Source organism: Myotis lucifugus, unplaced genomic scaffold, assembly GCF_000147115.1.
Source record: "Myotis lucifugus unplaced genomic scaffold, Myoluc2.0 scaffold_341, whole genome shotgun sequence".
In the NCBI taxonomy this organism is placed as follows: Eukaryota; Metazoa; Chordata; class Mammalia; order Chiroptera; family Vespertilionidae; genus Myotis; species Myotis lucifugus.
In genome coordinates, this window is record NW_005871389.1 from 208,562 (window position 1) to 337,351 (window position 128,790).

At 47.2% G+C, this 128,790-nt stretch overlaps 4 protein-coding genes and 1 long non-coding RNA gene across 26 annotated transcripts in view; 2 read left to right on the plus strand and 3 right to left on the minus strand.

Annotated features, from left to right (window-relative positions):
- Positions 1–19,873: 19,873 nt before the first annotated feature.
- Positions 19,874–23,286, minus strand: LOC102434328. The gene is made up of 3 exons (XR_330509.3): positions 23,173–23,286; positions 21,186–21,275; positions 19,874–20,614 (listed from the first exon to the last, which is right to left on the minus strand). It is a non-coding gene; the product is annotated as an uncharacterized LOC102434328 (long non-coding RNA).
- Positions 23,287–41,514: 18,228 nt separating this feature from the next.
- On the minus strand, positions 41,515–84,238 carry SAFB2 (scaffold attachment factor B2). 9 transcript variants are annotated; one of them, XM_006101089.3, is made up of 21 exons: positions 83,951–84,235; positions 82,713–82,800; positions 76,154–76,218; positions 75,865–76,068; positions 73,566–73,628; positions 72,439–72,466; positions 71,024–71,534; positions 70,550–70,599; positions 70,016–70,116; positions 63,134–63,283; positions 62,931–63,043; positions 56,258–56,388; positions 54,791–54,882; positions 51,448–51,584; positions 49,566–49,868; positions 48,206–48,346; positions 46,983–47,025; positions 45,854–45,984; positions 42,417–42,529; positions 42,202–42,268; positions 41,515–41,905 (listed from the first exon to the last, which is right to left on the minus strand). In XM_006101089.3, exons 1-21 carry the CDS (start codon positions 84,134–84,136, stop codon positions 41,755–41,757), a joined length of 2,868 nt encoding a protein of 955 aa, XP_006101151.2. In that variant the 5' UTR covers positions 84,137–84,235; the 3' UTR covers positions 41,515–41,754. The 9 variants fall into 9 exon arrangements, 7 of the variants coding, with proteins under 7 accessions (XP_006101151.2, XP_023620373.1, XP_023620372.1 ...); XM_023764605.1 differs by lacking the exon at positions 75,865–76,068; XM_023764604.1 differs by lacking the exon at positions 42,202–42,268.
- A 218-nt stretch (positions 84,239–84,456) lies between these two features.
- SAFB (scaffold attachment factor B) lies at positions 84,457–120,927 on the plus strand. Of its 14 annotated transcripts, XM_023764619.1 has the most exons (23): positions 84,653–84,785; positions 86,493–86,664; positions 88,021–88,105; positions 98,588–98,652; positions 98,738–98,941; positions 100,473–100,535; positions 101,074–101,106; positions 104,025–104,052; positions 104,983–105,493; positions 105,917–105,966; positions 106,892–106,983; positions 109,145–109,294; positions 109,375–109,457; positions 109,800–109,939; positions 110,127–110,215; positions 112,417–112,523; positions 114,929–115,219; positions 116,584–116,721; positions 116,936–116,978; positions 119,355–119,473; positions 119,784–119,890; positions 120,304–120,370; positions 120,586–120,927. In XM_023764619.1, the coding sequence occupies exons 5-23, from the start codon at positions 98,780–98,782 to the stop codon at positions 120,896–120,898; spliced, it is 2,586 nt and encodes an 861-aa protein (XP_023620387.1). In that variant the 5' UTR covers positions 84,653–84,785; positions 86,493–86,664; positions 88,021–88,105; positions 98,588–98,652; positions 98,738–98,779; the 3' UTR covers positions 120,899–120,927. The 14 variants fall into 14 exon arrangements, with proteins under 14 accessions (XP_006101147.1, XP_006101146.1, XP_023620378.1 ...); XM_023764610.1 differs by lacking the exon at positions 86,493–86,664 and having other exon boundaries at positions 84,463–84,785; XM_023764611.1 differs by lacking the exon at positions 86,493–86,664 and having other exon boundaries at positions 84,464–84,785; positions 119,790–119,890.
- Positions 120,928–125,323: 4,396 nt separating this feature from the next.
- On the minus strand, positions 125,324–127,302 carry CUNH19orf70 (chromosome unknown C19orf70 homolog). Its single transcript, XM_006101090.3, has 4 exons — positions 127,091–127,302; positions 126,197–126,374; positions 125,954–126,005; positions 125,324–125,552 (listed from the first exon to the last, which is right to left on the minus strand). Exons 1-4 carry the CDS (start codon positions 127,117–127,119, stop codon positions 125,455–125,457), a joined length of 357 nt encoding a protein of 118 aa, XP_006101152.1. The 5' UTR covers positions 127,120–127,302; the 3' UTR covers positions 125,324–125,454.
- Positions 127,303–127,802: 500 nt separating this feature from the next.
- The window catches only part of HSD11B1L (hydroxysteroid 11-beta dehydrogenase 1 like), a 7,613-nt gene continuing 6,625 nt past the window's right edge, over positions 127,803–128,790 (plus strand). Inside the window, exon 1 of the mRNA XM_023764644.1 lies at positions 127,803–127,897. The gene's annotated coding sequence lies outside the window, so the exon portion shown is untranslated. The remainder of the gene's footprint in view (positions 127,898–128,790) is intronic.

Genomic DNA, 128,790 nt, shown 5'->3' on the forward strand with positions numbered 1-128,790 from the left:
TCCATCACCTCCGTGTGGAGAGGGGGGCTCAAGAGCTGGAGAAGGGGGGAACCTGCCCACGGTCACACAGCCAAAGAGGCGCAAGGTACTCACAGCCTCCATGGGAAACCCGAGTCAGTGCCATCCCTCCTCTGCCCACAGCCCTCCAGGCTCCCTCCTGCCTGGGGATGAAAGCCCAAGTCCTCCCTGATGTCCATCAGGCCCTGCACTACTGGCCCCTGGCCCCTCCCTGCCCTCACATCCTCCCTCTCTCCCCCTCCCTCACTCTGCTCCAGCCACACAGGCCTCCTCACTGCTCCTCCAACACGCAAGGCACGGTCCTGCCCCAGGACCTTTGCACAGGCTGCTTCCTCTGCCTGGATGGCTCTTCCCACATCATTGCTCACCTGGACCAGTGCAGTAGCTTCTGCCCTGGTCCCCTGACAACTGACCTCCCACAAGCAGCAGTCAAGGGGCACTTCTGAGCGCCTGAGACAGGAGTCCACCACCCTCCAGGGCTCCAACCTCCCTCAGGATAAAAGCCAAAATCCTCCAGCCCCCAAGGCCCTGTACAAACTGCTTCTGTCCCCTTCCAGCCCTCACCTCCTCCCTCTGTCCCCCCACACCCTCCATCACAGCCCCTGGCATTTAGCAAGAGCTCAGAAAAATCTAAAGGATCCAGCGCAGAACAAATGGGCACCTTGAACTTCTCCACCCTTTGCTTGGACTCCTCTCTGGATGAGGAGCTCACTATCTCCGTTTTCCCTGAGCTGACCAGTCACTAGCAAGGTCCTCAGCAAAGTCTGGGCTGAGTTTTGTGTCCTGAAGTGTGTGTGTGTGTGTGTGTGCGTGTGCGTGTGTGTGTGTGCGTGTGTGTGCGTGTGTGTGTGTGTGTGTGTGTGTGTGTGTGAGGTCACAAGGGGAAATTCTGGAATTCTTGCCAGGTGGTCACTGTTTTGAATATTTTAAAAGCTTGGAGCGAGGGCCCTGGCCAGTGTGGCTCAGTTGGAAAGGTTACTTTTGTATATTCTGTCTTTATTTCTTTAAAATATATTTTTGTTGATTTCAGAGAGGAAGGGAGAGGGAGAGAGAAATAGAAACATCAATGATGAGAGAGAATCATGGATCGGCTGCCTCCTGCACGCCCCCTACTGGGTGGGGATCTAGCCCACAATCCAGGCATGTGCCCTGACTGGGAATTGAACCATGACCTCCTGGTTCATAGGTCAGTGCTCAACCACTGAGCCACACCAGCTGGGCAATAAAAATAGTTTTTAAAATAAATAAATAAAAGCTTGCGGGGGAGGAGGGAATGAGATTAGCCCAGACTGCCTTTTGCTCTCTCTCTCTCTCTCTCTCTCTGCCTCCTCTTCTCTTTGTCTCTGTGTTTCTGTCTCTGGGTCTCCGTGCTGTTCAAAGTCACACAGATACAGACACAGCTTCTCAGCCCTGAAAGAAAATTGCCAGCCACCCCAGCGGCAGAATGATTGAACCGGCAGGTGGCCAGGATTGAATCAAGTGAAGGGGTAAAGAGCAGAGGGCTGGGGGCTGCATTCCTGGCTAAAAGTGGGGCCCCGTCAGGGGGATATGCTCGCCATGGGCAGCAGGAGTGCAGGTGTGAGGGCCGAGGCAATCTGAGCCCTGCAGAAAGAGCTAGAGGCCCGCGGCCATGCCCACTCCGCCCCACACAGGTCCTCAGAGCCACCGGCAGGGGCAGCCTGCCTCACCAAGGCAAGACTCCCCACCCATCTTCCACTCATCCACACATTCCCTCATCCCCCCCACCCACCCGTGCCCCCCATCCTTCCATTCACCCCCCCACACACACTCATCCCCCATCCTTTCATCCTTCTCTCACCCATCCAACCGCTCATCCATCCTCCCATCCCCCACCCACTGGTCAATTGGAATGAATAAACAAATGAATGAATGGATACTTGAACAGTCCCACACTCACCCACCTGCCCACCCATTCATTCATCCACCCCCCCATCTGCCCACCCACTGGTCAATCACTCAACAAACACTTATAAGCTACCACCAAGGGCTTTTTTTTCTGTGCTGGGTGCTGTAGACATCAGGATAAAAATGACAGCAGAAGCACCCTGGCCGGATAGCTCAGTTGGTTAGAGCATGGTTCCCATATGCCCCGGTTGCGGGTTCGATCCCCAGTCAGGGCACATACAAGAATTAACCAATGAATGCATAAATAAGTGGAACCACAAGCTGATGTTTCTCTGTTCTTACTCTCTCTCTCTCTCTCTCTCTCTCTCTCTCTCTAAATACCAATTTTAAAAAAGTTTAAATGACAGTTGAGGCCCCTGCTCAACTGGAGCTTAGTGTCTAGCTGGGAAGGTAAATGTTAAACAAACAATTGAACAAATAGCTCCATCATGGACATCGCGCTGTTTCCTTGAGACACGTTCAGGCTGCTCTGGGGAGGGCTAATTAGGTTGGGAGGCTATGGAAAGGCTTCAAGGGGGAACAGTGTGACAGGCAGAAGGAACAGTATAAGCAAAAGAGAGGCAGGTGTATGGTGTCTGACTCAACGGCAGGTATCCACGGGAGGAGCAAGAATCAGCCATAGGAAGTGACAAGAAGGCAGAGGAGACAGAAGGCCCGGCCAGAGAGGTGAGAGGGGAACCAAGGTGGGGAGAGTCTCGAAGGCCCTGGCCCAGGTGAAGAACTGGAGGCCTAGGGATGGGCAAGGCCATGCCTCCCAGTCCAGGCTCTGTTCCTTCCTCATGTCAGATAGCTGCAGGGGCCCTGAGTACCACTGAGGGCAATCCCTTCAGCCCCTGGTTTCTGACCTCAGCCCTGTCAGCTCTTGCTGGCCAAGCCACACGCCTAATCTAGCAGCCTCCATTTCTCAGCTGTGAAATGGGAACATTTCAGCCACTCACTCCATGAGGGTATGGGGAAGGGCTGAGGCCAAGAGGACCGTAAGAAGTTATGTCCTCTACATCACGGCTAGCATGGCCTCCTGGCCGCTGCATCACTCATTCATTCATTCATTCATTCACTCAACAAATATTTATTGAGTGCCCAGATACTGTTCTGGGTACTGATGATATAGCTGTGAACAAAACAGACAGAGTTCCTCTGTCCTCAAGGTGCTGATATTGAAATAGAGTGATACAGAGATATCATCACACAAATAGCTAATGTAATTTCAGGAAACGGTCAGAATTACAAAGCAAGGAAAGGGGACAGAAATGCTCTGGGAGGGATGCTTGTTAGCTGGTGCAATCAGGAAAGACTTCCCTGAGGTGGTGACATGTGAGCTGAGACTGTAGGAGGACGTGTGGGTCTAACCAAGAGGTTTGGGAAAAGCATTCCAGGCAGTGGGAACAGCACGTGCTAAGGCCCAGAGGCAGGACCAAGCTTAGCGTTTTAAGAATCAACTCCTTTTTGTGACTGAAGCAGTGAAGAAGTGGGTAAAGGGTCCAGGGTCCCTGACCACCCATTCCTGACAGTCCCCATCCCCCTCTCCTGCTTGATTGTCCATCACTAAAAAATTTTTAAAATACATTTTTTCAAAGATTTTTAAAACTGATTTTGAGACAGAGAGGAAGTGAGAGGGAGAGAGAGAGAAACATCGATATGAGAGTGAAGATCGGCTGCCTCCTGCACGTCCCCTACCAGGCAGGGATCCAGCCCGAAACCCAGGCATGTGCCCTGACCGGAAATCGAAGCGGCAACCCTGAGGTGCACAGGACAACGCCCAACCCACTGAGCCACACTGGCCACGGCCTCCACTGACATTCATACTGTGGGCTGTGCTGTGTATTTTCCTTCTTTGTCTCGCCTGTTTTCTCTCTTTCGGTCAGCTTCAGCAAGATGGGGACCTCTTTCCTTCTGGCCTACCTATTCCCTGCTCTGCTTCCAAAGCCTAGAACAGTGCCTGGCTCACAGTAGACACTCAATGCATCATTCTGAATGAATGAATAAGCAAATGAATGAATGAACACTTGAACAGCCATCATTCCCAGCAGAAGGGCCAGGTGGGGAGGCAATCAGACCCTCTGGCCACTTCAAGAGGCCCCTTTCGGAGGTCAGAGCTGAGAGACGTGCGGTCAGGGCCTCCCTTGATTACTGAGATTCTGATTAACTCCGGGCCGAGAGGGCCACCCGCTTGGAGGAATTACAGATAAGTCTGCATTCAAGTGTTGGAGCAGCAGCTCTAAAGGGGCGGGCAGCGGCTCCCCCTCACCCCTCAGCAGCCAGCTGGCCAGGGAGGCGGGAGTGGAAAGAGGTCATTTGCATAGGAAGGTAATTGGTTTTGCAAATAAATCTGGTTCTTGAAATTTGTAGATTAGCAATAATACGTCTCCAGATGAGAGAGAAAGGTCACGGATGAATAAAACAACAATTAAACTTTCAGGAGATTATTAAACTAAACAGAAACCTGGCACAGGGGGGGGCCAAGGGAGTATGGAGCGAGGCCCGGGAACTGGAGGGTGTCTGGGTTGGGGGCCTCTGCAGCCCTCGGGAGCTGGCTGATGTCCTCGCCTTTATGCCGGGCTCTGGGAACAATGGGACGTCCAGTGGGATGCACCCAGGACAGCTTTTAGGATCCCATTTCTCAGAACGGAAAACTGAGGTCTGGCAAGGGAGAGGAAGGTGCCCGAGGCTGCACAGGGCAGGGTTGGAACCCAAGACCATCAGCTGCGCACTGTCCCGGGCGGCAGTGAGCCTCCTCGAATGGTGGCCAGGAAGTCGGAAGGGTGGAATCCGCCCCTTGCCACCGCCTGGCTGTGCGAGCAGGACCACGCCTTCCCCCCACGATGCCTCCATCTCTCCATGCCCTGAGAACTGGGACTAAGAGCATTATGGGTGTGCTCTGAAATCGGCAAACATTGCCATGTTTGTGTGGCAATTGAATGTAATATAGCAGCTAATGCACCAGGCACCGTGCCTGGCAGGATAGAGGTGTCCCTTGGTCACCCCAGGCTCTTGGCCGAAAGCGACAGAAATTCATTCCAGGAAACATGGGCAGAAAGGAAATTTATAGGAAGCTCTTGGGAGGAAGAGTGTCAGTGACAGAGAGGAAATGGGAACTCGGCAGGTAACACGGCCAGTAGCATGTGACCTGGGGTGAATCACCTTTCCCCTCGGGACCTCAGTTCCCCTGTCTATGGAGTTTTAGAGAATGCTAAGTGCTGGGAAGAAAATTTGAGCAGAATGGAGCAAGAATTGGGGAGGGAGGGCAGTTTGCAATTGTAAACAGGATGTTCAGGGAAGGCCTCACTGAGAAGGTGACCTATGAGCAGAGATCTGAAGGAGAGGAGGGAGGGAGCCATGGAGAGATCTGGGAGAAGAGCATTCCAGGAAGCAGGAACAGCCTGTGCAAAGGCTCTGGGGCAGGACCATGCCTGGTGTGTTGAAAGAACTGCAAGGAGGCCCCTGTTGCTGGAACAGAGTGAGCAAGGGGAAGAGAGGCAGGAGGGGAGGGCAGGGAGGTGACAGGGGCAGGTCATCCCGAGGACAAGGCGGAGTATTTAATGTTGAGAGATGTCAACTCCTCCTTCCCAGCTCATTTGGTGGCAGTAGCTGTGGGCTGGCCCCCAATATTCATTCTCTACTTTCTCCTTTAAAAATAGAATCCGGGCCCTAACCGGTTTGGCTCAGTGGATAGAGCGTCGGCCTGCGGACTCAAGGGTCCCAGGTTCGATTCCGGTCAAGGGCATGTACCTTGGTTGTGGGCACATCCCCAGTAGGGAGTGTGCAGGAGGCAGCTGGTCGATGTTTCTCTCTCATCAATGTTTCTAACTCTCTATCCCTCTCCCTTCCTCTCTGTAAAAAATCAATAAAATATATTTTTTTAAAAATAAAAATAAAAGCACCGTGCTTAAAAAAAAAAAAAAAGAATCCGGCCCTAGCTGGTCTGGCTCAGTGGGTAGAATGTCGGCCTGCGGACTGAAGGGTCCCAGGTTTGATTCTGATCAAGGGCACATGCCGGGTTGTGGGCTCGATCCCCAGTAGGGGGCGTGCAGGAGGCAGCCAGTCAATGAGTCTCTCTCATCTTTGGCGTTTCTGTCTCTCTCCCTTTCCCTTCCTCTCAGAAATCAATTAAAATATTTAAAAATAAATTAATAAATAAAAATAGAATCTGCCCATGCCTTGGCTAGTGTGGCTCATTGAAAGTTTCTCTCTCTATTTCTCTCTCCCTCTCCCTCTCCCTCTTCCTCTCCCTCTCCCTCTCCCTTCCTCTCTCTCTAGAATCAATGAAAACATATCCTCGGGTGAGAGTTTAAAAAAACAAAAGAATCTGCCCAGGTAAAGACTACACACATTTCCTAGCCCTTCTTGCAACCCAGAGTCACTGTTTGACTACGTGGCGGATGTGAGCATAAATGGTGCCTGTAACGTCCAGGCTGTAACCTCCAAAGATAAGAATAGGCCTTCCTCTACCCCTTCTCCTCTCCACCCTCCTCCCTCGTCTGGAAGGTGGCCTTGATGGCAGGGGCCGAAGCAGTCATTCTGGCCCACCAGACGGAGGTTCGGCTGGTAGAAGAAGTCCAGGTCCCTGGTGACTGTGGAGCCTCCGTCACAGCCGGGGGTGGTGCCACGGTTTGATGATGCTGCGATCATAGCTTCATGGCAACACAGATCTCAAACAGTGAAGAGTTTTGTGCACTGTCACTGCCCACACTGCAGAGTTCCCTTTGAGTCTGCTCTTGGCCTCCTCCCTCTTGCTGCAACCAAGCGATTCCACGCCAAATTCAGCACCTTATGCTCAGCCTGGAAACTCTCCTTTCCGGCTCTCTCCTCAGAAAACTCTGTTCATCTGCGGCTGCCCACCGGTTCTTCAACAGATAATACATTTCCATCCTCTCCACTGTCGTATCTCCCTCCCTCTCCTTCCCAAATGTTGGCAGCTCCACTAGCTGGACCCTTTCAACCTCCAAGTCCTTATGTCTGAGGCGATCTGTGACGCAGAAAGGGGATCAGAGAGGGTGAGTGACAGAGCTGGGTTGGCCAGCAGCCGTCCTCCCTGGAGGAAGCGGACGAAGGAGCCTCCTGGAGAGAAGGTGGACCGTGGACTTTCTGGCCTGGGGACAGAGCCTCAGCTTGGACGCCCACCATGATGACCCCAGGACAGGCCGCTAGCAGAGCTGGGTAATCTCATTCCCTTACTCAGTCCACAAACACTTATTGAGCACCTGCTGTGTACCATGTGCTCTGCCTACTGCTAGAACCAAAACACATTCATCCTTCCCCCTCAGAGCCCACAGGTCAGTGTCAGAGCTGGCAGGAGGGGACCTACCAGAGGCCCCAGAGCTAAGCCGGGGCTGCGGGCTTTACCAGAGGAGGTGATGTGTAAGCTGAGATGCCAAAGATGAAACGGAGAAGGCAGCGCGGGCCACCAGGAAGGGACGCAGGAGCAAAGGCTCTGTCCCAGGGGGAGTATGTGTGGGTTCCGGCCCCTGAGAGACATCCAGAGCAGGGGGAGCTGACATCCGGGAGGTAAGGGGGGTGAAGTGTGGGGGCTTGAGGTCAAAAGCAATGGGGAGCCAAGGAAGGCTTCAGAGCAGGGGAGGAGTGCCGTCAGATTCGCCTTTGAGGAAGATCCGGAGAGTAAAGCCAGGAGGGGCCAGGCCTGGAAGCCGGTCCGCGGGGTGAGGGCCCAGGACCAGGCTGCGCCTGCCCGCGCGCATCCTCCTGCAACCTCTCCTCCTGCAACCTCGCGGGGCCCCGCGCGAGCGGGAAGGAGAGCGGGGAGCGGGTACCTGGCAGCCAAAAGCCCGGCAGCTAATGAGCCCGGCGGTGCTGGCTATTTTTAGCAGCCGCTCCAGCGGACCCTGAATCGCAGCGGCGGGCTCCCGCCAGGCTGCCATGGAAATGCTCCACGCCGGGAACTCGTCCTTCATCCCGGCCGCCGCCTCCAGCCCCCCAGCCTGGAGCCGGGATGACGGCGCTGCCCCCGCGGGAGAGGGGCCCCGTGCGCTCTCCGCTCCGGTGCTGTATGACCTGGGGCGCCTCGGCCCCTCTTGGGGCCTTAGAGGGTGAGGGGGTCAGCGCGGGCGCTGGAGGCCCAGTCCCTGGTTGGAATCCCCACTGGGCCAGGCGCGAGGGCCGACCTCAGTGCTGTCCGGACCCTTCTGGGAGCCGAGGTCTCGCATCTTTACGGTAAACGGGTCAGACCTGCGCGGCCCAGGACCTGGAGCTCAAAGCCAAGTGCCTGGCCCCAGGGATTCCAGCAACTCATTGAGCACCTACTGTACGCCAGGCACCGCCCTCAGCTTCCTGTGCATCCATTTAATCCAGAGGCATTTTGCTGATGGGGCCGTTGCTACTACAAAGAGGTTAAGTGTTGCCTGAAAGGACACAGCGTGCAAGTGCTGGGGGCAGGATTCGAGCCCAGGCCCACGGGCTCTGGAATCGTAGCTCCAAAGTGCACATACATTTCAGCTGGGATTTGAAGGGGGTCACCCTTGTCCTCCAGGAAGGCCTCACGAATGCTGGCCCCTCAAGCAGGGGGGGGCCTGATTCTCGCCACCCCTCTTGCTGGACTGGACGCCCCCAGGATACACATGGGGAGGCCGAGGCGTGGAGGGAGCAACCAGTGCCCAGGCGCTGGAGCCGGGAGCTTCCGTCTGTCAGCAACCCCGGAGAGCTGCGGCAGGGGCGGTGGGCACAGGGCGCAGGGCAGCCCGCCGGGGGTGGCACGCACCGCTGTTTCGGGCAGTGCCACTTAGGCAAGTTGACAAGGACACGCTGGGCACAGGAAGCAGGGGTCCACGCTGGGGAGGGGAGAGCAAAGACCCAACCGGGGCCAGGACAAGGTGGTGGAGCAGAGAGGAGGGCAGAATGAACAAGAGCATGTCACCTCCCTGCTGGGTGCCTCAGTTTCCCCGTCTGTGTTGGTCATCACAGTCCCCACCTCCTAGGCCCTAGGCCCTAGGGGCTGTTGAACGGATCTAAACATTCATGCAAGCTCTCCCCAAGCAGGGTCCTATCTGTCTGTATTTCGCATTTGGATATTGTGTTTCACAGGGACCTTTCAAACGTGGCTGAAAGTGGCATTTCTCGTGCTGAGTTCCTTGGTGCCTCCCGGAGCTTTGCCCCCCAGGCGAGTGCCTCACTCACCTCCCTCACCCCCCACCCCCACCCCCGCTACATCTCAGCGCAGCGGGAATCGCATCCATCGCTCAGGACTGTGCCTGGCACAGCGCTGCCCTCTAGGCTGGCGGTGGTAGATGTCGCTAGCATCTCAGAGGGCCAAACCCCACAAACAACACCGAACGTCACCCAACTCTACAGGCTGACAATGATCACTCACTCTGGTTAGGGGCCCCCCATCTCCGCTGCGACCTCAGGCCTCCATGGGCTCACCTGGAAAACGGGGGACTAGCTTGCCAGCTTAGTAATAACCATCCCAGGTGATTATTATCCATCTTGATCCGCGGAAACGAGGGGGTAGGAGGGAAGAAGGCATCCGGATGCTCGCACACAGGTGCCAGGAGCTGGAATCCACGCGCCTCCTTCCACGGCCCCGCCCTGCCCTGTGTCTGTTTCCGCCATCGGTGCTGCCTCCGAGATTGCACCCTTGGAGGAGGTGCTGCAAGGCTGGCACAGCCGTCCGGAGCTGGGGGTTGGAGGTGAGGCGAGGGACACAAAGCCCTGTCCCGCCCACCACCCTGTCCGGGCCACCCTGGTGGCAGGAAGGGCCGGGTCTGGGAAACCAAGTTTACCTTTCCCCTCCCCCAGCCTGGCTATAATTAGCCCCGAGATGAATTAAACATGAGGCCGACCTGTCTGGGGCGACAGCAACGTCTCTGACACTATAATTGTTCCCGGCTGGAGGCAGAGAGCGGGGCTGATGTGTGAGGCTGAGGGGACAGGGGGGGCGACCTGCCACCCACAGACATGGCTGTGGGGACATGGGGCGTGCAGAGCAGACCCCTGGGCATGTGCAAATACATGTCTGCATCTGGTCTCATGAGGCTGGGGGAGACTGGGGGGCCCTTGGTTGGAAGTTGTGAAGCCTCGGTGTGGGGAGTCACAGAGAAAGCCTCCTGCAGACCTGTGTCCTGAGTTTGGAATATCCAGGAGGATTCACACCTGGGAAGGCAAGGCATTCCTGGTGGAGGGAACTGCCCAGGCAAATGCTTGGAGGCCCAAGCAAAAAAAATAAAATTAAAAATCACAAGTTCCAATTTCACCTGAAACCCAAAGTGGCTTTCCTGCATAGAACAGCCTGTCCGGGCTTTGCAGGCCAAGATGTCAAGTTGGAACCCACTCTGGTGTATATACTGGGCCCAAGAGCACAGATCCTAGAGGCAGGCAAGCTCTTGGGAAATGGGGTAATAATAGCTTGTATACCCTCAGAGCTCTTGTGAGATGAGCTAAGAAATGTGTGTAAACAATTGGCACATACTCAGTGCTCACAAAGCAGCTGCAGTTACCATGGTTCTAAACAAGACCACATAGATCATTTTTCAGTAGTTACATATTCATTTCAATATATAGCCCCAAAGTTTACATAATACCTATATATTAACTTTGAATCCCAGGTTGAATATATTTTAAAAAAAGAAGTCTAATATATATTTTAGAGGCCCAGTGCACAGAATTCATACACCCGTAGGGTCCCTAGGCCTGGCCGCCGATCAGGGCCAATTGGGGCCTTCCTTTGTTCCATGCCGCCCCCTGGTGATCAGCACATGTCATAGCGAGCAATCGAACTCCTGGTCTCCCAGTCGAATTCCCTCGGGGACAATTTGCATATTAGCCTTTTATATATATAGATGTTTTCATGGTAGAATATAGAAGTGCATTTTTAAAAATTTATTGATTGCCCTAGCCCAGTGGTCGGCAAACTGCGGCTCATGAGCCACATGCGGCTCTTTGGCCCCTTGAGTGTGGCTCTTCCACAAAATACCGACTTCTGCGCATGGGCCACGAAGTTTCAATCGCACTGTACATGCATACCCACATGTGGTATTTTGTAGAAGAGCCACACTCAAGGGGCCAAAGAGCCGAATGTGGCTCACGAGCTGCAGTTTGCCGACCACTGCCCTAGCCGGTTTGGCTCAATAGATAGAGTGTCCACTGAAGAATCCTGGGTTGAATTCTAGCCAAGGGCACATGCCCAGGCTCGATCCCCAATAGGGGGCATGCAGAAGGCAGTGGTCAGTGATGCTCTCTCATCATTGATGTTTCTATCTCTCTCTCCCTCTCTGAAATCAATAAAAATATATTTTAAAGAAAGAAGTCTAAAAAATTGACTGATTGATTTTAGGGAAAGAGAGAAACATTGACTTGTTGTTCCACGTATTCATGCATTCACTGGTTGATCCTTGTATGTGCCCTGACTCTGATGGGGGACTGAACCCAAAACCTTGGGGTATCGGGATGATGCTCTAACCAACTGAGCAACCTGGCCAGGGCAAAAGAGCATTTTTAAAATAAATATATTGTGTTGCAAGAGAATGGGGGTAGGCTTAGAGGAAAAGATGCCTCAGCCTGTCCCTGGGCCCAGGAATTAATCCTGAGGAGCTAATTAAGATTGGGCTCCCACCGCAGCCTCTGAGTGGCCTCCCTTCCGCTTCCCTCTCCCCCAGGGAAGCCCAGGCTGGCCCACCCCTGCCAGGGCCTCCCTCCTAAGAATGCTTCCGCCCCACCAGATCCCTGGGCTTAATTATGGGGAATTAAGGTTTAATCAGAGGCCTTTCAGGCTGGGAGGGGAGACTGTGCTGGAGGAAGGGCCTCCCAGATGCTGCAAGAGCCTGGAATAGGGGGGAGGTAAGTGAGGCAGGGTGGAGCCAGTGTAGGGTCAGATCCTGCCAATATCTCACACTGATACTCTGTTCATTGTAGATGTTTTTACATCCATTGTTTGGTTTTTGTTTCTTAAATGTTGCATTAAAGTAGTATTTATCCAGATGACTGGGTTTTGTGGAGCCTCCTTAAATTTTGTTCCAAGGCCAGTGTCTCTCCTCTCACCCTGATCCCAGTCAGGACTGCTGCGCGGTGTCAGGAGCTCATCTGAGCCTGTTGACGGAAGAAACGTCCAAACCTGTAGAGAACTTTTATGAGTTTACTAGAGGCCCGTTGCACGAAGAGATTCGTGCAATAGGCCTTCCTTCCCCTGGCTGCCGGCATCGATTTTCCTCCGGCACCCGGGACCCAGGCCTTTGCTCTGGCGGCAGCAGAGAAGCCAAGCCTCTTCAGTCTTCAATCGTCTTTAGTCTTCAGTCGTCTTCAGTCTTCGCTCTGCACCTGCATATGCAAATTTACTGCCATCTTTGTTGGGTTAATTTGCATACTCATCCTGATTGGCTGGTGGGCATAGCAGAGTGACACCAATTTGCATGTTTCTCTTTTATTAGTGTAGATTTGAGCCAAACTAATGACAATGGCCAGGAAGCAAAATCTCAATGAACTGAAAAAATGCTCCAGAGAATGGCAGTTTTGCAACTTATTTTATGTGGAGCGCGGTTACGGTGTTTTGGCCAGGTTCAAGCCTCGGACTAATGCAAGGACAGGGTCCTCTCATTGCCACGTGCAAGTCTCAGCTGGAGGGCAGGGCCCTCCCAGCACAATTATAGCCAACGGCTGTGGTTGTAAGCTTGAACCTATGGTCCAAACACGTAGCCCCACGTGCCTTGTGATAGAGTTCGGGTGCATGTAGTTGAGTGAGGATGAAACTCACGAGAATGCTGTAAACAACGTGATCACGCCCCTGCTTTGCCTCGTGGCATCAGCTATAAAATAAAGACACGGCTTGTGGGCGCTGTCGTTGTCTCCTCATCAGGGAGGCAGCGTCCCACCGAGACCCAGCTATTATTCTCTTGTCTGTCTTTCCTTAATCCTTTCACCCCCCCCACTCGGGACCATCCTTGGTCGTGCTGGTATGGCACAATTTTATACATTAGAATCCAAGGAGGAGACATCAGGAGGGTGACAGGAAATCTGTTGGTGGACGATTAGGGAGGCGGGGAAAGCAAAGTGGGAAAATCTCTGAGAATCTGGATAAAGAGTGACAGGAAGAGACACACCGTTCTTTTACACTGGTGGGTACAGGGCAGTTAATAATGAAGATTCACAGCACATCAAGGTGGTATTCGGGGAACAAGATGACCATGAGGGGTTCTGTAGTCTTGAGCTCTGATGACATGTGTGTGCCCTGAGGGGTCTGGAAAAGATTGCTCTGACATTCCAAAGGTGTGTTTTCTTAGATGCAAAAAGACAACAGACAGAAACCTCACTCAGGTCAAGATTGACCTTGGTCAAGGAGACTACAGTCCTAAGACATGACTACCAGCCATGACCCGCTTTTAATTAGACATTTTGATGTTTAGACCATCCTATGTGGTTACTTTCGGTCTCTGAGTTTGCAAGGCTCCCCTGACCGTGTCAGATGTAGTACGTGACCCCTTTTTCATCCACAGCCTCAACACTGTCAGAGGATGGACCCATTTTATGGATGGGAAACTGAGGCCCAGAAGGGCAAGTCATTGGCCTCAAGTCACTGGGCTAAGGGGAGGGAGAGGCAGGTTTGGAACCCTTGACTGCACTGAGGTGGGGTTATTGCCTGTCCTGAATTCAGAAACAATGCAACCAGTCCCCCCCCAACCCCTCAGAACCTTTGTTCTTGCTAAACCCACCACCTACCACCCATCTGGGAAGAAAAGCCCAAGTCCTCCCCCACAGAGCCTTTCAGGACACGCTCCCTTCCTCTCGCTGCCCTTCCCTCCTCCCTCTCTCCCCCATGCTCTCTGCTCCAGTCACATGAGTGGCCTCCTGGCTGTTTCTCTAACAGGCCAGGCACCGTCCTGCCTCAGGGTCTTTGCACTGGCTGTTCCCTCTGTCTGGAACACTCTTTCACCATCATGACTCACCTGGGCTCCCACCTCATTCAGGGCAAAAGCCCTAGCCCTCCTCTCTGCTCCCAAAGGCAAAGAGACCCAAGGAGGGCTGTGGACAGAGGAGGGGTGGGTCCTGACTCAGGGGCTCACAGATGCCCTCTCGTGGCCCCTGAGGGGAGGACAGACTGTGGAGGATGAGGGTGGGAGCTGGAGTTGGGGGACCAGAGCAGAGGGGACTGCATGGTCCAGGCAAGAGCTAATAATCACATACCCTAATTCTCTACTGTCCGATATGGGAGCACTGGCATTTAAAATGTTACTAGTTCAGTCCCAGCTGGTTTTGCTCAGTGGATAGAGCATCTGCCTTCGGACTGAGGGGTCCTGGGTTCAATTCTGGTCGAGGGCACATGCCTGAGTTGCAGGCTTGATCCCCAGTGTGGGGCGTGCAGGAGGTGGCCAATCAATGATTCTCTCTCGTTATTGATGTTTCTCTCTCTATATATACCTCTCCTTTCCCCTCTGAAATCAATAAAAATATATTAAAAAGATAAATAAAAAATAAAATGTTACTAGTTCAGCCCTGGCCAGCATGGCTTAGTGGGTGGAATGTACCTGGGTTGCAGGTTCAATCCCCGCCCCCCAGTTGGGGAGCGTGTGGGCGGCAACCAATTGATGTGTCTCTCTCACATCAGTGTTTCTCTCTCCCTCTCCCTTCCCCCCTTCCCTTCCACTCTCTCTAAAAATCAATGGCAAAAAATATCTTCATTCTCTCGGATAAGGATTAAAAATAATAATAATATTAGCCCGGCCAGCATGGCTCAGTGGTTGAGTGTCAACCTATGAACAGTTCAATTCCCAACCTGGGCACATGCCCAAGTTGTAGGCTCGATCCCCAGTGGGGGTTGTGTACAAGGCAGCCGATTGATGATTCTCTCTCATTATTGATGTTTTTTTCTCTCTCCCTCCCCCTCCCTTCCTTTCTGAAATCAATAAAAATATTTTTAAAATAATAATAAATAAAATAAAAATGTTAATAGTTCAAATTGAGATGTTCTGTGAGTATAAAATACACACCAGAGTCTATAGACTTGGTATGAAAAAAAGAATGTAAGATAGCTCATTAACAAATTTTTATATTGGTTGCATATTAAAATATTTTGAATGTATTGAATCAAATAATATTTTAATAAAATATTATTAAAATACAATTTACCTGCTTACATTTACTTTTTCTAGTGGTACCAGGAAGTTTTAAATTACATTTATGGCTTCCATGATCTTTCAACCAGTCAGTACGAGGCTGACTTGATGACATTTGTATTCATGCCACCTTTGCACTGCCCACCAGAGGGCACTGTACCCTCGCAGTGGGGTCAGGCAATCTGAAATTTGAGGGAAAGGGAAGTAGTTCAGACAAACTGTTGGTCCTTTGTGGTTGTTGTCTTAGATCAACTCTTACAAACAGACCCGTGTTTGCCCTGTACTATCTCTCGCCATGTGAGGGAAACCGATCTACCTCTGGGTAAGGATGCTGCCCCTAACCCTCACTTATTCTGCTGGTGGTGGTTGGAGAGGAAGAATTAAGCCTGCAAAGACAACTTGCCATTTCTGCAGCATTCACTGGACAGCTACTGTATGCCACACTCTCCTAGCTCGAGGTGATTCTCCCAAGAAATTCATCCAACAGACAAGGATGTTTCCTCTTTCCTTTTTCCAAGTGAGAAAACTGAGGCTCAGAGAGGGAAAGTGAATTGCCCGAGTGGCCCAGCAGAGCTAGGCTTTGCACCCAGCTCCATCCGGGCAGCGCCTTCTGGGACCTTCCCCTGAGCCGGCCACTTCCCAACCTCTAATTAACTCCTGAGAGGTGGTGGGCAGACGCAGCAGCAAGGACACTCTTTATCTGTCCACATCAGGCCAGAGGAGCAGCCAATAATTCATTCTGAATTTTTCCCATTTATCACAGTGGCAGGAGCCAGAATGCCTGGAATCCCAATCCCGAGCCCCTGTGCCCCTCGGCCACCTGGAGCTGGGCACGATGGTGACAGGAACTGAGGCAGGGGGCCTTCATTGAGCCTGAGAAGGGAGGATGTCCCTGGTACCCCAGTCCCGTACACTGGCTTATTTTTTATATGTATATGTTATTGTTGATAGCACACACTGGGTTATTAAATGCCGCGTGATCCAGTGGTGACCGGCTGAGACCCCTTCCCAGCCGTCACGGTGCCCCCAGGCTCGCAGAGAAAAACATACATTGAATGAATAACAATCTAAATAATTAATGCCACAAAGGGGAAGAATTCAAGGAATTCTGTTGTGTCCAGAATTCAAGGAATATGATGATGGTGTGAGAATACAAAACTGGAGACTTGTTTAGGGCCTCCCCAAGGAAGGGACAGGGAACCTGCAAATCGGAGAAAGAAAGATGAGGGGTGAGCAGAGGGAACTCCACACTTAGAAACAGCACATGCAAGTGCCTGTAGCTAGAAAGCGTGGGACCCCAGCCCGGGGCCTGGTGGGTCTGGAGCTCAGAACACAAGGGTGAGGTCAGTGCCTAGTCGGAGCCCTCGGGGCTGGGCCGGAGCCCTCACAGTGAGGCCGGCAGCCTGCAGGGGATAGCCCGGCCGCGAGGGGAGAGACCAGCAAGTTTCCCGGATGCTGCAGGGGTGGCAGGGAGGCCGTTTCCTCCCAGGTGAGTCAGATGGCAGGCTGGGTGGTCAACTCCGGGACTTCTTTGTTTTGTTTTTTTTCTTACAACCCTTTTCCCCTTGGAGGATTCTTTCAAACCCATTTGGACACGGGGATGAGTCAGGATCTCTCTGCCAACAAACAGCCTGTGCCATGAGAGTAGCTCCTGGCGCAGCCGCCCTAAACACCTCCCTCCTCTGGCGGTGGGAAAACGGAGGCCCAGAGAGGGACAAAGACCACCCAAGGTCACTCAGAGGACGTCTGTGTCTGGGATCCCAGGAGCAGCCCCCACGCTGTAGCCTGTCTCTTCTGCTGGACCTGAAGCCCCAGGAGGGCCCACGGCTGGGTGTCCTGGTCACCGCGCTGTCCCAGTGTAAACTGGAGGTGCTTAATCAGTTATTTCAAACTGCATGGCCCCAGCAGCTTTTGAAAATGTCCAAGGTCACATTCAGGGCGTGGGGGGGGGCGGGGGGGAGAGGAGGTTCTTTTAATTGAGTTCAGGGAGGGAGGGAGGGAGGGAGGGAGAGAGAGAGAGCAGGACTGAAGCCGGAGGTCGGGTAAGTGTGGTTTCTAGCAAAGCCACAGGTGCCTTCTCTGGGAACTGTCTGGATTTACTTGCCACCCAGGAAAATTCCCCTTGACATTCTGAGAGCACAGACCAGGTGGGCAGCTAAGGCAGGAGGTGGCTCCTCCCTGGGACGCCGTGGGCCCGAGAGAGAGAAGTGGCTGCCAAGTCTCACCCGAAACTTCTCACAGCCCAGACTTGCTCCTGGGGTGGAGCCAGGAGCCCGAGAGGCCCTGGGGTGGGGGGCGGGCTCCCCCAGTTTCTCAGCCCAGAGAGGGGAGGCGCCTGGCTTGGGGTCCCCCAGAATAGGATTCAAGGGGAAAGGCATTCCTGGCAAAGGAAACCTCTTATGCAAAGGCCTGGACGTGAGCAAGAGGAAAGGGTGAAGGCAGCGCTTAGTTATGAAGTTTGAATTTGATTTTGTTTTCAAATACTTAATCTTTTGTTCAATACACATTCAAAGACAGCCCGCCCCTCTGTACCTAGTCCCAACCTGGATGACCCCAGGTGCCCAGAGGCAACCCCCAGACTGGGAGGACACACAGACCTCCCAGTTCCAAGAGGCAGGCGTGGGCCAGAAAGAGGGATGGAGGCTGCAGGACCCCGGTGTGGTCTGGGAGAGAGCGGTAGAGCCCACATGGAGGTGGGGCGTTAGTGGTGGGCACTGAAAATTTAGGGGTGTGCCAGGTGCAAAAGACTGAAAAGGGCATTCTGGGTAGAGAATATGCATATGCAAAGGTCTGGAAGTGTGTCATTACCAGGCGGGTGCTGGAACTGTCAGGGTGTACCGTGACACTGCTGGCCCCAAGTGGCCATGGCCGGACCAGAAAGAGAGACCGGGGGCCACAGAAGCCCAGAGGGAAATAGAGGCTCTTCTTAGAGGATCAGAAATGGCTTCATGAAGAAGGGGCACTGGAGCTGGGGTTTTCAAGGATAAATAGAAGCTTGCCAAACAGAGAAGGTAAGGCATGCAAATGGAGCAGAAAGGTTGTGTCCAGAATTCAAGGAATATGATGATTGCCGAAACTGGTTTGGCTCAGTGGATAGAGCGTCAGCCTGCGGACTGAAAGGTCCCAGGTTCGATTCCGGTCAAGGGCATGTACCTGGGTTGCAGGCACATCCCCAGTAGGAGATGTGCAGGAGGTGGCTGATCGATGTTTCTCTCTCATCGATGTTTCTAACTCTCTATCTCTCTCCCTTCCTCTCTGTAAAAAATCAATAAAATATATTTAACAAAAAAAAAAAAAAAAAAAAAAAAAAGGAATATGATGATGGAGTGGGAGGAGAAAGGAGGGCGGAGGAATGGGCAAGTCAATGCGAGATTTCTCCAGATCCAAGCTCAGCAGCCTGCCGTTTAAGGCCAAGAAACCCCGTGAGCCTGTCCAGCCACTGCCAGCTCTTCTCCTTGGGTCATAGGAACCACCCACCTTGGCCGATAAGGACACTTGGTGGGGACACATTCCCAACGTGGCCCCGGGACCTCAGGTCAGGCTTGTGCCTCGGTTTCCCCATCTGGAAAATAGTGACACCAGAAGCCATTTTTGCTGTCTGTGTTCATCTCAGGAATGGGGGGTGGGGGGGGGTCTTCAACAAATAATGTGAAGGAAGGGAAGGAGGGACAGAAGGAAGGGGAGGGAGGGAAGGAAAGAAAGGAAGGAAGGGAAAGGGAGGGGAGGAAAGGAAAAAAGAAGGAAAGGGAAAGGGAGGAGGAAAGAAGGGAAAGGCTTTGTATCTCGCCTCCAGACCCACACCAAGGGACAGGTCCAACATTATTATTTCACAACATGCCAGAGCTGCCGAGGCTTAAGAAATGGGTGGCGATTTGCATGTCATTTGCATTAAATTTGCATAGTGTTTGTTAACTGGTGAAAACTCCCTGAAAGTGCTTTCCCCACACCCCCATCCCCTCTAGACGCAGGAAACCCTCCCCCATCCTCACCCGGGACCCCCTGCTTGGGCTGAGGACCCCTCAGTTCAAGGGCTGCTGGAGTTGCAGCCTGGAGGGGCGGGTGGTGACCTTGGACACCCCATCTGTAAAATGGGCCATAATCATAGCCACCACCGCTGTTAAACAGCACAGCTGGCCCCACACGTCTGTGGGACAGACCCTGGCAGGGAGGGGCTGAGGACCTGAGCTGGGATGATTATTAAAAAGCCCCACCTCCCTGCTGGGCACTGGAAGGAGGGGTCCCTGGGCCCCCAAGTGTGTGTGCACCCACATGCCCATGCATGTGACCCAGGGACAGAAGCCCAAACCAGGCAGAATAGGGGCCTGGGCTGCCTCCCCCACTGTGCACCCACAGGGCGCTTGGGAACCACCTCAGCGGGATAACCTGGGTGACAGCACTGCACCTCCCAGGGAGCCGGGCCTGGTGCCCTCCCTGCAATAGGCAAACGGGGTCTGAGCACACTGTCCCCACAGCCATGATTTCTTATCTACCTCTCTCCGCTCCGGGCCTTGCGGCCAACATGACTCTTTCTTAATTAAAACATTATTTCTTCCCAGGCTCCCGTGCCTCTTCCCCGCACGAGGCCAGCAGCTGGAGCGTGAACGCCACACCACTCGCGGGCCCGACCCTCCACCCACAACCAGCCTCCTGGTCTGCGCAAAGGACCAGACTCCACGCGGCTGCAGGTCAGAGATCCAACCGAGGCCCCGCGTTCTATCTGGGGGGTCTTGTACCCAGAATTCTCACAACACACTGCCTGGAATGTCCTCAAAATCACCACCCATGACACAAGGCTCAGCATGGAAATCAGGGTGAGCGGCTGCAGCCAACAGTAAGGAGCTGTTGTCGGCATCTGGGACCGCGCAAAAACGTGAATGTGGTGGGGAAAAAGAAAAAGAAAAGATTACCACCCAAGCCTCAGTGCTCTACCAGGCACAGGGACCCCCAGATCTCTGCCTACTCGACCAGAGTCCTTCCGACGCAACCAGGAAACCCCATGCAGCAGGCAGGGGGCAAGGCATTAAGGGAGGGCACTCGAAGGGGGCGGGCACAGATGCAATGAGAGGAGGTATTGGGGAAAAGGGTAGAACACAGAACGCCGCTGGAGAACCGGGAGAGGGCTGCGTCCCCCAGTCTCCACCTTCAGTCATTTGAGATTTCCTGAGCGACTGGCTATACCCCACAGCCAAGGCTGTTCACAGTAGAGGGGCTTGTGGGGACCCACAAGAGGATGCGGTGCTCACTGGCTGGGCAGGAGGGCATCCGAGAAGACTTCCTGGAGGAGGCTGGAATTCCAGGTGGGCTGGAGCCGCAGAGAGGGGTGTGGAAGGTGCCTTTGGCAGGGGCACAGCTTGGGCCAAGAGAATGTACAAGGTAGGAGAGGTGCTGCCTGATTTCCTCTCCTCTCTCCTTTGTGCTTCTCTTCACACGCTGCCCAAGCTGGCACAGTGGTTCCTGTGGCATGGCCTCAGGGTCACACAGTACAACCTGATTGGCTGGGTTGGGGCGACAATGTCCTCGCTCAGTGTCAGGGAGTGGGGCTCCCTCAGGACTGTCCATGGCAGTGGGCATCAGCTGGTCAGGCCAGTGTTTCACTGTCCACCCTAGGAGCCCAGAACCTGGAACGGCAGGAGGGGTGGACAAAACAATCTCAGTTCGGGCCGTTAGGAGCATGAAACACCGGCTCTCTGGCCAGGTTTCCTTCTTCCCTTTTCCCTACTCTCCCCTCCCGACGGATGTGGACAGCAACACCTGCAGTCACTCCCTCCTTCCCCACGGGCCTGGTGCCCCCCAGGAGGGACAAGGATGGCCCTTTAGCCACAGGTAGCCAGCCATTCTTAGAGGGAGCTTGGCTGTTTGGAGCCACCTGGTGGGAGCCACGGGAATTCAGGCAAAGAGCACAAAGTGAGGAGGCGGGTGACAGAGCCCAGAGACGCAGTCATTCACCCAAAGCCACACAGCAAGTCTGGGCAACATCATTCATGTTAGGGGCAACGCGGTTAGTGTAAAGGTAAGTGGGAAGGCAAGGGCAGTGTCCTTGCCCAAGGGGTAAAAAGCACAGGGGTTTGGAGTCGGGGGGCGGGGAGGGGAGAGGTGACACTCAAAAGAGGTGAGTCCCTTCTCCTCTCTGGGCCTCATTTTCCCCCAGCTGTGGTCCTCACAATAGGTAAGGTCCCTGGAATGACTTACCTCCCGAAGGTGTCCCCCACCCAGCCTGCTCCTTCAGCCGGCATCTTCGGTCCCCTCGGTCATGGCTCCACCTCCTCCAACCCAGACTACCTGAAGGAGGACAGAAAGACACAGATTGCAGACCGAACACAGCCCTCACCTCAGCGCTCACGGGCTCGCCTATCTGCGCAGTGTCTGGCTGATGCATCTTCCCACATCTGCCAGGACTTACCCCCAAGTCAGAGACCTTCTCCCCCACATCCAGGAACTGCTAGGGCTCCAGGAAAGTGCTCTGAGCAGCCCTTTCCTCCCCTCCAGACAATACATTCCACAAATATTTATTGAGCACCTACTATGTGCCAGGCAGCAGTGAAGAGGATGAACAAAAATCCCTCGTAAAGTTTATAGTCTGCTGGAGGAGATGGAGTTAAAAAGCAAATTAGAAAAATATAGAGAAGTCGGGTTGGTAAGTGTCAGAGAGAAAGATAAAAGCAGGGATGGGGCCTGGCTGGTGTGGCTCAGTGGTTGAGCACTGACTCATGAACCAGAAGTTCACGGTTTAATTCCTGGTCAGGGCACATGTCGGGGTTGCGATCCCCAGTAAGGAGGTGTGCAGGAGGCAGCCGGTCAGTGTTTCTCTCTCATCATTGATGTTTATCTCTCTCCCTATCCCTTCCTCTCTGAAATCAATAATATATATATATATATATTATATAATATATATATATATATAATATAAGTTCTGCCAGGACTTATATATCTGAACAAAGACCTGAAGGAGCTGAGGGAGGGAAGGAGGAAGGTGTAAAACATTCCAATCTGACATTAATCATGTTTATTTGGTTTCATGTCTGCTCCGAGAGGGCAGGCCTAGTCTGAGTCCCCACTGGGTTCCAGTGCCCAGCACATGGCCTGGCACACAGTAGGCACTCAATAAATGCTTATTGCGTATTGAACGTGATTATAGTGTGTGGATGTCTGGGGTTGTCCAGCTTCCAGACCTTGTAGAATAAGGTGCACTGCCAGGAACACCCTCTCCCAGCCCGAGCCCCCACCCCCCATCGGTCACCATCCCACCGTCTCCCCCTACCCCTGAGATCCTTCCTCCCACACACACACCTTGAGTCTCCAGGACCAGCATCTGAGGCTCCTGCTCTCAAAACATCACCCAGGCTTGGCAGACCAGCCTCGGTGGCCCGACAAGCACGACCCCCATGAACTCCAGGGTTACACATATGGCTCCAGTGTGTCCCCTGCCCAACATCTCCAAGGTGGAGCTCTGTGGCCAGCCCCTGCCGGTCTCCCCCACCTCCCGGGGCAGCCCCAGGCCTCCATGTGTGCTCTTCCCACGGCCCAGAAGCCCTTCTCTGCAGACCCCTCGGGGTCACCCTGGCCAGGACTCCAGATGGCCAGGTCAGAGTGGAGGCAGCAAGTGTCAGGATGGGAATGTGGGTGGGCAGGTGTAGTGGGGGAGAGAGAAGGACCAGAGACTCCGAAGGACAGAGACAGAGCCAAACAGAGACAGACATGCACCGAGAGAGACGTAGGGAGAGAGAGACAGAGAAAAGAGCAGAGACAGAATGGCCAGACGGAAATGGACAGAGCCATAGAGAGGCAGAAAGAATGATGGGAAGTGGAATAAATAGGACAGCACCGCGCAGAGAGGGAGACAAAGAAAGGGAGGGGAGGCCAGAGGCAGACAGAGGCAGAGGAAAGAAGGAAGCAGGCAGGGGGCATCCAGCCGCCCTTCTGGCATCGCCGGTGCCTGCCTCCTCCATTCCTGTTCCAGCCGATACCCACCAGGACAGTGCTGGGCCGGGGGAGAAGGCGCTCCGGGGCCGGGAAGGACCCCTCGTCTACCCGCCCGCCCACGTCCCACCTACCCGGACCCCAGCCAGGCCCTGACTCACTCCCATCCCCCACCCCCACAGGCCCTCCGGTTCCCTGCCTCCTCTGCCAGCCCGGACCCCCTCTCACTCCCGGGACCCCAGCCCCCCGGCCCCGCAACCTGGGGTCGCTGACGAGCAGCAGCACCGAGCCGTCCTGCAGGCGCACGTCGCGCACCGTCTGGTGGTCGTCCAGCCGCCGCGGGTTGTAGTAGAAGGTGCGCTTACAGTTGCTCGCCACCATGGCCCACCAGCTGGTCGCGCAGGTCGCTGATCGCGTCGCGCGGCCGCACGGTGACCGACAGCAGCAGCGCCTCGTCCGCCATGTGCAGTTAAATGTGGTAGCGCTTCCAGCGCGACAGGCCCCGCCGAAGCCCCTCCATGGCGCCCGCCGGGCGCTCCCCGCCCGGCCCCGGCCCCGGCCCCTCGTGCCCAGCGCACCCGCCCGACAGGACGAGCAGCCCGCCCCCGCCGCGCCCCGCCCGCCCGCCGGCCACGCCCGCTGGGCCCGAGGGAGGTCCCTTGAGGGCGGGGCAGACCGAGGGCCGGGCGGACCGAGGGCCCCTCGTCCCCACCCGCAGACACCCCGCCGGTCATGCACTGATGTATCAAGTGCCTACTGGAAGCGCCCCGGATACCCGCGAACAAAACCCACAATAAGGAAGCACATCACAATGCACCCTGTCCTGGGAAGGGCTAGGGAGCGAAAAAGAAGGCAGGGAAGAGAGGTTGGTGACTCTCTTAGAGATCTAGGTCAAGAGAGATCTCTCTGAGGAGGTGGCATTTGAATTGAGTTCTGAAGGTGAGAAGCAGTGAGTCAGTCAAGCAAAGGGTCAAGAGTGCTGCAGACGGGGGCGGGAACAGCACATGCAAAGGCCCTGGGGCAGGGTCATGCCTGCTGGCTGGAGCAGAGTGAGCAAGGGGGAGAGAGGGAGGAGGGGAGGTCAGGGAGGTGATGAGGGACAGGTCTTACAGAGCCATGTGGGCCTTGGGGAGGACTTGGGCTTTTACCCTGAGGGAGGTGGGAACACTGGAGGGCTGTGGGCCGAGGGAAATAAGTGATTGCGAATTCTATTCATCGCTTACTCATTTATTCCCTTATTTCCTTCAAGACACATTCATCTACTCTGTTGGTTGGGCTGGGCAATGCCAAACACCAGAGACATCACAACCTAGGACCCTGCCCTCAAGGGTCTCCCAGTTGAGGGTGAGGGATACAGACTTGGACACAGACACTCCCAGCCCTATGAGGTCAGGGCTTAAGTAGGAGGAGAGAACCCAGGCTGGGAAAGGCCAGTATGTGGGCATGGTTTCCCAGACGGGGTAGGCATTGGCGCTAGGGCTTTGGCAGATGAATAGGAGTTCAACATTCCCACCAAGGAGACACCTTCTCACGATCACCAACTATATAGTTCAGTGTGTGCCTCGTGGGGGGGAAAGCAGGAGTAAAGGCTTGTGGTCAGTGGCAGCCAAAGGAGGCTTGTGAGCAGGGGCTCACCCATCCCCAATCCTATGTCCCCCCCTCCCTGGCAACCCCTTTCTCAGGCTCCTCTTGCCTCTCCAGTCACACCTCTTCCCAAAACACCCTCTTCCCAAAAGCCTTCCCTGATTGCCTGCTGTCTGTGCCTGCCCACTGTCTTACCCGCCAGGACAGGACTGACCAGTTCTGGGTCTCCAGGATGCTGGCTTGACCTCCATGATTCAGTCTATACTTAGAAGCCAGTTAAGATGAAGCCCCCTGGGAACTCCTCCAGCAGTGGCAGGAGGGAGGGTGAGAGGGAGGCTGAGGCCAGAACGGGGCAGTGGACAGAGTGGCTCTAACCCCGACCTTGACCCTTGAAAGATCCCAGGAAGGAACTTAACGACCCTGGGCCTCCACCTTCCCATCTGTCCAATGGAGCTGTTATGAGGATGAAATGACTGAGGGTAGAGCACTGAGAAATGTTACTGAGCACAGTCACTGATAATTGTCTATGCTGAGAGTGTTAGGGGCAAAAATAGAATATTGGGGACTAGCTATGGTTATGGGAAATATTAACCATGCTCTGTTAACCATGACTGTCTTGTTCTGGTTAAAGAAAGGACATTCTAACCTGGCTGGGAATTGTATCCCCACCCAGGACCTGGGAGTCAACCTTGGAATGTGGTCCATTCTCAGTCAAGAACTGCCTATTATCATGGAAAGATTAACAACCTTTTCACCCAAAAAATGGAGTCCCACCCAGCCCGCATAGCCTACTTCCCCATGTCTGCAACCCCTTCTTCCCCATGTAATCTTAGTCCCACTCGATATAAGCAGCTGGTTTATGGGGGTTTGCAGAGCAGATTTTTGTGGATGACCTGCTGCTCTCCCATACTGCTGGAGGTATTGGAATAAACGCTCATATATGATTCAACCCTGTCTCAAGTAGTGACAAACAGCCTGGACCCATTGGTTGTCTAGTTTCAAGAGGATATTCAGAAAGAAGTGCAATTTGGCCTGGCTGGTTAGCTCAGTTGCTTAGAGCATCGTCCCAATACACCAAGGTTATGGATTCAATCCCAGGTCAGGGCACATATAAGAAACAACCAATGAATGCATGCATAAGTAAGCGGAACAACGAAGTGATGTTTCTTTCTCTTTCCCTCCCTCTCTCTCTAAAATCAATAAAAACATATTTTAAAAAATAGAACATGTCCCTTAATTCTCACATGACGCTATTATCTCCCATTTTACAGATGAGTAAACTGAGGCACAGAGAGGATACATGGTTCCGCTGACAATACACAGTGAAAATGGCAGAGCCAGGATTTGAATCCCAGCCACTTGGCTTTAACACTCACGCTATTGTCCGCTGACTATGAAGCTTCTTACACAATCATGAGATTTCAGATGAAGATTTTGAAAGTGGCTAAAAGCAAATTCCAGATGGATCACCCTTCCCAGAAAAGAGAGAAAGAGAGAGAGAAAGAGAGAGACAAACTATAAACTACTCGAAAAAAACATGGGAATTAAAAATAATAATCCTAGTTTGTTAAAGCATGACATTAAACCCTGAAGTCTTTAATTAAAAGATTAATAACTGACTACAAACACATATAAAATTCTTACACACACACACACACACACACACACACACACAAATACTAGACAGTCAGTAGACAAAGTCAGGAAAACTTTTCCAAGACTGATAGAGAAAAGGCTGATTCCCTTAATATGTAAAAAGCTTCAAAAGCTCAATAATGACCAAAGGCCAATAGAAAAAGCAAAAAATATGAACAGTTTTTGAAAAGGAAATACAGGCCTTAGCTGGTTTGGCTCAGTGGATAGAGCATCGGCCTGCGGACTGAAGGGTCCCAGGTTTAATTCCAGTCAAGGGCACATGCCCAGGTTGCAGGCTCGATCCCCAGTAGGGGGTGTGCAGGAGGCAGCCGATCAATGATTCTCTCTCATCATTGATGTTTCTATCTCTCTCCTCCTCTCTCTTCCTCTCAGAAATCAATAAAAATACATTTTTTAAAAAAAGGAAATACAGTGTCTTCTAAACACATGAGAGGAAGTCATTTTCACTCACGGTAAACTAGATATAAAATAAAACTACCATGAAATACCTTTTTTAAATGAAATCTGTTAGGTTGCTGAAGGTGAAAAAGTTTGATAGTTCACCATGTCGCTGGGGTTTGGGGAAAAGAGCCATCCCACAATTTGGGGTTTGGAGTGTGAAGCAGTATAATCTCTCTGATAATAGCTCTTGAAATAACACACTAGTTCTATCCCTCTGGGAGTCTACCCAGGACAGATTACAGCCAGCACAATGCGTGTGCTGAGCAATTTACAGCAAACCATGAGGCTCGCTCATCCAACAAAGGAGGAAAACTGAGGCAGACAGAGGGACGTGGTAGAACGAGGGTGTGCACTCTCTCCAGGGAAGGTGAGCAGGCTGGCTCTACCTGCAGAACCAGGTCATCACGGCCCCAGCCACCTCCCTTATCAGGCGAAGCTCCAGGCCTCACGTGTCATACCTGTTGATGTCTAGGATAGATCAGAGCAAGGCCCAGGGACACTTGGCTTTAACATATGGAGGCCAAGCCGGCCACACTGAGCCCTGTAAGTGTTGGGTGCCAGTTCCAATTAATTCTGACTTTCTCATTAAGCTGTTAGGGAAAGCCAGGTGGCTGTGGGCAGCAGGCCCTGGGCTTGGGCTGCTGGATTAGAGGAATCATGGTTTCTGCCCGGAGACACTATTATCTGTCAGGGGCAATTATCGAAGAGCCGGGCGGACAGGGACAAGCTGGAGAATCCCTGAGTTCTGGAACCTGGGAGGCTCAGAACCGTAGGATCACTGAAATTGCGGACTCCCAGCATCTTGGAAGGCCTGGCGCTCTAGACCCTCAGAATGCTCACCCCTCCTCATGAACATTCTAGAATCCAGGGCTCACTAGTAGAAGGGTCAGGGTTCCGGGTAGTAATCAACACACAGGTCACTTCTGGGTGTCTTAGGGGGCAAAGGAATGTTGGGGAAGGTTCTGAGGGGTTCAGAGGATCAGTGGGAAGTGAGAAGAACAGGTTTTAAAAACGGGCCAGAATGCATGGGTCCTCTAAAGCAGAAGGGACACGTGGGTGGGGCCGGTGTCCCCCAATACTGCAGGCAGACAGGAAGGGAGGGGGAGTGCTGTGCCAGTTTGCCCCTACGGGTGACATATCCACTGAATTTGGCCAAATTCTGGAATCACAGATGTTTAGTCTCTCTTAAAAAAAAAAAATTCTGCTCTGACCTGTCACTCTTTTTTTAAAAAATATAATTTATTTATTTTTTACAGAGAGGAAAGGAGAGGGATAGAGAGTTAGAAACATCGATGAGAGAGAAACATCCATGAGCTGCCTCCTGCACACCCCCTACTGGGTACATGCCCAAGGTACATGCCCTTGACCGGAATCGAACATGGGACCTTTCAGTCCGAGGGCCGACGCTCTATCTCCACTGAGTCAAACCAGTTAGGGCGATGTTTAGTCTCTTGTGACACAAAAGAATTTTGTCCCCTGCCCCCCCGACCCCCGCATTGATTTTTAGAGAGAGTTGGAGCAAGGGAGGGGGAGGGGGAAAGAGAGAGAAAAACATCAATGTGAGAGAGACACATCGATTTGTTACTTCCCACACATGCCTCCACCCAGGTCAGGAGCAAACCTGCAACCCAGGTAGGTGCCTTTGACCAAGAATCGAACCCACAATCCTTTGGTGCATGGGCTAACACTCTAACCACTGAGCCCCACTGGCCAGGGCCAAAAGAGGTTTGTTATTAGACTTGTTCCCTTGGGCCAGCAGTCTCTCAAACTGCAAGTCCAGAGGCCCACACAATGCTTTTGTTGTATTTATTTATTTTACATTTTATTGATTTCAGAGAGGGAGAGAGAGAGAGAGAGAGAAACATCAACGATGAGAGAAACTCATTGATCGGCTGCCCCCTGCACAGCCGCCACTGGGGAATCAAACCTGCAACCCAAGCATGTGCCCTTGATCAGAATTGAACCCGGGACCCTTCAGTCCGCAGGCCCACGCTCTGGCCACTGAGCCAAACCAGCTGGGGCTGTTTTTGTTTTAAAGAATTGGTAAATGAGTGTTTCCATATAAGAGGTTGGAGCTCTGCTGGGCCCCCAATCCAAGTGTCAGCCGTGGGCCCTCTGTGGACGGGACACGAATTCCCTACAATCCCTACCAGATCCTATGCACTCCCTGAGCCCTGAAGGGTTTGTCCTCCCTGGTCTAGTAATAGAACTAACTTTGTATCCTCACTTTGATCAAGAAAGTGAGTCCCCAGGCAGCTGTTTGCCAATGTCTCTCCTTCCCCAGGAAGAGATGCTAACAAGGTTATGGAAAAAGCAAATGGACATCCCTCCATGCTTTCCAGTCAGTTACCCCATTGGGTCCCTGTCACCAACCCTAGGAGGTCCGTACTTTTGTTCTCTTTCTCAGACGAGAAAATGGAGGCTTCCCCGAAGCCACACAGGTAGGTGAAGCAGAGCCCCTGGAACATGGCAGAAATTAGTTAGCAGGAGAGCTCAGGTGCCTCTACCTGGTTCGGTACCAAAAGGGAAATGTGGTGTGGAAAGGGTGGCTTTGAGAAGGGCATGGGGAGGAGTTTGGATTTTCTTCTAAGAGCAATGGGGAGCCATGGGAGGGTTTGAAACAAGGGAGTGGCCTGATCTAATTTATGTTAGAAAGGTCCCAGGCAATGTGGAATCTATTTTAGAAGATGGACACAAATCCTGAGCTAAGAGAGGCCTTATCTCAGGTCAGAGTGCTCTCTTCATAGCTACTTCTTCTTGGGTTTATGAAATTTCATAAGAAATTCATTGCTAGGATACCTGGTAAATGAGGGTTCATGGTGGTCCCTGATGGTAGATTATGTTATTCCTAGCTCTATTAAAAACAAAGGCTACTTGCTAGCAACATGTTCAAAAGTAGCATCCTTCATATATAAAGAGTCATTAGAGAGAAATAAAAACAGAGATATGCAAAGAACATGGATGTCACTTTGAACACATAAAAGACATAGCCCTAGCTGGTTTGGCTTGGTGGATAGAGCACTGGCCTTTGGACTGAAGGGTTCCGGGTTCGATTCTGGTCAAGGGCACATACCTAGGTTGCAAGCTCAATCCCTGGCCCTGGTCCAGGCCCATGGGGGATGCAACCAATCTATGTGTCTCTCTCACATCGATGTTTCTCTCTCTCTGTCTCTCCCCCTCCCTTCCACTCTCTCTAAATATCAATGGAAAAAATATCCTCAGGTGAGGATTAACATAAAAAAATTAAAATTAAAAATAAAAGACAGCCCTAGCTGGTTTGGCTCAGTGGATAAAGCGTCTGCCTGCGGACTGAAGGGACCCAGGTTTGATTCCGATTAAGGGCACATGCCCAGGTTGCAGGCTCCATCCCCAGTAGGGGGCGTGCAGAAGGCAGTCGATCAATGATTCTCTCATCATTAATGTTTCTCTTTCTCTCTCCCTCTCCCTTCCTCTCTGAAATCAATAAAAAAATAATAATGAAAAATAAAAATCAATGGAAAAATATCTTTGGGTGAGGATTTAAAATAAATAAATAAATATAAAGTGGCTGTACCATTTTAAAAAATAAAAAAGTGGTATATTATTTTTTTTTAAATAATAAAAATAAAAGACATAGGAGGGAAATCATAAAGTAAAGACTTACATGAAAAAGTGTTTAATCACCCTAGGATTCTCCCCCACTCTAATATTCAACAAAGATATTAAGTTCTGTGAGGGTGCAAGTCAATAGACACATCTGTTGCTGGAATAAGTTAATACCATCTTTCTGGAAGGTAAAATGGCAAAGTGCATTGAAAGCCTTTGATGGAGAATAACTAATTATAATGACTCACCTTTGTCGAGTGACAAATCAATTTCATTTATTGTGTTTTGTTTCCACGAGAGCAGAAACTCCCCGAAGGCAGGGATTTTTGTCTGTTTTGTTCACTGCCGAGTCCCTGATGCCTGGAACAGCACCTATTATGATCTCATTTTTCTGTACACTGACTGAGAGAACCAGTGAGCTAGACCAAAAGGGACGTTTCTGTGCGGCATCTGAGCATCCACCTTGTTAGGTCTTTAAGACAATCCTCTTATCCTGAGCAGTGAGGGGAGGATTCTCAGGGGCTCCCACTGACCCGTGGGTTAATGGATGTGCTTGCAGTTATAAGTGATTTCTGACACTTACTGAGTCCTTAGGCTGTGCCAGGCAGTGTTTAAAGAGCTTTACAAAACTCAACTCCCTTAATCACTTAACAGCAAAGCTCTGAGGTAGATGCTAATATCAGGTCCATTTTACAGACGAGGAAACTGACTCCACAGCTTAAAAGTAGCCCTCTAGCTAGGGCCTGGCACACGGTAGGTGCTGAGGTTTAGTAGAACCTAAATTTTGCTCAGTCAGTTCCATGACCACCTGTTTCTGTCTCCTGTCACCTTTCCTTGGGGGTCCCATGACAGACTCTGGGTGCCACCAGTAAGTGCTCCATAAATGTTTCAGTTCTCTAATTCTTTCGGTGACTCGACACAGAGCTGCCGGGGAAGGTGAATGGAGAGGTAGTGCAGGTTTCTGTGGGTATGGAGACAGGAGACACAGAGAGTCGCCTCTCCTCCCCAGAGACACGCTCAAGGACACGTGTGAACATTCACTCCCAGACACACCCACTTCAAAACAAGCACTCACAGCCCAGCTGGTGTGGCTCAGTAGTTGAGCGTTGACCTATGAACCTGGAGGTCACGGTTCAATTCCCAGTCAGGGCACATGCCTGGGTTACGGGCTCAATCCCCAGTGTGGGGCGTGCAGAAGACAGCCGATCAATGCTTCTCTCTCATCATTGATGTTTCTATCTTTCACTCCCTCTCCCTTCCTCTCTGAAATCAATAAAATATATATTTTTTAAAAGCACACAGACCAAAACAGACACAGCCCCAAACAAGCATAGATATACACACGAGGCATGCACACTCCCCCCAGGGCTTTGGCCTGGGATGGCCAGGTTAGGGAGGCTCCCCCTGCGCCAGCCTCCACCTCCATCCCTCCTCCTTGGGGCCCAGGGCCTCCTGCTAAGGAGGCGCTAGGCAGGGATGGCTGCGCGGCTTTCGGACGCCACCTGGTGGGTACAAGGGACAGGGGGCATGACAGCTCAGCGGCTTAACATCTCTGTGGGTCTCGGGTCCCTCTGTGTTCATCCGTGATTGCTTATGTCTCTATTTGCATCTGTGTCTCTATTTCTCTGTGTCTCAGCCTCTTCTCTCTTCTTTTTCTTTCTGTTCTCTCTCCAGCTCTGTCTCGTCTTCTGTGGCTCTCCATCTTTTTCTTTCTCCCCTCACACCTCTTCCCCACTGCCAGAGCCCAGGCCTCTTCAATCACTCCTCCCGATGTACCCCTCTTGTTAGCCACATCCTCTGTGCCCTGTCCCCCAATGATATCATCCTGGCACTTCCTGCCACCATAGGCTGTCGCTATGACTCAGTCCGGGTGGGGTGTGATGACCAACCTCATCGGCTTCGCCTGCCAGCCACACCTAGCTCCTAAGTTCTGGTCTTTGGGGAGGGGACCTCATACCTGGAGGAGCACATGGTCCCCTGCTTTATCCTTGGCCAGCCTCTATTTGGACAAGGGCAGAGCAGAGGACAGAGGATGCGGCTAATAAGGGGGACACAGGGAGGGATGACTGGAGGGGCCTGGCTCAGTTATTGAAGAGGCCAATAAGGCCACCGTGGCTCACCCCTTCCCCAGGGCTGGCTGCTGCTGGCTCCCTGAAGGGGGCAAGTGCTGGTTGCAAGGGAAGGGGGTGTGGGGACGGTGAGGATTTGGATCCCCAAGCAAGGAAGGTCCCAGAGAGGGGAGGGGACAGTCACCCTTGAACCTTGCTAAGAGGGCAGGGATCTCCTCTCAATGGCGCCCCTTTCCTCCCCCCCACATCACCCGCTAGCTGACACCTGATCCCTGATCACCCAGACTTTGGAGGCCACTCTGCCTGACTCCATGTCTCCACTGCGCCTGTTTGCTCTGAGGTGCTGCACCCTTCCCTGCACATTCTGTTCCCTCTCCCAGAATGCCCTTCCAGTCACCTCCTCCAGGAAGCCTCTTAATCTCTTCTCTTTCTTATTCCATCCCGTCCTTGAAACCATCCGTTGAGCTCCAGAGAGCAGGTCTGTCTTGGTTATGGTCATGGCTGTGTTCCTGGCAGAGCCCAGCACACAGGAAATGCCCAGGGAAGTGTTTGCTAAATGAATGAATGAGCTAGAACAGTGGTCGGCAAACTCATTAGTCAACAGAGCCAAATATCAACAGTACAACAATGGAAATTTCTTTTGAGAGCCAAATTTTTTAAACTTAAACTATATATGGGGGAATGTCAAGGAGGGGAAAGAAGGAGACATGTGTAATACTCTTTGTAATACTTTAAGAAATAAATAAATAAATAAATAAATAAATAAAGTGAAACAAACAAGCAAAAAAACTATATAGGTAGGTACATTGTTATTAACTTAATTAGGGTACTCCTAAGGCTTAGGAAGAGCCACACTCAAGGGGCCAAAGAGCCGCATGTGGCTCTCGAGCCGCAGTTTGCCGACCACGGAGCTAGAAGAGGCTCATAGGTACACTCTTGAGCCCAGATCTTTGATCTTGTCTTCCTGGGGGTGGGAGTGGGCTTGGCCAAGTGGGCTTCTTCCCTCTCTGTGCTCTGTTTTTCCAGGGACAGGAGCTGAAGGGACATTTTCTGGGCTGCTTGTGAAATCTACCCCGCTGGGTCTCATTTCAGCAGAATCTGTAAACATTTGGTCCGCCGTGGCCGGCAGCAACTATGCAGGAGAAGCTTCAGTGCCTTTTATGAGCCTCCCTGTGGGGCCTAACTCGAGGTTTCTGTGGCTGGGTATGTGGGGCGCCCCTGCAGTTTCTCAGCAGGTTGGCATGAGGTAGGTAAGACTGAAGAACTGGAAGAAGCAGCAAGAGGCCATCAGCAGCTCCCAGCACTTAACCCCGCAGCATGCAGCATTCAAGAGGCCAAACCTGGGGCCTCTTGGTTTTAAAAATGGTTCATGCAATATCATAGATTACAGCTGCCACGATGGACATGGATTCCGAATGGACCCCTTCCTCACATCTTAAGGCCACACTTACTCCTTAGCAGTGGTTCTCAACCTTCTGGCCCTTTAAATACAGTTCCTCATGTTGTGACCTAACCATAAAATCATTTTCGTTGCTACTTCATAACTGTAATGTTGGTACTGTTATGAATCGTAATATAAATATCTGATATGCAGGATGGTCTTAGGTGACCCCTGTGAAAGGGTCGTTTGACTGCCAAAAGGGTCTCGACCCACAGGTTGAGAACCGCTGCCTTAGAGGGAGGGCTTTTTGGCAATGAGGCAGACAGCCTAATTTAGACCTGGTTCTTGTAGAAGAATTAACAGCAACTACAACCATTTGTTAAGCGCCTACTACATGCACACACTGTGTGAAGCACTTTAAATACATCATCTTCTCACATTCTCCGAATCACCCTGCCCATTTTACAAGAAAATTCAGAAGGGGTCAAGGTCATCCAGGTGGCAAAGGGCAGAGCTGGGATTGGAACTCTCCCGCCTAGTTTGGTCTCAAGTCACCCAACCCTCATGGAGGCCTCCTCAAAAGGGTCACCATCCCAGCGCTTCTCAACCGTCAGGATCCCAGGAGTGGCTGGAGGTAGGGCCTGAGTCAAACCAGCAGGTCTGACTTGGGTCCTGGGAAATCCAAGTCTCAGACCTGCTGGAGGTGGAGTGAGGTGCGTTTAAAAAAATTATTTATTGATTTGAGAGAGAAACATCGATTTGTTGTTCCACTTACTTATGCACTCATTGGTTGCTTCTTGTATGTGACTTGGACTGAACCTGCAGCCTTAGCATATAGCAGTGGTTCTCAACCTTCCTAATGCCGCGACCCTTTAATACAGCTCCTCATGTTGTGGTGACCCCCAACCATAAAACTATTTTCGTTGCTACTTCATAACTGTAATTTTGCTACTGTTATGAATCATAATGTAAATATCTGATATGCAGGATGTATTTTCATTGTTAAAGATTGAACATAATTAAAGCATAGTGATTAATCACAAAAACAACATGTAATTATATATGTGTTTTCTTTTTTTTTAAATATATTTTATTGATTTTTTACAGAGAGGAAGGGAGAGGGATAGAGAGTCAGAAACATCGATGAAAGAGAAACATCGATCAGCCGCCTCCTGCAAATCCCCCACTGGGGATGTGCCCGCAACCCAGGTACATGCCCTTGACCGGAATCGAACCTGGGACCTTTCAGTCGCAGGCCGACGCTCTATCCACTGAGCCAAACCGGTTTCGGCTATATATGTGTTTTCTGATGGTCTTAGGCAACCCCTGTGAAAGGGTCGTTCAACTCCCAAAGGGGTCGCGACCCATCGGTTGAGAACCGCTGGCATATAGGGATGATGCTCTAATCAACTGAGCTACTGGGCCAGAGCAGGAGGTGCACTTTTCAGAAGCACCTCCCTCCACCTCCCTCAGTCCTTTCTCAGTAATGGCAGCCTTGCTACTGCACACGTCCAGTCATGTTTGAGGTGCTCCCTCTGAATCTCAGCAGATAGTCTGTCACCCGGTGTTTACTGCCGACACCAGAAGACACAGGATCTAGTGGCCCCTAACACTTTAAACTAGAGGAATTTTCTACCAGGCCTCAAAAGCGCCAGTAGGCCATCCAAGAGATGAAGCCATCTGAAAACTTGAAAATACAGAATTATTATGTGTTTTCTGTCTCCTCTTCATAAATTCAGTAAGCATTTACTACTCTGTGTCTACTACATTCCAGGTGGATTGGCCAAGTCTTTATTTTCTGTTTTTGACTCTTTATGACATCTGGGCCTCACCTCGGACCATGTGACCAAGATAGGGACAGTGATACTTCACAGTAGAGACACCGCCCCTCAACCTGGAAGCCAGTTAAAAGTCACCCCATCCCCACTAACCAACGACTTTGTGGATGTGTTTTTAAAAAGTAAAAAGCCCTTTTTATAACGTTGCATTTGAAATTTTTTGACTAAAAGTAACACATGCAATGTAAGCCTGGCAATCATCGTGCAGGCGTGGGAATTCCTACAAAGTGAGAAAATTTAACCTAGGAGCTGTTTTGAAATGTAATGAAATCTTTATGAATACAAAATTTAGCAGTTGATGAAGTTGACACATTTTTGTAGATGTGGAGACACTTGAGAAGGCATTAATTCTGATTTTACAGTCTTCTTTTTGTATTTGTGGAGCCAATAAATTCTTCCCTCCCCCTCCTCATTTTACAGGTCTCCTGTAAAACATGAGCATCCTGGGCCCTATTCCTGCAGGGACTCTCAGTGCCTGTCAGCATTTATTAAGCACTTACTATGTGCCAGGAGCAATTCTGAGCTTCATAAGTATAATTAATTTTTTAAAAATCCTCATCGGGCCGAAACCGGTTTGGCTCAGTGGATGGAGCATCGGCTTGCGGACTGAAAGGTCCCAGGTTCGATTCCGGTCAAGGGCATGTACCTGGGTTGCGGGCACATCCCCAGTAGGAGATGTGCAGGAGGCAGCTGATCGATGTTTCTCTCTCATCGATGTTTCTGGCTCTCTGTCTCTCTCCCTTCCTCTCTGTAAAAAATCAATAAAATATATTTAAAAAAAAAAAAAAAAAAATCCTCATCGGAGGATGTTTATTTTATTTTATTTATTTATTTATTTATTTATTTATTTATTTATTTAATCCTCACCAGAGGATATTCTTTCCATTGCTTTTTTTAAAAATAGGAAACATTTTTTTAACATTTTTTCCTTTTTTAAAATATATTTTATTGATTTTTTACAGAGAGAAAGGGAGAGGGATAGAGAGTTAGAAACATCTACGAGAGAGAAACATCAATCAGCTGCCTCCTGCACACCCCCTAGTGGGGATGTGCTTGCAACCAAGGTACATGCCCTTGGCCAGAATTGAACCTGGGACCTTTCAGTCCGCAGGCTGATGCTCTATCCACTGAGCCAAACCGGTTAGGGCAGAAATATATCTTTTTATTGATTACAGAGAGGAAGGGAGAGGGAGAGAGATAGAAACATCAATGATGAAAGAGAATCATTGATCGACTGCCTCCTGCACGCCCCACACTGGGGATCGAGTCCGCAAACCAGGCATGTGCCCTGACTGGGAATCGAACCATGACCTCCTGGCTCCTGGTCAACGCTCAACCACTGAGCCACGCCGGCTGGGCCCCACTGCTTTTTAGAGAGACTGGAAGAGCGAGGGAAAGACAAAGAGAAACATTGATGTGAAACACATCAATTGGTTGCTTCCTGCGCGAGCCCCGATGAGGGCCCAGGTTGGGGAGTAGCCTGCAACCAAGGTACATGTTCTTGACTGGAATCAAGCCTGAAGACTGTCTAGGGCTGTCTATTGATTTTTAGAGAGAAGGAGAGATATCAATGAGAGAGAAACATTGATCAGTTGCCTCCCATATGCGCCCTGACCAGGGATCGAACCTGCAACCTTGGTATGTGCCCTGACAGAATCAAAACTGCAACCTTTTGGTGTACAGGATGAAACTCCAACTAACTGAGCCATTCGGCCAGGGCTATATTATTTTAATCGTAGCAAAGGCCCTCTATGGTAAATACTATCACTATTCCCTTCTTCCAGTTACGGAAGCCAAAGCAGAGAAAAACTAGTAACTTCCTATGGGCAGACAGACAGGTGGGCTGATTCCAAGCAGTCTGGTTTTTGAGCCTGGCTTCTCAGTTTATACCCCAGTAGTTCTCACTCCTAATATCTAACAGATCCCCTACCTTTAAAATTATTTTAAAATTGTGATCAAATACAAATGTAACCATTTTTAAGTGTTTAGCTCAATGGCATCAAGTACATTCACAATGTTGTGCAACCCTCCCCACCATCCATCTCCGGAACGTTCTCATATTACCAAACTGAAACTCTGTTCCTATTAAACACTAACTACTCATCCCTCTACCCCAGCACCTGGCTCCCACCATAAACTTTCTTTTTTTTAAAGTATTTTATTTTTTTTAATTTTTAAATATATTTTTATTGATTTCAGAGAGGGAGAGGGAGAGATAGAAACATCAATGATGAGAGAGAATCATTGATCGGCTGCCTCCTGCTCACCCCCTACTGGGGATCGAGCCTGCAACCCAGGCATGTGCCCTTGACCAGAATCGAACCCGGGACCCTTCAGTCTGTAGGCTGATGCGCTATCCACTGAGCCAAACTAGCTAGGGCCCACCATATACTTTGTTTTTATAGATCTGACTCCTCTATGGACCTCCTATGAATGCAATCACATAGTATTTGTCCTTTTGTGACTGGATTATTTCACTGAGCATAATGTCCTCAAGGTTCATCCTCTTCGTAGCAGGTGTCAGAATGTCCTTCCTTTTTAAGGATGAGTACAATAGTATTCTATTGTCTGGATGGCTATTATAAAACAAACAAACAGCCCTGGCCAGTTTGGCTTAGTAGATAGAGCATTGGCCTGTGAACCAAAGGGTCCTGGATTCGATTTCGGTCAAGGACATGTACCTTGGTTACAGGCTCCTCCCTGGCCTGGGGCCTGGGGCAGGAGGCAATCAATCTATGTGTTTCTCTCACATCTATGCTTCTCTTCCACTCTCCCTAAATATCAATGAAAAAATATCCTCAGGCGAGGTTTAACAAAAGCAAAATAAAACAAACAAAAACAGAAATTAACAAGTGTTGGCAAGGGTGTGGAGAAATTAGAAAGCTTGTGCACGGCTGGTGGGAATAGAAAATGGTGCAGCCACATTTGGGCGGTTCCTCAAAAGTTAAAAGTATCCACCCAGGAGAACGGCAGATACACCTGTCTTCGTGGCAGCATTATTCACAGAAGCTGAAGGATGGAACAACCTGAGTGTCCCTTTTATTTTCCCGTTGGTTTTTTTTAGAGTGGAAGGAAGGGAGGGAGAGAAACACTGATGTGAGACACAGTGATTGGTTGCCTCCTGCATGTACCCCCACCAGGGCTGGGGATCAAACCTGCGACCCTTTGGTCCTCAGGTCGACGCTCTAACCACTGAACACACTGGCCAGGGCTGCAGCCCCTTTTATGTAACAGATATTTTGTTCCACCTCCTCTTTTCTCTCTTGAAATAAAAATCAGAGTGAATATAACCTAACTACACACAACTTAAAAAAAGGAACAATCCAACCAATGTGATGCATTATCAGACACAGACAGAAAAAACAGAGTGTTGGACACTGAGCACGATGGTAAGGACCTACCTCAGGGGTCCTCAAACTTTTTAAACAGGGGGCCAGTTCACTGTCCCTCAGACCGTTGGAGGGCCGGACTATAGTTTAAAAAAAAAAACTATGAACAAATTCCTATGCACACTGCACATATCTTATTTTGAAGTAAAAAAACAAAACGGGAACAAATACAGTATTTGTATTTGCATGTGGCCCGCGGGCCATAGTTTGAGGACCCCTGACCTACCTATTCTGACAATGCCCATCAAGCAGAATCAGCAGGGAGGCAGAGACCCCAGCAGCTCTGCTCACAGAAATGGTGAGCAACTCTTGGTAAGGTTCTGTACTGAACAATAAGCAATTCTCCCAATTTACCCAGAAGTTGCACCCCTGGGAAAAGCCATATGAAGTCCTGGCCCCCAGGACCTCAGAATGTGACCCCATTTGGAGATAAGGCCTTTACACAGGTAACATGTCATTAGGGTGACCCTAATCCAGTAAGACTGTGTCCTTATAAAAAGGGGACATTTGGATGCAAATACACAGGGAGGCTGGGTAAAGGAGGCAGAGATGGGGTGATGCTTCCACAAGGCAAGAACACCAAAGATTGCCCAACGACCACCAGAAACAAGGAGAGAGACCTCTAACAGATTCTCCTTCACGGCCCCAGGAGGAATTAGCTCTGCCAACACCTTGATCTTGAACTTCTAGCCTCCATACCTGGGAGAGAATAAATTTGTTGCAAACCACATAGTTTGCAGTACTGTGTTACGGCAGCCCTAGCAAACTAATGTATTTTGTGTCTCTACATAAAACAGAGCTGGGCCCTCGCTGGCATGGATCAGTGGCATGGATTAGAGCAGTGGTTCCCAAACTTATTTGGCCTACCGCCCCCTTTCCAGAAAAAATATTACTCAGCCCCTGGAAATTAATTTTTTTAAAATTTTAATAGCAGTTACTCATCGCCCCCAAATGCACCTGTGGCCATCACCGCCCCCCTGGATCGCTGCAGCGCCTACCAGGGGGCGGTAGCGCCCACTTTGGGAATCACTGGATTAGAGTGTCGGCCTGTGCACTCAAGGGTCAAGGATTAGATTCCTGGTGAAGGGCACGTACCTGGGTTGCAGGTTCAATCCTAGGCCCTGGTTGGGGCACATGCAGGAGGCAACCAATCGATGTGTCTCTCACATCCATGTTTCTCTCTCTCTCTCTCTCCTTCCCTTCTATGCTAAAAATCAATGAAAAAAATACCTTCAGTGAGATTCACAAAAAAAGGCCCAGCTAACTAGGAAGGGGCTGTCCAGGGGGAACAGCCTGCTCTGTCTCCAAGGCTTCCTCAAGCAGCTTGGTGGCGGCTCTGGTGGCACTCTAGGTTGCAACTCTGCCTGCCAGAGTAATTGCTCCATGACATCTACATAACAACAGCTAAAAACTGGTCTCACCCACTACCTCAGGCTAAGTCTGGCTTTTCGGGCCCCAAACAGAAAGCCCAGATACCAATTTCTAGACTATACCTTGCAGAGACAGACTTCTGTGCAGGAGGCAATATGCCATGTCGTCCCCCATCCGCAACATGGGGCCGATGTCCTGTCAACCTGTCATTGGAAAATGACTCTACGAACCCGTGTGGTGGGGGAAGCTCACAAAGTGTTTATTTGCAGCAATTCAAACAGATAGGACACGGAGGGGCCAGCACTGCCTGCCTTTGATGCTGGGGAAGATTTTCAGATTGCTCTTTTAAAACTAAACAGCCCAGCAGGAACACAGGATATTCAGGGAGAATTGGCAATTGTTTGGGGCCTGTGGGGTGGCTGTCCCAGTTACCAAGGGAAGGGAATTGAGGTTCCCAGCAGGTAGCACAGTGGATTAACTCTTACCACGCTGGACCAGGGCCAGGAATGGTGGGAAGCGAGCCTTCCCTCCTGCCCCAGCCTTGCGGCCACCAGACCTCTACTCATGAGATGACGGATAGGGCTTTTCTGCCCCAACATGCCTGCAGTCACCCACTCTCTGTGGCGGTTCTGCCTGTGCCACTGCTCCTCTAGCAGAGAAGCACCTCACTGTGGTGTCACCCTGGAGGGGCCTGCTCGGACTTGTGATGTGGCACCTCTGCCCAGCCAGGTGCCTTGTTCTGTAGTCTTTAATGAAAAAAACCGGAATCAACTCTACCACAAATGAGGAGACTTCACATGTAAATTTACACTTCGAGAAAAATGATGGGATCAGGCACACTGAGCCCATACCGAGAAGAGGCAGCCCTTTTAGAAGAGACAGTGTGCTCTGGGGGCCGAGGGCAGCTCCCAAGCACTGCAGGGCCAACACGTGCCCATCCCTTAGCCAGGCCCCCAAACCTCACACCATCACTGGACGCTGCCCCGGGCACTCTGGCACAAGGAGTGAAGTGTCTGGGCAGAGGCTCCACAAGGCACACACCCCTCCCCCCTCAATGAAGAATTCCCAATTCCCATCCCAGCTCTGCCACCTACAAGCTCTAAGACCTCGGGCACGTGACCTAGCCCCTGCACCTGGCTCCTTATTTCTCAGATGGGGAGATGATGCCCACTTTATCAACGGTTGGGAGAATTCAAGTATGATGAGCTGGCAGCCACCACCCAAGTGTGCAATGGTGCTGCTGAAGGTCGGTACTATTCTTTGCTCTGTAATCACCACAACACACACTGAAATGCGAACCGTAAACTTTTATTAATGAAAAATGGAATGCCTCATTACAGAAACCTTCTCAAAAATGGCAGAACAAGAACACGCTTATTAAAAAAAAAAATGAGTTCACATATTACCAAGCTACAACATGGTGGCAGGATTTGTTTTTGTTTCTTAAAAGATTCCACAAGTTCAAGGTAACTGGCTAAGAAATTCAACAGTGCATCTGCCTACCTGAACACGCGGAGGGAGTGGGGTTTAGTAGCGGCGAGTGAAGTGGGGGTATGGATGGGGGTGGGGGGGTGGGACTCTGTTGCCCCGGTCCTGGCCGGCCAGTGCTCCATCTTCCAGTTCTCCACCGGGCACCACGTGGCCCTGGGAATGCCCATCCTGTGCAAAGCCGCCTTGCCTAGGAACAAAGGCACACGTTTGTCCCCTTGAAGTGCTTTACATTTTCACCATTACATGGCGGCATGCAGCTCTGCAGCCTTTAGAACCCACGTGGCTTTTTCCAGGTGAGAAACATCCTAATTACAGACCACATTCCGGGTCCCTGGAGAGTGTTATTTGCACTAGTTACCAAGAGCTGCTTTGGGGGTTTGTTTTCAAAACATTCAACCCAGCAAGTTGATCAAACATGCAAAAAAGGGAGAGGAAGTGAGGAGCAGGAACAAATCAATTTTATCCGGGGACAAAACTTCTTACCCCGACATTCCACCCCGATTGGCCATGTGCCCTGTCCCTGAGGGCCCAGAGAGGCCCCTCTCAGCACCTGGAAGAGAAGAAAGAGTCTGCAAACACTCCCTTCTTGGAAGTCTCTGGAAAAGCTGGGGGGAGGCTGGCCTGTGGAAAGTTCTGGAACTGGCCAACCCTTCCTGGGAGCCCCCCACCCCCACTCATGGACAGGAGTTAGCCCATACCTAGCCACCTGGCATGCTCCCGGCCTGCTGTGCCTGCCTCTACCATGCCTGGCCAGGCACGCTCCTGGTGCTCCTCTAGCCTCTGACTGTGCTCCGTCCAGTCACGTCCACCTCTGTAACGGAAGGAAAAAATAAGTAGATACATGCCAGTATGCCTTTAGAGAAGACTGTGGCATGGCTTCAGCCTTCACACCTTGTACCGACTGTTTCAGAGTCAAGTGGGCAAAGATGGGAACAGACACTTTTCCAAAGGTACATGCATGGCTAATAAGCACACAAGAAGGTGTTGAGCATCGGTAACATCTCAACCAGATGACTGAGATGTACCCCCATCCCAGCTACTCCATGCCTCTTATCAGACAGGCCCTGGCCAGGTAGCTCAGTTGATTAGAACGTTGTCCTGATTAAACCAAGGTTGTGGGTTCAATCCCTGGTCAGGGACATATAAGAAACAACTAATGAATGCATAAATGGGTGGAGCAACAAATTGATGTTTCTCTCTCTCCTTTCCTTTCTCTCTCTCTCAAAAAAAAAAAAACACACACAAAAACCAAAAGATCACCTTAGCAGGTTTGCCTCAGTGGATGGAGTGTCGACCCTTGGACTGAAAATGTTGAGGGTTTGATTCCTGTCAGGTGTCCGATTCTGGTCAGGGGCATGTATCTGGGTTGCAGGCTCAATTCCCGGCTCTGGTTGGGGTGTGTGTGGGAGGCAACCAATCGGTGTGTCTCACTCATGTTGATGTTTCTCTCTCTTTCCCTTCCACTCTCTCTAAAAATCAATGAAAAAATATCCTCGGGTCAGGATTAAAAAAACACACACACACAAAAAAAAACAAAACAAAACAACAACAGACAGACGGTAACAAGTGCTGGTGAGGATGTGGAGAAACTGGAACCCTCACGCCCGACTAGTGGGAACTGAAAATGGGGGAGCCTCCGGGGGAAACAACAGCAGCGTTTCCTCAAAAGGTTTAACTCCTAGTGACCATGGAACCAGCAATGCCACTCCGAGGTGTCTAGAGGGAACATATGTTAACAAAAACCTGTACATAAATGTTCTTAAAAGCGTAATTCATAATAGTCCCCAAATGGAAATAACCCAAGTGTTTGTTCATCAGTTCATGAACTGATACACAAGACGTGGTCCATCCATACTGGGGAACGTTATGTGACCACGAAAAGGAGTGAAGCGGGAGCATTTGATATCTTGCTTCCCAGCATATGTTATTAGTTTGGCTCAAATAAACTCACAAAACTAAAAAAAAGAAGAAGAAAAGAAAAGAAAAGGCCCTGGCCAGGTAGCTCAGTTGGTTAGAGCACTGTCCCTGAAACACCAAGGTTTTGGGTTCAATCTCCAGTCAGGGCACATATCAGAGGCGACCAATGAATGTACAAATAAGTGGAACAATAAACCAATGTTTCTCTCTTTCAAAGCAATAAATTAAAACAACAAAGAATGAAGCACTGTCATTCGCTACAATGTGGATGAAACTTGAAATCATGATGCACAGTGAGAGAAGCTGCACACAAAAGGCCATAAAGAATGTGACTCCAGCCGAAACCGGTTTGGCTCAGTGGATAGAGCGTCGGCCTGCGGACTGAAAGGTCCCAGGTTCGATTCCGGTCAAGGGCATGTACCTGGGTTGCGGGCACATCCCCAGTGGGAGATGTGCAGGAGGCAGCTGGTCGATGTTTCTCTCTCATCGATGTTTCTAACTCTCTATCTCTCTCCCTTCCTCGCTGTAAAAAATCAATAAAATATATTAAAAAAAAAAAAAAAAGAATGTGACTCCATTTATGTGAAATGTCCAGGATAGGCACATCCAGAAACACAGGAAGTGGGTTAGTGATTGCCAGGGGCTGGTGGAGAGGATGGGGAATGACTGCTGATGGGGACAGGTCAAGACTTTTTTTTTGGTGTGTGAGGATATTCTAAAATAGACTGTTATGAACATACTGAAAGCCACTGAATTTGTAGACTTTATTTATTTTATTTTTTTAATCCTCACCCGAGGATATTTTTCCATTGATTTTTAGAGAGAGTGGAAGAGAGACTGAAAGAGAGAAACATTGACGTGAGAGAAACACATCAATCGGTTGCCTCCTGCACGAGCCCTGACCAGAGCCCAGGCCGGGCAGGAGTCTGCAACCAGTGCGTGCCCTTGACTGGAATCAAACCTGGGACCCTTTGGTCCACAGGCCGATGCTCTATCCACTAAGCCAAACTGGCTACGGCGAATTGTACACCTTAAATGGGTGAACTGTATGGCATGTGAACTATGTCGCAAAAAAGCTGTTTGAAAAAAAGCCTGGCTGGTGTGGCTCAGTGGTTGAGTGTCAACCAATGTACCAAGAGGTTGATTCCCAGTCAGGTCACATGCCCAGGTTGTGGGCTCAATCCCCAGTAGGGATCGTGTAGGAGAAAGCCAATCTGTGTTTCTCTCTATCTCTTTTCCTGCCCCTCTCTCTAAAATCAATAAAAACATAAACTGTTTCAGGCAGAAATTCTGGGAGATTAAAATCCAAATATGGTCCCAGCAGTCATCATGACTGTCCAGGAATGATAAGACCAAGGCTGACTCTAGAATGACAAGTGTACTGGCCACTGGGCTGACCAGTGCTCAGAGGCAAGGATTAGGAATCCACCAGAGCCCCCAACACGTCTAGGAGGGCAAATGCAAAACTGCTCCCCAAAAGTGAGACCCGAAAGTTTCTAATGTCTGCCTACAGGTGACAGCACCCAATCATGCAGTGACGCTGTTCAGGGCTATCTCCAGTCTGAGAAAGAGAGTTCTTTCATTTGTATTTCCCACAGGTATTTAAGGAAAATGGTTTAAATGTTAAAGACTGAGTGCTAAGTAGGTCACTTGGGAAAGCACACTTTGCATTAATCTATCAGACTGAACACCTGAAACCCCACGAGAGATAAAGTAGAACCTTCTGGTATCCAAGATGCTGGCCTTCAAAATTCCTAAAGACAACTTTGGGGTGTGTGTGTGTGTGTGTATGTGGGGGAGTAAAGCTTCCCTACTGTCTAGGGCAGTGGTTTTCAACCTTCCTAATGCCGCGACCCTTTAATACAGTTCCTCATGTTGTGGTGACCCCCAATTTCATTGTTACAAATTGAACATAATTAAAGCATAGTGATTAATCACAAAAATAATATGTAATTATATATGTGTTTTCCGATGGTCTTAGGCGACCCCTGTGAAAGGGTCGTTCGACCCCCAGGTTGAGAACCGCTGGTCTAGGGGGACAAATCTAAGAAAGGCTTCAGGGATGTCTCCTTCAGCAGGCAGGGGCCTTGTGATATAGATGTTCATAACTGGGGTGATGCAGGCAACCTGGCAAGGTGCACACAGACAGTTCACTTTCAGAGGGGCGGGCCTCTAGCCAAGGGAAGATGCCCACCACCATCATGGCCTGCCCACTAACCTGGGTGGAGGTGGTGGCCCCCGGCCCTCAGTCATCCTCTTGTCTGAGCCGTAGCCCCCCCAGCCATCCCGAGAGTCCCGGCCGTGGCGCTCTGGTGGTCCTCCATGGCCATGGCGGTCATCTGAGTAGTGCTGAAAGGCAGAAGGACAGGGTGACTCTAGCCATCTTCTCATTCCCTACAGGCCTGCACAGGTTCATCTCTGGAAGGCCTGTCAACCTATACACACTGCTGGGGTGGGCCAGGGTGTGCCACAGCACCTCTGGCCACTCTGAAAGGACCTGCCCAGGCCCATTCTGAATCTTGCTAGTTGCTGGATGCTCTGTTTGTGACCCTGACAATACCAGAAGAGCTCTTGGCAGAGCTCTTTGGTTCCTTGCTTGAGAACTGAGCGTCCCTACAGCTCTATCACTGGTGCCACACAAAGTGCCAGCACAAGCCTCTGGCCCTGTGAGGTCCACTGAGAAAAGTCACTTAGAGTCTTCCTTGCTGATAGGAGGTCCCCTTCCACCCTGCCCCCCCCCACTTCCTCCTTTGCCATCAATCTATGGAGGTGGCACGGCCCCTCAGTAGCTGACACTGGAGGCAAGCGCTGAAGAGAACTTCAGTGCCCTGGCCAACCAGTTCTGTGCTCAGGAATCCAGCACATCTGGGCAGTGATGGGCCTGGTCTACTGTTCTCAGCAAACACACTCCTGTTTTAAAAACTATGCTGCTGATGCCTGTCCCTGCCTTTCTCCTGGCAGGCTCCCCTTTTCTCTGAACTGACACCTATGCATCCCTCACCAGGTATCAGCAGGTTAGAGACACTGAGATCTATCCCAAAGGTACCAGAAACAGAGGGACCCCCCCAAAACATGGGTTAAATGACCCCCTGACAGGCCGCTATGCCCCATTTGGGGTACCCACAGTCCCGAGACTCAGAGGCACTCTAAGCAAGCTGGCAATAAGAGCTAATTGCAGTTTCTGCTAGATAAAATGAAACAAGAACAAGCCCTATGCATCTGAACAAAGCCCCCACTTATCAGAAAACAAGCAATTCTGTGTGTTACTCGTTCTCTAGAACGCCGTGTCCATGCTCCCCCGCCCACCCAGACACAGAGCAGGCACCCAATATCTGTGTGTTACTCACCTGTCCATCTCGCTCTCCCATCACTGTCCTTGAGCCCTCCCTCCTGGAAAAAAAAAAAAATCTAATTCCAACGGCAGCTGATGGTACCATACAACATTTCTACAGGTCCCACAAAACCCACAATTGGGGTACTCATTCTATTTCCCAATATAAGAACTGCCTGATTTTTTTTTTTTTTTAAAGCTGGCTCACATCTTTCCCTGGGGGTGGGAGTAAAGTCAGATCCTAAGAAGGTGGAAATATTAATTTTACTGAAATACCCTGGAGGGAAGGGTCTCAGAAGCAGACACCCCTGAATGAAGCTAAGACTTCACTTAACTGTGGCCTGGTAACAGGGAAACCTAACCTCTGGCCCAACACATTTGATTCACACCAAATCTCAAAGCAACTCCAGCCACAATGAATTAAATAAGTAGCTTTTTAGCCACATTTTCCCTGTTCTCTCTTCCCTTACAGAGAGCTAATGAATGGTGAAATGGCTCCAGGATATGCAGCCCAGGGGAGCCCAGTGAGATTTCTCCCAAAGAGAGAGAACTCTTCAACTGGAAAAGTGAGGGCTGTCTTCCTAATCTAGTCCTCATTAAATAAGGCATGGCAAAGGAAAACAACACTGGCTAAAAACCCACCCTGATCTTCAAAACACAAACAAGGCCCAGTGAGAACTGCCCCACATTCTCTGGTCAGTTCTCTTTGTAGTTTGCTGGCACGGAAACCTACACCCGTCAGTAAACCCTCCTGCCCACTCTGCCTTCACCAGCTTAGGCAGGTCACACCTCTTCTAAAAACTGCTTCCTCATCTCTGCTTCCTCCCCCACTATGCAAAAGGCAAAGGGAATTAGATCGGGTGATAGTGAATCTTGGGGGGCTGGTGCTGACGGGAGGGACAGGGAGGAATCTCTATGAAGGTGTGAAACCCAGAGCCTGGGCCACCCCCAAGAGAGCTGAGTGTTGGGGAATTCTGAGGCTCAGGTCCTGCCTAGGGCCCCATCCATCCTCTCTGTGCAAAGGACAGTGGATGAAATGAGCTCTGGGGGACCTTCTTGCCAGACAAGTCCCGGATGCCATAACTGACCAGCGATTCCAACACTTTGCTCAAGGCCTATGTTTCTAAATCCCATGTGTGGCTGGTCAAGGCCTACCCACTAAGACATCACAAGTAAATCAGACATTAAGAGAACAGAGGGAGACCTGTCTCTACTGCAAAAAGGGGGTGGGGGACTGACCTGTCGACCGCATGGTCCTGGTACTGGCCTCGGTTTCGATGGTCAAAGTCGTGGAAGCGGTGATCGTACCGAGGGAAGTCTGGGTGGTACCTGTCCTCTAGGGCCACACGTTTTCCTTCTGGCCAATAGGCATCATCTCGCCTATGGTAAAAAGGATGTAAATTTTACTTATGAAAGAGAACAAAGGAAAAAAGAGAGTGAAGGTGGGGAGGGGAGCTCTCTCTCCAGACCCAGCATCATTTAAAATGTCCTGCAGGGCTCATCTCTAAACATTCAATCACTATCACTTTGATTTGATAAATTAATATCCCCAAAACTGCCAAGAGGCATGAGTATTCTCAGCTGACAATTCTGAACATCAGACTGCTGTGAGCTAATTGTGTCATAACGCTGTTAATACCTTGATCCCCACCTGAGTTCAAATACAAGTGAAATAAAATACTTGATTCTTTAGGACTGGCATTCTGAGGTGCCACGTTTTCAGCTTCCCATCTTCTATAACCTGAACCTCCCCCTGAGATTTTGGCAAAAGGCAAAGGGAATTAAATCAGGTGATAGTGAACTACATACAGCTCAGGACAGCATCCAATTATCTTCTTCCTGATTTTTACCAGAAAAGTAGGCTCATGGGTGGTGAGGTGATGGGTGACTGACAATTAAGCAGCTCAGAGAAGCTAGAGACCAATAAACCTACTTTTAAAACAGAAGGCAATGTCCTTTCCCACAGTGCCGACTCTGTGCCTTTCCCCCGCCTACAAGGACACAATATGGAGTGGCGGCCGTGGCCAATGCGGGCCTAATGCACGCTTGGTCATCTCCTGCAGCAGCACTTGGAGGGTGGTGATGCTCCACCAGGAAGCACAGTGCAAATAAAGGCCCGGCCTACGCGAAAGCATCACAAACCCCTCAGCACTGGAACCATCAAGATTCTCCAATGGCCCTAACCGGTTTGGCTCAGAGGATAGAGCATCAGCCTGTGGACTGAAGGGTCCCAGGTTCAATTCCGGTCAAGGGCATGTACCTTGGCTGCGGACACATCCCCAGTAGGAGGTGTGCAGGAGGCAGCTGATCGATGTTTCTCTCTCATTGATGTTTCTAACTCTATCCCTCTCCTTTCCTCTCTTAAAAAAAAAAAAAATCACTAAAATATATTAAAAAAAAAAAAAAAGATTCTCCAATGAACTCAGCTGGGGAGAAAGTTGCACAGCCAGAAGATCGTGACATTAAACTACACACTCATGGTGGTGAGGGCAACAAGTTCTGGACAGGCAAATCGCGTGTTAAATAGCCCCGATTCTCCAACACTCAGATGGACAGCAGCCAAAGCAGCTCCTGGAATGGGAGGTGGGCTGGACCCTACCTCCCATCATCATGGGGCCTCCGGAGCCCCTGCCGCTGCTCATAGCGCAGTTGCTCCTGCTGACGCCGCAGCTCCTCGCGCTCACGTTGAATGCACTCCTGCTCCTTCCTACGCTCACGCTCCACTCGCATACGCTCTCGTTCCAGCCGTTCCCGCTCCATGCGCTCCCACTCCAGGAGGTGACGCTGGCACTCAAGCTCCAGGCGCTCCCGGTGCAGCCGTGCCTTCTCCTTCCAGGCCTCCAGGCGGTGCAGCCGTGCCTTCTCCTTCCAGGCCTCCAGGCGTTGCTGCTGCTCGCGCTCTCTGCAGGGACACAGCAAGGCCACGCTGACTTCCCACCGTAAAGGTCCCTGGCTATCGAGGCATTGTCCTCCAAAGGGGCCAGGATACCTCCATTTGGCCATTCTGGGTTTCTTGGATGCTCACTGGCCTGGGCCCAGGCTATAGACGGCAGGTGCTTACGCACTCCCACTAAGTTGTTTGGAACAGCCAGAAGCCCCAATGTCCAAACTTTCCCTTCCTCAAAAAAGACAGAGGTGGGCTGGGAGGCGACAGCAAGGAGACACAGAGCTCAGGTCCAGGCCAGGAGGACTTGGCTCAAAGGCCCCCAAATAAAGCCACACATCAGTAAAGTAGAAAAAATTAGAAAAGCAAAGGGTAACTGCTGTGTATAGAGAAAACCCTTAAGAAGCGATTACAGTAGCTTTCCCTGGGGGTGAAGGGGTACTCCGTTGCAGGTTAATGCTGTACAATGAGCCACCTCTTTTCTACATCTTCCCTCTAAAAACACTGTATTTTTAAATGAGTGTCATTTTGAATAGACCTAGGAAGGTGTGGGGACAGGCGAAGGCTCGTGAGGTGGTTGTATGCTGGCCTGGCACCGGCAGCTGGGAAAAGGTCTCATGTCCGCAGTCACGGCACACCAGGAGCTGAGCAGAGACTGGGACCACCCCTCTGTGTGAGAAAAGGACATGCTGTGGCACACTCCACCAGGGCCTGGAAAGGCTCCGAACCAAGCATGAGCGAGCTCGAAGCAAAATACCTCCGAATGGAATCAAAAGGCTTCTCAATGTGCTTTTATTTTCTAAAGTGACACAGGCAGAGCTGAAATCACATGACTTCAGATAAAAGCAAACGTAGCATACTTAAGAGGTTTGTATGTGATCTACTTTAGCTCAAGTAAGTTCTCCAAACACCGTGATGGAAACCTTTTGTTTCATGGACCACCACTGGAAGGAAATGTCAAGGGGGCTCTACATGTCTTGACAGGATATGGCAGAACACAGAAGGGGAAATGCCAGGCTTACTTCAATAAACTATCTTCTTAATAAAAGGTGAGAGGGGCAAAGAACATGACTGCGACCCCTGCTGCCTGAAAAGGCCATGAACTGCAGACATCCAGGGGTGAAGAGGCCACTCCTATAACATCTCCAATAAAATTGCCACATTCCTTGGTTGCCTTTTTAAAAAAATCTTACTTATGTACATTTCCAGAGGGAAGACTGAGGCCTCGACACTTGGGACCCTTCCATCAAAGCCATCCCTGGGTGGGCTCCATGGGCCGGGGCCCACCGTCAGCCAGAGGAAATGCTCAGCAGAAATGGGCTTTCGATGGTGGGAGGTAAACACACATTCAATACACAGATGATGCACTGGAGAATCGTACACCTGAAACCCGTGTAATTTTATAAACCAATGTCACCCAAATAAATTCAATTAAAAAAAAAAAGGCTTTTGATGAATATCATACTATGCTTTTGGCCCAGGGGAAACACACAAGATGGCCTGCAAGCCCAGGCTACAGAGGAGACTCACTTGGGGAGAAAGGACAACCATCCCCAGAGCAGCCCAGCAGCCCAGCAGCCTGGCTCAGCCCACTCACCGCCGCCTCTCCGACTCTCGGATTTCCCGCTCCCACTGCCTCTGGCGCTCTCGCTCCCTTTGCTCTTTGATTTTGTCAAATGACAAGATGTCTCTCTTCTCTTTGCTTTCTGATTTTCGGTCCTGACTCTTGGAGCTCTGTTCGCCAAAATTGGTTTATTAATGTCAGAAAAATGGTTACAACAAATGCACAATGAAAGTTAAATATGCATTATCTGGATTAAACTTTGATTCTTCAGTTGCACTCAGGTTACATGGAGGCCCCAGCACAGGCCGCTTCACTCCACATTGCTCACCCCATAGTCTGTCTTTAATTTTTCTTTAAATTGCTTTTGGGGGCAGAGGAGAGGGAGGAGGATCAATTTGTTATTCCACTTATTTATGTACTCACCTGTTGATTCTTGTATGTGCCCTGACCAGGGATCAAACCCACAACCTTGGTGTGCCGGGACGACACTCTCATTAACGGACCTACTGGGCTAGGGCCCTATAGTCTGGCTTTTAAATCTTGTAAGCAAAGGATATTAAGGGAAGAGAAAAGATGGGATGAAACCTCAGAAAACCTACAGGCAGTTTTTCTAGTGTAGCAGAGCCACATGGCCCCTTCAGTCACTGGGGGGCAGCTGTTGAGCCAGCTGTTTGGACAATAAGATGAAGGACTGCATCTTTCACTTCTCAAGTGCTAGGTCAGGGCTCAGGCAGACAGCCTTAAAACAGAATAATCCAAGGTATTGTACTGTAATAAGGTAGAAAAGATTAATGGGAGACTTGCCTATTCTATTTCTGGCATAAGGTAGGAAACAATGATGGCCAACTAACATCTTTAAGGCTCTCAGAGGCTGAGACACCCAAGACTGGCCACAAGTCAGACTCTCCCAGGAAGCTTTCACATAGCCCAGAACCCAGGGCCTCCTACACAGGACAGGGTCTGGGACACCACGTTTTTAAAAAGCTGCTCTGTCCTGGCCGGTGTGGCTCAGTTGGTTAAGGGTGTCATCTTGTACACAAAAGGTTGCGCTGGTTCAATTCCTGGTCAGAGCACATACTTGAGCTGCAGATTCAATCCCTGGTGGGGGCATGCAGGAGGCAGCTGATCAATGTTTTCTTCTCACAAAGATGTTTCTCTTTCTCTCTCCCCCTCTCCCTTCCTCTCTCTCTAAAAATCAATTTAAAATCTTAAAAAAAAAATGCTGTTCAGCTTAATTTCTTAATTAGCCCACACAGGGGGTTAAAAAAAAAAAATCAATGAAAGACAAAGCAACCTGGAAGGAAGATAGGCAAAGATTAGAACCAGCTCTTCTACTAAAAAAAGAGATTGTGATGCTGAAAGGTATCCTTTAAGAAGAGGAAGAAGAAAAAGGTAAAGATACAAATTATGAATAACAAATACACATCTATCAACAAGTGAATCTAAAAATCAAGTGAATAAATAATCGAATGAACAGAATAATCTGGTGAATATAATAGAATCAGGGGTATAGAGAGGGAATGGACTGACTATTCTCGGGGGGGGGGAGGGAAAAGGGTATGGGGGTGTGGGAAGAGACTGGACAAAAATCGTACACCTATGGATGAGGACAGTGGGGGGGGCGGGTAAGGGCAGAGGGTGGAGTGGGAACCGAGTGGAAGGAAGCAATGGGGGGAAAAAGGAGGAACAACTGTAATAATCTGAACAATAAAGATTTAATTTAAAAAAAAAAGAGAGATTGTGGGGGCTGGGGGGAATAGAGAGGGACATACAAATAGAGGACAGATTCACCCCCAAAACATCATAGGACATTCTTCATCTATGAGACGGGCAGAGCTTAAAGTGTAATCACACACACTGCAGGTTGAATGAGGAGGGACAGCCACCCTAGGTTCCGGAGGAAGGATGCGATCTAGTGCAGAGACCAACAGGCACTACAGTCCTCAAATTGTACTCCTGGTCACAACATGGCCTCGCCACTTACTGGTGACTCAGCACAAGCTCCGCACCCCAGGAATGCCAGCATCCTCTGTAACTTTCTGAAGGGCACCTGATAACATCTACCACAAAGAACAACACACACACACCTTTGGACCTAGCAATCCCACTGAGTGGTGGTTACAAGTCTGCCAAGAGGCAGGCATAGGAAGGCTGCCCACAGCAGTTTTCAAAGGCGGGACATGTCCATCTACTCTAGCGATTAAACGTCTTAGCACTGAATACACACTGTACGTCGACATCACCTTCCTGGCTTTGATATTTTGCTAGTTACAGGAAATAAAATCACTGGGCAAAACTGGGTGACGGACACATGGGACCTCTGTCCTATTCTTTATAGCTCCCTGTGAATCTGCAACAATTTCAAAATTAAATTATAAAGTAGCACTGTATGTCTCAGTATATTATGCACAAAAAGTGTCCAAGAGCAAGTTATAGGAACCCGTTAGTGGTGGTGTTTCAGAGCATACACAATGTGTTGTGTATACAGTATTGTGAGAGAAGTGTGAGGAGCCCATGCAGAAAAGAGGCTTCCATTGTGCTTATGTTGTGCCTTCTTATACTATCTGAATGCTTTAATCATGTTTACATTACTACTACCTTTTTTTTTTTTAACATCAGTCATCTGAGTGGTAAGTTTATGGGTCTTTTTTGTTTATTTCTCTGTATTTTATGATTTCCATGTAGCCCATAGAAAAAAATGGCATTAGAAATTGCTCTCTATGGAATCCAAATGTTAATTTAAAACTTAAGTCTTAACAACACAAAGTATTCTTGGGTGAATCATAAAAAAGTGTATTCACTGAAAAAGTGTTGCTCTCCTCATTAACATATTGGCTGGAATCTTCACCTGGGAAACAGAGGGTTTGTTTTCCAGAATGGAAGAGCAAAATGAGAGGCCCCTAGCTTGTCCAGCTATGTGCACAGGTTAATAAGCAATGTAGCTCGTTGTCTGATGACATGACAGTTTTAGGGTGGACTCCACTTTTCTTTTTGGTTAATTTAATAGAAAATCAACTAAAGAAAATGAATAAACTGCTATTAGATTAGCCAAAGAGTAGAAGCTGCCTCCGATTTGGAAAGCCTGGGTCTTGTCCTTCCAGCTCTGTCACTGGGAATCAGTTCTCCTAGAAGATGGTATAACCTGACAAAGAATCAGAGAAGGGCAAACACATTTCTGGAAAGCAAACATGGGTAAGCATTGTTCTGAAATAAGTTCTAGAATCTAATTTCATGTTTCTATGCATAATCTAAAGAGTTAACAATATGCCTCCCAAGGACTTCAAAGAACTCTTAAAATTTTAAAGGCCAAACAATGTTGTTTTCACAATGCAAATAAAAAAACGGCTGGCCTTGAGATGGCAGAAGCAATACTCACTCTTTCTTTTGACCTGCTTGTGGTTTTCACACTAATGACAGGCTCTCCTTTTGATTTATCCATTACTACTGTCCGTTCCATTCCTCTGCTTCCTTCAGGAAAGAACACAGCAATCTGTGAAAATGTGCTGATATACACAAGCCAGCTGGGGGCTCTTGCCCCCCACCCCCACCCCCAGCTGTCAAGTGACTAATGCTAACGCTGAAGCCTTTGTGTCTTGTCCCTGTCTTCATGATGAAAAAAAATTGTTTCTCTCTCTCTCTCCTTCTCTCCCTTCCACTCTCTCTAAAATCCAAAGGAAAGACTATCCTCTAGTGAGGATTACCAAAAAAGAAGCACTACCAATATGGCTACACTGGGTGGAAAATGGCTGGCAGTGTTTGGGTCTTTGCTCATCTAGAATGGACTTGCCTGCATCTTACAACTTAAATCTGAGTCAAAGTGCATTCTGCAACATGTGCATAAACAAATCTCACCTGTAGGTTTGTTGCCTCTACCCCTCATACTCAGTCCTAGTGGCTCCAGGATAACCAATTTCAATTTTTATTCCTATCACACATTGTGGAATGCTCTGCAGAACCAGGCTCTTGCGCTCTGAATTAGATACTGCTGGCTCCAAGGGAGCCCCTCCCCACCCCCAAAGTGGACTTCCCTTCATCAGTCTTCAGCAATAAAGGCTCTACACCAATTCTTCCTCTTCACAACAAGCTAAGCAGGCTCTAACTGCCAGAACAACCATGGAATAGGGAAATTTGCAATACTCCAGGAACATTTTAAAAACATGTTCCTCATGAGACTGCTGGCCAATTACCCCAATGATTAAGATCTAACTTGTAATGCACTGCACCAAATCCCAGTGCTCCAGATGGTCAGGTTTTGTTTCTGGTTTTCTTTTTTGGAAAGGGGAGGGGATAGGCTTTCTCTTCTTTTCTTTTCTTTTTGCCACAAAACATTCTGTGGAGCCTCATGCAAATTTGAAGGTGCAGAGTGCAAGGAATTTTTATATGACAACAGAGGTGGCACACTATAAGTGCAACTGCTCCTACTCCACAGTCTACAGACATAAGATTTTCGTTTTCTGTTTTTCATTGGAACTGGCTTTACCATACAGGCAAGAAAAATAAGATTACACACCTACAGAACTGTACTGAGTTACAAGAACTAGGACATACCCCTCTGGCACCCCCCCCCCCTTTTCTGTTAAAGACTCAGGAAAAATAAGAACCCTGGTCACTGAGCTGCCAGTACAGTTAAATCACTGACCAGAATATCTCTGCATTTCTGCTGTTGTGTAGAAACTCCTTTAAGCCACCTCATCACCTGAGGCTCTGTTGCTTTAATGGCTTCCTATAAGCAGCAAAACTAAGCAAAGTCACTAAAAAGCTCGCTGTACCTACTTGATTATGACACCTACCAGCCCATTCTGACCGGCTCTTCCCCCCTCATGAACACTTAGCCTCTAATCACCTGATTTGGTGACTCTGGACCGATTTGTAGTTCCTGGTTTTAGCTCGTCTTCATCTTTTTCTTCCTTTTTAATGTCTTCAGGCCTTTTCCCCTCCTTTTTCTCCATCTTCTCTTCCTTCTTAATTACAGTTCTATGTAAAAACATGGTTATCAAACTTGAGTTCCTGAGACTCTAATAGGAGCAGTTTGCTCGCTCAGATTGATGCGCAAAACAAACCAGGCCAGCGGCAAGTGGATGGGGAGAATTATTTGAAAACTGTGGTAATATTCTCCTCTTCAGACACAGCCCCTATTCCCACTTAAGTTATCTGTCACATCTCGAAATATGCAGGATAATACTGCAAGCTTATGAGGATGTTTTTTCCAAGATGTTAGAAGCACTCATATATATGACAGGTATGCAAGTAGACACGATGGAAGAATGCTTGTGAAAAACTATTTTCAAATGTCTCATTTTGAAACATTTTGTATATGTGGAATATTAAGTTTTGTAGGGAAAAAATTTTCCCCAAACAGGTATAATATAATATAGAATGGAGGTACAGTACCAGGACGGGATGTTCCTACAGCATGAAGCAGTGAGCAACCTACCCACTAACACTTGGTACCCAGCAATATCTGCATACTTTGAGGAGTTATGTTATTAGCCCAGCCAGTGTGGTTCAGTGGTTGAGCGTTGCCCTATGAACCAGGTCACAGTTGGATTCCCGGTCAGAGCACAAGCCCGGGTTGCAGACCCAACCCCCAGTGTGGGGCATACAGGAAGTAACCAATCAATGATTCTCACTCATCATTGATGTTTATATCTTTCTCTCGCTTTCCCTTCCTCTCTGAAATAAAAAACAGTTTAAAAATAAAATAAAATGCTGTGTTATATGCCAGCAAATATGGAAACTCTAACATTTCAACCAAAGGCAGTTTTGTTTTTTAAAAAATATTTTGATTGCTTTTTAGAGAGAGAGGAAGGGAGAGTGAGAGATAGAAACAGTGATGAGAGAGAAACATTGATCAGCTGCCTCCTGCTAAGATTAAGCACGAAATCCAGGCATGTGCCCTGATGGGGAATTGAACCAGCGACTTCTTGGTGCATAGGTGGATACTCAACCACTGAATCACACCGGCCAGACCAGTTTTATTCTTTTTTATTTTTACTAAAGGCCTGGTGCACGAAACTCATGCACGGGTAGGGTCCCTAGGCCTGGCTGGTGATCAGGGCCAATCTGTGGGGCGACTGGTGGGGCAATTGAGGGGGTGGGCGGGGCGCGCTGGCACCCGCCTTGGCTGGCCTGGGGGCAGCTCCTGCGTTGAGCATCTGCCACCCGGTGGTCAGTGTGAGTCATAGCGACCAGTTGTTCTTCCATTCGGTCGATTTGCATATTAGGCTTTTATTATATAGGATTGATTTCAGAGAGGAAGGGAGAGGGAGAGATAGAAACATCATTGAGAGAGAATCATTGATCGGCTGCCTCCCGCACAACCCCCACTGGGGATTCAAGCCCACGCCAGCATGTGTCCTGATTGAGAATCAAACTGTGACCTCATGGTTCATAGGCCAGTGCTCAACCATTGAGCCACACTGGCCAGGCAAGGAAGTTTTTTTCTAAGTGGTGAAATAAATCATTGCTGCCATTTAAAATGTCTTCTATATTTCCTAATGGTGTTTGTCTCAGGCAATTAAATTCTAGTCATTAAATGCCCACCATGTGCCAAGCTCCAGGACAGGAAAGCCAGGTCCCGCTGGATTCTCTAACTAGCACTTCTTGCCTTATTTTCCCTACAACCTGAGCAGAGTTCACACTGGCCAAAGAAACCCCTCTCAGTTCACTCTTCCTTTCTCCTAGACTTCCACAGCACAAAGCTGTGTTTTTAAATTAATGTTCATTTTGAGAAAAACTTTTAATCTGAAGATTTAAAAAATGTAAGCACATACCATAATCAGTGATGGTGTGTGCCAAAATTGACAATTGTAAATGTTTTTTTATATATATATTTTATGGATTTTTTTACAGAGAGGAAGGGAGAGGGATAGAAAGTTAGAAACATCGATGAGAGAAAAACATTGATCAGCTGCCTCCTGCACACTTCCTACTGGGGATGTGCCTGCAACCAAGGTACATGCCCTTGACCGGAATTGAACCTGGGACCTTTCGGTCCGAAGGCCGATGCTCTATCCACCTAGCCAAACCGGTTAGGGCTGTAAATGTTTTTAACATATTGGTTTCTTTTTTTTTTTAAGTCCTCACTCGAGGATATTTTTTCCATTGATTTCTAGAGAGTGTAAGGGAGGGAGGAGGTGGAGAAACATCGATGTGAGAGAGACACATCGATTGCTTGCCCCCAACACATGCCCCTACCAGGGCTGGGGAACCTGCAACTGAGGTACGTGCCATTTGACCTGGAATCAAACACTCGACCCTTTGGTCCCCGGGCAGATGAGAAAAAAACCATTGAGAAAAAAACAACCAGGGCAGGTTTCCCTTACAGTACAATAGTATAGATGCAGTGAAGGTCACAGATACACTTGTCCCATCCCCATGACAAGACATCACCACCCATGGTGCCATAACTGTCAATCATGTGCTCACCTCTCGAACCTTTATGGATACTTTCACATAACCCTGAAGATCTTCGGGGATGTTTTACGACATTTCTGGAGACTAACATACTGGGATGGGCCTTGATATGTTGCTCTTTAGCGCTTTTCACCTCATGCTTTAAAGCTGCGATTTTCAGCCTTTTTCAGCTCATGGCACACACAAACTAATTTCTAAAATTCTGCTGCACACCAAAAAATGTATTTTTTTGCCGATGTGACAAAGAGAAAAAAAAAAAGGTATGATTTTGATTCATTCACACCAAATGGCTATTGGTGAGTTAGTTGGCTGTTGTCATTTTTTATTTTGACAATCTAAGGAAAAAGAGGCCAGTACCCTTGACTAAATCGTCAGGTACTGCATGTTTTAAAAATTCTTGCAGCACACCGGTTGAAAAATAACTGCTTGAAAGGTTAGTCTGGCCCAGTCGGTGTGGCTCAGTGGTTGAGTACTGACCTGCAAACCAGAATTCCCAGTCAGGGCACATGCCAGGAGGCAGCTGATGAATGATTCTCACTCATCATTGATGTTTCAATCTCTCTCTCCCTTCTTCTCTAAAATTAATAAAATTATTATTTTTTTAAAAAGGTTAGTCTGTGTGGATATATACACAGATCTGGTTCCTTTCAACTGCTACACAACAGTGCACAGTTATTTCCATTTCCCTTATGATAGACTAGAGATTGGTTCCAGTGACTATATGACTGCAAATAAAGCCACCATGAATCATCTCTGATGTACCTCTTCCACTATTCTGCAGTGGTGCCTCCTCCCTCCAAGGAGACCTGAAAAATGTTTCAATAGGAGACCTCTCCCTACTTGTTCTGTACTCATATGGCACCTCCTAGACACAACGAACTTGTTGATAACACTAAGTTAAAAACAAACAAACAAAAAAACCCCACACAAGAAAACCAACAAAGAAAACACCTCCACATAGGAAAAAAGGCTGGAGAGACATATACCAAAAAGTGTTCCCACCAGGTAGTGGTATTTTGCCTGACTTCAGTGTGTGCTTTCTAAACGACAATTATAGAGAAATCACTACTAATCCATGACAACCAAGACAAGCCAGCCCTAACCTGTTTGGCTCAGTGGATAGAGCGTCGGCCTGCGGACTGAAGGGTCCCAGGTTCGATTCCGGTCAAGGGCATGTACCTTGGTTGCGGGCATATCCCCAGTAGTGGGTGTGCAGGAGGCAGCTGATCGATGTTTCTCTCTCATCGATGTTTCTAACTCTCTATCCTTCTCCTTTTCTCTCTGTAAAAAATCAATAAAATATATTAAAAAAAAAAAAAGACAAGCCACCTCTATGGACAAGCTTCTCCATGTCACTTAGGCCAGTGGTCGGCAAACTCATTAGTCAACAGAGCCAAATATCAACAGTACAACGATTGAAATTTCTTTTGAGAGCCAAATTTTTAAAACTTAAACTATATAGGTAGGTACATTGTTATTAACTTAATTAGGGTACTCCTAAGGCTTAGGAAGAGCCATACTCAAGGGGCCAAAGAGCCGCATGTGGCTCGCGAGCCGAAGTTTGCCAACCACTGACTTAGGCTGACGATTAAGCCTAGAAATTCTTAATATAAAAGGAAAGGTTAAAAAGGTGTTTATTTGAATGAAATAAATAAGGTTAAAAACAAATTTTGAAATATTCAACCTGGGCAAACCACTTGAAGGCCGTTTGTTTTTAAACACCTTAAGCTCATCACCCAGTTAAGTGCTCCAGCACTGAGGGCAACAGCTTAGGACTAAATTCTGGCCTTGCTGCTTGCCAGCTGAGCTGTGTGACCTTGGGTCCCCTTTCTGGGCCAGTTTCCTCTTCTTTCTACACAGAGCAGACCTCACAGGACTCTTCCAGGGACTAAGGGACTCCCCTGCACGCACACACACATTAGCTGATTATTATCCCCTTTCTTTTTGCCACAAACACATCTCACTTCTGTGATTCAAAAAATCAACGAACGAAAAGCATCTCAAGACACTAAGAAAACCAACAACTCTCAATAGCTTCCCATATTCTAACAATAGATATTTTTAGCACTGCTAATAGATGTGTCCCTTTTTCAAGAAGTTGCTGATAAAATCATGGGTCTTACTTCTAAGTACACGAAGGCTCATCTGATAGCCATTTCTCATGGGCCTACAATTTCTAACTTGGTCACAGTGAAGACCAGCAATTACACCATTAAAAACCAAGCCCAACTTATGCGTATTGATGTCCACAGCCATGTTTACTCAACTATAAATTTTCTTATGTAAAAAAACCCAGCAAAATGGAATTACTGTGAAATTTACAGATTCTTAGCAAAGGGTTTAATTTTTAGAATGCCAAGTGGACCTGGAAGTGGAAATAAATTGTGTTGACAATATAAACGTAAAACAGACACACAGTGTTCTGAGAATACCACTGTTATCAAGCACGTCACCAAATTCTACCTACCCCAAAGACAAGCATATGGCTTTTGTTTTGTTTTGATATTTTTATTGATTTCAGAGAGGAAGGGAGAGGGAGAGAGAGACAGAAACATCAATGATGAAAGAGAATCACTGATCGGCTGCCTCCTGTGCACCCCCTACTGGGGGATCGGAGCCCGAAACCTGGGCATGTGCCCTTGGCCGGAATCAAACCTGGGACCCTTCAGTCTGCAAGCTGACGCTCTATCCACTGAGCCAAACTGGCTAGGGCAAGCATATTGTTTTGATAAAAGTATAATCAATGCCTGCTGTGAAAGATCTGTCCCTATTTCTACAAATCACCTCCTTTATAAAAATAGTATCTCAGACCTGTGATCCCCAATTCCTATGCCAAGGTACCCCCAATGTACCACAGTGAACTCATAGGTACTCTGGGATATTTCAAGTTTTTGAGGGAAACACAAAAATACTTGACAACTGCCAGGCGCTGCACAAAATACTAGCTTAAGGCTGCTCATTTCAATATTCAACCAGCTTACATTCCTTTGAATAACGATGTTATCTTTGCAAAGCTGGGTTTTTGCAGTTGCTGGGATAAAAAGCAAGATTCACATGAAAATCAACTTGGACCATGAAATGATTCCAAGTTTTCAGAGGCTGTGCAAGGGCCCAAGATGTTTGGAATAAAAAATAAATTTTGCCTTAGCTGGTTTGGCTCAGTGGATAGAGCATTGGACTGCAGACTCAAGGTTCCAAGTTCGATTCCAGTCAAGGGCACATGCCTGGGTTGTGGGCTTGACTCCCAGTAGGGGGCGTGCACGAGGCAGCCGATCAATGATTCTCTCTCATCACTGATGTTTCTCTCTCTCTCTCTCCCTCTCCCTTCCTGTCTGAAATCAATAAAAATATATTTAATAAATAAAAAAATGTTATTCTTGTTTTTGTTTTTTCAACAGGCTACTAGGTTAGATGTACATACTTATTAAGAATCATCTGGCCAAAACCAGTTTGGCTCAGTGGATAGAGCATCGGCCTGCGGACTGAAAGGTCCCGGGTTCGATTCCGGTCAAGGGCATGTACCTGGGTTGCGGGCACATCCCCAGTAGGAGATGTGGAGGAGGCGGCTGATCGATGTTTCTCTCTCATCGATGTTTCTAACTCTCTATCTCTCTCCCTTCCTCTCTGTAAAAAATCAATAAAATATATTAAAAAAAAATCATCTGAATCCATTTTTTAGCATTATGAAATGAGTATCTGTTGAAAGCTAAATACTGAAGTAGCAGCAAGATGCAAAAATCACCTGTGATGTAAATGAGAAGCTGGTGAGGCTGTTTATGCAAAGGACACATGCTTGTTTCATGAGCGACCCTGTGGCTGCCACCTGCCCTCCTCCCAGCCATCATCCCAAGAGAAAGTGTTTAAAAAATTACTTTAGCCCTGGCTGGTTTGGCTCAGTGGATAGAGCATCGGCCTGCGGACTGAAAGGTCCCAGGTTCAACTCCAGTCAAGGGCACATGCCCAGGTTTCAGGCTCATTCCCAGTAGGGGGCATGCAGGAGGCAGCCAATCAATGATTCTTTCTCATCATTGATGTTTCTATCTTCCTTTCCCTTCCTCTCTGAAATCAATAAAAAAAGTATTTAAAAAAAATTACTTTACTTTTCAATTTTGATCTCCACAGGATGATGTCTGTCAACACTAGATACTTTTTCCTTCTTCACTTCACACTCCTTTTTGTCGGACAGCTTTTTCCCAGCAGGTTCGTTTTTGGCCTAAAAATATAATGCAGATAGAAATGGCTCATGGACTAGGTCTTCCCCCGTGTAAAGTTCATGAGTTAGAATAGGCAAGGACAGCCTTACCTTCTCTACGGAGATCATTCTTCCATGAAGCTCAGTTCTGTGGAGATGGTTGATACATTTCGTAGCCTCATCAGATGTCGACATGGTGACAAAGCCATAGCACCGAGCCCCAGGACTGCGGGCATTGGTCACCACTTTGGCTCCGACAACCTTCATGGGAAAGGGCACTCTTATTTTCTCATACAAATAATCACACAATGTAAAAAATTATTAGCAGTTAACTGATCATCAAAATTATTTCCATTAGACATTTTGGTATCTTTCATCTGGCCATCTATATAAAATGTTCCCAAACATTATCCAAAATCATGGTTAATAATAAGAAAACAAAACCTTTTGTCCTTTTGTCTCGTGGCACTTTGAGTCTTTTATGCCATGATATTGCAGCAGGGTCAAGAGGATTTTATGGAAAATTGGGATAATCCCTATGACCACAGCTAAACAAATAAGCATAAGTAACCTGGAAAAAAAATCTTTTACTTCTCCAGGATTTGTCAGTTCTTCCTAGTTATTAAAAATAACTGACCTATCAAAATGCAACTGCTTTTGATACAAGATCAGCTCTACAGTGACAAAAAAACAGGGAGAGCTAAAGACAGTTAAACTTCACTAATGACAACTTGTTAATTAATCAAAAGCCCTTCCCACTCAGATCATTTTCTCTAATTCCATTCTATCCATGGACAGCAGAGGCGATATCTACTCAGAAATGCACCCCAATCTATGAGGATCAAGGCTAAGAAGACCTCTGACACAGATACAGAGCAAACTTCCACTTCCAGCCAGCCTGGAGAACCAACCATTAACTCTCCTGCTACCTGAAACTACTAAAAAATGGGAGGAAGTGTAAGCAACAAGGGTTTTCAGACACCAGGCACCAGGCTACACAGGATGGTGACACCTGCAAGAGTGGAAACACATGAGGGCCTTATGGTTGCCCATTCTTACTGCCTAGAGCAGTGGTTCTCAACCTTCCTAATGCCGCGACCCTTTAATACAGTTCCTCATGTTGTGGTGACCCCCAATTTCATTGTTACAAACTGAACATAATTAAAGCATAGTGATTAATCACAAAAACAATACGTAATTATATATGTGTTTTCCGATGGTCTTAGGCGACCCCTGTGAAAGGGTCGTTCGACCCCCAAAGGGGTCACGACCCACAGGTTGAGAACCGCTGGCCTAGAGATTCCAGGCCATGGGCAGGGAGGAGGAACTGAGGGGGCTGATATCCCTGAGATGAGCACAGGTCAGAGTCTGAGGAGATTAAAGCAGTAACCAGTCATAGTACCACACAGAGAGACATTCGGAGAACTGTATAGGGCAGCCGTGGGGAAACTACGGCCCTCGGGCCGGATCCGGCCCGTTTGAAATGAATAAAACTAAAAAAAAAAAAAAAAGACCGTACCCTTTTATGTAATGATGTTTACTTTGAATTTATATTAGTTCACACAAACACTCCATCCATGCTTTTGTTCCGGCCCTCCGGTCCAGTTTAAGAACCCATTGTGGCCCTCGAGTCAAAAAGTTTGCCCACCCCTGGTATAGGGTCCTGAGTAGCGCATATGTGTGAGAAAACCACCAAGGCTAGGAGATGACCACCTGCAGAAGCAGAGGGAACAATCCCCGGGGCTCACTCAGTGCTGCAAAAGGCCCACTTCCCCCAGAATGAACCCAATGGCTGGATAGAAAAGCCTGTAATTTATGGGCATTGGGCTGAGCACTCAGAAGGATGTTGCCCAGGAGTGGATGAAGCTAGCCCTGAGCTCTGGCCTGATTAACAAAGCTTAACAGCAAGCCTCTGCACTGATTGAGCAAGTGACTGGACTGTGCCCCAGCAAAAACTCAAGGACATTTGCAGGGATTTAAGAGTAACTAGCTCACAAGGTAAAAGTCACAATGCCTGGTATCCAATAAAAAATGATTGGGTTACTCTTAGCTGGTTGGCTCAGTGGATAGAGCACTGGCCTGCAGACTGAAGGATCCTGGATTCGATTCTGGTCAAGGGTACATGCTCAGGTTGTAGGCTCAATCCCCAGTAGGGGGCAGGCAGGAGGCAGCCAATCAATGATTCTCTCTCTCATCACTGATGTTTCTTTTCTTTCCTTTTTAAAAAAATATATATTTTATTGATTTTTACAGAGAGGAAGGGAGATATGATAGTTAGAAACATTCATGAGAGAGAAACATCGATCAGCTGCCTCCTGCACACCCCCTACTGGGGATGTGCCCGCAACCACGGTACATGCCCTTGACCGGAATCAAACCTGGGACTCTTCAGTCCATAGGCCGACGCTCCAGCCACTGAGCCAAACTGGTCAGGGCTCATCATTGATGTTTCTATCTCTCTCTCCCTCTCCCTTCCTCTCTGAAATCAATACAAATATATTAATTTAAAAAAAAAAGACTGGGTTAGAAAGAGAACCAAGGTGGCGTGTAGGTCAATACTGGTACTCGCTGCCTCCCACAACCAAATCAAAATTACAACTAAAATACAGAACAACCATCATTCAGAACCACCTGAAAGATGGCTGAATGGAAGTTCTACAACTAGAGAAGTAAAGAAGAAAGCACACCGAGACTGAAATTCTGCTGACCCCATGTAGAAGACATCAACTCAGCAATGAACACTACCTCTGGAGGAATACTTATGAAGCCCATTTGGGAGGACTGTATCTGTAAGATAGAAAAATTCGTAAAAACTTTATGGAGGAAGTGAATTACCTTTTCTGTGGAGTTAAAATGGGAAATCAATGGAATGTAATTTTGTGGTCTTTCCCCTTTCAACAAGGACAGAAGTCTGCTGACCTCGCTCAGAAATACCACAAGCTGACCAAACACCCCAAGTGTGCAGCTCCTTAATTGGAAGAAGACTTGTCAGTTTCTAGTGTGAACTCTTGAAAATACAGTGCCTTAAAGATACAAAGTGTAAAATGTTCTTCTAAATTCTCATGAGACAAGGAATGTGAAAACAGGGGATAACTGTTTTTCATTAAATACTTTTTGTGATGTGAAAAGCTGTAGCTCATCAAATTATTAAAATAGTTTAGCCCAGAAAAGAAAAGAAAAAAATGACTGGGTTAGCCAAGAAGTAAGAAAGTCCAACTCTAATGAAGAAAACAAATGGACCAATAAAATCAGACTGGGAAATGACAAAATGACAGAATTAGTGGACCAAGGATACTAAGCACTTGGTTTAGTTATTCAAAAAGACAAAGGAAGAACTGTGCATGTCAGGTAATGGACGCTAATTTAAAACCACTCAAAATGAACTTCTGAGATGAAAAATATATTAGATGGGATTAACAACAGACACCGCAAAAGAAAAGATTAGGAAACTTGAATACATAGTAAGAGAAGCTACTCAAAATGAAATGGAAAAAATAAAGACTGAAACGAAAGAAACCGGAGCAATATTGACCGGTAGGGCAATGTGAGGAGTCCTCGAAGGCAAGGAGCTCGGGGAAAAAACCAGCAAACAAAATCAACACATCATCAGCAAAGTGCTCCAAACCAGTGAAAAATATAAAATCTTAAAGGCAACCAGAGGAAGAAAAGTCACATGTGTGTTAAGAATGAAGATGAGAAGCACAGCCAACTGGTTGGAAACAATGTGAGCCAGAAGGCAGCAGAGCAGCTTTGCCTTCTGGAAGAAAATCAACCAATCTGGAATTCCACACCAATGAAAACAGCTTGCAAAAAAAGGTAAAAGAATGACTTGCAGCCCTGGCTGGTGTGGCTCAGTTGGTTAAGCATTGTCCCATGCACCAAGAGGTCCCCAGTTTGATTCCCTGGGCCTAGATTGCAGACTAGTTACCTAGTGGGGGGAGTGCAGGAGGCAGCTGATTGATATTTCTCTCTCAGCAATGTTTCTCTCTCCTTTCCGCTCTCTCTAAAAAAGTCAATAAACACATATTTTTTAAAAAGAATGACTTGCAGACATACAAATTCCTCATCGGCAACCCTGCCCTAAAGAAATGTTCAAGGAGGGAGGAGAATAATTAACTAGTGGGAACTTGGATAGAAACAAAAAGAAATAAAGAACACTCAAAATTGTGAACACGTGAGAAATTAAAAACCCAAGAAACAAGCCAATAATATACTGTGTAGTTTACTAAATAGAAGTAAAATGTATAATGACAACATCACAAAGGCTGAGAGGGGGCAATGGCAGTTGTACGGTACTGGTATAATATCAACAAGTTATGCGTGTTTTTTTTATTGCTGTCAGAGAGAGGAAGGAAGAGGGAGAGAGAGGTAGAAACATCAATGACAGAGAAACATCGACTGATCGCCTCCTGCATGCTCCATACTAGGGATCCAGCCTGCAAGGGGGTAAGGGGTGGGGTGTGGACGACATGCCCTGACCAGGAATTGAACCAGGGACCTCTTGGTGCATGGGTCAATGCTCAACCACTGAGCCACTCCAGTTGGGCCAACTAGTTACACATAGAGTCATAGGTAATAAGCCACAAATCATAAAAAATAACCAATGCAAAAGGTGGCAAATAAACAAGGAATAAATGATTCAAGAACAAGAGAAAGAAAACACAGAACCAAATCACAGATTTAAAGCCCACTGCACAAATGTTCCCACAGGACATATGAAGTGAGGGTAAGGCCAACCCCCTTTGAAAGTGCAAAGACCCCCTGAGACATAGGAGCCCTGGGTTCTGGCTCTGACCACCTCTGATTAAGTGGGTCAACATGAACAAGCCATCTCTTCTTTTTGTACGTGTTCCCAACTGTGACAAAAGGGTGGGGAGAGTGGTCCATGCTCTCTAGGGTCCCTGTAGACCCTGATGTTTGTATTTCTGCTGCCACGATGGAAAAGTGCTGCTCTGTCTGCAGAAGCCCAGAGCACGCCATACAGGGACAAAGGTGAAAGAAGCCTCTGCTGAAGACACAGTGTCAGTTCTCAGAGCAGAGCAGCTTTGCATTCTTACTTCTCCTGAAGGTCAAGGGGCTGAGTCAATTATGGGGTTATTTGACCTTTCCATTAAACTAATAATCCTTGCAAGGGCATCATTTCCAATGACAGTTAAACCCAAATAAGGGCAGATACCATGAGAAGCTCACATATCCCTGTCTCCCCACTCCTCCTTCCCCCTTGCACTCTGCCCTGGAGCTTTGCACAGTAGCCTTTGATGAGTTCATCCACATTACAAAGCCTTGTCCCACTACTGGGCCTTCCTTTACCCAGAACCGAGTTCCACAGGCATGCTCAACTCCAATCACTCAGGTCTTGCCCCAAATATGGCTTCCTCAGCAAGCTTTGCTGAACCCACACCCCCAAATCTAAATTAGGTCTCTTTACCATATATGATTGACACGCTATAATTTTCCTTAACATACTTATTGAATGTGTTGTATATGTTTATTCTGTAAATGATTTTTCTACCAGCCTGTAAGACCTATAATGACAGGGACCTTATATGTTTGCTTAGGCTTTATAATCAGTACCTGAGTTCAGAAAGAGGTCCACAAAATAAATGAGTAGGTTACAGCTTAATAGTTTTCCAAGCCCTTCTGAATGCTTCTTCTGGACCCATACTGCCCAAGTCACTAATGTACTCACCAATACCAACTGGGTGACATGGATCTGAGCAAAGATATGACTGAGCAGCCAGGATGAGTCAGCCTCAGAAACTCTGCCTAGAATCCTGCAAGTTCTCAACTCCTCGAGGCACTGTCCCCTACCTCCCCCCTTAGAGGGCCATTTCCCACAGGCATCCTAGAGACCAGGGCAGTCTCTATGGCTTATAAAAAGATTGCTTCATCACCTAATTCCAAAGCAACAGAATCATTTTTATTTTAAAAGTCCTTTAAGCTCCTTGGAAAGTTTTAGAACTGTATTATTTTCCACCTCCTCCCAATTAGCAGCATATTAGGTGATTTATTTGTAAACCACTATCACGTTCTAGTTTTTAAAGTATATACTTAAGATGCTATAAGATATAAAAGCCAACACTTAACTTACTGTTAAGGAAAAAACCCTCAGCATGCCAGCTTTAAATTTTGTATAAGCCAAAAGATATAGCAGCTTCTTAAAGAGAAGTTAGAAAGAACCACAAGAACATTCATATTGTAGCTATTTACACAGGTTTTCGGCATAGTGTTCTACATCATGATTATCTGTTTTGCCTGTTAACCGCTATCAAATAGAAAAAAAAATCCTCAAATCCGAAACCAGGTGAGTTTTTCCCCCTTGAGGATTTCCTCCTCCAGCCTTTTCTTAAATTAGAAATGACCCACAATAAAATTAGCATGAAGTAGGGTTCTAAACTCTTGAGTATATATTTTTACTAAAGGCTTGGTGCACGAAATTCATGCACTCGGTGGGGGATGGGGGTGTGGTCCCCTTAGCTTGGCCTGTGCTCTCTCGCAGACCGGGAGCCCTCAGGGGACATCAGCAGTCGTGCTGCCGCAGCGGCGGAAGAGGCTCCCACCACTGCTGCAGTGCTCACCAGCTGTGAGCCAGGCTTCTGGCTGAGCGGCGCCCCCCCTGTGGGAGTGCACTGACCACCAGGGGGCAGCTCCTGCGTTGAGCAGCTGCTCCTGGTGGTCAGTGTGCATCATAGCAACCAGTCATTTCACTGTTCTGTCGATTTGCATATTAGCCTTTTTTTTTAATAGGATTGATTTCAGAGAGGGAGAGATAGAAACATCAATTATGAGAGAATCACTGATTGGCTGCCTCCTGCACGCCCCCTCCTGGGGATTGAGCCCGAAACCTAGACTTGTGCCCTGACCAGGATTGAACTGTGACCTCCTGTTTCATAGGTTGACACTCAACCACTGAGCCATGCCAGCGGGGCTTGAGTATATTTTTTAATGCTAAATTGAGGCTGGGTAGCAAGACAGACATAATGGAGAGCATACCTTTCCATACTTGCTGAAAAGGTTCTTCAGATCTGTTGCTCGAGTTGTGGAGGACAGTCCACTGACCCACAAATTCCTACCAGAACTGCTGCTGATACGACCTGGAGCAGGAGAGAGAAGATTATGCTTTGCCATCAGGAATAATAGAAAGCATGACCACTCCTGAAATGTGGCTCTCTCTTAAACCCTAACCACATCCAATTCCAACGCTTCTTTTTTCTTTTCAATTTCCACTTTTAATTCAAGAATTTAATTATTGTCAACACCTACGACAGAGATAAAAATCTGGATGGGGAAAACAGAGTTTTCTTACTTGAGGAGTAATCATGTCCAGGTTATTACAAACTGAAATGTCTTTCAATGATCAAATCTCATCCAAGATAGCAGTTTCTATAACTCTTGTTATAGTATTCAATGGAGAATAGAGTTGTAATAGGATTCACTGTAAATTCCAGAATGTGGCAATTTCCAGGCCCCTCCCTCCTAAGCCAAGGGATCCATAGGTGGTTCCCCACCATGTAAGTTAAAGCATACCTTTTTCATCTTTAATGACTGGCTTTATATCTTTTTCTTCCTTAAAAGAACTAGAGACAAAAGTTAATGTTAATCATGAAGGAAAAAAACAAGAGAACTAAATTAAAAATATAATGTGTGCTAAAACTGATACCTACCAGAAAATTAGTCTGAAATAAAATTTTAACAAGACATCTTTGCAAGCTTATATTGGATATTTGGCCCCCCAAAATACAATATCAGATTCTTAAGTCAATTCGATTTAACTGAAGAGAACACTTAGCAATTTAAGAACACAACCATAGTCGGTTGAGAAAAAGAAAAGGAATCCAATCAGCCACTAAAAATACACAAAGAGAAATAAAACACTCTTTAGAGGTAAACTATAATTTCATCAGTCTGGCTGGCCAATTGTAGAAAAAACAGCTTATGTGTGTCATTAAACGACCAATGAAAAGGAGATAGCGTCTGGTCTAAAACTGAGAAAAAACAAACCTCATTTTCTGATCAGCGCCCTCACTGGCTGAGGACTCTTTAGGAGCCGGAGGGACTTCATTACAAGCTTCAAAAGCAAACTTCTTCACGTCTTCTTTGCTATCTCTGGGGTCTGGGCTTGAGGCTTCCTGGGGCGCTTCTGCGACCTCCTCGCTAGAGGCTTCTGTGCGCTCTGAGGCTTTACTACTCTGCTCAACTGGCTCCTCTAGCCCTACAGGCTCACAGTCCATCCTCTCGTCACCGCCTGTCTGCTCCACGGGCTCCCTTTTCACTACCGCTAACAGGGTGTCTGCCTCGCTCCACTGAGCTTGTGCTGTTGACTCGCTGGCCAAATCTAAATCACCCTCCTCCGGGTGGCCGCTGCCAAAAAGGTCCTCTTCCTCCGCAAGCTTTCTGTCTGGCCCCACGCTACTTGTATCCTGTGCAAATGGCTGCTCCAGCTCGGAACCTTCTTCTTTTACTGGCTCAGATTTACAAGTTTCCCCCAAAATGTCGAGTATTTTCTCATTTTCTACGGATTTAACAGGAATAGAATGGCACAAGGTTTAATTACCAGGGAAATAAAGCAATCACAAATGTGGAACTGGCACGGCTGCCACACTAACACGAAGAGAACTGCTAGCTACACAGAGATTGGAAAACCCGCGGGTACACACGTTACACTGGTTACACTACCTGCACTCCAACCGACTGCTAGAGTAAGCCGCTACGCTACATGGAACAGGCCCCCACCGATTTAAACACCTACAACCACTTGGCTGCTTCTCAACAGTCTTCTTCATGTTTTGTTCAAGTCTGGGTCTTCTGACTTATTTTTCCAATGTCCAAGGTGCTGACCGAATGCAGTCATCATTCAATGACAGCTCAATTTCCAAATTTCTTTGAATTTCTTTTAACAGAACAGTCCAATAGGAACACCAGAAACTCTTCAGATGGCGAGAGATAAACGCAGTCCATAAGGGAAATAACATGCTGGAAATTTTCATGAAGAAACTCTGTTTCCTCTTCTGGAATCCAGTCACTTCTCAGGTTATAAGTTCCCTGACAATTGCTTTATCCTGCCTTAACTGTATTAATCAAATTGACTGCAGAGAAATATCACAAGATCTGTTTCATGTGTAGAAACACATGGAAGAATCACAAGGAGAAATTATGTAAATGCCACTCTATGTGGTTAGAGAGATGAAATCACTACATCTCACCACATACATCTGACCTCTAGAAACCAGAACAGCAGTTCCACAGATCTGGTGATATGAATGGGTTTCCAATCTCTGATCCTTGTACGATCTGGATTGTCCACCATTAAAATCACTTACAACACCATAATACAGCATAAAATATATAGACAGCTTGAAAAAAATGTAGTGAGAAAAACTTTCAAACCATAACTGTTGTGTTTTTCTTATCAGTACCTGGCTCCAAGAGTGGTTCTTCAATATCCTAATTAAAAAAGAAAAGAGAAAATAATGATCAACATAATTTGATGAACAAGAATATATCCAGAGACAAATGGCAAAGGGGGGGCGGGGGGAGTAGAGAGCAACCAAAGGATTTATATGCATGCATATTAGCATAACCAATGGACACAGACACTGGGGCGGTGGGGGCTTGCCCGGGGTGAGAATGGCTGGGGGCAGGGGGTCAAGCAGAGAAAAAGGAGACACATGTAAAACTTTAGACAATAAATAAAAATAAATACATAAATAATAAAAAAGAAAAGAGAAAGCAAAGCCACAAGGCACTTAAAAACTGGGCAGATCCACTCAAAACAATGCACTCCATTATACAATCACTTGCCATTTTCTCCCCAGCAAAAGCAGAAAGGCAGTGGTAATATTGAGCCTGTTCAATTCTCCACTCAGAGTCTGACCATCCCAACCCAAGTTTTAAGCTGATCTAATGCCTCTGCAGCTGGCAGACTCCCACAGTCAGGGCAGAAGTTACACAGATGGCCACTGCTTTATACACGAAACCGGACTTGAGAAAAAAATGTGTTTCTCCCAACATAATCTATTATTTATAACTGGAACCTGTTAAAACCATCTCTCTACCCTGTTAAAACCTTTCCCTGACTTCCCACTGAAAACAAGAACACCTGCCAAATCCGTTCCCCACCCATAGACACTGGCAGTCAGGCCCACCTGCTTCTGCAGCCCCACTGCCCCTCTGCCCTTACCCTGTGTACGCCATTCCTACAATAAGCCATGTCCCCGAAGTCTTCTTTTCTTCCTTACTGGGCTAACTCCTGACCAATGTCAGACCTTAATTCAAACAGGACTTCCTCCAGGAAGCCTTCTAGGTTGGCCAACTACTTAAACTTCTCTTCCATTACATTCTTTGCTGGTTCTTAACCCTGCCCCCAATAGACTGCAAATCCTGAAACTGATCGGTTTGGCCCTCAACCTCTTATCCTTAGCACCCAGCTCAATATCAATCCTCAATCAATCATTTGCACATACACCTACACATCGTTTCCAAATACGGAAAACTAACCACTCATGTAAAGTTTCCAATCATGCAGAAACAGATGGTCACTTACCGAAGGTACTTTGAAGTCCAACGATGAAGCATCCAAAGTGCTCTCAAAGCCTTCCCCGCCTACCTGAAAGATAATGGAAGGTCACTTTGTGGGCTCAGAGCTGTGAATGCCTAGGTCTAGGCCTCACTCTGTTCCAGGCAACCCATGTATCTATTTCCTTCAGATATCTACTGCCATCCACAAGTTAAGGGTCAGATTATTCAGTTTATTACTTGCCTCCCTGCCCCCACACCTGCTCTCGCACTGGATAACAGCAGCATCACTGACAGAGGCTTGCAAACAGTAGGTATTCTGTCAGCATTGCCCAAATGAATGAATGAATTCACTCCCAGGCAGTTTCCACATACTGATGGTCTACATACACGACTCATTCATAGAATTCCCAAAGCAGAACTCAAAACCAGGTACTCCTCCAATTTCACTTGGTAGCAACACTTTTAAAATAACAGTAACAGGGTATTTTCTTCTAGAGTGCTGTATTTAACAAACACTTAACTTGACTATTTACTATATCAAAAAACAAAATAAAATAAAACAAATTCCACTTATCTTAAAGATTACTAAATTTGAAGGTCTTTTACCTAAGTGAAATACAAAAATATCCCTTTCCAAATATTTCTTTTATCATTTTATAGGTTTGAACCTTATAACCTGGACTCTTCCATTAACCAAGAAGTTAGAAACCAAGGACATGCTCTGAAAATAATTAACATGATACAACAGGATCGCGCCTAGAGAGGGGAAATCACTTGCTTAATATTATCCTAGGTTGAGGAGTGATGTTCGGAGTTTGTGGCTTTTGTCCTTGAAGGTTTAAAGTTCAGTCCTTCGAGGGCAGTTGTTTTAGTTTAAAGCTGTAATGCCTTACGTAAACAACACAACCAAACTAGAATGGCTAGGCATGCCAAGATGGTAAGATTCAAATGACCATTATTTCTAGGATGGCCACCACAAAGAGCTCTATGCCAAAATATTGGGAGAACTTGGGAAGGGGACTCTGGTAACAGAATTAAAGCCCTACCTTACACACCAGGACATTAATAGTGATTCCCTTTAACGGAAGGGGTTTTTCTGGGATGACAAATATTTTTTTCACTGTATTTCACCTCTTTTAATATGACCAACTATTCTTTTTTTTTTAATATATCTTTATTGATTTCAGAGAGGAAGAGAAAGGCAAAGAGAGATAGAAACATCAATGATGAGAGAGAATCATTGACTGGCTGCCTCCTGCATATCCCCCATTGGGGATAAAGCCCGAAACCCAGGCATGTGCCCTTGGTTGGAATCGAACCTGGGACCCTTCAGTCCGCAGGCTGACGCTCTATCCACTGAGACAAACCAGCGAGGGTGACCAACTATTCTTTTTGTTGTTGTTAATCCTGAGAATATTTTGCAATTGATTTTTAGAGTGGGAAGTAGGAGGAGGAGAGACACACAATGTTTGTTTTCCTCCTGCTCCAACCCTGACCAGGGCCAGGGATTGAGCCTGCAATTGAGGTACGTGCCCTTAACTGGAATTGGACCCAGGACCCTTTGGTCCCAGGGTTGACGCTCTATCCACTGAGCCAAACTAGCTAGGGCTATTATTATTTTTTGTTGTTAATCCTCACCTAAGGATATTTTCCCACTGATTTTTAGAGAGTGGAAAGGAGGAGGGGGGTGGGGAGAGAGAGAGAGAGAGAGAGAGAGACATTGATGTGAGAGAGACACAACGGTTGGCTGCCTCCCTCATGCGCCCCTACTGGGGCCAGGGATTGAGCCTGCAACCAAGATTCGTGCCCCCGACTGGAAATGAACCCGGGACACTTCAGTCAGTGGGCTGATGCTTCAACCACTGAGCCAAACCGGCCAGGGCATGACTGTCTATTCTTATGCATAGTGTAAACTTTCTAAAACATCTATAAGATTATCTGGATGATGAAGTTATACACTGTTTTTGTTTTATCTTTCTAGTTTTTTACCTACTTTTTTAAAAGGAAAATACTTTTATTAACTGTGCAACCGTTTATGGCTTATGCTTAGAAAGTGTCTCTCACCCAATTAGAAATAGTCTCCAATACTACAGAAACATTAACGGAGAAGTTATTCATTAATTAATATCTGACCTATGTTGAGTTTAAATGGACAGAATTTACCACCAAGGTTCAGTTCCTAAATTAAATGTTTATGGTGACTGATTTTGCTGCTTGCTATTTAATCAACCAACCCTTAGCATGATCTTGCTCATATAAACAGCACATAAGCACTGGGAGCCTTGGGCCTCCTGCCACATTCCACGTGTCTTAGTGTTACCTACAGCATGTTCTGTGAGCTGAGCTGGAAGCTCACTCAGCTGTGCAGCCACATACTCTTTGCTATCACAAAGGGAATCGAGGATGCTGTCTGTGCCATCATCCCCAAAGTCTGGGGCACTGCTGTTCTCGACTTCAGCTTCTTCTAACACACTAACATCCATCATGTCAATATTCTGCAAGCTCTCCAAACTTGCTTCCACATCCTCCTATAAAGAGGAACGAGAAGTATCAATGACCAGGTAGACCAGGACTCAGCGCTCCTGCTGCTGTCTCCACTGTCATGCCACATACCTGCCCGTCTCTGGAATCCTCTTCTAGGCCATTATCTTCTGTGCCTTCTTCCTCTATCTTCTGTCCTAATTACAGAATAATTGTTCAATCAGATAACACTCAGGTCTAGCCTTATAATTAGTTTAGCAGAATGATAGATTTCAATCTTAGAGAGAACATGTTACAAGGAAACTAGAAGATGTGCCTGTTTTGTTTTCTGGGGTTTTTTAAAGTATTCTGCTAATTAAAAAAAATTTTTTTATTGATTTCAGAGAGGAGGGGAGAGGAAGAGATAGAAAGAAACAAAAATGATGAGAGAGAATCATTGATCGGCTGCCTCCTGCACAACCCACACTGGAGGTCGAGCCCACAATCCAGGCATGTGTTCTGACCGGGAATTGAACCATGACCTCCTGGTTCATAGGTAGACACTCAACCACAGAGCCAGTCAGGCAAAGTGCCTGTTTTAATGTGTGCAATTTTGTCTCCATCAGGATATGAATATCTAGGATTTCTGTAATACTATCAAACAAAAGCATTTGATTTTTAACAAAATACCTAAGCGCTTCAAAAAATTTCAAAACCACTCCAAAGTAAAACAAACATCCCAAAAGAAGAGCAAAGGATAACAGGCATTTTCCAACAAATATAATTTTAAAAATGTAATATCCATCTAGTAATTAAAGAAATGCAACTTCAAATAACATTCTGGATTATAAACTTGCTGGCCTTCCCTACATTCCACCATTTCAAGCAGGCTGCCTGCCTTTCATCAGTCTTCAGCTCTGGAACTTTTATCTGTGAGGCAAAGGCTACCATAAAATCCGAGTTATTTACAGTTAATGCTAGGTATTCCCAAGGGGTTAGGCAGTGGTTCTCAACCTTCCTAATGCCTCCACCCTTTAATACAGTTCCTCATGTTGTAGTGACCCCCAATTTCATTGTTACAAATTGAACATAATTAAAGCATAGTGATTAATCACAAAAACAATATGTAATTATATATGTGTTTTCCGATGGTCTTAGGCGACTCCTGTGAAAGGGTCGTTCGACCCCCAAAGGGGTTGCGACCCATAGGTTGAGAACCGCTGGGTTAGAGGGAAAGGCAAGGCCTGAAAAAATGTACGTGCTCCCCTTAGGACATGCACTAGAATGTTCATACGTGGATACCAGCATGTGAGTCAATGGGGAGAGTGGGGTGTAACCTGGCAATATCTAGAGACATTTAGGAGGGCATCAGACCTGGGGTGTGTGTGCTACTGGCATCTATTTAGTGGAAGTGAGTGACCAGGGATGCTGCTCATCATACCACATTGCAAGGACAGCGTCCTAAACAAAGAATTATTTACTCTAAATAGTTAACAGTGCTAAGGTTGTGAAACCCTGTGGTACACCATACAATGTCTTGTAACTTAAATAAGCTCTCAAGAATATTTAATATGGCCGAAACCGGTTTGGCTCAGTGGATAGAGCGTCGGCCTGCGGACTGAAAGGTCCCAGGTTCGATTCCGGTCAAGGGCATGTACCTGGGTTGCGGGCACATCCCCAGTGGGAGATGTGCAGGAGGCAGCTGGTCGATGTTTCTCTCTCATCGATGTTTCTCTCTCATCGATGTTTCTAACTCTCTATCTCTCTCCCTTCCTCTCTGTAAAAAATCAATAAAATATATTAAAAAAAAAAAAAAAGAATATTTAATATGGTAAAATTCCCATAAAGTTAAAAAAAAGAGGCCCTGGCCGGGTAGCTCAGGTTGGTTAGAGCAGTGGTTGGCAAACTGCGGCTCGCGAGCCACATGCGGCTCTTTGGCCCCTTGAGTGTGGCTCTTCCACAAAATACTGACTTCTGCGCATGGGCCACGAAGTTTCAATCGCACTGTACATACATGCCTGCAGGTGGTATTTTATGGAAGAGCCACACTCAAGAGGCCAAAGAGCCGCATATGGCTCGCGAGCCGCAGTTTGCCAACCACTGGGTTAGAGCATCATCCCAATATGCCAAGGTTGTGGGTTTGACCCCTGGTCAGGGCACTTACAACAATCAAACAATGAATGCATGAATAATGGAACAAAAATCAATGTCTCTCTCTCTTCCTTCCTCTTCTCTCTCTCTAAAGTAAATCAATAAAATTTAAAAAGTAAAAAAAGAAACAAAACCATGTAGATCTCCTTTTAAAAAGCACATGAATGTTTGTATACATGCAAGCGTGAAGATGCATACAGATGGAGATGACTGAAGCAACCAACAACAATGGTTAAAATATGGAGTGGTATAATTAGAAATAATTTTATTTTTATATACATACTTTTTACATCTTCCAAATTATTGAAAAATATTTTCATAATCTTTAAATAAAAAAATTAAACATAAGAAACCTCAATCTTTTTTTTTAATCCTCACCTGAAGATATGTTTTTATTAATTTTCGAGAGAGAGGAAGGAGGAGAGAAGAAGGGAGGGAGGGAGAAAAACATGGATCTGTTGCCAGCCATAGGCACCTAACGGGGATCAAACTTGCAACCTAGGTATTTGCCCTGACTGGGAATCAAACCCCAACCTTTTGGTGTATGGCAGTGGTTCTCAACCTTCCTAATGCCGCAACCCTTTAATACAGTTCCTCATGTTGTGGTGACCTCCAACCATAAAATTATTTTCGTTGCTACTTCATAACTGTAATTTTGCTACTGTTATGAATCGTAATGTAAATATCTGATATGCAGGACGTATTTTCATTGTTACAAATTGCACATAATTAAAGCACAGTGATTAATCACAAAAACAATATCCTATCTAATAATAGACAAACATGGTAATTGACTGCACCTTCGCTACACCTCCCATTGGCTAATCAGCGCAATATACAAATTAACCGCCAACAAAGATGGCGGCTAATTTGCATACTGCAGGCAGGGTGGGACAGCACCATCCCACCTGCCCTGCCGCCATCCGGGCCTGCTATCTGTGACCCGGGGCAGCGGGCGTCCCATGTGCGACCCGACCCGGGGCGGCCGGGCAGGGCAGTAGCAATCTGCCGGCCCGCCTGGGCGCCCCGTGTGCGACCCAGCCCAGGGCATCCGGGCGGGGCAGCGAAGGCTTGAAGGCGGCTCCGGCCAGAGCGAAGGCCTGGGTCCCAGGTGCCAGAGAAAACCGGTGCCGGCAGCCAGGGGAAGGGAAAGCCTATTGCACGAATCTTTTCGTGCAACAGGCCTCTAGTGTAATTATATATGTGTTTTCCGATGGTCTTAGGCAACCCCTGTGAAAGGGTCGTTTGACCCCCAGATTGAGAACCTCTGGTGTATGGGATGATGCTACCACCAACTGAGGCCCTAGCCAGGACAGAAACTGACTAAAGATTCAAACTGCAATGTTTACACCTTAAGTATTTCATTTATCATTATCATCAGTAACCACTCAAGAAATGTAGTTTTATATGTCAGATACCGTACTCTCCACATCTTATTATTTAATACTCCCCACAACGCTAGCAGGTTTATTATCTGAATTTGACACATAAGAATTTGGTTCAGGGGGGGAAGGACACATATGTAATACCGTTTGTAATACTTATTATAATATATTTTTAAAAAGAATAAAAAAAAAAAAAGAATTTGGTTCAGCTCCAAAGCTGGGACTCAAAAACTCAGCTGTACCACTTCCCATTATATCTAAGCCCAGCATACCCTTTGAAATACACTGTCTAAAAATGTTTGGCAGTTGCAACCAATTTCTAGGCCTCTAAATAGTAGCCTGCAGTACACACACAGGATGTAAACAAGAAAAATGCACACCCTAAAGCTTCACCAAAAAGTGCCCTAAATAAGAGTGGGAATGACAAATACTGATCAGATAAGCTGTACCCCAATCTCAAGGGTCTGGCCTCTGCTGACTAAAAGCTGAAACGGGGGTTGTGGGGGGGCAACAGAACAGAAACTAGAAAATCAAATTTTAGTTTCTCACATAAAACCTAATTCCAAAATTTAATCTTTCAAAACACATCCAGACGTCTTCCACAATTTTAGCTACTCTTTACTTTTGAAAGGCAACAGTCACTCTTGACTTCCCAGAATTAGTCCCACTCTTGCAGACTCTGGAAAACAATTGGTTAATTCTTCCTGATGACTTTTATGTAATCTTGAGGACCTAATTTCAACTAGGACACCATGATGATGAAATACTTCAAATCACTAACCGGGAGCCCAAACACCTCCAAAGGATATGCTAGCTCAACAACCTATAGGTACTATCCTCTGTCCCTGGACTCAGACCACCTACCTGTTCCTTCTCTGGGCATTGGTTCTGAAAACGAGGAAGGGACCATTGCTAGAGCTACCCTATATAAGAAAAGGCTAATATGCAAATTATCCCCTCGGTAGTTCAACCGCTCGCTATGATGTGCATGGACCACCAGGGGGCAGCACAGAATGAAGGAAGGCCCTGATCAGCCCTGATCGCCGACCATGCCTAGGGACCCTACCCATACACAAATTTCGTGCACTGGGCCTCTAGTGTTGGTATAAGCATTCTCTCTATACAAATGAACTACTACCAAAGCTTTCCAGACAAAATACTAATTCCATGTAGTTTTGATTTGACATAAGCTTTAATCCAGACATTCAGATAGATTTTTAAAACACCTGGCTAAGGTTCAGTTTGTCTAATGATGTAAAGATCCCCGTTAGGAGCCAAGAACATTTGGATTCATAAACCTTAAACCTCAACAGTTTTAAGTGAGCATCTACATTAAAAACTTTTAAACTAATTTAAGTTATTTTATAGCTATCTTAAAACAGGCTTTCAGACCATAGTTGTTGCCTGGCTGGTATGACTCAGTGAGACCTATGAACCAAGAGGTCATGGTCCGATTCCCAGTCACGGTCACGCCACTTGCCTGGGTTTAGGGCTTGATCCCCAGTAGGGGGCATGCAGGAAGCAGCCGATTAATGATTCTCTCTCATCATTGATGTTTCTATCTCTCTCTCCCTTCCTTACTCTCTGAAATCAATGAAAATATATATATATATATTTTTTTTTTTTTTTTTTTTTTTTTTAAAGAAAGGTCAGGAAACTTTATTGAGGTAACATTTTTTTTTTTTTAAATATATTTTATTGATTTTTGATACAATAGCAAAAAAAAATCAATGTTTTAAAATTAAACATAATGTAGCTCTCTTTATGAAACCTCCTGCACACCTCCCACTGGGGATGTGCCCGCAACCCAGGTACATGCCCTTGACCGGAATCGAACCCGGGACCCTTGAGTCCGCAGGCCGACGCTCTATCCACTGAGCCAAACCGGTTCCGGCGAAATATATATATATTTTAAAAAACAGAAGTAATTGTATGTTTCCTGCTGTAGACCAGTCTCTCATAGTCTGTATTCATTTGGACAGTCCGTGTTCATAGTGAAGTATGGATCGATACAATAGCAAAAAAAAATCAATGTTTTAAAATTAAACATAATGTAGCTCTCTTTATGAAACCTAACTAAAAAATGTAACATTTCAAAACACTTATACCATACAAGTTTTAAAAGTTAGATACGTTATAGAAAAGTTTTCCTTCCAGGAAAATCTACTTAAAAAGTAAACTGAAATTGTTGAAAATGCTACAAATTAATTTCTTTTGACTTTCTAAACAACTGTCCTCTACTGCCTGAATTATATTGTCCTTATCACTGTAAAACCTAATAATGAGGACATTTGGTTAAATCCTCTTGATCACTTTAATCCAATAAGTAATTCCTCCCTACAATAAGGAGAGTAAGGTTTCAAAGTTTTCTGAAATTAAGTCCTTCCAAAAAGTAACAGGTATTATCCATCAAGGAATTAATGTAGGGGCATGCCGTAAATATATCTTGAAAACATAACGCTCAATGAAAGAAGGCAGACAGAAAAGGCCACAGACTGTATGATTCTATTTATATGAAATGTCCAGAATAGGCAAATCTAAGGGACAAAGTCAATTAGTTCCAAGGGCTGAGGGCTGGGAAAATGGGGAGTGACTGCTAGTGGGCACGGAGGTCATGAAAATACCTAGAATTAGACACTGGTGATGACTGCACAGTCTTGTAAATAAGCACTGCATTGTACACTTTAGGTGAATTCTATAGAATTTGAATTATATCTTAATTTTTAAAAAATCACACTAGTAAAAACATAGGCTGGATACAAATACTCTGACAATCTATTTTGGACCATAGAGAAGCTGAGTTCTATTTGGTCTTGGGTTGTTGTCATTTTCCTTAAGTCCTATTTTTTTAAACCAGGAAGGAAGCCAAAGCAGGTGCTCAAACCAGTCAGGACAGCTTTTAGAGTGTCTTACTTTAGTTCTTTTTCAATACCAATGGCAAGAACTGAGATGTTTTTAGCATGTATTTTAATTTTACTTGGTGTCCTCCTCCAGCACCCAGAGAGTCACTTGTTAGCTGGTGAAGAGCAGGCCTAATTAGGAGATGGAGAACAATGACAGCTGAAGACATTCTCTTCCAGGCCTGGAGGGCAGAAAGAGCGCTAAAAAACCAGGTCTCTAAGTAAGTGAGCTCCCTAACACTCGGACCTCTAGCAGCAGGAAGTACAGGTGGATACCTTTAACACATCTCTTTGCTGTCTTCCTGTTCGTGGCTTCCAATGTGATGCCAATTTCATCAGGATCCTGCCCTTCTTCTTTAACTGCCTGTCAGGAAGAGATGGATTTTACATTGTCAAGAGCTGCAGGGCACACATTGTTGTTTTTAAGTAACAACTTCTAACTCTTCCTTGCAAAGAGCAAGTCTGGTTCTGCTATCTGGGCTTCAAGCCCACAAGACACAGGATGAACCCAGCACAACTTGGTTCTCTCTGCACGCCACACGACACTGCCCCTCCTCACACCCCCAACCCCTAAAAAAAAAGGTGTGTGAAAGGGTGTTCAGAATCAGGGTCAATGACCAGTTCCAAATTGGCCCCTAACCTTGAAACTGCCCAACCTTCTAGTTTAAGTTAATATAACAAATAATAACAAGAGGCTTGTACTTGGTCTCCATGGGCAATGGGCTCTGAACGGTGGTCCACCAAGCAAGCCATCTTTGACCTGGGCGAGCGCGGGGAGGGAGGACAGACAGATCGGGTTGGGGAAGGTACCTCGGTGCTTCCCTCCTGCCTGGCACAAGGCTGGGGCTCACAGTAAACTCACAGCTCCCCCCGCGCCCCCCTTAAGAAGTTTGTTCTGGTTGGAGACACGACAATCCCCCATTTTCAAGTTTGTGTTATGTGTGGTGTTGAGGGGAATAAACAGAGGATGACAGGAGAAAGTGGGGGAGGGGGAGCTGCACGTTACTGAAGGTGACATCTCAAACAGATCCAAAAGACAGGGGGTCGGCCAGGCCACCCGCGAGAAGAGCAGTCTGGCGTCGGGTATGGTAAGTGCCGAGGCACTGGGGCAGGTACAAGCACAGCTCCCTTTCCTGCAAGATCCCAAAGGTCCTTCAGTCATCTGTTCTCCAGGGAGGGAAACTGAGGCTCAGAGACACACAGGCACTCGTACAAGGTCACAGCGCCCAACCTAAAACTCGGGCCTGGGAGGAGTCGGGGCCACCCTAGCGTCTAAGGCAGGCAGGCTGCCAGCCCACTTGAGGCGACGACCTGGTAGAAACCAAGGCACAGAGAGGGACGATCACGGGCCAAGGTCACACAGCCAGGCCCCCACGTCCCGGACAGCTCAGGCCGGGGGGTCCGCCAAGAGGGAGGCGGGCCGCAGACGCCCGGGTCCAGAGGTCGCGGTGACAGGTCCACTCGGGGGCGCACCCCGACCTCCTGCGCCACCCCCGTGCCCCGAGCCCCCTCACCTTCTTGAGTCGCTCCATCAGGACGCTCTTGTTGCCGCCCGTGTCCAGGTTTCGCTTCTTCAGCTCCGCCCGCAGGTCGATCACCCGCAGTTCGCTGAGCCGTCGCGTCCCCGCCTCCGAGGCGCCCGGACCAACCGCGGCCGTGCCAGAACCCGAGTCGCCAGAGCCTGCCAGGGTCTCCGCCATCCCGAGTTCCCCGTCTCCGGCACCTACTCCCCACACCGCCAGCGGCTGTAGCGGCTCTGAGCACAAAATGGCGCCGCCTAAGAGGAAAACGCAATCACTTCCTCCCGCCCCGCTTTCCGGCTGTGCAGGCGTTCTTAGCAGCCACGGGCTAGTGCGCCGACCAACCGCGCGTTCCCAGACACTACGCGCAGGCGCCGTATAGACAACACGCATGCGTCCCGGCCTTTCGCAGCGGGAGGCTGGAGAGACGCAACGCGCCTGCGCACATCCCCCAAGGCGCTCACCACGCATTTGCAGACGCTACAGAGTACCGGGCCTGCGCCAGGTGCGCCTGCGCAGAAGCGAGGCGAGCCGGGGCGCTGGAGCAGTTCTCTGGCAGGCGGCGCCATTTTGTGCTAGGAGCTGAGAGAACCCCGGCCCGGTTCTGTGTGAAGTGGGTGGCAGAGCCCGGGTCCCTGGAATGGCGGAGACTCTCTCAGGCCTAGGCGATTCGGGTGCGGCGGGAGCTGCGGCTCTGAGCACCGCCTCGTCTGAGACAGGGACGCGGCGCCTCAGCGACCTGCGGGTGATCGATCTGCGGGCGGAGCTGAAGAAACGGAACCTGGACTCGAGCGGCAACAAGAGCGTTCTGATGGAGAGGCTCAGAAAGGTAGAGCCGGGCCCTCGGGGTCGTGGGACTCCCGCAGCCGCAACAGTGTTTCTCTGGTGCCAGGGCCCGCCTCCGGCCCCATTTGCGGCCTGGCGTTCCGTGCTTCTCCCTGCTCCTCCTAGGCCCCTGCGGGGGCTGCGAGCCCAGCCAGGCCCAGGTGCAAACCCTAGCGCCGCAATGGGGCGAGGAAGAGAAAATGTGACGCGACGGGGGAAGCGGCGGTAGCCGCGCAGCTCTAGATGGCGGGTGACATCGACCGAGATCCTGTTTTCCGCAGCAGCCACTTCGCGGAGGGCTTTCCTCTCGTTGTCTCTTCCCAGCTTCCCCCAAGTGGACGGGGAGCCCTGAAATCCTCACTTCCTGGGGGAATCGGGGGACCCGGCCAAGGTCACACGGTCGGGGAGAGGAGGCGACGGGATTGGAACCCAGGCCCGCTGAGCCCCTGTGCCCTCGCTGGCCGCGGGAGTCTTTTCGACAAAGATGGATGTTGATTGTTCCATTAGGGCCAACAAGCCTTGAATGGGAGGTTAATTTATAAAGCGAGCATGTCAAGAAGATATTTAAAGGGGAAAAAAAACAATCTGGGGTTTGCCATCCCTAGCTCGGGGGTATAACACGGAAGGGAAAGTGTTGTTTGCAAGAGTGATCAGAAATGTAAAAGGCAGACTTGGGGGACACCGAGATGGCTCACCCCGAAAGGCAGGGTGTGCGCCTGGGCTTAGGGCTCTGTCGGGTCTCGGGGGCTGGATCTTTCGCATGGAAGACGTTTAATCCTCTCTGAGCCTGCTGCTGCTTGTGTAAAAAGAGGGAAAACATGGTGCTTTTGTTCCGGGGACTAAGTGAGGTGGCCTGAAAGGCCTTAGCATGTTGCCTGGCACATGTAAACACCGGGGATCTGATCGTTGTCACAAGTCATTTTTTCCTCTCTGTCATTTCCAAAATGGGGGCTGTAATCCCTTACTTTACGGGGTACTGAAGGATAGGTGTGAAAAATGCGGAGTTAAGTCAGTGTTTGCATCCCTTACGTTTTTGTTATTCGCTTCCTTTTTTTTAACCTTTTCCCCACCTAGGTCTTCTTGTTTTTTTCATTTCAGAGAGGGAGAGAGAAGTAGAAACATCAATGATGAAAGGGAATCATTGATGGCTGCTCCTGCGCGCCCCCTACCGGGGATGGAGCCGGCAGCCCCGCCCGGCATTGAACCGGTGACCTGGTTCATAGGTTAACGTCAACCACTGAGCCCCGGCCAGGCTCCTCGTGTCTTGAGACCCTCTCAGCCTTCACCCCTGTCTCCATCCCCTACAGATAATGTGGTTTGTGACTCATTCCACCCTGGCTCCCAAACAACTGAGGATTGGGGTTTTATTTTGATTGCTATTGAGAGAAAGTAGGTATTTTTTTCCTATTTTTCCAGATAAGGAAGCTCAGGCTCAAGAGTGGTGAGGTGATATGCCCAGAGCCAGTTGGGGCCTTTCTAACTAGAGCTTATATTCTTTCATTATGGATACTAACTTCCTTAACTTTTATTCACTATGAACACTAAATTCCTTTATTCAGGGCAGGCCGTTCATTAACCAAGATGTTTACCTGGAGAAAATGCAACGAGGGTGTGAGGGTTGGCACTTGGGAAGATGTAGTCCATGTTCTTAGCCACCAGAGCCTCCTGGCAACAAAACTGAATTGGGTGTTTTATACTTTTTTCCTCCCAGACAGTCTGCAAGCCTGCAGAGCTAAGATGGGATTGAACCCTCCTGTCAGGCTGGTGGCTGAGACTGGTGTGACTTCAGGAATCTTCCATCACTGTCACCTTTGAGGGGACAAATCCATCCCACCTTTTCCCTCCTTTCAGTTTCTCAAGGACGTGGGCACTACATAAATACCGTGAGCCTATGAACTCATCTACTACATGCCCAAGCAAGTCTGGAATTATTGTTGATCTTCTCTTTCTCTTCCACTTCTGTCATCCAGTTTGTATCCCTTCCTTGGTTTATTTTTCCTGAAAGGGCAAAAGAGGAAAAGATGGAGGGAACACGCAACAAAGTTAATTTGCCTACAAGGATGACTCAGAGCCTTCAGTCCCCATAGAGATGACCCTGTAAACACTCCACCCCAATGAGACAGTGAGGGTGAAGTGTACACCTCCTGTCTTGAGCAGCTCTTCTAGTCTCTTAGTGGTCCAGAATTGTCTGTCCCTAGCTAAGAGGGTTAGGGGCTTTCTGGTTGTCTGTTCCTTGATCCCAGGGCAGCACTTTGATTTTTTTCTAGATCTGGCTTCAGAGAGACAGGAGAGATTGTCTTTGCTCCTGATACAGATTAGGTAGGTGCAGGACCCCCCAAGTCCCATTCTAAATTCAGGTAGCAAGCTGGAAACTCCTGAGAATCTGAAACGGTATACAAATAAAATGCAGTATTTGAATTGGATTTATAAGAAAATTATGCTCATTGGATAGTACAGTAAAAAGAGAAAGGGTTATTAGTAAATCCTGAACCTGAAGCCCAGTTTTCAGGGATGTCATCATTGACATGTTCAGTACTGATTTGCTGAGTGTGGGTGGGGCTGTTGAAGTGAATGACAAGTTCCTGGGGTGGGAGGCTGGGCTTACCAAGAGCTTCTTATAATTCTGTATCCTTTGAGGTGAGTCTCTTAGTGGCAGAGAGCAAGACCTTTAGAGTCAGTCATAGATGAGGTACTACATGTCATGTCTTGTTCCGTGCCAACACACGGTAGGAACTCAGCCAGTGAATTGTATTCTATACAGACAGTGTCGAGTGCAGGCGTGGCATGGAGAGGGGTCCCTGAGGTCAGATAGCACATTGCTGGGTGAAGTCAGGAAAGTGGAGAGGGTGCCTTTCCGTTTTTTTTTTTAGTTCCATTGAGCCCGGGAGTAGGATAACCCAGAATGTGGTGGTAATGTTAAAAATAAGGCGAATGTTTGTTCAGTGCTTGCTTTACATGGGTGATAGAGTTCTCACACAGCTTTTAAAGGTAAGTACTGTATTTTTATGTAACCCCATGTTATGGAGTAGAAAACAGATTAAGTAAATCTCCTTAAGACCACACAGCTTAGAACTGTTAGAGTCTAACTCCAGAGCCCTTGCTTCAGTGTGTAGAGCAAGAGAAAAATGGAAAGGGTGGAGGTGATGCACCTCCAAATCATTGGCCCCAAGCTTCTGTGAAAGTCAAGTCTTTGTTGACTTTCATGGTGAAATTTTTTTTTCCATTTACCTTTCCTTTAGGCAATTGAAGATGAAGGGGGTAATCCTGATGAAATTGAAATTACCTCTGAAGGAAACAAGAAGACATCAAAAAGATCTAGCAAAGGTATCAAGGAATTTATGATCACTGCTAATGTTGAGCTTTCTTCAAAACTACTTCCTTTGCTAATAGGCCTCATTTACTTGGTTGTGTTTGGGACATATTGTATTTTGTTTCTGTGATACTTGGGAATTCAGAGGGTGGAAGGGGCATTTACACCTTTACTCATTTTCCTCTAGATTTCTCAGCAGCCTTTGCTTATCCGGGCCCTTCACCTTCCTTCAAAAAGAGTATTTAGGACGGCTTGAGTCTACTATTGCTGTGATGTTCGGAAACTAACTTCCCTTTTAAATGCTTCCTGACCAAAATAGAGTGGTCACTTTTATAGACATTACTTTAAAAAACTACCTGCTGTATAAAAACCACTTTCCACATAGCACTAATGACACTCATGATCTGACCCAAACCTCTCTTTCCCACTTCGTCCGCCACTACCTTCCTCCCCTACATTCTGGGCTTTCATCAGGCTGCAAAAAATGTGTTTCATTCTCTTGGCCTTCTGTTTTCTGCCCACTCTTCTTTCCTATCTGTCTGTATTCATGTCCTAGTTCATCAAGCAACAACTTCTGAAACTACCAATAGCAACTCATGACTCCTTAGGTCCTCTACACTGCCAGGACCTTATATCTTGCTTATGTCATTCTGCAACGTGTCATAACCAGATTGTTGAGGACAGGGGCTTTATCTTCCTTGTTTTTCTTTCCCCTCGGTAATTACTCAGTAATTTATTAACATTCAACTACTGTTTTAAGAAAGAATCTGTTAAAATTGGGCATTTGGACTGTTCTGAATGGTCCCTTGGGTGATTGGAGGCTTTTTGCTCAGGCTCCAAATCAAATTAAATATTTATATTACTTGGCCAGGGATGAAGAAAGAACTGGGTTTGAAATGTCCAAGAAGCAGGCACCACTGTCAGCCACACTGTGTGGTGTAAGCTGTGGGAGAGCTGCAGTTGTGACCTCACTTTGGAATGAAGTCACTTCTGTGGTCCATGATACATTGTGTATTTTTGCCTTTGTCCAAGTAAATGTCTTTGCCAAGGGAAAGTGTACTGGAAAATCAACAGAAAAAGACAATCGTAGTGGGAGCTTTTGAATCTTCTTTTTGCTTTCCTTTTCCATTAAAAAAAATTGTACTACCTTAGCCGGTTTGGGTCAGTGGATAAAGCATCAGCCCGTGGATTGAAGGGTCCCAGGTTTGATTCTGGTCAAGGGCACATACCTCAGTTGCAGGCTCATCCCCAGTCTTGGTCGGGGTGAATGTGGAAGGCAACTAATGGATGTGTCTCTCACATCGATGTTCCCCTCTCTCTGTGTCTCCCCCTCCCTTCCACTCTCTCTTTAAAAAAAAAATCCAAGGAATAAGAATCCAAAGAAAAATATCCTCAGATGAGGATTAACCTCCTCAAAAAAAAATTATACTAAGGTTTTTGAAAATACAGACTTGGCATTAAGTAAAATGTAAAAAAGTTCCTTCTTAGTAAGGAGGAAATCTAATAAAAGGTTGGGCATGCTTTCCGAGACTTTTCTGTGTGTATGCAGTCATTTAAAAATAAAAACATCAAGATGCAAACACATCTATGTAAATGTATTCTTCTTTGCTTTATAAAAAATAGGTCCTTCCCTGGCCGGTATCAATCACTCATTGCTTAGAGCAGTTGCTCTCAACCTTCCTAATGCCGAGACCCTTTAATACGCAATTATATATGTGTTTTCCAATGGTCTTAGGCGACCCCTGTGAAAGGGTCGTTCGACCCCTAAAGGGGTCGCGACCCACAGGTTGAGAACCGCTGGCTTAGAGCATAGGCCCATGCACCTAAGGGTGGAGGGTTCAATTCCCAGTCAAAGGCACTTACCTGGGTTGCAGGTATGTGTGGTCAGGTGTGTGTGGAGGCATCCAGTTGGTGTGTCTCATCCAGTTGGTGTGTCTGTCTGTCTCTCTCTCTTTCTCTCCTCTATTCCTCCTCTCTCCCTCCCACTCTCTCTAAAAATCAATGGAAAAAATATCCTAGGGTGAAGATTAACAAGAAAAGGGTCCTATACAAAATATTTTATTTTATTTTTATTGATTTCAGAGAGGAAGGGAGAGGGGAGAGAGAGAAACATCAATGATGAGAGAAAATCATTGATCAGTTGCCTCCTCATCCCCTACTGGGGATCGAGCCCACAACCCGGGAATGTACCCTTGGCTGAAATCGAACCCAGGACCCTTCAGTCTGTAGGCTGATGCTCTATCCACTGAGCCAAACCAGCTAGCTCCTCTACAAAATATTTTATAGCTAGAGGCCCAGTGCATGGAAATTCGTGCACTTGGGTGGGCCGTGGTGGGGGAGGGGAGAGGGGGGAGGTCCCTCAGCCCGGCCTGCGCCCTCTCACAGTCCAGGACCCCTTGGGAGATGTCCTACTGACAGCTTATGCCCTCTCCCTGGGGGATTGGGCCTAAGCTGGAAGTTAGACATCTCTCTGGCAGCCCGGGAGGCCTCAGGGGATGTCCACCTGCTGGCTTAGTCGGACATCCTTAGCCCTGCTGTGGAGGCAGGAGAAGCTCCAGCCACTGCTGCTGTACTGGCCAGCCTTGAGCCAGCTCCTGGCTGAGCGACACTCCCCTGGTGGTCAGTGCGTGTCATAGCGACTGATAGTTCCCTGTGGTTATGCTTTTGGGGCAGTGACTCTCAACCTGTGGGTCGCGACCCCTTTAGGGGTCGAACAACCCTTTCACAGGGGGCACCTAAGACCATCAGAAAACACATATATAATTACATATTGTTTTTGTGATTAATCACTATGCTTTAATTATGTTCAATTTGTAACAGTGAAAATACATCCTGCATATCAGATATTTACATTACGATTCATAACAGTAGCAAAATTACGGTTATGAAGTAGCAACGAAAATAATTTTATGGTTGGGGGTCACCACAACATGAAGAACTGTATTAGGAAGGTTGAGAACCACTGTGTTAGGGTCAATTTGCCTGTTACCCTTTTATTATATAGGTTGTATAGGATAGGACAGGACAGGATAGGATTGGATTTGCTTTTTTCGCTTAACATGTTAAGGACATTCTTCCAAGTTCTACAAGTAAAAGACCTTATTCTTTTTAAGTAGGTTAATAGTAATCTTTCATATGATGTACAACAATATGTAGCTCATCAGTCTCCTTGGCACTAGAATGTTGAGATTCTTTTCCAATTTTCAGTCAGCATATCCAATTTTCAGTGCTGCCATAAACCAGAAATGCCTCTGTGGTTAAAGAAATATATTTTTTGATAATTAGAAGTAAAATTTTGTGGTCAAAGGATATGTGCATTTTATTTTATAACAGTTATTCCAACAGTCTGTGCTGGTCAGTCTCTCACCTAACAATGTGAGGGGATGTGCTTATTTCTTTAAACTCTCACTTAACACTGGGTATTATCTTTTATTTTTACCACTTATGTAGAAGAAAGATATTTTGTTGTATTTATCTGCATTTCTCTGCAGGTAAGGTTTTCATTTGCATTTCTTCACAGATTAGACAGTTTCTGATAATGGGCCATCTGTATTTACCAAATTGCCTTTCCATGCCCTTTGCCCATTTTTTCTACTGGGTTGTTTGTCTTGTTGACTTCTAAGGACTCTATAAAATGTTGCAATTGTTTCTTTCCCAGTCTGTCATTTGACTTAACTTGTTTGTGGTGTTTTGATCATTACAGTTTTAATTGTTAATTTAGGCAGTGCTGTCAGCCTATTCTGTATGTTTTCTAGATTTTATGTTGTGTTTTTAACATATAGAAAATATTCTACATTGTAGAGCTAATAGTTATGGTTTTATTTTTACATTAGAATGTTTAATTCATTTGGAATTTATTTTCACATATGTTTTGAGGTAGGTAGGGATCAAAATAAGGAATAGTTCTGTCAAATTCTTCTTGCCCAGTCACACTCTCCCCTACTCACCTCCCCCACAAAATTTTGTGATTATTGTCACCATAGATTTGTTTTGCCTACTCTGGAACTTCATGTAAAGTAGAACCATTCAGTATAATCACTTTTTAAAAAATATATATATTTTATTGATTTTTTTACAGAGAGGAAGGGAGAGGGATAGAGAGTTAGAAACATCGATGAGAGAGAAACATCGATCAGCTGCCTCCTGCATACCTCCCACTGGGGCGCAACCAAGGTACATGCCCTTGACAGGAATCGAACCTGGGGCCCTTCAGTCCCCAGGCTGACGCTCTATCCAATGAGCCAAACCGGCTAGGGCAAGTATAACCACTTTTGTGTCTGGTTTCTTAGCCCAGCAGAATTAGTTTTATCTTGAGCTTTATAGTACATTGTGATATTTTATATAGCAATTTCTACTTAATTATTTTCAACTACCTTATTAGGTTGTATCGAGATTTTAACTGAAAATACTGTAGAGTTCTTTCTTCTAACCCTTTTGATGAACAAATTAAAGATGGTTTGAAATCAACATGCTGATTATTTTAATCAGAATCCCTGAAAGCATATCTCACATAATCTCAACACTCCTCCAAAGTAGTTTGACACCAATAATTTGTTTAGCAGAATCTTTTATTTATTTTTAATTAATTAATTTTTATTAATTTTATTGGAATGGCATTGGTCAACATGAACATACAGGTTTCGGGTGTGGGTTTCTATGTTACAACATCTGTGTATTGCACTGTGTGTCCACCACCCAAAGTCAGATCTTCTCCTGTCACCATATAGTAAGATCCCCTTCCCCCCCACCCCCCTCCCTCTGGCACACTGTTGTTCATGTTCACAAGTTTTAATTTTATAACCTACATATGGGTGAAATTATATGGTTCTTAGCTTTTTCTGACTGACATTTCACCTAGGATAATATTCTCAAGGTCCATCCATGTTGTTTCATCCTTTGTTATGGCTGAGTAGTATTCCATTCTGCATATGTACTGCATCTTTTTTACCCAGTCCTCTTATCGTGGAATACTGGTCGTTTCTATGTTTTGGCCAACGTGAATAATGCTGCAGTGCACATAAGGGTGCATGTATCTTTGCCAATACATGATTTTGAGGTTTTGGGGTATATACCCAGGAGAGACGGATTGCTGGGTTGTATAGTAGCACTATTCTCAATTTTTTTGAGGAATCGCCGGACTGCTTTCCATAGTGGTTCCATAGTCTACATTCCCACCAGCAGTGAGTGAGGATTCCCTTTTTTCCACAACCTCTCCAACACTTGTTATTGCTTGTTATGTTGATAATGGCCACTCTAACAGGTGTGAAATGGTATCTTATTGTAGTTTTTATTTGCATTTCCCTAGTTGCCAGTAAGGAACTTGTTTTCATATATTTGTTGGCTGCTTGTATGTCTTCTTGGGACAGGTATATTTTCATTTCCTCTGCCCACTTTTTGATTGGGTTGTTTGCTGGTTTGGTGTTGAGTTTTATGAGTTCTCTATATATTTTGGAAATTAAACCTTTGTCGGAGCTACTGTTTGCAAATATCTCCCATCTGGTTGGAACTGGAAAAGCAAAGTCAGCACATTTGCTTTTAATTTTATTTATTTATTTATTTATTTATTTATTTATTTATGTATTGTTAATATTCATCCCAGGTTATTTTTTCCATTAATTTCTAGAGAGTGTGTTGGGGGGGGGGGGGGATAGAGAGAGAGAAACATCGATGTGAAAGGCACATCAATTGGTTGCCTCCTGTATGTGCCTGGACCTGGGGGGCCAGGGAATGAGCCTGAGACCCTTTGGTTTACAGGCCGATATGCTCTAACCAGTGCTCAGGGCACCGGCCAGGGCACGTTTGCTTTTTAAGCTTCCTTTTTTTTTTTTTTTTTTTGATTAGTTAAATCTTTATTGTTCAGATTATTACATTTGTTCCTCTTTTTTGCCCCCCATAACTCCCCTCCGCCTAGTTCCCACTCCACCCTCCTCCCTCACTCCCCACCCACTGTCCTCATCCATAGGTGCACGATTTTTGTCCAGTCTCTTCCCACATCCCCCTCACCCCTTTCCCCCCCAAGAATAGTCAGTTCACTCTCTTTCTATGCCCCTGATTCTATTATAATCACCAGTTCATACTGTTCATCAGATTATTCACTTGATTTTCAGATTCACTTGTTGATAGATGTGTATTTGTTGTTCATAATTTGTATCTTTACCTTTTTCTTCGACTTCCTCTTCTTAAAGGATACCTTTCAGCATTTCATATAATACTGGTTTGGTGGTGATGAACTCCTTTAGCTTTTTCTTATCTGTGAAGCTCTTTATCTGACCTTCAATTCTGAATGATAGCTTTGCTGGGTAAAGTATTCTTGGTTGTAGGTTCTTGGCATTCATCACTTTGAATATTTCTTGCCACTCCCTTCTGGCCTGCAAAGTTTCTGTTGAGAAATCAGCTGACAGTCGTGTGGGTACTTCCTTGTAGGTAACTGACTTTCTTTGTCTTGCTGCTTTTAAGATTCTCTCTTTGTCTTTTGCTCTTGGCATTTTAATTATGATGTGTCTTGGTGTGGTCCTCTTTGGATTCCTTTTGTTTGGGGTTCTCTGTGCTTCCTGGGCTTGGAAGTCTATTTCTTTCACCAGGTAGGGGAAGTTTTCTGTCATTATTTCTTCAAATAGGTTTTCAATATCTTGCTCTCTCTCTTCTTCTGGCACCCCTATAATTCGGATGTTGGTGCGCTTGAAGCTGTCCCAGAGGCTCCTTACACTATCTTCGTATTTTTGGATTCTTTTTTCATTTTGCTTTTCCGGTTGGGTGTTTTTTGCTTTTTCGTATTTCAAATCGTTGACTTGATTCTTGCGATCCTCTAGTTTGCTGTTGGGAGTCTGTATAATATTCTTTATTTCAGTCAGTGTATGCTTAATTTCTAGTTGGTCCTTTATCATAACCTCGAGGGTCTCACTAGATTTCTTGAGGATCTCACTACATTTATCGGCGGTTTCTAGAAAATTCTTGAAAAACCTTACAAGTGTGGTTTTGAACTCTATATCCAGTAGTTTGCTTTCCTCCATTTCTGTCATTTGTGTCCTTTTTCTTTTCTTTTTTTTTTTTAAAAAAATATATTTTATTGATTTTTTACAGAGAGGAAGGGAGAGAGATAGAGAGCCAGAAACATCGATGAGAGAGAAACATCGATCAGCCGCCTCCTGCACATCTCCCACTGGGGATGTGCCCGCAACCCAGGTACATGCCCTCGACCGGAATCGAACCCGGGACCCCCCAGTCCGCAGGCCGACGCTCTATCCACTGAGCCAAACCGGTTTCGGCATGTGTCCTTTTTCTTTGTCTCCGCATTTTTTATGCTTCCCTGTGTTGATAAAGTGGTTTTCTGTGCTAAGTGTCCACTAGGGCCCAGTGGTTCAGCCTCCCCAATTACCTGAGGAGGACACTCTTGGTGCACCCCCTTATGGGCTTTGTGCACAGTCTTGTTGTAGTTAAGCCTTGATTGTTGTAGGTATCACTGGGAGGAAATGACCTCCAGGGCAATTGGCTGTGAGAATCAGCTGTGTCTGCAGTGGGAGAACTTCTGTGCTGGAGACACCCCTCCAGGGCAAGACTTGCTTCAATGGGGCTTTGGTGCTCACTGAGTCTGCCCCCTGAGTGTGTCTTTTATGGTTCCATGGAGCTGCAAACTGGATGGTCCCACTCTGACCTCTGGGTACATTGGCTCCTGGATCTGTAGGGAGGTGCTAATCTAGCCTCCGCCTTAGGCTATCCAGCAAAAGCCTCCCTGCAGGGCTTGGGCGGGGCGGGTCCCAGGGGATCAACAGGGCGGGGCTAGCAGTTATGGCTGCCCTCAGAGGCTCCGCTTCTCAATGTCCTGGTAATCGCTACAAGCCCCTCCGACAGAAAGCTGCCCTTGAGTTCCAACCGATGCCAGACAGTTCCGATTCTCCCGTTTGAGTCTGGGTCCCCAGAGACTCGCCCGGAACTGGAGCTCAGAGCCTGAGACTCCCTCCCGATTGAAAACGACAACCGCACCCTCAGCCGCCAGCCCGCTCTGTGTGCGCCTCTGTACCTTAGTATTTTACTTCCGCACTGCGCCTCCTCTGAGTCTCGGTATACTTTTCTCTTTCCTTCTAGTTGTAGAATTTCCACTCAGCCAACCTTCCTGTGGTTCTGGATGATGTCCGTTCCGTCTTTTAGTTGTATTTTTGAAGTGGTTGTTCGAGGCAGCAAACTCCGGTGTTTACCTATGCCGCCATCTTGGTTTCTCCTGCTTTTTAAGCTATTACCTGTACTGTGCTACTGGGTCTTTTGTTTGTGTATGTATGTATGTATGTATGTATGTATGTGTTGTTTTTTTGAACTATTTGAGAATAAATTGCAAGCATGTGCCCCTTTGCCTTAAATACTACATACAGTATTGCCTAACAGCAAGGACATTACATGGCATTAGTTCACAAAATCAAGAAATTAACTTTGATACAATGCTGTTATCTAAGCTTAGAACTTATTTAGATTTAGACATTTTTTCCAGTAATGTTCTTCGTAATTCAAAAGGAAAATCCAGGGTCATGCATTTCATTCAATTGTCATATCTTTGGTTTCCTTTATGCTTCATTCACATTGAAAATAGTCAATCAGGTACACCTGAAACTAATATGATACGGCATGTCAACTGTAACTGAAAAACAAAAATTTAAAAGTAAAATAGTGAATTGATTTAATTTTACCAAACCTAACTCTAGAGACCAAAAATTTATTTTCCCCATAAATTTTTTTATTTTGTTATGCCTAATAATTTTCATTCTGCTTCAGCTCTGTCATTTCTGTTATTATTTACATGTTTCTATTTTGCTCATTTTAAATAACCACCTATATACTGCTGTTTAGATGAAAGTGCCAACAGTCTTGCCCTCTGTAAACTGTTATAAACAGTTCACAATAAAAATAAATAAAATAAAAATCAATAGAAAAAATATCCTTGGTTAAAGATTTAAAAAGAAAGAAAAAAATTACAAGGTTCGCCCTAATCGGTTTGGCTCAGTGGATAGACCGTCGGCCTGCGGACTCAAGGGGTCCCAGGTTCGATTCCAGTCAAGGGCATGTACCTTGGTTGCGGGCACATCCCCAGTAGGAGGTGTGCAGAAGGCAGCTGATTGATGTTTCTCTCTCATCAATGTTTCTAACTCTCTATCCCTCTCCCTTCCTCTCTGTAAAAAAGTCAATAAAATATATTTTTTTAAAAATATGGAGACTTCCTGGCTCATGTGGTTTGATGGTTAGAGCATCAGCCCTTACACTGAAAGGTTGTAGGTTTGATCCCTGGCCCCAGTAGGGGTGTGTTCAGGAGGCAACCAATTGATGTGTTTTACATTGATATTTCTCACTCTTTCTCTCCCTCTCTCCTTTCTTCCACTCTTCCCTCTCTCCTTCCCTTCTACTCTCTAGAAAAAAAAATCAATGGAAAAAATATCCTCGGGTGAGGATTAACAACAACAAAAGAATATGAACATATGTTCACAACATGTTAAGTGAAAAGATTATAAAATGACAGTACAGTGTCATTTTTATAAACATAATACATCTAGTCTATTCATAGCAAAATATGGGAAGACATCTGTATATGTCAGTGTGTGACAACATGAGAGCTAACTCTAGGTAGTAGTTATTACTGGCTTTTATTTTCTTTAAATATATAATTTTTTTATTGATTTCAGAGATGAAGGGAGGGAGAGATAGAAACATCAATGATAAGAGAGAATCATTGATCGGCTGCCTCCTGCATGCCCCACACTGGGGATCAAGCCCGCAACCCAGGCATATGCCCTGACCGGGAATTGAGCCATGACCTCTTGGTTCATAGGTCGACGCTCAGCCACTGAGCCACGTTGGCCAGGCTTTCTCCTGCTTATTTATGTTTTGCTTTATGTCATTGTTTCTGTGGGAAAACATGCTTCGTGTTTCTTACGTAAAAAGCAGCACATTTGTATAAGATACTACTCTCCCTATAACCAAAGCCACTTGATAAGAAAGCCAGGCCTGAGAAAGGTCTGTCCTGCTTTCACCTTACTAAGAACCAATTTCCAGCTCCTCATACTTCCACATCCACAGCCACTGGATAAGAATAGAATCTCATCTGCTTAGGTGGTAGAGGGTCTGCCTTGTCCAGAATAGCCTTACCATTCCTGGATTACACAGTGTCTTTCAGTTTAGCAAGTACCACAGGTGTTTTAGGTGGCCATTTCTGTAGTGCTGAGAGCCTATAAAAGTCAAAAATTATTTCTTCTGGCCTTAGCTGGTTTGGCTCAGTGGATAGAGCTTCAGCCTGCAGGGTCCCGGGTTCAATTCTGGTCAAGGGCATATGCCCAAGTTGTGGGCTTGATCCCCAGTAGGTGATGTGCAGGAGGCAGCCAATCAATGATTCTCTCTCATCATTGATGTTTCTCTCTCCCTCTCCCTTCTCTGAAATCAATAAAAATATTTCAAAAAAAATGTATTGCTTCTGGCAAATGCACGTTATTAATCTCCTGGTTTGACAATTATCTCTTCAGGACGTAAACCAGAAGAAGAAGGTGTGGAAGATAATGGGCTGGAGGAAAATTCTGGGGATGGACAGGTATGTGTAGCATTGACAGTGATTCTGCTCAGTGATGAACCAGTAGCAGTTCATTTGTTGATGGCTATGTTTTGTTATGTCACAGGAGGATGTTGAAGCCAGCTTGGAGAACTTGCAGGACATTGACATGATGGATATCAGCGTGTTAGATGAAGCAGAAATCGATAATGGAAGTGTTGCAGATTGTGTGGAAGACGATGATGCTGATAATCTCCCGGAGTCTCTGTCTGATAGTAGAGAGCTAGAGGGAGAAATGAAAGAGCTTCCTGAGCAGCTTCAAGAACATGCTGTAGGTACTCGGTAGTCTCTAGAACAACAGTTCTCAACCTGCAGGTCGTGACCCCTTTGGAGGTCAAACGACCCTTTCACAGGGGTCGCCTAAGACCATCGGAAAACACATATATAATTACGTATTGTTTTTGTGATTAATCACTATGCTTTAATTATGTTCAATTTGTAACAATGAAATTGGGGGTCACCACAACATGAGGAACTGTATTAAAGGGTGGAGGCATTAGGAAGGTTGAGAACCACTGCTCTAGAATGTGCCCTGAGTGCATCAATTTCTCAAATGTCATAATAAATGAGAAGTGGAGTATATGCTATACATTTGCAGAATGCTACATTAAACGTTTCAGGGACATTATTGAAGGCCTGTCTGCCAGGCATTAGGCATTATGTTCTTTAATTGGTAGGGGTTCTGGGGGGGATGTTAATCCTCACCTGAGGATATTTTTCCCATTTATTTTTTAGAGAGAAAAGAAGGGAGGGCAGGAGGGGAGAGAGACATTGATTAGTTGCCTCCCTCACTCGCCCTGACAGGGCCAGGATAGGACCCGCGATCAAACCTGAAACCCTTTTGGGCATGGCCAACTCTAACCACTGAGTCATGCTGGCCTGGGCTGTTTTTTAAAACAACAGTATGACAAATAGGTGGGATTATGCCCATTTTTAGTTGAAGAAATTGGGGGTTTAAAAAGTAAAGAACTATCTTCAGGATCATAAGAGGATAAGAATTAAGACCAGACCAATTCCAGAGTCCATGTACTTGACTCATGCACCATGTTGTCTTGGTACCGTTTATTATTTTACTTTTATGAGGATAAATTTGCTAGGTATACAGAAAAAGTGATGGATCACTGGGGCTTTTCCAGTCCTCTGCTTCTGTCCCCATACTCTGATTTGGGAGTTTATAATGGTAGGAGGCAGGGTTCTCAGAGATGCCATTCCATTCGGGGCAGTTGCCACCTCAGGGGCAACAGCCCCATTGTCATTGGCATCCAGGTTTCGGGAAGGTGGTGGTGGCCACTGAAGTCCAAGAATCCACTCCAACACCTGATTCTGGGCATTGTTCCTTGAAGAGTAGTCTCCAAACCTCATGCTCCAATCTACTTGTAAAGTCTATGTACTACAGTAGCCCCGCTTATCCATGGGGGTAGGTTCCAAACCCCAGCAGAATCACACTATATTGCTCTTTTGATTTCTGCACTGTATTCAGAATTTTGTCAGGTGATTTTTAAAAATTGATTTTTAGAGAGTGAGGACTGGGGAGGGAGAAAGAGAGAGAACCATCAATCTGAGAGGGAAACATTGATTGGCTGCTTCCTGCAAGCTCCTTACCAAGGATTGAGCCCACAACCCAGGCATGCACCTTGACTGGTAATCAAATTTTCAGTACACGGGACAGCCCCCAACCATCTGAGCCACACCGGCCAGGGTTGTCATAAGTGATTTTTCATGGCTGTTACTTGTTATTGTATAGATGTTCCATTATGTTACCTTATTGATGTATTAAACTGTCTTCTCTGTTTATTTTACAGCTAGAGGACAGAGAAACTATAAATAACTTAGATACTTCATCATCTGACTTCACTATATTACAGGTAAATTGTTGTGTCTCTCAGTAATTATAGCATCAGTGGTTATACTACAGTTTCTGGAAACCACTGCAGACATTGTGTTGCACTCCCAAGGAAAAGTCATTCAAGGTTTGTTAACATTGCCTACTTTGTCAGCATCTTTAGAGAGGGTTTTGCTCCCCTTCCCCTAAATACAATGTACCTGTTGCAAAGGACTCACCATCTTGACTTCCCACTCAATAACTATGGCTTCCCTGTAACTGAGAGGGCATATTTGGGAAAGTTTTTTGCTGATTTGATTGCTGAGGGCATCCTCTGCAGAAAGACTGTTAGGTCAAATAGCAAGGGGGCTCCCTCTCTAAGGAAGATTGATGGGGTCCAGACTAGGATGCAGGGGGGTGATAGGGTGGGCAGAGCACAGACATCACAGCTGGGACAGGTGGATTCCAAGGCTTCTATTTCTGCCTTTGGGAGTATTTCTTATGGAAAATGCAAGGAATTTTTTTGATTACTATATCATCTTGACTGTTTCATTACCATCTGTGTAAATATTAAACCTTAGATGAGAACAAATGAGATGTGGACTAACTTACAGGTATGATTTCAATAAATTTGGGTCTTGAGTTTCCTTTTAATGTTTCTGCCAGACTTATATGTATGTAAACTGTTGGAATAAACTTACTTGGGTCTAATTTTTAATTTTTTTTTAATCCTCACCCAAGGATATTTTTTCCATTGATTTTTTTTTTGTTTTAGAGGGGGCGGGGTGCAGAGAGAAAGAAACATTAATGTGAGAGACACATCAACTGGTTGCCTCCCGTACATGCCCCAACCAAGACCAGGGATCGAACATGCAACCCAGGTACATGCACTTGACTGGAAATTGAACTCACAGCCCTTCCTTGCGCAGGCCAGAGCTCTAACCACTGAGAAGCTGGCCAGGGCTTGCGTCTAATTTTTTTTTTTTTAATATATTTTATTGATTTTTTACAGAGAGGAAGAGAGAGAGATAGAGAGTCAGAAACATCAATGAGAGAGAAACATCGATCAGCCGCCTCCTGCACACCCACCACTGGAGATGTGCCCGCAACCAAGGTACATGCCCCTGACCGGAATCGAACCTGGGACCCTTCAGTCCCCAGGCCGACGCTCTATCCACTGAGCCAAACCGGTTAGGGCTTGCGTCTAATTTTTAATAGAAACTTTTTTGGTTTTGTTTGTTTTTAATATATTTTTATTGATTTCAGAGAGGAAGGGAGAGAAAGATGGAAACAACAATGTTGAGAGAGAATCATTGATCAGTTGCCTCCTGCATACCCACTACTGGGGATCGAGCCTGCGACCCAGGCATATGCCCATGACCGGAATCAAACCCATGACCTTCAGTTTGCAGGCCAACGCTCTATCCACTGAGCCAAGCCGGCTAGGGCTTTAATAGAAACTGTTCTAAGGAAATGAAAATACAATTAGCTTATTTCAGTCCTTGATTGTTTTTATTGTTTTTTTTTTATGTCAACTGTGCTGCTTAATTAGAACACTTTTTAGATAAGATCTCCATTTGCTCTGCCAGGCAGGGCAGGGTTGGTTGTCACTGGTTAAGTGACCCCAGCCTCAAGGAGTATGCAGACCTCAAAAAATAAAACTTCGTGGAACCCAGCTCACTTTAGGGCTGATGTCTCTCCAACTGTGAAGAGATGCATTTTATTTATCCCTATGAAAAGAAAGGAAGAGCCAGGTCTGGTTGTTTCATTGAGTTTTTGTTCTAGGTCGAAGACTCCGAAGTTTAAATGGAAAGCATATAACCCTTTCCAGAGACAAATAGGAATATATTCATTTTTTCTTTGGAAAAAGTTGAGAGAATTGTTCTGCCTGGAGTGGTCCTTTGTTTTGCTCAGAGTTTTACTTCCTAAAGTGGCATATATTATGTTAAAAACAAATTGATTAATAGTTAAATGAAACTACGAATAAAGTGAACAATTTCCTAGGGCTTCCTAGAATGGCAGGTCTATTCCCAGGGGAAGATACAGACCATCCACAACCATTTATGGGGTATATGTGAAGTACCTGTGACGCGATGGTGTGGATACAGACATGAGTGAGAAGAAAGACTGGTCTCCATCCTCACAGGGCCCGTCCTCCATGCGTGGAGTACACACATAAACAGAGCATTGGGAATTGGCCTGACTGGTACACAGCCTTTGCTCAGATCTGGGCTCTGTGTGCTGTGTGTTCTTGAGCATGTTTATCAATCACTCTGTGCCAGTCTCCGAATCTAAGAAGAAAGATGATACTAATAGTTCCAACCTGCTAGTACTGTCTAATGATTAATATATGTATACATGAGGTGTTTAAATTAAATTTGCACCTGGAACCTAGTCAGTGCTCATCAATATTGACTGGAATTCTAGAATAATGTACCTTGTACAGAGGTAGGGAACAGGGATTACATATTGAGAGAAAGGCCCTTCATTAGTGGAGCAGCCTTTGATGCCATTCAGGATGACCTTTCTGTGAGCTGAGGACCCCTGACCTAAATGTAAGACTTGGCTGGGAGTGAGGTCAGGGTACAAGTGGGCCTGTTGGGGAGGGAGGTGGTGTGAGAGGCCGTTGCTAAAGCCCTTAGGCCACAGAGGGACATGTGCTCACCATGGTGGCAAAAGTGCAGACAGATGGAGATGGGAATAGTAAACCAGAGGCTATTGTAGGTGAGGCATAACAATGGTCTAAATTGACAGGGCTTCCTGAGAAGGGTTGGAAGGATATTTTGGAATTGGACCTGGCCCAGTGGGGACCTTGATTGTAGGAGATAAATGTAATCCTGGAGAGCTCTCAGGTGACAAAGGGGTAGCTGTGATACAACTGCGAAATAACAGTTTAATGACATGTGCCTGTATTCCCTCAGTCTTGTGAATATTCTAAGCTAATGCTATATTAATTAATGAAAACCTGATTGTTTGCTATGTGTCAGGCATTCTGTTAGACACTAAAAGTAGAAAAATGAAAACACTGCTCTCCTTGCACTTAAGAGTTCCACCTAGAGCAGTGGTTCTCAACCTTCCTAATGTTGTGGTGACCCTCAACCATATAATTATTTTCGTTGCTACTTCATAACTGTAATTTTGCTACTGTTATGAATTGAAATGTAAATATCTGATATGCTGTATGTGTTTTCCGATGGTCGCAAACCACAGGTTGAGAACCGCTGGCCTAGAGGGACAGATAGGCATGTGATCAGTTCATCACCATGAAAAGTGAAATGTTGCCAGACACTGGGGAAACAGCAAAAAATGAAAACCAGATACCAGGTTCCTTGAGAGTAGCCTGAAATGTGGGGTTTGGGCCCAGAGGAAGGAGCTGGAATGCCAGCTGTGTGGGCTCTTCCTTCACGAGCAAGTTCTCCCCCTGTTGCATTTGTGAGTGCTCTAGCCTGTGTTTTAAAAATTTCCCTTTTAGTTACTGCTATCTAGCACAAATCTTTTTATTTTATTTTATTTATTTTTGTTTTTTCCGCAGGAAATTGAAGAGCCATCCTTGGAGCCAGGTACTGTTCAATGAAAAATTTATCAGCGGGGGTTTGGAATCATTCTAGTTTTCCACCTTCTCTAATTTGAATTCTTAAATTTTAAAAAGTTGCCATAATATAGTATACATTGTTCTAAAAGTTTACGATCCAGAACATACCAGGATCATAGAGATTGGAAACCCAGCCATATCACCAGATCTGTGAAAGTGGCTAATTTCTCATTTTGCAAAATGTATTTATGAGATCTCATGCCTTTTTAAATATAAATGGCACTTAAATGCATGTAGAAAGAGTTTGCATGCCTCTCGAGCTAATACTGCTGGACCCCACAAAACAGATCTTGTGATATTGGACAGTACCTTAACTTTATGGTTTTTAATTCAGGCAGTGCAGGTAGAGGTAGGGAGATAAATTTTAAAACATTGAGACATAACTGGATTCCAGAAGAGGAAAGAGTTTCTTCATGAGAATTCCAAACAAATACTATTCACTTTCTGGACTTCAAATATCTCAGAGCACCGATGGAAGAGATTCTGATTGTCATGTTGGACTGTTCTGTTAAAAGAAATTCAAAGAAATTTGGAAATTGAGCTGTTCAGTGAATGGTCATACATTCAGTTAAGCAACTTGGACTTTGGAAGCTAAATTTGGAAGAGTCATATGTAAACGACGACAGAATGAAGACTGTCAAGAATCAGCCAGAAGGTTTTGGGGTTAAATCTCTGGGATGCTTTTCTCTTCCATGTAGCGTGGCAGCTTACTCTAGCAGTCGGTTGGAGTGCAGGTAGTGTAACCAGTGTAACATGTGTACCTGCGGGTTTTCCAATCTCTGTGTAGCTAGCAGTTCTCTTCGTGTTAGTGTGGCAGCCGTGCCAGTTCCACATTTGTGATTGCTTTATTTCCCTGGTAATTAAACCTTGTGCCATTCTATTCCTGTTAAATCCGTAGAAAATGAGAAAATACTCGACATTTTGGGGGAAACTTGTAAATCTGAGCCAGTAAAAGAAGAAGGTTCCGAGCTGGAGCAGCCATTTGCACAGGATACAAGTAGCGTGGGGCCAGACAGAAAGCTTGCGGAGGAAGAGGACCTTTTTGGCAGCGGCCACCCGGAGGAGGGTGATTTAGATTTGGCCAGCGAGTCAACAGCACAAGCTCAGTGGAGCGAGGCAGACACCCTGTTAGCGGTAGTGAAAAGGGAGCCCGTGGAGCAGACAGGCGGTGACGAGAGGATGGACTGTGAGCCTGTAGGGCTAGAGGAGCCAGTTGAGCAGAGTAGTAAAGCCTCAGAGCGCACAGAAGCCTCTAGCGAGGAGGTCGCAGAAGCGCCCCAGGAAGCCTCAAGCCCAGATCCCAGAGATAGCAAAGAAGACGTGAAGAAGTTTGCTTTTGAAGCTTGTAATGAAGTCCCTCCGGCTCCTAAAGAGTCCTCAGCCAGTGAGGGCGCTGATCAGAAAATGAGGTTTGTTTTTTCTCAGTTTTAGACCAGACGCTATCTCCTTTTCATTGGTCGTTTAATGACACACATAAGCTGTTTTTTCTACAATTGGCCAGCCAGACTGATGAAACTGTAGTTTACCTCTAAAGAATGTTTTATTTCTCTTTGTTTATTTTAAACTGATTATATAATCTTTTTCTTTTCTCAACCTGTCATGGTTGTTTTCTTTAATTCTTCCTAATTATCTTTAGCCCAGCCGAATTAATTAACTCCTGTGGGTGTGAAATCTTATGGTTAGGTCAGATTTCCAATACAAGTTTGTCGGGGTATCATTTTTTTCCGAACTAAATTTCGGGTAGGTATGCAACCTCAGCACATATTTTATCATTTTGAGTTGGTTTCCTCTCTGCTTCTTCCTCCTGGAGTGACATTCTTTTTTCTCTCTAGTTCTGTCGAAGATGACTCGGATACAAAACGGCTTTCCAAAGAGGACAAAGGTAGGTCCCTACGGCAGTCTCTTGCAGTGTATGCGGCCTCAGCAGTAGTGTGGTATATTAGTGCATTTCTCAGCCAGATGTGTCTGTGTGTCTTACATGGGGCCTTTTTCCACTCCTGCTCTTCACTCTGCATGTCCTGGGTAGTGGGGACCAGGCCAGTTCTTCCGGGTTGATGTATTAATGTCATGCAGGCCCTTGTTTTCACGAGGGCACTTTGGAAATGGAAAAAAATGATCTGGTGTCAGATATCCTGGTATTTCAGCTTTATCAGCACCTTACCTCTTTATTACAATTTTTTTCTTTAATTGAAATTTTACTATCCAGATTCATTCTTAATCAGTGTTAAAAAGAACCATAGCCTGACCGGTTTGGCTCAGTGGATAGAGCGTCAGCCTGCAGACTGAAGGGTCCCAGGTTCCATTCCGGTCAAGGGCATGTACCTTGGTTGCAGGCACATCCCCAGTAGGGGGCGTGCAGGAGGCAGCTGATTGATGTTTCTCTCTCATCGATGTTTCTGACTATCCCTCTCCCTTCCTCTCTGTAAAAAATCAATAAAATATATTTTAAAAAAGAAAGAAAGAACCATAACTGGGGTAGGTATGTGTCACCAGAAAGGAGCCCCAAAGTGTTTTGGCACAGATATCAGCATTCTTTGTTCAAGAGCCACCTCACTGGGTTTCATGATGTGGTTTGGTAACTTTGAGGGAATCTCCATGATCCTAACAGCTCCTGGCTTGCTGTTGTAAGTGGCATTGCTGCAGGTCCTGTTGGGCCTAGTTTGTCACTCCAGTTGTGTAAGGACAGTGGGCTTGGGGGCTGCTGGTATCTTGGACAAGTGGGGGGAACATATGTGGTTTCTAATGACTAAGACTCAAGATATTGTATGAATTATATTCTTGACCAGACGCTGTGTTTTTTTAAATAGGTCGTAGCAGTTGTAGAAATTTCTGGGTTAGTGGACTTTCTTCCACCACCAGAGCTACAGATTTGAAGAATCTTTTCAGCAAATATGGAAAGGTAAGACCAAGGGTTTTCTGGAGAAGATGTCTTTAAGCCAAATTTACTATAGCCTTTCTATGCAGATTACTGTCCTCTCAGTGACCACTTTGACACTTTGCTGTTCTTTGAGCTCACAGCTCATGGCCTGTGCAGGATCACCTACCCCTCTATGTGTAGAGGTGACAGATCTGTTGAAGCTCCCAGACCCCCTCTACTTTGTATTTCTTCTCCCTCATCCTCTGCCCCCAAGCTACCACTTTTTTAAGGCTTCAGGACTTAAACCCAAGAAGGGCTGCAGGGGCTGTAGCAAAGGGCAGGACGGAGAGATGCTGTCAGCACTTCTGTGAGACAGTGGTAACTGCAGGACAGCACAATTGAGGCTGTACACATACAAGGCTTTTGCATCTTGACCAGTGACAGGTTCCAGCTCTGCCACTCACAGTTGTGTGGCCAGGTTCATGTCACTTCCCTTATGGGAACTTCTGTATCATCTGTACACCGGGGGACCTTCCATTGCTGCCTCCTGAAGATGGTATGTAGCTATAGCAGAGCTATGGATGCCCTGCCTGTGGCCCTCATCTGTAGCCTGATTTTTTAAATTGTTTTTTAATCCTCGTCACAGGATTTTTAAAAAATATATATATTTTTACTAATTTTAGAGAGGAAGGGAGAGTGAGAGATAGAAACATCAATGATAAGAAAAAAGAATCATTGATCGGCTGCCTCCTGCATACCCCCTACTGGGGATCAAGCCCGCAACCCAGGCATGTGCCCTTGACTGGAATTGAACTGGGGACCCTTCAGTCCACAGGCCCATGCTTTATCCACTGAGCCAAACCAGCTAAGGCCAAGGATATTTTTTCCATTGATTTTTAGAGAGAGTGGAAAGGAGAGGGAGAGACAGAAAGAAATACTGATGTGAGGAAAACACATCGATTGTGTTGCCTCTTGCACACACCTGATCAGGGCACTCATACCGTTTTTACCCACAGCTGGAGCATTTATGGCCACTTCCCCTCTGCACCCCAAGCCCCTCTCTCTTCCCTCCCTCGTCAGCTCTTGGTGATGGCAGTGATTGATAGACACTCATGCACCAGCCCCCCCCCCCCACGTTTCCACTACAGCTCCTTGTTTGTTAGGGCACTTGTGTTGGCTTTCCTCCCTTTTTTCTCACCTTCTCCCTGTGCCTCCTGGACTCGCCTCCCAAATAAATTACATCCAGGGCTCCTTGTCTCTTAGAGTCAGCTTTTGGGGCAAGCCAAAGTAAAACTTGGTACAGGCCCTTGTTCACCTTAAGGCTTGAGCAAGTTATAAGAGATCAAACCAACAGTATTTACCTTGGTTATTGATGTCCAAGAGCTAACAAAGGGAAAATTAAACATGCCATGGTGATAGAAATAGCTGATGACTCCCTGCGCCTCAGTAATCCAGGTTGAGCCCTTTCTTCTTTCTCCTGTGGCCCTCAGAGGAGAAGGTTTCTCTCAACAGGGAAATGTCACTCTGAGGCCCATGGCTTCTTGGGAGCATTGTAGGTTTCATTGAACACAGAATTAGACCACTCTGAAACCTTCCTTTGGGGCTAAGATTCCTTGTGGAAAATAAGGATGAATACTGGCTCCTATGGGGCTTCTCCTGAACCTGGTGCCTGACATCAGCTTGCTGAAATGTTTGGAGGAATTACTCAGTATGTGAGGGTGTACCTTTAGTGCCTCAAACATCTTAATGAACTTGTTGTTATCCCTAGTGAGATGGAATCTGCCTTCCAGAGTGCTCGTTGCAAACTTGCTCTTATGTCGATAGCCATCTATATAGATATGTCTTTCTATTTGCTGCTCACATCTATGACTATATATTCAGAGTAATTTTTTACAAGTTTGAGATAATGCTAAAGGAATATTTGCAGAACTGCCTTCATCTTGCTTTTGCCACACTGCCATCCTGATTGCCTGGAGGAACAGCCATAAGTGGAGGAGGTCCTTGGAGTAGTTAACTGCAAGACGGTAGCATTATCTTCCCCAGTCATCTGCCTCTTTTCAGGCACCTGGTGACAGGGTTTTCTCCTCCCTCATACCAGGGAGGAGGCCTGACTTGGGGTAGATCAGAGGAAAGCAGTGTGAACCGTAATGACTGTGTGGGAGGGTTTCGTGTCCGAGACCTATTTCTGTGCTTTTCCTTTGAGGTGGTGGGTGCCAAGGTTGTGACAAATGCTCGGAGTCCTGGAGCTCGCTGCTACGGCTTTGTGACAATGTCCACAGCGGAAGAGGCCACAAAATGCATTAACCACCTGCACAAGACTGAGCTCCACGGGAAGATGATCTCAGTGGAAAAGGTAAAGGGCCATTTTCTTCCAGGACTGTGACTATTTGAGGAAACAGTAAGGTAATACTTCCATTTGCTTCTATTTTTCAGGCAAAAAATGAGCCTGCTGGAAAGAAAACCTCTGACAAAAGAGAAGGTGAAGGGAAAAAAGAGAAGTCCAGCACCAGTGACAGGTATTATTTTCTCTAAGGAAATTGTGGCCAAGACGATTCTTTTCTTTGTTTCACATCCTTCAAGTTCTCCACAGATAGGGAAGAGCACGAGGCCCCTGACCCCGTTTGTTTTTCCCATTTGTTGTAAGGGGGTTCCAGCACCAGTCATTGTGCTGGATTTCCTTAATCCAGGGGCACGTGGGGAAAGCAGGATGGGCTCCTTGTTCTTTGTTGTCTTGTTGATGCCAGTTGAGGCAGCCTCCTTCTTGGCACTTGGTGCTCATTGCAAGAATCTGATAGTGGCTGGTTTGTTTATCAGAATACCTGATCTAACACACTTCTTTGTTTTGGGGTCTTACCTAGATCAGCAAACCTTAAAAGGGAAGATAAAGCTGACAGAAAAGATGATGCTAAAAAGGGTGAAGATGGAAGTGGAGAAAAGAGTAAAGATCCAGATGATCAGAAACCTGGCCCTTCAGAGCGATCTCGAACCACAAAATCAGGTAGCCTACCGCCTAATCGATATGTAAGAGCTCACTTTGAGTTCTGCTCCTGGCCGTTGTGGTTTGTTGGTTTGCTGTCATCAGTTGGCAACACAAACTAGATTTATTTTCCATAGAGTTCAGTATTTTTTTCTCATTTGGATGTTTCTTGTTTCTTACCTTAACACTGACACCTTTCTTCCTGTAGGTAGTCGAGGAACCGAGCGGACTGTAGTAATGGATAAATCTAAAGGTGTGCCTGTTATTAGTGTCAAAACGTCGGGATCCAAAGAGAGAGTGAGTATTGATTTTCTAACTAGGGTATTTAGCAGTTTTTTTCATTTGACATTGCTTCCATTTACATTTCTAAGTGTGTTTTAGGGAATTACTGAGATTAATTTGAGAAAGGTTGTCTACCTTTTCAAAATGTAGATATCTTGAACTAAAAAAAAGAAAGAAAGAAAACTTAAAAGCTTTTCTTCAGGAGCATTTGAGATCTTGCTCTCTGGCACATGCTATCAGTTTGGCTCCAATAAACTTTTTCCCCCAATAAATTCTGAATAAATAAGTAAATGCTTTCCTTTATACTTAACTTTGTTCTGATGAGAATTGTTGCTCTTTTTTTTCTAAAGCTAATTTTAAGATTCAAACATGGGAGTGGTTGACCTTTTCCCTGAGCCAGTGTTTATCAGTCCATTTTCATTGCCTGCCCTGAAAGTTTCGGAAGTACTTCATCATGCATTCCTAATCTACATGTGACCCAGCCAACCTTCAGCCACCTTAGCTTCATCCTGTACTGTCTCCTTGCAGATGCTCTGCAGAACACAGAATCCACAAAGTACCTATATTGTTAGGTTCTTACCGCTTCAGTCTCCCTTCCATTAGGGTCATGGACAGTGTTGATATTCATACATTCAACTTTTGACAGCCTTATAACTTTGATAGATGTGGGTCTCCAAGATCACCCACATTTAGTGATTCACTAGAGCAGTGTTGGCGAACCTTTTGAGCTCGGCGTGTCAGCATTTTAAAAAACCCTAACTTAACTCTGGTGCCGTGTCACATATAGAAATTTTTTTTGATATTTGCAACCATAGTAAAACAAAGATTTATATTTTTGATATTTATTTTATATATTTAAATGCCATTTAACAAAGAAAAATTAACCAAAAAAATGAGTTCGCGTGTCAACTCTGACATGCGTGTCATAGGTTCGCCATCACTGCACTAGAGGGACTCGTGGACTGAGCATCTACATGTACTTCCAGCTAAGATTGGCTACAATGATGCAGTGAGGATACACAGTGGATCATGGGAAAGACAGGCAGAGTTTGGGGGAACCCTTTATGGGCTCCTTTGTATTCTCTCCCGTGAAGGCTCACAGAGCAGTGAAAATGCAGCAACCCACAGGTGATGCTTCTGCCCACAGAAGCCCATTAGAGTCTCAGGCAAGATTTTTATTGGGGGCTGGTTACTTAGCATGTATCAAATTCCCAACTCCCAGAAGGAAAGGTGTTCTGTGTAACTATAGTTTGCACAGTTCAGGCATAGTGCACCACCCATACCAGTTAACTGTCCACTGGGGACACTTTGAGCATCAAGATCCCAGATTCCACCCTCAGGCCAGTTGTGTTAGCCCCTGTGCTGCACAGATGACAAACCATTCCAGCTATTGAGTAGTGTGCATCAGTTGTAAGTCAACATTTTGATTATGGAAATCTGTATATGTTTTTACAAATATTTTAATATATTATAGCCTTTACCCTTACTTTATTAAAAATGTTTAGGCCCGGCTGGCATGGCTCAGTGGTTGAGCGTCAACCTATGAACCAGGAGTTCATGGTTCGATTCCCAGTCAGGGCATGTGCTTGGGTTGCAGGCTCAATCCCCAGTGTGACAATGTGGGGCATGCAGGAGGCAGGCAATCAATGATTCTCTTATCATTGATGTTTTTCTTTCTCCCTCTCCCTTCCTCTCTGAAATTAATAAAAATACATTTTTTTAAAAAAATGTTTAGAAAATGGCAAAATAAAAGTGTGGATTCCAGGGCTAAGATAGGCAGAGCTCAAAAAGAATGCAGTCGGCACAAATAAGGAATCTTCCAACATACCAAAAGGGGCCTCAGTTGGACACTCACTGCACATTAAATTATGAATGAAAACTACAAGATTAAGGAATTTATTGTGGATGCAAAAGACAAAGTATTAAAAATACTTCTTTGGTCTTTTATTATTTATTAATTATTGTATTGTTTTCTGTATGAAAAACTAAACCTACTTTTGCATCACCTATATATTAGTATTAAAAGGTGATGAAGATCTGTGATTTTGAATTATAAGCAAAATACGAAGTTCCTTAGGAGGGAATGAGTTGTTACTTAATTGTCTCATTAAACGTTAATCTTCATTTCTTATCTTCATGTTGGATGCTTGGACCTGGACATGATTGTTCCTGTTGTCATTTCTACCTTAACTTCTTAATGTTCCTTGATGAACCAGGTTTCTAAGAGCCAGGATCGCAAATCAGCCAGCAGAGAGAAGCGGTCTGTTGTATCCTTTGATAGAGTCAAAGAGCCTCGGAAATCAAGAGACTCCGAGTCCCGCAGGTGAGTCAGGTTCCAGAAACGTTCACTGGTTGGTTACTGCCCTGAACTGGTTATAACTGTGTTCAAGGCTGTTTCAAAGCCCCCTGTGGGTGGAGAACTTCTTTAAACCTGTTTGCCCCCTTGGTTTTCAGTTGCCGTGCTGTGACTATCAATTTACGGCTTTTTCAAATTATTTTTCATGTAAATAGGCTCATTTCTTCCTGAAGATTATGGAAGGGACCAGTGGCAGGAGATGGAATGCTTCTCGGTGCAGTCATGCTAGTTAACACCAATTTGCTCCGGAAGCTATGAAAATGGAAAAATGGTGGGACAGATATTGAGTGAGCTGAGATGTCCTCATCCTTAAATAAGCCAAGAAAAAAATATTTTTATAATTTTTTTAAAACTAAACACAAATAGTATTGACCACATTGAGTGACAGTTAATTTTCCTTATCAAGAAAGAACTTTTAAGCTGTAGTTTAAAAAATAATTGTTAGTTAAAAAAAAAAAAGTCTAGGAAAGTAAGAGAGAGGAAAGGGAACAGGGTGTACTGTTTTGTTGTAATGTCCCACACAAAACTTTATGCCTAAGAGGGAAAGGCATTGGGCAAAGGATGTAATTGGCAAATAAGTAGAACCAAACCATGTACATGTGGAAATTAACCTGATAAAAATGACATTTCCCACTAGTGATGGACTCTCCCAAAAATGACTTCAGGTCATTTGTTCTTTGGATAGTCCTTTGGGTCTCCCAACTCACCAACATCCTTGACAAAATAGTTAAAATGAACTGATGACTGAACACAAGCATAAAAATAAATTATTCATATAATATGAAAGTAAATATATTTGTGAATTTTAGCTTTAGAAGGCCTGAAAAGTCATGAGGGAGAAGTAGACTAAATCATAACTTTAACCTTTCTATAATGAAAGACCGAAGAGAAAGTCAAAAGACATATGACAGGTGGGAATAAAAGTCATTTGAAATGTAGTAAGGAAAAAAATAACCTGATAATAAAATGGATCAAAGACAATATAAGTGCTCATGAAACCTATAGAAAGTGGTTCAGCCTCTCTGGGGATCAGGGAAATTGAGATGAAAACAGCAGTGAGACCAGCTTTTTATTCACCAGTTTAATTTGAGCCACCATTTGAATTACAGTGTGGGAGACGGGTATTGGTAGAGGTGGGAGTGGACATGGCACACAGCCTAGGGAGACATTCTGCATAGGCACACTTCTAAATCCTAATGTCCGGACACAGTAATGCCACCTCTTCAAAGCTCCCTGGAGGAACTTATGTACAGGAAAATGGGGATATGGTGTCCCTTTTTGTGAGGTTGGGAACAACCATGAGGTCTGCCTCTGGGTGCTGGTTATGTAAACCTGCCTACTCCAAGGGCTTCTTCCTGAAATCTATAGAGATGGGGATATGGGAGGGTTCTGATGTGTTACGTGAACCAGGGAAGCTGCCATTTTGTCCAAAATGCAGACACAAAACAAGGCAAGATTATGCATTTCTGTTAGTGCAAATATGTGTCAGTAAGTGCATAGCAAAAGATGGAAATGAGACAGGCTCACAGGTATACGGAGACTGGAGGAAACGTGCTACAGTATGATCAGTATCACTACCAGAAGAAAGGCTCTTCAGCATGGGGCGGGGGCCCTGCATGGCCTCATCAGCACTTCACCACTCAACTGTTACAGGCCCTTGCTTGTTAAATTCACCTGAATTTATATAACAGCATCAAATGACTTGATTCTACTGCACTAGCTTGGTTTCACAGTGACTAATTGAAGTTCATGATTTAGAGAGCAAAGGTTCTAAATCAGACTTAGCTATGAAAAATATGTTCTGTTTTTTTTAAATATTTTTATTGATTTCAGAGAGAGGAAGGGAGGAGAGAGAGAAACATCAATGATGAGAGAGAATCATTGATCGGCTGCCTCCTGCATGTCCCCTACTGGGGATTGAGCCTGCAACCCAGGCATGTGCCCTTTACTGGAATCAAACCTGGGACCCTTCAGTCTGCAGGCCAACGCTCTATCCATTGAGCCAAACCAGCTAGGGCTGTTCTTATTTTTAATGGGTAATTTTACAGAATCAGATGTTGAACTCCAGAAAGATCTTAGTTTATATTACAGACCCCATACATACCCCTTTGCTGTAACCTGGCTGGTCTTGGATTCATCCGGAAGCAGAGCGAATGCTTTAGTTTCCGGGCTCTTGCTGCTTTTTTGGATACAGTGGGCTTCCTCCTTGGTCTTCCTGCTAGAGCAGCAGTCCTGCAGGTCTAGACCCAGCCCTGCAAGCTACATTTCTGCAGTGCTCCATGGCTGCTCTGCATTCATAAAGCTACCCCACTGGGTGATGCCACCAGCACTGCGGCCTTTGGGCCCCTGCAGCTGTTGCTCTCTGTCCACAGGTTGCGTGAGCGCAGTGAACGGGAGCAGCGCATGCAGGCACTGTGGGAGCAGGAGGAACGGGAGCAGCTGGAGTATGCCCGAGAGAGGCTGGCCTTCCATCGGCACCGCCTGGAGCGGGAGCGCATGGAGCGGGAGCGGCTAGAGCGCGAGCGCATGCATGTGGAGCATGAGCGCAGGAAGGAACAAGAGCGCATTCACCGAGAGCGGGAGGAGCTGTGGCGTCAGCAGGAATTACGCTATGAGCAGGAACGGCGGCCTGCTGTGCGGAGGCCCTATGATGTGGATGGCCGGTAAGCCGAGCTGCTCCCACCAGCTACCCTTGGGTGACCTGTGACATTAAGAATTGTGTTATGGTCCCCAAAATCATGTTCACTTGGGATTCTTATTTAAAAGGAAGCACTTGCTACAGTCCAGTTCAATGTCCTGTACTTGGTCAGGGAATTTGCAATGGTGTGAGGTCCAGTGAGGAAATAGTTGGGCAAAGTTGTGCTGATGAAGTCACTATCTTTCAGTCCCAGAACAGATTCTGAGGAGGGAGGAGGAAGTTCAGGTACCCAGAGCAGCTGGGAAGGCAGGCAGACCAAAGAGCACCTGCTTTGGGCCTCTTTCAGGCTTTGTAATCATTGCAGTAATTTGTTTTTGCTTATTCAAATAATAAAACTTATAAAAAATATTGATGTGTTATGTGAGGCGAAAGTGCTAACCACTAGTGAAAAAGAGGACTAAATTTGAACCCTGCTGTGAGGACTCTGGGTGATAATCCCAGCAGTGATCCTTTCTGAGTGTTTCCAAATGCATTTATCTTTTTTCTACCTCATGAGCTAAAAGAGGTCTCTGTATAACATACAACATGACTTCTATAAGAGGTCTTTAGACTCCTTTAGGACTTTTTAATGCCTTTGTGCAGAATACTGATGCTGGGAGTCTGTTCTACTCAAATGTTTTCAAACATCACTTCACGTACTTGTAAAAGTCCTCCCCACTGGCTGTCTTTAATGGATCAAGTCAGTGTCATGGTAGAAGACACAGAAGTACACTATAGAGCCCTGATAACACCTCTGGCTTGCTGTCTTGATAGATTAAGGCCAACCTTCATGGTGGCCAGTCTGCAGATGAGTATGTGTGGTCACCTCTTACAGGCAAACCAAAGCTTTTCTACCTAGGGGAAGCAGATGTGTTGAACAAAATAGAACAGTCATTCAGTCAGATTTTTTGTTTGATTGTTAATCCTCATCTGAGGATATTTTTTCCATTGATTTTTAGAGTGGAATGGAGGGAAGTGGGGGGCGGGGTAGAGAGAGAAAGAGACATCTATGTGAGCGAGACACATCGATTGGTTGCCGCCTACACACACCCAACAGGAGTCAGGGATCAAACCTATAACCCAGGTACATGCCTTGACCAGGTATCGAACCCGTGACCCCTTCAGTGCACAGGCCAACATTCTAACCACTGAACAACACCAGCCAGGGCTTTCAGTCAGATCTTATGTCACCCCTCCAGTCTCTCTCAGCTTGTACAGCAAAGAATACGCTGTTGATGAAGTTAAGTGGTGGGGTCAGGGGTAGTCTCGGGGGGTAGTTCACCAGTTCCCACAAGATGGTCTATTTGGAGGGGGGAAATGCACTCAGCCCTTTCTTACTTCCCATTCTAGGCGAGACGATGCCTATTGGCCAGAAGCCAAGAGAGCTGCCTTGGATGAGCGTTACCATTCTGACTTCAGCCGCCACGACCGCTTCCATGACTTTGACCACAGAGACCGGGGCCGCTACCCTGACCACTCAGTAGACAGGTTAGCTGGGCCCTCATCATCCTGCCTACTTAATGCAGATGACATTTGTCCTGGGTCATTCTTAATAGCAAGGAAGTGAGGTTGGCCCTTTTAGGTTCTGTGAATCCATTTAAACAATGTGTGTGTGGAATACTGGACTCAATTTAGGAGATGTTTTCTATTTGGTGGTCTAACCAATATCTCCTTATGGTTTCTTTTCAATTATCTCTTTCAGGAGAGAAGGTTCAAGGTCAATGATGGGAGAAAGAGAAGGACAGGTAAATCAGAAGCTATGCTTGTGGGCAAAGTTTTCCCATTGAGTTCTCTTTTGTTCTTCTGCCAGCCTTCCCTCCTCCCCACTTTTGCATTAGTGCAAGAATGAGTAAAGGAGAAGGGCAGCCCTTCACTGTTTGTGGGATGACAATTTGAATTGTGCCTCATCTTGTTTGGAAATCTCAGCAGGTTTTCTGAAGCCCTTTTCGGATTTGACCTGAAGTTCTACACGCCTAGTAACTAAATGCACTGGTAGTAAAATGCTAGAAAGCCTTGGGTGAGTCTGAAAGGCTCTGTAGGAATGTACCTTGTGACCCACATAGCTGACAGATGCCACACTTCCTTATTGTGGAGTCCAGGTGTACCTGTGGTCGCTGGTCAGCCTTCCCTGCTGAGCCTCAGATAGCATCTCAGTCTCTGGTCCACACTCATTCTCTGTGCAGAATTAACACCTTAGGAAATAAGCTTAGTTTTCTACTTTTTTTCCTATCTTACATGTAGATTGAGAAATTTCGAAAGGAGCCCCAACTCTTGAGTGGTTTACATGGAAAATCAAAGGGATTGAGAGAAGGTTGTGGTCAGGGTGGTGGTCAGCAGAATTGGTGTCCTATGAGTCCGTCCTTTCCCTGACTCCAGCATCTTTCCCGGCCTGTTCCATCATTTCCTAAGAACGTGGCTGGGGATGGCTTGGTTTTTTGGTATATCGAGGGGTTCCTCTGCCACCTCAGGAGTAATTCAGTGATCCTCGCCTGAGTCTGTTTTCTCTACTCTTGGAGATAAATCTTACATGCAGCCAAATCTAGACCCAGTCTTACGGTTTTTCTTTGGTGGAGAAGTTGAACACAGTGGTTAAACTGTCAAGGCTCTAGAATCAGAACCAGGGTCATGCCTGGTGCCACCACTTTTGCCAAGCCTAATTCGCGAGCTGTGAAATGAGGTTATTCTACCACATAGGTAGTTAATAAATGAGACCACATGTGCACAGAAAGTGTTTGCATAGTCCCTCACACATAGCTGTTATTGCTAGCGGGTTTTCATCTGACATCAGACAATGCAAAACTGAAAGGGTTTGTTGTTTTTAGTGCTGCCGCAAATGGCAGATGATGACATATGACATCAGAAAGGGGAAATAGCACAGACCCTCGGGGCCTTTTTGAACTATTACATGGACTAGTTAGTTGGACAAAAGAATGTTGGTTAAACTTTAAAACACCAGGAAGAGGTGGAAATGGGCTTTAAAGAACCAGGTCTTGTTAAGTTGAACATTCCTGCTTCCCTGTATTAAATGCTCCTCTCTCCACTTATGTGTCTTTAGATAGAAGGCTACATGTAAAAATTCATTCTTTCTTAAACCCTGTTCTTTGTCCACAATCAGATGAAGCTCTGTAAATCATGAGCTATAATTTCTTTTGTAGAAGTGTTATTTCAGGGGTCCATTTTAAATAGCTCTTCTTTAATTTGACAGCACAGACTTTGGTGGACACTTTGGTCTTTTATTTCACCCCTTGAAGGGACAATGCTCTATTTTGTCCACCTAGTAAAATTAACCCCCTTATCTTCTCTTGTGGAGGTGTCCGTGCACATTTAGGGGTAAGAGACCAGGTGGCAGTTAGGGCTCCAAGTAAGAGCATGGCTGTGGGCAGCGACCGGACTGCTGGAGCAAGCATCTGAGGGGCTTCATGACCAGGGCTCTCTTCTAGTTTCCTCTCATGTCAAGTGTGATCCTGGGGCAAAAGCCCCTAAGGTCACCAGTTGGGTTTGTGGAACAGCAAATCAAGGAGGGAAAGCCACCTACCCTAGTCCCTAAAAGTCATCAATGGGTGTTCCTTTAGCAGACAGGGGCTTCTTCTCTCATCCCTCCTTCATGGAGCACGAAAAATGGGGCCAGGCACTACTGGGGCTGCGCCAGCCCAGTGCTTGATGGTGCAGAGCCGGTGGCAAATCAGGGACATGATGCCAGGCCCAGTAGTGAGTTGTGTTAAAGGATCCTTCATGGCCCTTCTACTCTGTGGTTCTACAGGGGTGTTGATTATATTGTTAGCACAGGGGCCCATTCTTGGCACGGAGCAGTTGCTAGGTCCCAGCACCCCTCCGTCCCTCAGTCCCTCAATTCTCTGCCTTCTGATTAGGGTGAGTCTCAGCCCTTTCCTTGACTCTTGAGCACCTGTTCGTCACCAGGCCATGAGCAGACTTCAGGGATGCAGCTGTGTCTTGTGAGATGCATGGCATGTGTGGCATAAGGCAGTGTGCAGAGTGCCTGGCAACATGGACTTGGTGTGCAAGTGCTTCTGGGTAGTTGTCTTTATTACCTTGTTGCCCCAAAGGCCTTGGGATGCAGGGATAATACTAAAGCCTTTTCATTTTGGCTCTTTAACATTCAGCATTATCCTGAGCGCCACGGAGGACCAGAGCGCCATGGACGGGACTCCCGTGACAGGTGGGGTGGATATGGCTCTGACAAGAGGATGAGCGAGGGCCGGGGACTGCCTCCTCCACCCAGGTTTGTGTCTCACACTCCACAGTTCCCTTGTGGGCCTCACATATAGCTGACAGGCTGAGGACCCACCATCTTGGGGGATGTGATGAGCACTGGTTCTGTGGCTCAGTGCACCAACCATGGCTCAGGCCACCTTGGAGCTCTTTGAGTAACATGGGGCCAGAGCCAGTCCTGTTTCCCTCAGTCCCCACTGCCTGAAGGGATGGGGGGCTGGGAACACAGAATGCTAACCCCGAGCTCCAGAGCCCACTGCTGTTGCTGTTCTGAGAGGCAGAGATGTGGGCAACCCAAATCAGAGATGTCTCTTTCCAAGGGACAGACGTGACTGGGGGGACCATGGCCGGAGAATTGAGGATGACCGTGCATGGCAGGGCACTACTGATGGAGGCATGATAGACAGGGACCACAAGAGGTGGCAAGGTAAGAACTGGCTCTCAGGGACACATCTGTCTGAAGAGAAGCATCTAGAAAGCTTAAGCAACACCTGCTCTTCACTAATCATTGCTAATCCCCCTCCTCTGAGAGCAGGAGTGCTTTCTCTGTTCTCCCTCCCCAGGGCTTGGTAGAGGAGAAACCCCTAATGACTGGGTGGGGGTGGGATGGGGAGTGAGGGTTGGCACAGAAGAGTGATGTGGGTGTTGGTAACTCCTCCCCCCCCCGTAACTTAGGACAGCCCTGTGGTGTTCAGGTGCTTGTACATGCACTGGAGACCTGTGAGATTTGGTTTGGGTGGCTCAAGAAAGGGACTGGACTTACCAGAATCCTTGTCATTGTCTTCTAAACTACATTCTGTGCTTGGAAGTACCTTGTGAAAAGTGTCTCTTGTCTTCCAGGTGGTGAGAGAAGCATGTCTGGTCACTCTGGGCGAGGTCACATAATGAACAGGGGAAGGATGTCAGGGTAAGGCATTCTGTTGGTCTCTGTACTAGTCTCCTCTTCATATGTTGGCTTGCCTTGGGGAAGTTTTAGAAACATTCAAGTCTTCCCAATTACACTGCCTCCCCTAGTGTGCTGTGTTCTAAAATGGTGTGGGGTTTGTCCCATGGTGCTGCTTGAGGGAAGAGGGTTTCGAAGAGCATGTGACCCACAGGCACCCAACACATCCCATTAAACAGACTCCGAACATATGAGCATCTGCATTTGTTCCAGGCGTGGCAGCTTTACCCCAGCTGGGGCCTCTCGGGGTCACGTGATCCCGCGCGGTGGAATGCAAGGTGGATTTGCTGGCCAGAGCCGGGGCAGCCGACCCAACGACGCTCGCTTCACTCGCCGCTACTAAGTGCTTGGAATCCTGTGTTCCGTCATGTGGCAACCAGAGTATGTTCTTTTAGGAGTTATCTTAAACTGTGTACAATATTTTTTTTTTTTATCTGCTGCCATATTGTAGCTCGATACAATGTGAATTTGTTTTTTGGGTTTTTTTTGTAATAAATGTGTTTCTGTTCACATATCCTTTATTTAAAGCATCCTCTCTTTTTACTTCTCTTTAAAACGAAATTATACTCAGCACAGCTTTTCCTTTAGGGAAGGAGGGCTGAAAGGGGCAGCTTCCAGGGACTGTTGGGGTTTCCAGCAATCTTGTAGTCCTTGCTGAACAGGCTGTTATTTTCTGTATGTATGGTAAAATATATGTAACATGAAATTTACTATTTTAACTATTGTTATGTGCACCGTTTGGTGGCATTTAATTCATACTGTGTAAACCATCACCAGTCATCTTCAGAACTTATTTCCCCAAAGGAACGCAGTAAACTAACTTATCTTCCCTCTCCCCCAGCACCCATCATCTACTTTGTCTCTATGGATCTAACTCCTCTAGGGACCTCACATGAGTGGAACTACATCCTAGTGGGGTGAGGACAAGTTAACAACAAAGTGGGGAGCTGAAGGAAGAGGAGCTGTTTAATACCAGGAAGTGATGAACTCTGCTGGGGGTGGGGCAGGGCCTGAGTGTGGAAGGGGTGTTGTCAGGACATGAGAAGGAAGGAGACCTTTTTTTTTTTTTTTTTTTTTATATATATTTTATTAATTTTTTTACAGAGAGGAAGAGGAATAGAGAGTTAGAAACATTGATGAGAGAGGAACATGGATCAGCTGCCTCCTGCACAGCCCCCACCAGGGATGTGCCCGCAACCAAGGTACATGCCCTTGACCGGAATCAAACCTGGGACCTTTCAGTCTGCAGGCTGACGCTCTATCCACTGAGCCAAACCGGTTAGGGCAGGAAGGAGACCTTATGGCTGGACAGTGTGAGGCAGGTGTGTTCAGGGACCAAGCATTCCTGTCTGTAATCCAGGGATTTGCAGCTTGGTAGTTGTCTCCCACCCTCGGCTTCAAGGAGTCATATCCCCTCTGCTCAACCAATGGGCTCACTGTTCCTCTGCCAGAGACCAACCACCGATCTGTGACAAAGGGACCAAGTTCTGCCTTTACATCCTGCCTTGGAGCAAGTTCCTTCATTTCTGAGTCTCCATTTGCTTAACTGTAAAATGCAGCTACTGGGTTGCTTTAGGAGGTACTATTGTGGGACTTTCCCGCTCTCCTTCCCACCTATTCCCCCTCTTCCCCACCCCCCATCCCATCTCCCCTCCACCCCAGATATAAATAGCCTAATTCTCTGAAGGCCACAGAGCAGCTCCCAAATTCTAGTCAACTAGGATCCCTGTTGACCACAAAACTGTTTGCAGAGAAACACACAGTGGTGTGTCTGTGTGGGTGTCTCACCTTGTACTTCCAGATTTAATAAAAGCTGGTTTGGCCCTCAGCCACCTATGGGAAGAGACCAGGCTGCTGCAGCCCATGTGGCCCAAAGTTGGACAGCATAAAGGGGCTCATCCTTTGCCCAGCATACGGCTCTGGGAACAGCATCAGCTGGACTTTGTCCTCAGTGGGTGACATGGAAACCCTGAGCCCAGCACACACGGGATCCTTGAGGCTCGTGTCTCTCCTCGGGTTTAGCAGAACTCACCATCTTGGCACAGTCCCACCAGGACAGGGACGGGGCGGGCAAAGTGAACTCTGGTGGCAAATGGGACTTGTCAGGTCAGATTTTAAAAATTAAGGAACTTGAGATGGCAAGTGACCCTGGGTTATCCAAGTAGGTCCAATATCATCATACAGGTCCTTAGGAAAAAAACAGGGCAGCAGGGGAGACAGATGTGAGAGAGGAAGACTGCTGGCTGTGAAGATGGAAAAGGGGCCCAAGGACCAAGCATTGCAGCAGCCTCTAGAAGCTGGAAAAGGCCAGGAAATGGATTCTGGAGCCTCCAGGAGCCAGGCCTGCTACCACCTGGATTTTAGCCCAGTGAGACCCTGGTTAGGCTCTGACTCCAGAACTGAGACAGCCACAGGGTATTCATACCAACCCCGAAGGAAGTTCTCAAACTAGTGTGATTATGTCCCCAGAGGACATTTGGCAGCACATGGAGACATGTGGTTGTCATGACTGGGAAATAAGGGGTGCTACTGGCATTTGGGGGTGGAGGCAGAGATGCTGCTCATTATCTACAGTGCCCAGGATGGCCCCCCCAAAGACTCATCTGACCTTGAATGTCAGTGATGCTGTGAGGAAGCCCTGCCCTGAGGTGGTAGGCGCTGTGATGGGGCACCCACAGGGTGCCAAGGAAGTCCAGAGTGGGCCCTCAACTCAGTCTGAGGAGAGAAGGAATAGGTTAGGGGAGTCAGCCAGGAGGAAGGGTGGTGGCCTGGTGAGGCGGCCCATGAGTTGTGGGCAACTAGGGGAGTAAGAAAAGGGTCCTTGGGAGGTATCTGGGCTTGCAGGGAGGGCAGTGGGGAGCCATATGGTATTTCTGAGCAGGGTAGTGCCATGATCAGACTTGACTTTGGGAAAGGTTGGTGGGGCCAGCCTAGAGGTCTATAGGTGGGGAGACCACTTGGCACTGGTAATGATACAAGTGACAGAGAGGCATTGGGGGTCTGACTAGGTGAGGCAATGGAGGGGATCAAGAGTGGCACTCTGGTCTCTGGGCTGGCGCTGGATCCACATGGAGGATGAGAGTAGCCATGGGGAGTCAGGAGCCAGCAGCTGATCCTGGGCCCAGCATGTGGGCAGTGACTAAAATCATAGAGACTGTAGAGACCAGGGCTTGGGTTCAGTTTCAGGGGACCCTCCCATGCCCCAATACACACACACACACCCCAAGTTCATGGAGCTGCAAGACACAGCCTCCTGGAGATGAGGGTGCCAGGAGAGCCGAGCATGCCCCCAGGGCAGCCCCTTGCCCACCTACAAAGGTTGGTCTCCTTTTCTGCAGGTTTTGTTGGACTGACAATGGGCTTTTAACAATTGCTCGAGTGCAGTGGGGTGGCCTTGGCAGGTCTCTCCCCACTTCATAAAATAGTGATGATAAAAGTGGGTTGAGCCCAGCTCGCATGGCTCTGACTGGATGTCCTAAGAACCAGGTCACCGTTTGATTCTCAGGGCACATGCCCAGGTTGCGGGTTCCATCCCCAGTGGGGGGCACACAGGAGGCAGCCGATCAATGAGGCTCTGGATTGAGAGCACTCAGGGAGCCTGGTGGAGCATATGGCACAGCCAGGGTATAAATCCCTCATGGGCCCATGAGGGTGCGGCAAGTGGAAATCCTGTGTCCCAGGAAGGGTTTACGGTTAACCATCTGGGTTCCTGGTGGAGAGGGTTGGGCTTTTAACCTGGCTGCGCAAGTGTCTCCATCTGTAAAATGGGCCGATGGGACTGGGGGAAGGGCTCAGTGGGTGGAGAGCCAGGCTGGGCGGGTCCTGAACCTGGGCCACACTCCTGCTTCCAAGATGGCCAGCACCAGCTCCCTCTTGGGCAGCACCAAGGATCAGGGATGCTCCCTGGCCTTACCCATCCTGCCTTCACCCTAGACCTGCTCCCATCCCATTAGAGGCCCAGGGAGCTGCGCAGCATCCAGGTGCCACAATGGACGGGAGACCCACCATGGAGACCATGGTAGCACAGGTCACTGGGTTTTGCGTCACCAAGCACCGCAGGCCAGGCCACCCATCGTCAGCTACACCTCTCTGTCATCAGGTGAACAGATGCATTGCTTCTCTGGGGAAATGCCTGGCCTCTACTTTCCTCACGTGTAATACCTGCTGCTTCTTCCAGAATCAGGGGCCTGGGTGAGCTCTATCCCTAAACTGAGGGACAAACACCCCAGCACTCTTGGGAACAGAGAATTCCATGCTGGCTCAGAGAACCATAGCCAGGGTCTTCTCCTTGCCCTCAGGGCGGGCTCCTGGATCAGCCTCTGGCTCCTATCTATGCCCACCTCCTACCCTGACTGGGGCACAGATTTCCTAGTGCCACCATAGGGGGATACTCTCAACGGTGGGGTGGCTGGGAACATCTAGACAGCCCAACCGCCCAGCAAACACGTTCAGATCACTAGACAGCTGATCCAGTGTGGGTAGGAGTGCCAGGGAAGGCTTCTGAAGGGAGCAGAGCACCTCCATAGATGAAGTCGGGAGGGCAATGACCTCCAGGCCTATGCTTACCAGACGAGACCAGGCAAGATTGGGAGTGTAGATGGCACAGGAGAGATGAATTCTTCCCATTCTACTGAGCTCTGACTCCCAGACTGCCTACCCAGGGCTCAGTCCGCTAAGACCCCAGCCCCCTCAGCCCAGTTTGGCCTTCAGCACTTTCTCACCCTTTCCCAGGGCCCTGAGCACTGGGGCCACCTATCTGTTCCCACTTCCCAAGTGGGGTGAGGGTCCTGGTGGTCAGGGACCAGACAGAAAAGGTGTGTACCAAGATCAGGCCGGGAGCAGCCCCCAGGAGCCAGAAGCACACACACTCAAAGCAGGGCCACCCCATGCTCTTGGGGCAAGCACACAGGTCAGGAAAACACTTCCAAAGTCCTTTATTGGGCTGGCAAGGCCGGGAGCTGCCCTTAGATTAGGGTTCCATTCCAGAGGCTTGAGGTCCAGGGCACCCTGCCCATTTCCAACTGGGGAAGGCAGCCTCCTCTGATAGGCTACTTGATTCGCTCCTTCAGGTATTCCCAGCCCTCCTTGGTGTATTCACAGGCCTTGGAAGGGGCCACCGACAGGGCTGACATCACCGTAATGATGCCTGTGGGGAGGGAAGAAGGGCCCAAGGCCTGGTCAGGCTCCCCACCTACAGCCAAGGGGTTTAATCCAACCCCTTGGGACACCCAACTCGGCCATGCTCTTAGAGGTGCCACTTCCAACTTTGTCAATTCCACACCAGGAAACTGAGACAGAGGAGGGACAGGACCTCACCTTGTCTGAGGCCACCTACCCTGATGTGCTCCAGTGGTGGCCCAAGCTCTCAAAAAGAGGCCCCATCTTGCTCCTACCTCCCTGGAGCCTCCACCCCTTCCCTTTTAGATGTGCAAGAGGCACACACAGCAGTAAGGGGAGTGATGGAAAGGCATGAGCAGGAAGCAGGGTCAGGGGTGCTAGACTAGGGTACCTGGGGCCACACCCCCAAGCAGAGGGACCAGGGCCTACCTGAATTCCAGGACTCACGGATGTGAAAGTTAAACTTTGGAGGGGCTGGGAGCTGGGAAGAGACAAGGAAGAAGGGGCTGATGAAAGGGGAAGGGCCTGGCAGCCCCAACTCCCTCCCGAAGCAGGGAAAGCAGCGCATGCCCCAGCGAGCAGGAACCAAGCAAGGCTGGAGGGACCAGGGACTGAAGGCCACCCCAAAGTTGATTCCCATCAAGCTTCAGCCTCACTCCCAGCATGGGGTACCTGCGGTATCTTCAGGCCCGTCTGCTCACACACGTACTGGCCGAACTGGTACATGGCAGGGGGGACAACCTCCTCCGCCCTCTGAAGGGCTGCCTGGCCCTTGTGGCTGGGCCCCAGCAGCTCCTGGTCGTACACCAGGTAGACCACTCCCCCAGCCACACTCCCCTTGATGAGAAACCTGAATGCAGAGAAGAGAACGACAGCAGCTTAGAGAACACTGCAGGCCACCCACGGGATGTGTGGGAGGGGCGCGGGGGGCGGGGGGGCCCTAGGCCTATGGGAGTAGGAGTTAGTCCCCCTAGGGAGCCCCACAATCCAAAATGTGACATACTGGAAGCCAGGCAGGTAATAGGGAAATGACTGGGCACCTTGCTACTCAGAGGCATGCCTGACCCCTGCTAGGCACAGTTCTCCATTTACAGTGTGCAAAGCAGGAGTACGCCGCCCATTCAACTTAGAACCTGAGGCCCGCAAAGGGACAGTGGATCACTAATGATTCCGCCCGGAGCAGGGAACAGTGAAGACACGTCAGTCCCTTGTCTGCCTTCTGTCCCGAGGAGGGACCCTCCGCGAGTAACCCGAAGGGTTTTCCAAGTGTATCTGGTCGCTTCCTGCACGTCCAGCGCCGCTCTGGGCGCGAATTCACCTCCCAATAAATGGCGTACGGCACACCCACTTTACAGAGAAGGCAACGGAGACTCGGAGAGATCTCATTCCGAGAATACGAAAGCAAGGGCTCGCGAGACCTCGGGAATCACCTCTCCGCTTGAAACTCAGTTTCCCCATGGGGCACCTGACACTACGGGAAACGAAGAGCAGGTGGGGAGCGAACCAGAAGAGGGTGTCCGCAGGGAGGACTTTCTCGGGAGCTCGGGGCCCGCCCGCCACACGCACCTCATCATCGACCACACTCGGGACACCATAGCCGCTCGACTCCGCACGCAAGGACAGTCGGCTCGCCCGCCGCTTCCGGTAGCGAAGCGGCAGAGGCCTCTGGGAAGTGTAGTTTGCCTTGTCAGCCGCAAAGGCCTCCGGGAGTCGGAGTCTCGTTACCGCTCAGAAATGCTAGAGGTTTGGGTCCCACAGCAAAAGTGTGCAGAGAGGTAATCTTATGGGCCGGGCCGCCGCAAAGCTATCTGGGAAATGTGTTCAGCACTGCCTCGTGAGGCCCCGGAGGGCTCGCCTAGCCACCAAGGCTCCTGGGAAATGTAGTCCGGTTTCGGTGGCGTGAATGAAAAGAGGAGTAGGGTGTCTGGAGTGAGGCCTGAGGGTAACCCAAGAAGATGTCGGAGCCGGGGAGATCCACCCGCGCCCGCGCGGGTGACTCAGGGCAAGGGCCTAAGAAGAGTATCCCTAGAAGCCAGTTGTCACGGCAACACGAGGGCGGAATTGTTCGAGAGAGGAGGGTCTAGGTCACGTGAGCGGTTTCGAATGGTGGGGAGTGTTTTCCTTCTGGAGACTGAGGCTGGGATCAAAAGAGCCAGCAGGTAGGCCGTTGCCTGGCAACGCCGGGCGTCGCAAAGTCCTCACGGCCTGGTGCCTCCTCGCGAAGAGGCAGGCTTAGTCACGTGACTCAGGCTCTACGGGAGGGGCGTGGTCGGGGGGGCGCCCGCCTGAAGGGTAGACCCTACTGGCCTGCGCTCGGCTCCCAGGCAGGGACCGCCAGCCCCGGTTCCCGGCGGAAGAAACAGGCTCGAGAGGGTGAGTGAGCGGTTGGGAGCTCGGAGCAGGTCGCACGCCCTTTTTGTACAGCGGGGAAACTGAGGCCCGGCGAGGTCATAGGGCCAGTGGATTCTGCGAGGATCCGGTTCCCCTATTCCATCCCCATCTCAGCCCAGCTGCTTCGTCCGTCCATCCATCCATCCATCCATCCCTACATGGGTGGGAAGAGGGTTGAGCTGAGGGGCTTCGCGGGCTTTCCCTGGAAGGGAAGGAGGTGGGAGCGCGTTCCCTGCTGAGAAAATTGCTGGTGTGACTGGGAAGGGCGACAAGTTCACTTTTCTGAGAACGGCTCATAGACAAGGAGTTGGAGAAGATGGGAATGGACAGGTGGGCAGAGGCCAGACCCGCTGGGCCTTATGGGGCTGTGAGGAGCTTGGTCTCCATCTGGAGCAGTGGCGAGCCCTTGGAGGGTTTCGAGCAGGAAGGGGCACACCAGACTTCTTTTGACACATCCCTTTGGCTGCTTGGCTGGAACAGGGTGGGAGGAGCGGAGTGTAAAGATAGGGGAGGAGGGGAGGCCGCTGGAGCTTTGTTGTGGGGCAAAGGACATAGGGCTGGATCTGGAGATTGGGGATATAGGAGCTCCCCAATCGCACCAGCTCTCAGCATCCTGGGTCCTAGAAGTGCCCTCTCCTCTTTGTCCCACTGAGTAAAGAGGATAGAAACCCCAAGATGTGATGAGCCTGTGCCCCTTTCAAAGGAAACCTATGACTCCCCAAACTTTAAGCAGCCGGCCTGTTTCTTTTGCCTTTTCCCTGGGCTAAGTAAATCGCTACCAAAGCTGAACTCTCATATCTTAACTCTCATGACATGGGGACCTTCTCACTCCTCCTAGGCATCTCCAAGGTGGTCTTTCGGGGCTCCTCCAGCTC

Excerpts from the sequence above, each read along its gene's own strand:
- SAFB2 (XM_006101089.3), bottom strand. The coding sequence starts at position 84,136 with ATGGCGGAGACCCTGGCAGGCTCTGGCGACTCGGGTTCTGGCACGGCC. Across the intron at positions 71,535-72,438 it reads AGAACCACTCTTGGAGCCAG|AAAATGAGAAAATACTCGAC; the intron begins GTACTGATAAGA and ends TTAAATCCGTAG. Across the intron at positions 63,284-70,015 it reads TTTTCAGCAAGTATGGAAAG|GTTGTCGGAGCCAAAGTGGT; the intron begins GTATGCTCTCCA and ends TTTCCCATGAAG.
- SAFB (XM_023764610.1), top strand. The coding sequence starts at position 84,597 with ATGGCGGAGACTCTCTCAGGCCTAGGCGATTCGGGTGCGGCGGGAGCT. Across the intron at positions 88,106-98,587 it reads ATCAAAAAGATCTAGCAAAG|GACGTAAACCAGAAGAAGAA; the intron begins GTATCAAGGAAT and ends TTATCTCTTCAG. Across the intron at positions 109,940-110,126 it reads ATCTCGAACCACAAAATCAG|GTAGTCGAGGAACCGAGCGG; the intron begins GTAGCCTACCGC and ends TTCTTCCTGTAG.
- CUNH19orf70 (XM_006101090.3), bottom strand. The coding sequence starts at position 127,119 with ATGGTGTCCCGAGTGTGGTCGATGATGAG. Across the intron at positions 126,375-127,090 it reads CGAGTGTGGTCGATGATGAG|GTTTCTCATCAAGGGGAGTG; the intron begins GTGCGTGTGGCG and ends CTCTGCATTCAG. Across the intron at positions 125,553-125,953 it reads CCGTGAGTCCTGGAATTCAG|GCATCATTACGGTGATGTCA; the intron begins GTAGGCCCTGGT and ends CCCTCCCCACAG.